At 39.9% G+C, this 123,576-nt stretch overlaps 5 protein-coding genes and 3 long non-coding RNA genes across 11 annotated transcripts in view; 2 read left to right on the top strand and 6 right to left on the bottom strand.

Annotated features, from left to right (window-relative positions):
- Window positions 1-5,938: 5,938 nt before the first annotated feature.
- LOC119485422 lies at window positions 5,939-6,545 on the bottom strand. Its single transcript, XR_005206262.1, has 2 exons — window positions 6,373-6,545; window positions 5,939-6,279 (listed from the first exon to the last, which is right to left on the bottom strand). It is a non-coding gene; the product is annotated as an uncharacterized LOC119485422 (long non-coding RNA).
- A 7,541-nt stretch (window positions 6,546-14,086) lies between these two features.
- LOC119483528 (early growth response protein 2b) lies at window positions 14,087-18,242 on the bottom strand. The gene is made up of 2 exons (XM_037761733.1): window positions 17,777-18,242; window positions 14,087-17,367 (listed from the first exon to the last, which is right to left on the bottom strand). Exons 1-2 carry the CDS (start codon window positions 17,934-17,936, stop codon window positions 16,031-16,033), a joined length of 1,497 nt encoding a protein of 498 aa, XP_037617661.1. The 5' UTR covers window positions 17,937-18,242; the 3' UTR covers window positions 14,087-16,030.
- A 13,392-nt stretch (window positions 18,243-31,634) lies between these two features.
- mogs (mannosyl-oligosaccharide glucosidase) lies at window positions 31,635-40,303 on the bottom strand. 2 transcript variants are annotated; one of them, XM_037765072.1, is made up of 5 exons: window positions 40,189-40,303; window positions 38,570-38,933; window positions 36,049-36,272; window positions 35,477-35,670; window positions 31,635-34,129 (listed from the first exon to the last, which is right to left on the bottom strand). In XM_037765072.1, exons 2-5 carry the CDS (start codon window positions 38,916-38,918, stop codon window positions 32,359-32,361), a joined length of 2,538 nt encoding a protein of 845 aa, XP_037621000.1. In that variant the 5' UTR covers window positions 38,919-38,933; window positions 40,189-40,303; the 3' UTR covers window positions 31,635-32,358. The 2 variants fall into 2 exon arrangements, with proteins under 2 accessions (XP_037621000.1, XP_037621001.1); XM_037765073.1 differs by lacking the exon at window positions 40,189-40,303 and adding an exon at window positions 39,846-40,104.
- A 2,815-nt stretch (window positions 40,304-43,118) lies between these two features.
- Window positions 43,119-63,672, bottom strand: pdcd4a (programmed cell death 4a). 2 transcript variants are annotated; one of them, XM_037763334.1, is made up of 11 exons: window positions 63,216-63,672; window positions 55,438-55,737; window positions 54,815-54,912; window positions 51,980-52,093; window positions 51,538-51,759; window positions 51,337-51,434; window positions 50,334-50,448; window positions 48,696-48,803; window positions 45,761-45,871; window positions 45,495-45,634; window positions 43,119-44,937 (listed from the first exon to the last, which is right to left on the bottom strand). In XM_037763334.1, exons 1-11 carry the CDS (start codon window positions 63,259-63,261, stop codon window positions 44,886-44,888), a joined length of 1,404 nt encoding a protein of 467 aa, XP_037619262.1. In that variant the 5' UTR covers window positions 63,262-63,672; the 3' UTR covers window positions 43,119-44,885. The 2 variants fall into 2 exon arrangements, with proteins under 2 accessions (XP_037619262.1, XP_037619266.1); XM_037763338.1 differs by lacking the exon at window positions 63,216-63,672 and adding an exon at window positions 57,048-57,172.
- LOC119484502 lies at window positions 46,384-46,670 on the top strand. Its single transcript, XR_005206032.1, has 2 exons — window positions 46,384-46,418; window positions 46,543-46,670. It is a non-coding gene; the product is annotated as an uncharacterized LOC119484502 (long non-coding RNA).
- A 2,994-nt stretch (window positions 63,673-66,666) lies between the features above and the next one.
- Window positions 66,667-82,802, bottom strand: LOC119484486 (proline-, glutamic acid- and leucine-rich protein 1-like). The gene is made up of 6 exons (XM_037763321.1): window positions 82,388-82,802; window positions 77,336-77,380; window positions 76,901-76,945; window positions 75,643-75,790; window positions 74,555-74,716; window positions 66,667-73,040 (listed from the first exon to the last, which is right to left on the bottom strand). The coding sequence occupies exons 1-6, from the start codon at window positions 82,436-82,438 to the stop codon at window positions 71,926-71,928; spliced, it is 1,566 nt and encodes a 521-aa protein (XP_037619249.1). The 5' UTR covers window positions 82,439-82,802; the 3' UTR covers window positions 66,667-71,925.
- A 25,135-nt stretch (window positions 82,803-107,937) lies between these two features.
- The window catches only part of mxd4 (MAX dimerization protein 4), a 24,632-nt gene continuing 8,993 nt past the window's right edge, over window positions 107,938-123,576 (top strand). Inside the window, exons 1-3 of one of the 2 annotated variants that reach the window (XM_037764600.1) lie at window positions 107,939-108,149; window positions 108,695-108,794; window positions 112,797-112,826. In XM_037764600.1, coding sequence (XP_037620528.1) covers window positions 108,086-108,149; window positions 108,695-108,794; window positions 112,797-112,826 — 194 coding nt within the window. In that variant the 5' untranslated portion in view covers window positions 107,939-108,085. Of the gene's footprint in view, window positions 108,150-108,694; window positions 108,795-112,796; window positions 112,827-123,576 lie in introns of both variants that reach the window. The other variant, XM_037764601.1, reaches the window with a different exon arrangement.
- The window catches only part of LOC119485207, a 16,819-nt gene continuing 14,200 nt past the window's right edge, over window positions 120,958-123,576 (bottom strand). Inside the window, exon 3 of the long non-coding RNA XR_005206223.1 lies at window positions 120,958-120,968. This is a non-coding gene — a long non-coding RNA (uncharacterized LOC119485207). The remainder of the gene's footprint in view (window positions 120,969-123,576) is intronic.

The raw sequence follows: 123,576 nt of genomic DNA, 5'->3' as shown, positions 1-123,576 counted from the left end.
AAAAGTGTCTTATTAATATTATTATTATTATTATAATTATTATTATTGTGTGTGATGCTTGTATGATGCTTTAACACTTAACTTTCAACATCAAATGTGAAAGCAATGGAGGGGACAAACATGTAGAAGGAACTGTGGTGATCACATGTGTCATTCACCTTAAACGAACGCCTTAAATTAAAGAATTTGGATGATACTTAGGTAGTTATTATTATATTCTCAAAAGAAATAAGCCTGTCTGTCTGACCTTAAGATCAATATAATTCAATAGGTCATGTTAGACTAAATAACCCATCCTTTAACACATCAATACGCCATGGTTGTATGATGTAGCAACAACAATATATGTTAACAAAAGAGAGAGAATGCAGTTAAGGATTTGAACAGCAGGGGGCACCAGTAAGATGCAACTGATGAACATTATAACAGTTACTGAGAGAAATATTACAGTACTTTTTAGTCATCAAATCAAATATTAGAAATGTCTGAAACTGTTTGTGCAGACATTGTGTCTTGATGGATGAGTGTTACCTTTTTTGTCAGCCTGTATTTTATTATTTCTAAAATTAGACATACATAATGCTCAAAGGTGATTAGCTGAATAGTGTTATATGTATACAGGATCTGACTGCCATTCAATTTTCTATAAACATTGAAGAGAGATTTCACAAAGCTATACGCTTGCTGATTAGAGACGTCACACAATGCAAAATGACAGCCAGTCTGGCTTGATGAGGAATTCTTGCTACATTAGTAAGTCAACAGGGCTTTTGCCATCTGTTAACACTCAGAGTGACACAATAGAAACAACATACAAGCCTGTGGGAGCTCAGCCAATATCAATATATCACCTCAAGTGCCAATTATACTCATTAAAGGTCTAAATTGTGATGATACAGAAGGCTAACGGCTTGGAAATCATTATCACATTCTCTGCACAGCAATGCAACTCAACTGTAAGTGTTCAGTATAACATCAAACAGTCCAGCTATGAACGTGAGTGTGTGCTGGCACTCTGGAGCGAGAGGCCAAATAAGAAAAATGAAAAACATTTGAAAAATCAATCAAAGAATTATTCAAGTAACAGCAAACAGTGCTGCTATTACTTAGAGTTGGCGCTTAACAAATTGATCAGTATTCTGCAGAAATGTTATAACAATGCTGTCATTTCTGCACTGATACAAATGTATATTTAAAAAACGGTTTGGTCCAATGGCTATTAAATTGTTTCAGACAGTGCAAGCTTTCATTTTCACTAAAATATCAAAACTAGAAATAGATTTTATTGGCTGACTGAATTTATTTTTCAAATTGAAATGCAACTCACAACCACACATGAGCAAAACAAAAAAGTTTGCAATGTGCACTGTGATTTGTTTGTACAGTGTAGACAGAAAATACATCCAGATACTCCTACAAAAATGCTCTATTTAATTAAATACATGCATATAAAAAAAAAAAAATGCATTACACTCTTAATTTCTGCAGAATATCCAACAAATGTTACATCTCACAATACAGTTAAAAGGATTCCTCATTTGTGTTAACTGCCACGAGAATTAGTGTAATGTGCACCTCATATCTGTACAGAAGGGAGGATACAGTATGGATGTATATCAATCTTGAAAATGGAGATATGATGATGGACAGAGGCTTTTGTTTTGCAGGCAGCTCCGTGCATGTACAGCCATTGTTGAAATTATTTCTGAATGGAAGCTGATCTTGCTGACTGCAAACGCATTTATGTCCCAATATAGTAATACACAGGTCTTATAGCAAAAACCCCATGTATCACAATGACAGCGATTATCCACATCTCTGCATTCTTTGCTTGAGCCACGGATGTTGCCATAGTAACACGAGTATGTCTTATCAAGTACGGCCCTTGTGATTTTTCACTGCAACTTATTTAGGCTGTTCACTGTAGGTATGACAACAGGCTATTGAGTTGTTGCATTCATTTCCATGTTAATGGAGTTAACAGCCATTGTGCGTTAGCTTAACCTCTGATCTTGCCTTGTCAAATTGTTGTCAGCTAATATTAAATTAGGCTAGTAATAGAGGCTTTTTATGTAAATGATGTAAAATGCTTCACAACTATAAATAGGCAGCTGAGAGCTGGTATGATGGTCTCTGGGATATCAAAACATTTTGCGCTGTGCTTTAATGATCAGATTGTGAAAAGCCATTTATGATAGAGGATATTCAGAGGTGCTGATGTTAATCTTGTTCATCATAATCTTTTGGATTTAATACTATGATGGCTCAGCATGCATAAAGCAGATTGCTGCAGTTTTGTTGCTGAAGAAGCTAAAACATTCACATAGATTCCACCAAATTCTATATAAATATGCATAAAACCAGTGACTTAGTGTCACCGGTCTGGAGAAACATTTGCTTGTATAGCATAACCACAAAGTGCAGATTTTATTTGAACTTGGTAGTCACTTTGTAGCTCCAACTCGTCACACATTTACGCTTCCTCCCTCGATGAAAATAATGAGGCTGTTTGATGTGAGACCCACTATGGTCCGTAATGAGTGGAGTAGACTGTTCAGGACACATGAAAGCTCTTCAGTCCATTTGGACCATGAGCGGCCATTACGGCGCGGGACCCGAGACACCGTGGAGGTCTAGCTGACTTTATGAAGGGGTACGGGATTTAATGATGGAGGCAACAGCTAAATCTGTCACCCTTTTAACTCCTCGTGGAAGGAGGGAGGAAATATTTCAGGTGTTAAACACAGTGAGACCTACAACATTCAAGGGCACGCTGAATGGGCCATACGAACAGAAGCGCGGTCACATTAAAAACGACTGTGTACAGCGCAGGTGCTGTGTGAGATCACAAATGAAGAGAATCTGCTACATAAATTAAAGTCCTTGATTGTACCAGCTCTGCGACTGTTTAAGTGATTGTTCAACTTCAATCATACTTCTGTATTCGTTCATAATGATAATTTCTTTGAGGGTTATTCTTTGTTGGAGAAAAAAAATACTGTTTTCACGACCAGCAAAGTGATGAGTCCATAAATTATCTTTTTTTCTCTCGTCCAGAGGCAGGAAGCAGCACATCTACCTCTCATCATATCAATCTCTTCCTCCTTCACAAGACGCCACCATCGGTGGTGCCAGAAGAGACACAAACACAGAGAGTGGATGAGTAGGAGGAGGGAGAAGCTGGTGGTGATGGAAGGATCAGCATCTCTTCATTTATCTGCAGGATGATAGAGGAAGAGCCCCAGCTGAGATGGGGTTAATATTTCTCCAGCCTGAGTTCTGGGGGACATTGTGATTTGTCACCTCAGTAGTAAGCCAGAGTGCCAAGAATCTAGTTAATGGTTAGACACAGCATCCTGCCACTGGGCACCATTTTGGCTCCATAACAAAGGAAGGCCTGCCTCAGCCACCGAGTACTGAGGAGGACCGGGGGCCCTGTCACTATCTGTCTCCCCAAAGATGGCAGTTCCTGATTAGCTAATAGTTAACGGACATGTGGAAGCATCAATCCTAAGGAGTGACAAGGAGTATAAATGCACAAATACACAGACGGTGGGAGCCCAATGCTGATGCTGTAAACATATCTTGTTAACAGGAAGCAGACCCTATGCCGCCACAGCATTGAGTGACAGGATCACTGGTGACTAACAACAACAGAGCAGACTCTGTTTTTTCTCTCTTCTGTTTCCTCACTAAGCATTTGTGCTGATCATTTTTTTAAAGCCGATTGTAGCGTTAATCTTTTTATTTAGTCTTTGCAGGAAACTTGATGATGATTTATGGGCAATAAAATTAAATGATTTGCATCTTTTACAAAAAAAGTATGCCATATGCCATTTTTATTTTGCACTAACCATATAATGGTTGTCCGTGTTTGCATTGTCATTTGTAATATGCAATACTCTTGGCACTTTAATCTATGTATTCCTTTATTCTTTTATCTCCTCTTGCTTGTATTCTTGTATTTATTGTTTTTATTTAAAATATTTTTATTCTTGTACTTTTATTGATCTTGCACCTCCGCATATGCCACCTACTATGTTCCCTCTGTCATTGATGATTGTGCAGTATGAATGTGTATATGTTTCGGTGGACTGCAGAAACTGAATTGCTCTTCGGGGATAAATAAAGCTATCTGTATCTGTATAACCTGAATCGAAGGATTGTGAAATTATACATATGTAACCTAATATATGTATTTTATAAAATGCGTAGAATTGTTTATCCTTATCTGGTGTGCTATAATATATAATTATAATAAAAGTTCCCTGAGTTTAGAGCTGCAACAATTAATCGATTAATTGATTAGTTGTCAACTATTAGATTATTCGCCAAGTATTTTGATAATTGATTAATCAGTTTGAGTAATCTTTTAAGAAAAAAAGCTAAAATTCTCAGATTCAAGCTTTTTAAATGTGAATATTTTCTGGTTTCTTTACTTCTCTATGACAGTGAACTGAATATCTTTGAGTTGTGGACAAAACAAGACATTTGAGGACGCCATCTTGGACTTTGGGAAACATGGATCGACATTTTTCACCATTTTCTGACGTTTTATCGACCAAACAACTAATCAATGAACCGAGAAAATTATCAACGGATTAATCGGCAATGAAAATAATCCTCAGTTGCAGCCCCATTTTCATCTACAGTATAACTGGCCATAACATACTCTGCAAAGCTATAAAAGCAATTACAAAAACTACAACCTAAATCACATTGTTAATTCACATGGTGATTGCTTAAAACACAAGACAAGAGACTTTGGGGCCTGCAGTGAGCAGAAAGTGTTTTGATTTTTAAATGTGTACTGCTGATCTGACTCATACATATGAAAGCCCCCATTAAAGCGCCAAGAATCACAGGAGGATGACAAAACGCGTCTCTTTAGGTTTCCAACACTCTACAGGTTTGAGATCAGAGACAGCTTCTGTCTGATACAGAGCCAGGGCTTTGAGGCTTGGGAAACATACTGTACCGTATACGCCCCTGTGTGACCCCAGCATGGCTCCTATACACTCAGACAGGGAGAGACGTCACTCTCTGTGCACTCCCTCCCCCCCGTGAAAGTGACAGTCAATCACCAGCTAAAAGCCACTGGGGGCGCAGAGCTGGCCATTATGCACTCCTGGGGGGGGGACAGTGAGGAATAAGGAGGGGAGGGGACTGTTTCATGGCTTTGCTATGCTGCTAACCAGAGGGGGGTAAAGCAGCAGGTACAATAAGTATTCACATCCTATACTTAGGTAAAAGTAGTCATACGACAATGTAAATATACTCCTACTTGCATTCAAAATTCTACGCATGATTACAGCATACACGTTTTATTGCTGTACCTGGACAAAGCTGAGTAAATTTCATGCTATTTATACTAACTGTGGTTGTCAAATAAACGTACTGGAGTAAAACGTTCAGTATTTTCCTCTGAAATGTAGTGGAAGTATGAAAAAGCAGAAAATGGAAACACTCAAGTAAAGCATGAGTACTGCAAAATGGTATATTAGTATAGTACTTGAGTAAATGTATTTAGTTACTTCATCATAGTTATAGGATATCCTTACTGACCCACACGGAAATCATTATAGAAAATAACTAAGTACATTTACTCAAGTAACTCTGAGGTACTTTTTCTTTACTTATTTCTACTTTACGTTGCTATATACTTCACTACATCCACTACATTTCGGAGGGAAATATTGTACTTTTTACTCCACCACATTTATCTGGCCGATATAGTTGCTAGTTACATTGCAGATTTTACAAGTAAAACATATGATTGACATACAAAATAGATGCAATGATATAGATTAAAATACCAAACGGTATACAAAGTACAATTAGCATCACCTCAACCTTTTATATATTTAAAGGTATGCTCAACGGTCAAACAATAATAATCAAATAAAAGACCTTAAAGTCCATTCAGCAAAATGTATTCAATCATTTTAATTTTTCAAATCTGTCTTAGAATAATAGTCCGGTAACCATATGAACTTTGAAACAGGTTTTGCTCGCTGTAATCATTCCTCCCGTTAATACTGGTCATTAAGAGATTCCTTCTTCAATGTAAGTGATGGGAGACAGTCTTTGGTGCAAGATATATTCTTAAGTTTATCTGAGGTTAATATGACCTAGTGATGGCACATTATATACATTTTGGTATTGCTCCTTTAACTTTAGTAAATAATTTGACTTCTTCCACACGTTGACGGTAATTACAGCTGTTGTAACTTGATTATATGATGTAATTGTATAAATATTGCCACTGCTATAAAGCTGCTGAATAAAGAAAAAGAAAAACACTGGGAGCTGGTCATCCTGTCAGCAGTGATGGACTTGACTTAAAACTTTACATTTGTTTTATATATCTACAGCAAAATCTTGTAGACTCAAACTCATAGAACAGAATAGAACAGAATAGAATGGAAAGCAACATAACATAAAACAAGAGAATAGAATACAAAAGAACAAAAAGTAACACAACAAAGTAGAATAGAAAAACACAACAGAATATAATAGAACATAACATAACACAACAGAACAGAATAGAAAATAACACAACACAAAATAACACAACACAAGAATATAGAATAGAAAAGAACACAACATAACATAACACAACACAACATAACATAACACAATAGAATAGAATAGAATAGAAAAGAACACAACATAACATAACACAACACAACATAACATAACACAATAGAATAGAATAGAATAGAAAAGAACACAACATAACATAACACAACACAACATAACATAACACAATAGAATAGAATAGAATAGAAAAGAACACAACATAACATAGTACAACAGAATAGAATAGAAAAAATAACACAACAGAACAGAACAGAAAATAACACAACACAAGAATATAGAATAGAAAAGAACACAGCACAACATAACATAACAGAATAAAATAGAAAAGAACACAACATAACATAACACAACAAAACACAACACAACACAACACAACAGAATAGAAAACAACACAACACAACATAACACAACACAAGATAATAGAATAGAAAAAAACACAGCACAACATAACATAACAGAGTAGAATAGAAAAGAACACAACAAAACACAACACAACACAACACAACACGACACAGCACAACACAACACAACAACAGAACAGAATAGAAAAGAACACAACAGAATAGAAAGGAACACAGCACAACACAACACAACAGAATACAATAGAATAGAAAAGAACACAACACAACATAACATAACAGAACAGAATAGAAAAGAACACAACATATCAGAACAGAACAGAAGAGAATAGCATAGAAAAGAACAGAATAGAAAAGAACACAACATAACACAACAGAACAGAATAGAGAAGAACACAACATATCAGAACAGAACAAACCAGAATAGAGAAGAACACAACATATCAGAACAGAACAGAAGAGAATAGCATAGAAAAGAACAGAATAGAAAAGAACACAACATAACACAACAGAATAGAATAGAATAGAAAAGAAGAAAACATAACATAACACAATATAACAGAATGGAACAGAATAGAAAAGAACACAACATAACATAATATAACATAACATAACAGATTAGCATAGAAAAGACCGGAATAGAATAGAACACAGCAGAACAGAATAGAATAGAGCCAAATAAACTTACAACAGTACAGAGCAGAATAGCACAAATGATCTTAAACCTTTATAAAGAACGGATGTCTGACTCAATCTGTATGATTCAGGTCACTCATGTACCTGACTAGAAAATAATGAGGCTCTGTGTTCTCTGTTATTTTTTACTAATGGCTCCAATTTACAAACTATCAGAATTCAGTGGGCACTAAAACAACTGTTGCAGCAGAGAAAGCGAGCCGCTAATGCTGAAGTAGCTACATTTTGCATACATTTCATGGAGCTCCGAAGAGCGATGCTTGATTTAGATGGTTAATTTAGATGCAGAATACATACTGTAGTTGGCGGCGAGGCTGGTGTTCACATGCAAATCACCGCCCTGCTTGACGGGAGGGTGCACTGTATGAGCTGAGCATGTTCAGCCCACTCATTTTTATACTACTAGTCTTTATGTCCCAGCCGAGCCTCCTCTCACACTCTCTGATTCCATCTTGGCAATGACAGACATGCATATACACACACACACACACACACACACACACAAACACACATACTAATACACTTCACATACACTCTCTCAATCGGCCTCACTTCTTTCTCTCAGTGAAAACACACACATGCGCAGTTTCCTCAGACTTCGACACATTCTCTCTGCCTCTCTATGGGTGAGCCATCATTATCTAGAGAGAGTGCCAGTGTTTGGCCACAGTATGCCTCCTTCCCAGCGTTGAACTGAACAGCCGAGACATAGGCTGCTGGTAGTGACACAGCTGTCACAGACATGCCTCATTACTGCTGTTGCAAATGTCAAAGCACTAAAGTAATCACTCACTGCTCGACTGGACACATGGTCATACGCTAATTTATTTTATGGGAGAGGGGTTAACAGTTGTGTGTGTATATGGTGATGTTACATAGATGAGTGGATTTTACACATTTTTCTGTTGTATTTCAGATACTTTGCGAGACGGCTGTATGCTAATGTGACAGCAGGTTTCTGGATATTTGCAACAAGTAATAGTTTTTTTACCCACAAGCACAAACTTCCTTCAGATTCATTACTGTCAATCCAGGATGCTTCCAGCTACGGGGTTGATGATATATACACCGATCAGCCATAACATTAGGACAGCATGGGCACCATGACCGGTCTGCAGCTACGCAGCCCCATACGCAACAAACTGCGATGCACTGTGTGTTCTGACACCTTTCTATCTGACCCATCATTAACTTTTTCAGCAATCTGAGCAACAGTAGCTCTTCTATTGGATCGGACAACACGGGCCAGCCTTCGCTCCCCACGTGCATCAATGAGCCTTGGGTCTGACCCTGTCGCCGGTTCACCGGATCACCTTCCTTGGACCACTTTTGGTAGGTCCTGACCACTGCAGACTGGGAACATCCCACAAGAGCTGCAGTTCTGGAGATGCTCTGACCCAGTCGTGTAGCCATCACAATTTGGCCCTTGTCAAAGTCGCTCACATCCTTACGCTTGCCCATTTTTTCTGCTTCCAACACAAAGTTGAAAGTTCAAAATGTTCACTTGCTGCCTAATATATCCCACCCACTGCCAGGTGCCATTGTAACGAGATAATCTATGTTATTCACTTTACCGCTCAGCTGTCTTAATGTTATGGCTGATCGGTGTATGCACCCGATGCTTATTTCCTCCACAAACTGGTCATTTCATTGTGAACAGGTTTGAACAACAAAGTCATGAGAGCATAGATGGGATTGTTTTTTGTCCAAATCACCAGCTGATCAGGTTAATGCTTAACATTTTGTCCTATTGTCACAACAAGCCGCTGTCACAAACTATCCTGAGCCACAGTTATATAAGCTGCCTTGCTGCAGAGTTAATTATTTTAAGTCTCGGCTATTTGAAAAATTATGAAGAGAAATGGTCAGAACTACGAAGCAAAACAAAACTGCAGAACTTATTGTGTTATTATTAAGCACACATACCATCCGAAGCAATATGTCAGAGCTCAGAGGTCTATTTGTGCTCAGCTAAGATCTGGTATTCTGCCTTCGGCTGTGAAAACTGGATGCTTCCATTCAGTCCCGGAGGAGGACGGGAAGTGTCACCTGTGCTATTTGGATGAGGTTAAGAGTGAAATGCATTTTATATTCTACTGTTCTTTTTATCATAATCTATGAGTTAAGCTTTCCTTGAAAATGTCAGCCAGACATCCCAGTCTGTCTGATATGACAAACTGACATGTTTGTCTATAGCTTTTGTTAAATGCTTATTCTCAACATATGAGAGCATTGTATGTTTAATTTGTTTAGCTTATGTCTGATATAATATGTTTGTATATACCTTTTTCTTTGTTTTCTCTTGCCTATGAATGTAATGTAAGTAGTGTCTTGTAAGCAAATGTGGCCTCCAGGTGTATGACACTTGAATAAAAAAATTAATTAATTAATTTGTCATTCATTCATATTCATTCATTCGTTATGTAAGGAGGGGGGGGGGGAAGCCAATCAGATCTGCGTTGTCGTAAGAACACGAGGTTGTCTTGATAGCAAACATGTGATTGCATTTCCCCTTTTCTTTAAAACTAAAAAAAAGATTGTAAAAATTGTCTCAAGAATTTTTTTGGAGGTGCCAGAAACAAACTGTGAACACACATTATCACCTTATAGAGTTGCTATGGCGAATTTGTTAGCAAATAGTTGCTCATTTACACATCCAGCAGATAAGGAGCATTGATTTGGAGTGCTGTTTCTGGTTACCTAATTCCAATAACTTTTGTTAGCTCTGTTTTTGGTCTCCACCAACTCCTGTGGTAAATATGTGGCTCTTTAGCTGCTAAATGCTCGACTATGTTCACCAGCTAGTTGCTAACTTTGTCAATCTGCTGTTTGGTACTGAGCAGGTAGTAGACAGTGGGCTTTCGGAGCTTTTTCTTGCTGAAAACAGCTGCCTGCTGCAGCCAAAAGCTACTATAAGAGCAGTAAGAATGAACCAAAACATTAAAGTAGCAGGTTGTAAAACCAAAAAATATGAGCTGAAAGATGCTAAAATGCTCCACAGAGCTGAGGTGAACTACAGAGTCAGGTGATAATTCTCTGTGGGTTCGTCACATCAAGCGTCCCCTTTCACGTTAAACATGGTCATTTGATTTATTGTTAATATAAAAATACTGATCACAGCAGCTTAAAATGATTTATGCTAAGTTATGTAAACCCAAAGAGCACCCTGTTCCTACAGGTGAAAATAAATGAAATAGATATAGATATATAGATATAGATATCATAACCTTTATTCAACTAGGAAGTCAAATTTAGATTAAAACCTCTTTTACAAATGAGACCCAGCCAAGACAGGGTCAAATAGTAACATCCAACACATAACAAGACAACAACATTGAATCGCAGCAGCAACAATAGGTACGACAAAAAGACATTATATCATACAATGCATTAACAAGGAAGCATTTTTGGTCAAGTGTTTGTTAGCTAATTGAAGCAACTGCAGCTAGCAGTGACCACTTCCTTTATTCTAAGTTTAAAATCATTTAAAGAGATGAGGGTCTCAAGTTTAAGCTTGGCCTGCAGATCGTTCCAGGATCAAGGACCGTAGTGGAACAGGCTTGTTTTGCCAGCTTCTGTACTGATAGAAGGCACTTTAAACTGAAGCCATTTGTGTGACCTAAGATTATAACAGTTTTGCAGAAATACAAACTTCTGGCTTAAGTAAGTAGGAAATTTGCCAGAGATGGTCTTACAGCCATATAGTTGTAATCTACGCAAAGTGCAACGTGACCATCCTATCATGCCGTATAAGGTACAGCATATATGTAAGGTGTAATGGTTAGAAAGCTGTTTGTATACTGACATCATGACATCTGTTGACTCTCCAGATTCATGAAGATTGCCACAGTATACACACAGGTGCATCACAGTGCTGCTGCAGTATTGTAAGGGCTCAAACCTGGAATGTTCCAAGGGCAACTGCTATGAAGTCATTCAGCTAGCTAGGGTATGTTCACCGCTTTCCATTCACTTTAGATGCAGCATATACTGCAAGTCCCTCGAGCTGGTTACCATAGAGATGTTGTGTCCATGACAAAAGTGGTGGACTGGACTCCTTGACCCTAGAGTGGACATGTAGTTCATGAAAGAGCAAGGAAAAACTTATTTTCTCAGTCTTGTGCTTCGCCTGATCAGTAATACAAATGAAGAATTTGGGAGCCAGAACAATGGAAAGAATTAGGCACTTTAAAATGTTTGCATAACGAGCTCCTTCTCGCCGCCAATGGTTCTCCTCTTTTTAATCACCTGCACTCTCCAGACCACCTACACCCTTCTTCATGATCAGATACAGGACCAACGGGCTGATGTATGATCTGAGGAATTAATCTGCTAAGCCTGATTGCCATTACCGCCATGCGATTATGCACCTTGATTACTGAGCCCACCCCAAGGACCATGACGTGCCCCGGTGCACATTTTAAAGGTGCGCATAAAATTACGTGGTGATTACCCCACAATAGATCAATCCACGAGCGAATGAGACTGTGTGGCCATAAAGACCGTCTCAAGTAGGACTGTGATTATTAATAGGTACTTGAGGTGACCTCATACCTGAAGCTTGAACCACTGAAACTGCCTCCAATCCTTCATATAAGCAAATAAATTCATTTTCATACATTCTGAAAGTCATTATTGGATTATTGTTGTAGAGGTAGAATTGTTTGGAGTTCAAGCATGGATAAAAGGGATGTTGGGCTCTTCAGAGACGACTGGGGCCGTACTTGTCCCTCTTAAGACAGGCTTCAGATATGTAATGGCAGCACAGACGTGGATGGGCTTGACACAGAGGAAGACGTGCTCCAGTTATCAGCCTATATAATGTAGTGTGCTGGAGGTCAGTATTTGCTTGTGTATGATGCAAAAAATTAAGATTATGCGGAAAAAAACAAACCTTTGTGTGCCAATCAGAGGAAAGAGAAAGCTTATAAGTAATGAACATGTAAGTACATATCATTCTGCAATGACACTTATCCTCAGAATTTGGGACCATCTAATCCTTTACGTCCTTTTTAAGGATTTTTTTTATTTCATCCTGAGCCAAAGTACTCATTTGGTACAGCAGATAAATAGTCCCATTGACTTATCCAGAAGCAATCCTACATTAAGCGATTAATTGGATGAGACAATGAAGAAGTGAAATCACATCTGTTCATGGTCCTCTCCGTGGTTACATATGCAATACGTTAGTCACACACAGACACTAACCTTGGATAAACCCCCCCAATGAAACGGTGCTAATGTTAACATGTTTGCATTAGTAACATCCTGGCAAGGATTTAATGGACTTGATGTGCTACCATTCACAGCAGAGGTCCGCGTTCTGAGAAATCATGGTTCTCAGTGGTGGTCATGTGCCCTCTCTGCACAATTACTTAATGGCTTCAGCAATTACGCATATCTACGGGAGTAGAAAAAAACCCATAAATGTCAGTCAGTGGAAAAGAACTGATTTATGTCTTTAGTCTGTATCAAAGCAGGAGTTAGGAAGGTTTATGACATGGTAAACGTATTCGATAAAGACAGCTGAAGCCGTACAGACAATGCTTTAGATATATCAAGGACCATTTACAGTATGCAAATGTGAATTTGAGCTTCCAAATGCACAAATGCAGAAATTCCATCACTGGCCAGAGTTCAATCACTCTTCAGTCTTCAAGTGTCTGGATAATGGTCACTGTGACTGCACATCGCTGCAATTCAAAACCTCAACTATCCATAACTGGACAATGTTTGCCACTAAAACAACACGGATAAGGGAGTGCGTGCTGATGCTGGTTGGGGCCTGTGCTATTGTAAGAGATGATGAGTGATGGACAGGAGAGGATGGGTGCATACTATTCACAGTTCTCCATGTGGCAGCTTGCATTTTCACACTGGTATACAGTATGTTTGTCAGCTACAGACAACGCAAGCACTTACGCACTGCCGTGGGCAAGCAAAGTATTCTGCCAGTCGACTGCGTCATGAACACATGCATGTGGAGTCCCTGGTAATACATGTCGGCATGGTTTACAATGACAGACTGTAAGATTTTGGCATCCTATAAAGATGCACAGAGCACAAAGCATCTTGAAATCCCACTTTAAGTATAGACACAACCGTCTTCTCCCCAAAATCTGCTTACCTTAAACATTACTTGTTCTATGCTCTGTGTTGAGAGAATTTTATCACTTCACGTGAAAATTCAGCGCCATTTGAGTCTTTATATACAAATTTTGACGCTTTGAAAAATGCCCTCACTATCAAAAAAGAAGCAATGGCTTGCACCACTTTTATTTTTTATTCTAGAGAGGTTTCAAGGCACAGAGACCATTAACTGCATTTACAATAATGCACAGGCAGTTTTGACAAGAGGAGACTTCAGTACCACCAGTCTTTGAGAGAGAGAGAGAGATAGAAAAAAAATACATGATAATAGACCATAATCGTGTTCAGCAATTGAGTGGAAATTAATATCCTTTTATTGCAAAAATGGATGAGTGAGTGAACAAAGGGATGAATGAACTGAGAGCATCAGATCATCTCATTGACATGGCAAGAAAATGTCCTGTTTAACAAGTTTCCTGCAGAGATTACCACAGCGCCCATGGTGTTCATCTCTACATTTAGAACATGAGAAAAGTGATCTTTTGAAGTCGAGGGGGGATTCAGAATCACAGCGCTGAGTAATAGGGTATTCACTTTAATGTGTTTGAGTCAAAAGCCCTGTGAGTCACAGGGCAGAGCTGTGATGTCTAATGTTAGGGCTACAGTGTGGTGCCACAGGTGGACTGTTATAATGTACATTTTGGGAAAAGACACACTCATCCGAATGCTATCCCATGGGGGGGTCTCAATGCTGTGTGAAACAGATTGAACAAAGTGAGAAAGGGGAAGTAGTCATTTTGATCACTCTAAACCATGCACAAGAAACTTGCTGCTTCCAGAAAATGTTTATTTTGTTCATAAACTTTTCATAAAAATAACAACATCAATATTAATTTAAAGTATTGTAGAAACTGTGTATGTACAAAATCTTTACTTGAACAGTTAATATAACTTAAGGCGAGTTAAATTTTTGCAGTACCCTGTTGGTGACAATTTCACCAAACTCTCAACATTTTTTTTTTTTTTTTTTTTCTTTTTTTGCTAAAGTGAACATTTCAGCATACAGTATCTCCAGCAAAAGACACCAGGAGTTCAAACCCTTTCATGGTAAAGTCCAAGGTAAAGTCCACAGAAACTCGCAGCAATGTGTGCTACCTGATTACTCAAAAGCAATGTTTATATGATTCGCTAGTCATTTCTAGCTTTGATTAAACATACTTCTGTACATACTGTAAAATCATTTTTTGTACCACAACTAGAGTACATACTGGTCCCTTTTTAAATCTAGATCAGCAGTTCAATGAAATAACTCGTATCATACCAACAGTGGGATGAAGTGCGAAAATGTTTCTGATATCAAATTGTAACATTTAAAATATTGTGTTACTAAACAATAGCCCTCGAATACCAAGACATTATTAATGATTTAGAATACATTTCACCTTGATAAATGACGCTCAAATGTGATAAATGTAAAATATACAGTTAGCTATAAAAATACAAAGAAGTACAGTAATACAAATATATTTATTTTCCATTTATGATATATCTTTCACAATTGTAATAATCCAAACAATTGTAACACAACACAAAGACCAATGACAAAAAACACTGACAGCCAAATGATAAGAAGTTAAACAAACACTAAAATTTGATCAAAGATGGACAGCTTTATGGTCAGAGCCATAAATATGTTAGCCTACATTCATGTCAATAACCCTCACTGTGGGGGTGAAGGAGTACCTTGACAAGTGGTTGATATTCCACTTAAAGGAGAAAAAAAAAAAAAAAAAAACTGACATAAACATGCATTTTTAAGAAACATAGTCCAAACCATTGCTCTAAGAATGCTAAAAAGCAGAAAATAAGAATCTTAAATGGAGATATTTAATAATCTGTAAGTGCAATCCATCTATAGGCTCAGAGGCGATGGAGGTTTTGGAGCTGTCCATGATGAAGAGGTGCTGAACAGCCAGTCATGCAAATGCTGCAGCAGAGAGGTTTGGCTCTACTGACTAGTAACAGCAACAAGTCACTGTTGAGCTGACTTTTACAACCTATGCATGTTTGCATAAAGTCAGCAGCAGCAGCAGGCAATAAGGCCGAAGCAGACCTCTCTCTCTCTCTCTCTCTCTCACTGCTCCTCAAAAAAACTGGAAAAACCTCTTGTGCCAGTCAAAACCAACTCAGACAATCAACCTAGCTGGCTTATCTTATCCAAGACGGAAAGATCCTAATATATATATAAATGTGTTGTTGTGGACACACACAAGCCTTTGTCTTCAAATCCCCTCAGGAAGAGTGAAAGTCCATGCTCCAGCGGTGGTCACCTGTGGCTTTATTTCCATCTTCTCCTTCTGTTTCAGGTGTACGCGTCCGTGTCGTTTCCTCTCGTCGCTGCGGGCGAACCTTTTCCCGCAGGTGTCGCAGGAGAACGGCTTCTCTCCGGTGTGAGTCCTGGTGTGGGTGGTCAGGTGGTCGCTCCGGCTGAAGCTGCGCAAACAGATGCGACACTGGAAAGGTTTGTGGCCGGTGTGGATGCGGATGTGCCGGTTGAGCTCGTCGGAGCGAGAGAAGCGCCGGTCGCAGCTCTCCATGGGGCAGGTGAAGGGTTTCTCTTTGGGTGGACCGTGAGAAGAGGAGGTGGAGGGGGTTTTGCGTGCTCTTGGTGGCTTCGTGGTTGCACGGGTGGTGGTGTAACTTTGCGCAAAGGAGTCTGGCAACAAGGAGGAGTAGAGGATGGAGTCTATGGTGCTGGGTAAAGCTGGTGATGCGTATAAGGGATCGCACTGGTTGGATGGTTCTGGGAAAGGTTTCAGGTTGGAGTTGGAGGAGAGACCCATGGGAGGTGGAGGGAGGTAGTTGTAGTTGTAGCTCTGAGAGCAGGTGTCAGAGAAACACGGCTCCTGTTTGATACCTCCCTCCACTTTGAACTCCATCTCCTGGTTGTTGTTAGTGGGACAGATTGGTGGGAATGTGTCCAAAAGTTCCTTAACATCCATTTGCTGCTGGTCAGGAGGGAAATCACTCGACATTGGGAATGTTTCTGTGTGGAAAGTGGTCTCCAGACATCCAGACTTACTGAAAGACCCCCACTCGTAGCAGCTGCTCTCAAACTCGTTTTTCACCACGACTGGGAAAGAAGCGGCCTCTGACTTTGGTTCATCCTTCTTCTGCAGGTTTGGAGTAGCTCTGGAGGAGGAGGAGGAGATGAAGCTCAGCTGAGAAGAAGAAGAAGAAGAAGAAGTGGACGGGTCTTGGGCCTGGCACGTCTGGTCTGGAGAGTACACAACAGCAGGTGGAGTAGAGCCAGAGCAGGTGTAAGGTTGCCTCTTGATGTCTCCAAAATTGCCATTGCTGCTGTCCATTTGCACAGGCGATGGATAAGTTCCTCTGCTGTGTTGCACTTCTGAAAGTGGCAGTGTGGAGATGCCCACGATCTCGGTGATCATATTGAGGAGTGTTTCGGTGCTGCAAGGCGCTCCCTGAGATGCCTCCACATAGAAGCTGCCAGAGTAGGCGAGAGAGGAGTAGCTGATGTCTTTTGGACACTCGCAGGGGTTATTAAAAGCAAATTCAGAGTTGGAGGCTTCGGTTTTGAGGGTGGCTGGGGTTCCTTCTGTTGGATTATTAAAGAGAGAGAAAACTTTGTCATCCCGAGTGTATAATGTTTTATTTATATATATAGATATATATATAGGGACAGATGTTGCAAATTAGCATCCACTATATATAAGCACTATGATACTGGCATCAGATTTTTAAGTTGTCTAAATACATTGTATTGGTCCCTATTAAATAAACCATGAATATATTTGAGAAATCAGTGCAAAATCAAACGAGGAAAGAAAAAAAAAATCGGCGTTACATAAACACTCATGCGTATTTTGGCACAAGGATTAAAGATGCCTGGTGGATATATACACGATTTACACGAGTTGTCTATTCCCTGTGGTATATTCAACACAAATTCTCATGCACATTTCTATATATCGACAGTGCATTATTCTAGATGTGAACTCACTCACCGTGGCCAAACTGGGCAGGTACCCCTCTCTCTGCATCCACATACACCTCCTGGTTGTCTTTCCGCGCGCTGTTTTCCATCATTCCCAGGGAAGAACTGTTGCAATTGTCAAACTGAGGGTAAAAAGAATCTTTCGCATTCAAATCCATATTGTTCAACATACTGATGCACTTAGAAAGAAGTCCGTCTCTCTCTCCACAGGGAAAAAAAAAAAAAGGTATAGAAGGGAAAGGGAAGAAAAATGTGAAATAAATTATGCAGACGACTTGTTTTTCTTTTCAATCCTGCACCTTTTTGATCGTTTTTCAAAAAAACAAATGATCCAAAAAGTGGTCAAGAGGTGTAGTAAAAAATATATATATTCCTTTTCGTCTCTGCTCGCTCCTCGGTGTAGGTAGGTATTTGCTTGCTGTGGATTTCACATCAGCGACTTCCCCTCTCTCTCCTTATATACACTTTGGCAGCTCCCTTGGCCCTCCTCCCCATTCATCAGCTCCAGTGAGAGGATTCCCCGCTGCGTGTAAACTTCATGCCCATACATGGACCAGAGGATGTGACGGAGTCCCCCCTCCTCTGGTCCTCCTCTGGTCCTCCCTCCTCTCCTCCAGGAGACTGGAGACTGGAGACAGGGAGTCTGACGTTGCAACAAGTGGAGAGTCCAGTGATGGTTGGATGGTGAAAACGGTGTAATGTTTGGTATTTTACCACACAGTAAGGATTTATCATGTTCAATTAAAAGAATATGAAAGTAAAGACAGTCTCGTTTCTCTTGGTGTCGCTCTACAAATGTCAGAAAATCATCGCAGGAGGTGAAACATCTCCATCCTCCATCATCCATCCACCATCCGCCGATTTTGAGTTGTGACCGTCCTCTCATGGTGTGAGAGGTGAGACATGGGAGACAGAAAAGTGGACATCAAGGCTGTCTGACTGACTGGATCGCTCACAGGACATTCAGGGGGTGTAATGGGAAAGTAACGAGTAACGTGACAGATATATACTCTCAGGGAGTCTTACAGTGTTGGAATAGGGAAATCAGAAATTAAAAATAAGCTATGTGTATGAGGTTTAAGGTGGAAATTACAAGACAATTTTATCATCTTATTATAATATTCCAGGATAACTTGAAATAGCTACTCAGCCATATATATGCCTATAGGTCAGATACACCTTTATGGGAGCTTAGTTCACAAAACAGCAACAAGTTTGTTCCAAAAGACGTTTAAACACTTTATGAAAATGTAATATAATCTTATATTATTTTAATATAAGCTATGAAAACAAAGCGCTACAGTCATTCCATCATACATTTTAGAGAGATATTGGGGCCTACAGTTGCATGTTATTATATCATCTTATTATAATATTCCAGGATAAATTGAAATAGCTACTCAGCCATAGGCCTATAAGTCAGATACACCAGTTCATAAAACAGCAACAAGTTTGTTCCACAAGACGTTTAAACTCTTTAAAAAACTATGAAAATGTAATATAATCTTATGTATTTTAATATAAGCTGTGAAAACAAAGCGCTACAGTCATTCCATCATACATTTTAGAGAGATATTGGGGCCTATAGTTGCATCTTATTATATCATCTTATTATAATATTCCAGGATAAATTGAAATAGCTACTCAGCCATAGGCCTATAGTCAAATATGGAAACCAGTTCACAAAACAGCAACAAGTTTGTTCCAAAAGACGTTTAAACACTTTAAAAACTATGAAAATGTAATATAATCTTATATATTCTAATATAAGCTATGAAAACAAAGTGCTATAGTCATTCCATCATACATTTTAGAGCGATATTGGGGCCTATAGTTGCAGCAAATTACACTGCATGTCGTAAAGGAGGTAATAATGAAACAGATAAAATATCATAAAAACGTGAAGGAATATTAAGATGCTATAAATATATAGTGCAAGGTCAGTATATGCAATCATCAGCCATAATAGTTTTTTTGTTCCTTGAAGGTCGCAAAGAGCAGATCAAGTTAAAAATCACCAAACTAAAGCAACACATGGCACATCAGGACAGAACTGTAATAGAAAATGTGTTTGCCTGGTGTAAGACGACCTGCTCTTTGTAGACCTGACAGCCCACATTGTTGATCTGTGCAACTCAAGGCCGTGTGACAGCTAAGTGATGCTAATGTACAAATGTAATAAAGTAAGACAAAAGCGACACACTAAAGGAAGGTTAATTAAACCATTTAATTCTGAGAAAACTGAACAGATGATAAAATATTCTTGTCTTTGAAGTATAAGCACTGGTTCATTAATTAAAGGCAAACACAAGAACAACCTGCAGTCCAGTTTAACTACTTCTTATCTGCAGCCAGACTGCCTGGCCTACACATGTTTTCTATCAGTTTAAACTCTTCTTGTTAGTCCTCTGCTTTGATTTACTATCACTGCCTCTCTTGTGGTCGCTGGAAATTGTGGTCGCTCACACCATCAGGGCAGAATAACAGCAAAGCTGCCGGTCTAAACGAACCCTTGGCCTTTAAAAGCATTGAAGGGAGTCGATAACACCCCTGAGGTGTTCAGTGGTTGAACCCAACTGTTCACATGACATTTCAACCCCCAAAGCATTTTTTTTCTGTTTCTCATCTGTTGCCGGGTGCACACCGTGGTCACACTTCCTATTACAAAAAGTCGATAGTCTTTCATAGGACGCTGCAGCCTGCAGCAGACCTCTGGCACCTATGGTTGGAGGTTTCAGGACCACGGAGAGCGACGCTGCAGCCGCATTCAGCCATGTAATCACACATGAGACCAGAAAGCACACTCACACTTTACTTTCTCTTTATACACACCATGCTTATACTGGGGCTCTGGATTCATGTTGAATGGCGTAAAATCAACCCCAATAAGACTTATGGGACATTCTAAATCACTACTAACACAATGATTTGTGGGAAATCCGAAATTAAAAATAGGCTATGTATGAGGTTTAAGGTGGAAATTACTTTATTTTTATTATTATTATTATCATCTTATTATAATATTCCAGGATAATTTGGAATAGCTACTCAGCCATATAGGCCTGTAGGTCAGATACACCAGTTCACAAAGAGCAACAAGTTTGTTCCACAAGATGTTTAAACACTTTAAAAACTATGAAAATGTAGTATAATCTTATATATTTTTAATATAAGCCATGAAAACAAAGCGCTATAGTCATTCCATCATACATTTTAGAGAGATATTGGGGCCTATAGTTGCAGCAAATTACGCAGTATGTCGTAAAGGAAGTAATAATGAAACAGATCAAATATCATCAAAACGATCAACGTGAAGGAATATTCAGATGCTATAAATATATGTGCAAGGTCAGCATGCAATCATCAGCTATAATAGGTTTTTGTTCATTTAAGGTCGCAAAGCTCAAAATCAGCAAATTAAAGCGACACATGCCACATCAGTGTTCACAACTAACAATGATTTGTGTTAGTAGTGACAGCCTCCTTTCAAGCAGCTCACAACAAGAGTATGCTCAGACTTTCCAACAGCATCTCTTCTGATCCCTTACATGTTTTAAATGGGTAATATCAACTTCTGCCCTCCAAGAGGCAATTTAGAGTCCCTACATTTAACCTGCATCAGGCTAAAGAAAGCTTTTGTCCATCAGTCCATCTTGTTGATAAAAATAATAATGAATGTGCTGTTAAAGACATGTAAATCCAGAGGACAGATGGTAATTTTTGTAATGGTTTATGTATGAATAATTGTGATGTGTTTTGTTTTTTGTCTGATGGGTCTTACTTGTCTGTCTGTTTATGGTAACGGTATGTCTATTGTATGTGTACTTTTTCTCAAAATGAGCTGCCTATGGATGCAAAATGAATTTCAGTGCAAACTAACATTAAAGTTGTATTGTATTTTGCATTAATCCTTTATTAGCAATATGCAAAGGCATTACGCAATAGAGCTGGGCAATATATCGTGACATGAGACTATAGATATCATCTTAGATTTTGGATATCATAATATGGTATTGGGTGAGTTGCCGTAAAGTGGGACACTGCCTAATGTGGGACACATAAGCTCCGGTGGGTGTAGATCTTCCTCAAACAAATAAAAGTCAATAAAACTATTGATATTTAATGTCTTTCTAATATGCCTAAGTGCTTCAAAACTATTATAGTGTTTATTCATTATTTATTTATTACTATTTATAGTCATATTCTTTGTTTGATGATGTTCGATTCTCCATGTAACATCCACACATAAGCCTAGGTTTTGTTACAGCAATGACATTGTAAGTGGTAAAATGACTGAACATGGGATTGCACATTTAGCCTTGAGTGTTTCCTACATTAATTACGGTGATTTTTAAGCCTTTTAACAGACTTTTCAGTGTCCCACATTTCGGACTTGACTGTCCCACATTAGGAAATCAAGATTTGTCTGAGACAACTTGGCAGTAAGAGTACTAATATGGCTACCATTTCTTTTGAATGTTTCTTTTGAAAGTTTGATTAGGACACAACCTTGGGATTTCGCAGTGGTGCTGGGTTTGGATTTAATGTATTGGCTTTATATCACACTATGATCCAGAAATCTGAAATGCAAAAAAATGTCCCACATAGGCTAATTCATCCTAAGCGTTGTCTTTTCCTGGATTTAAAGGCTGTATTACAGTAAAGTGATGTCAATTTCTGAACTTACCAGACTGTTCTATTATTTGCCCACTTAGTCATTATATCCACATTACTCATAATTATTTACCAAAAATCTCATTGTGTAAAAAGTTGCATAATTCCTCTTTTTTTTGTGCTACTTTACACTTAAATTCCACTACATTTCTGAGGGTAATATTGTACTATTTAATCCACTACATTTACATATTTGACAGCTTTAGTTAATAGGTACATTTTAGATTGAGATTTTACACAGAGAACATATGAACAGCCTCTAAACTATGCTGCAACCCACATACTGACGTTAAAACTAGCTCCACCTTGACCAGCTACAACCTTAAAGTACTGACGTTATATATAATGATCTAATAATATAACACTGACAGGAGCCATTTTGCAATATTTTAGTAAGTTATTTTAATACTTTGATTTGGGTAAATGATCTGAATAATTCATCCACCATCAAGAGGAATGTATTGATGAATGGACCCAAGCTATTGAAAATCACTACCTTCACACCGCTACAGACATCATTTTACCAATAACCACAGATTTCTTTTTAAATGTACTGAAAGGGCTCCTGTGAGCTCGTAGCTCAGACCATTTGAATAGTATCCAAGGGAGATTTGTTGTGGACAAGATTAATTGAGGATATAAAAGCTTGTCGGCTATATTGAATACAATATATTGTGACTACTGCAGCTCAAACGCAAAGAGACTATTAGACATAATACACAGCCTGCTTATACCAGACTACTCCGATTTAATGTTATCTCCTTCCATACTGAAGGAGACGCGGAAAATGTATCAAAGGATCTGTGAGTCGCTGCCCTGTCATCTTTTTAAGGCAGTGTATGATAATAGCATATAAGCTCTTTCATTGCAGCAGTGACATTCTCCTGAACAAATCGTTTTCACCTCAGATGTGCACTCTAATTCTAGGCCCAGAGATGTTTAGCTTTGAGGGACTGCCTCCAAGTAATCCAGAGTCTATTAAAACCAATCTGATCACACAGAGTTCAGATCACGAGATGCTGTTATGATAACTGCAGTGTGGCTAACCTCTCTCCTCCATAAAATGCCACAGCACAGGGACTAAGTAATGGATTTATGTAATGTTAGCACTTACTGACATTATAGCGCAGGGGTAACTCCATACCTGTGAAAGCTAAATGAAAGCCTTTGTTTTATTCCATCGCATCTGAGCACAAAATGCTGCTGTTTCTTGGGGAACGGTGCGGTAGGTTGAGAAAGAATGTAGAGCAACACAAAGTTAGGTCCATGTTTTAACAAGGATATTGACTTCAAAAGAGGTTCAAAGTACTGGCTAAGGACAGAAGATGAAACATTGCTTTAATGAAAGGATATGTTGGCACTTCTACTCAATTGAACCTTTCACGAAAGCACCAGTGGAATGCTTTAATATATATATATATATATATATGTATGTCCTGACCTAAAATAAGCTCAACTTGTAGTGTCTTTCTAATTTAGCCAATGTATCAATTTTTCTGTCTACATAAGGTAACACTAAATCTATCTATCTATCCATCTATCTATCTATCTACTTACGTATCTACCTACCTATCCATCTACCTACATACTTACCTACCTATCCATCTACTTACCTACTTACGTATCTACCTACCTGCGTAGCTACCTACATACCTATCCATCTACTTACCTACCTATCTACCTACCTACCTTCCTACCTACCTACCTACCTACCCACCTACCCATCTATCTATCTATCTATCTATCTATCTATCTATCTATCTATCTATCTATCTATCTATCTATCTATTTACCTTCCTACCTACCTTAATGCATATACAGCCATAAAGATGGACGACATGACAGCTCCCCAAAAGTGAAGCCTATACTGGTGGCTGGCTGCGGTATAGGTCATTCAGCCAACCTCCTCCGTGTTAGTGTATGGGACATGGGCCAAACTAAAAAGTCAAATTACACGTCAAATACATTTTGACGTCATTTTAGGTAGTTCTTATCACGCTGATGTATGTTTAAGTGTTTATTTGTCTGATAAGGTTGGTTTTAATTAGTTATTTGATGCTATAAAAATGGGGTGAGACGTCATGATTGGCAGCTGTGAGACTCTCTCGCTGACAAGCTGCGGCCATGCTCGGCTTGCGATTGGTTTGGGCGGGTGACCTCAATACTGCGGCTCCACCGCCCAGTCACTATACTGCACAGATTCGGGCTCCAAATGACGTCAAAATCCTCAAGATGGCAGCTCTTATATCCAAAATATTTTGGCTTCACAGTGAGAGAAAGCAGAGACACGTTGTCCATCTCTAAACACTGTGAGGCTGTGCTTTGAGCTAAATGCTAACGTCACCCATGCTACCATACCATTTAGTATGCCAGAAAAAGATTTACTATGTCCCAATACATAGTATGTCGAATGCAGTATGCTAAACATACCAAGATGTCCAACTACATCCGGTCGCATTTTGCAGTATGCAAGCCAGCATGCATTTCTTGCTATTCTGACCCACAATCCTCTGTGCAGCCGATATATGAGCAAGAGGGTCAAATTTAAAAGGGCAATGCTATGATGAAGTAGTATGTCCCAATTGTATGCATACTGCATGCTACAGTACGTACTTTGTAAGCACAGCTGCAGTATGTATTAAAAGTAAGTGCGTTAACATGCAAACATTTGGTAATGAACACTAAACACAAAGTACAGCTGAGGCTGGTGGGAATGTCATTAGTTTGGCAAGTATTTGGTCATAAACCAAAGTATTTGGGTTTAAAATTTACATTTTGACCTGATGGTTCTAGAGGAGAAGTCAGAGGATCACCACAGTGATTACAGTTTATCCCGAGGGGGGGCTTGAATGTGTGCAGCAAATTTCACGGCAATCCACTTTACAAGTGTTGAGACATTTCACTCAAAACCACAAATATTAACGTCATGGTGGCGCAAGAAGAAAAGTCAGAGGATTCATCATCTGGGAACCATGAATGTCTGTCTGTGTTAAAGTTTATGCTTATCCATCCAGTAGATGGTGGGATACAGAGGATAAGTGAAAACTTTGACCTGCTGGTGGCGCTAGAGGAAAAGTCAGGATCACCAAGTCAGTACGCTTCATCCTCTGGGCACCATGAATAAAATTGCATTTTAATCCATCCAATAGTTGTTGAAATACATCAGTCTGGACCAAAGTGGTGGAGCAACATACCAACATTGCGATTCTAGTAGCATGGCTAAAAATGCTCCTGAACAGCAAAAACACAGCTTCTTTTACGTAAAATAAGTCCTGTGTTTACTCTCTACATGCTTAAAAATATCAATATCCTGACAAAAACAGACCTACTCTGACTTGCATTTAAACTGTCAAACAGAACACATTTCTGTAGATTAAATTGTTGATTACATTACTCCAGCTGTATTGATTGTGTGCTTGATGCCTATATTACTTTCATTCCTGAAGTGAAAGCTTTGAGCCCTGCAGGGAGAGGTAAATACTTTTCTTTATACTGCATATGTAACCCCTTGGCCGTGTTATTTTCAGGTTCACTCCTGGACAGGGTGTGGGAGTTGTGCTTGCAGGTGGGAGCCTGATAGATTGAAGAGGCAGTGAGGAGTGACTGCCCTCTGAGATCACCGCCTGCAGATGAAGGATAGGGTGGACAGTCATGTCTGTTCTATATTTTACTCATTTCGACTTTTAATATTATTTTTCAACGTTCATTTGTGTTGCAATAGGAAAAAAAGCTGCTATGCTGACAACACCAAGCTAATCTAACCCAGTAATACAACATCAGTTGTCTCTAGTCTTGTCTCTTTACTTTAACAAGATACTTGTACTTCAGACAAAGCTGATACACGTGATCTACGAGCTGTGGCATGTTGTTGATTTTGCAAAACTGTGTAGCAGTCAAGCTATTGACAAAACCTAAACGCACATCAATGGATGGTTTTACATCTAATTTGGGTTAAGTCCATGTTAGAGTTTAGACTTTCAACTCCCTATGAGCATGAGATGATGACCTAGAGACCAGATGTGTGCAGAGGCCACTCAGCAGTAAGGACGGCAAAATCACGGTTACCATTCTTGTTATCATTATTGCTTTTGTTCTGAAAAACACACTACGCCGAATCAGATAAGTGGAGCAGGTTCACGCTCTATTGAAAATCAGTATCCAGTTTCTGTTCATCTATGGATTTGCAATGGGAATTCTCAATTTAGTGTACAGTACAGCTCCACTGTTCTCCATTTTCTCAGAGCTTTTAAACCCAGACTAACTTTTGTCTCAAGACCAGAAGAACTGAAGCGTTCAAGTCTGCATTACTACTCATCATTTTGTACTTTTAATTCTTGCTTCAAAATAAAATACATCTCACTTGATGTACAGTAGCTCCTCACAATTTCAATGCCTTGGCATTTTGTCAACCAACTATGCAACCCACACTGTTTGAGAGTAAATAATAGAAGAACCTTATCCATACCAGGAAATCCACTGAGATGCAGAGGCTGCCATTTGCTGTTTGAAATAAAAAAGCATTTCAAACCTACAATGATCTGGAGAGGATGAATACAAATTCACAAAACCTGAGCTTTAAAAAAATAAAATAAGGTAGGCTACAGCTTTGCCTGCATCCATATAGTAATGAAATGCATAAAGATCATACAGTACATGCATTTACATTCAGCCTCAAGTGCTGTGTTGTACTTTTGAGTAATGCCTTTTTAAGTTAGTGGATGCAAAGCAGATTTTTTTTGGAGCAATCCTTAGAAAGCCAGGGTTGCACAAGAGCCGGAGAAATCCATCTGCCTCCCCCAAATCACATTCTGACATGTCTCACAGTCAAATCTCCCCCCAAGGCGCTAGATGAGGGAACATCTTCAATCTAAACCTGGATACAATAGGGCCTGTAAGACACCGCAAAAATGGATTGGGAGTGCTAAAACCACAGAAACCTCTGCCGGAAACACGACTTTCTATAAATACAAGATACTCGCCTCAGCTGCCAAGTTCGTTATTTTCTCTCCCTCACTCTCTCTCTCTATCTCTCTCTCTCTCTGTCATGTTGGGCTCTGCATAGTTATATATAATACATCATCATTCAAACACTGGGCAATTGAAAAGAAAAATAGCACAAATAAGAAAAATAAAAGCAGCGGAAGCGTGGTTCTTCTTTTGAAGGAACATCTCTCTCCTGCTCTTCCTCTGAGAGTGGGAGTGGGTTAGGGAAGCCCGGTACCAGGCCCCGATGCTGCTGCTGCTGCTGCTGCTGCTGTTGGTGTGGCAGGTTTCCCGTGCGATCCAAAAATACTTTCGCACTCGCCCACTTTGGTCCCCAGCCGCCTGTACTCTCTGGTTCTACAACAGGGATGGGTGAGAATCATATTCAGCTCTCCAATCGTGATTGCGGAATGCCCCAGTGTTTCTTTAACCGTGCCCCCAGACTCCTCCACACACATTGCACTCGCATGGCTCCCACCTTGCCCTCTTCTCTGCTGGATCCATGCTTGCAGCACTCTGACAGTCAAATTCTTGGGCCTGATCCAGCTACTGTACCTGCTGTTACCTAACCACTTGGACATTTTCAAGAGAAATCCGTGAAAGAGAACAGTGAATTTTCATATTTTCCAATGTTTGATTCAAACTAAAGAATGCCTTCACTCCCAGATAACTGATAGTATGTTATAACTGTGTACAAATGCAAATATCTGTGCTTTACCAGATGCAACAATCCCCTTAGACTGAAGCTCAATACACAAAATCACTATCATGCAACATGGGACTAATTGTATGTACTTTTGACCAACACAAGTTAACATCTACATATTGTAGTCTGTGACTCATCTGCACCCACACTGATTTCTATTTGTTGCTCGTTCCCCCTATCCATTGACACCACAACATGTATGAAAACATATTAATCTTAATAATTAAAAAGCATTATTTCCATCCCTGCTTCATTGATGCACGTGCAGCCATTAAAGGCAATGCAAACAGATTCAAACAAATAGCCAACAGCAGACATGTGAGGAAACAGATGAAGAATGTTAAGAGCTTGCAGCTAACAAAAGTAACTATGGAAACGGCCAGCTCTACATTGCACTAGCTTCCACAGCTCTCTCCAGAAATAAAAACTGTTGGGCTAAGAGCGAATCAGGTAAAGACAAAAGATCCCGGGTGAACCTATTTATAGTGGGCCTTACATAACATACATAGACCTATGTTGGCTGAGGCAAGTTTGGTGCTCAACAGCGAGCTTCTGGGGGGCAAAGGCAGGGTACAGACGGAGAGCTGGAGATGCTGCATCCTGGAGGGTGTTTTACAGAAAGACATGAAGTATAAACAGCAATTAGGCCAGTGTGGATGATGGCGACTGAATTAAATAGAGGAAGGTTGGCTTGTTGTTTTGATGTCAGGGAGAACAAACACTGTTATACCGTCCTGGGAGGGCAGTGATGTCAACGCCAGAGTTCCACCAACAACATTAACATGCGGCCAGCTAATGAAAATGGACACATTAAACAATTCATAGCCATGAGGGATACACAGAGCCAGAACATGGATACGTCACAAGGAGCAGAAGTTCATAGGCAGTTTGCTCAGAAGGCCTTGTTTATTTGTATGGGAGGCAAAAAAGTTGTGTCAGAGGAGCACACACACACACACACATATTATACTATGGCTTCAGGACAAAACATCTGACATCTCCGGTGAGATGATATGAACATATAAACCCACATACGCACTGAAAACCTGTGCGAGCCACTGTAATACAGGAGCAGTGATCATCTAAAAATACAGCCTGCCACCATATCTTAAATCCAAATTGAGCCATTAGCATAATTATCCACTTAAACTGCTTTAATTCCAAGTAGCTCTCCATTGTAAGTAAAATGATAGCTAAGCTGTATTCAAAAAGCCTCTTTTCCACTCACAAATGCCTTATTAATTAGCTCCCTCTAGCATAAGTTCCCAGTAATTACATTCAATACAGCAGTCAGTGCTACAAGGGGGGTATTTCCAGCAACTATTAGACAACTTTATAATTACTCTGCAGATGTATAACGATTTCCATCATAAAAAATATTATATTTCAACACCGAGCAGCGGCCATTTGGACAGCGCATACTCTGCATGTTCAGTGCACCCTCTAGTCATTGGTAGTAGGCAATCACAAAATATTCACTATATAGAAGCTCTGATAAGGTTGGGATGATATGCAAATGAATACTCCCTGACTCATCTGTTTATTATGCAGTCACATTAGTTAGCTCTGATGCTGTTTGGCTATTATCCCATCTCACTGTGAAAAAAGGGTCTTGGGTGAGGGGGATGGATTGCGCAGTGAGTGCTTTAGTCACACAGATTGTCCGCACTCTTCAAAGAAATAAATGCATTTTCGACTGTAGTTGCATTGAGGGGATGTGGAATCCATTTCCTCTGAGAGAAACGGCGAAAGGCAGAGGATATGGCTCATCTGTGTTCAAATCCCTTGACACCGTGCTTTGCGTTAGCAGGTCAAAGGGTCAAATGATGAGCTTGTGTCTCCCACGACTGAGCCCGGAGGCAATCATTGCACATTGATACATCATGTGTTAGTTTTTTGAGATCTAAAATCACAATGATTCAGCCAACTGAATGTTTCACAATGTTGAAAAAAAAATGCTAAAAGATGGATTTGAAACCTTTTTCCAAGAGGCATGGTGTTTATTTGTGTTTGCTGTTGATCTACAGTATCTACTGTACCGTGAATCATGAATAGGAATACCGAGGGACATACTGTAGCTGCTCATAAATGTGGTGAAGCTACAGATCTGTGGCTTCACAGCCTATCTGCCGTTCTGCTAACTGATAGAGGCACTATTTTTAGCCACGCAACCTTAATGCACCATGCTAAGCCTTCAACTATACAACTGCACATCTAGCCCATTCAAAGGATTCATGAAAGTGTAGAGGTTGGAGCCCAGTGGTCATGCACACAGACTAAGAGCCCGTATCACTGCTCCCAGTGCCTACGTTTTTATATTTGGTGTCAAAGTATTAATAAGAACATTGCCACCGTTTGCCCCGGTGTGTGAATGTATGCCAGCACATGTCAAGGAGTGAAAAGAATTTCCTATCTATGTACTCTCCATGCCTTTTGATTTTAGCTAATTAGGCACCAAGCCCTCACAGCAACTGCGCTCCATGGAAACCATGTAAAAAAGGCAGATTGACGTCAGCTAGAGGCCTTCGAATGTGCCATCTGACAAAAGAAAGAGGACAGGGCTGCTGTACTTAAGGTCACAGCGTGTTGAAGCTACTGTCTGCTCTGACTGACAGAGGAGTGCAGACATCGGACTGAACATGAGGAATATTGACTGAAAGCTGGATAAAAATATCCTGTAATTTTAATTCTCAACACTACACGCTAAACAGGGGGAGTTTAGGTAAATAGCTGGAACTAGAGGCAGGTAACAATTTTGACTACTTAGTAATATTGCAAGCAAATCAATCGAATTTACTATTGTTAAAGCTGTACATATAGGGTATGAGGATAAAATACTCTGGCTCTCCACTGTACGGTCAAACGGTCATTAAATATTACAACTCTTCCATCATAAGCTTATTCATATTTCTGGGATAATATGCACCCTGAGGCATTTATGGGAGTATTAGAAAGATTTGAAAAATACAAGAAAAAGGAGCCCTGGTAAGGATTTCATCTACCGGCAATAAGAACGTCACTAATACAAGATTATACAAACTACCTGAGATATAAAATGTGAACAAATTCAAAACCTACTCATGCTGACTGATGTGCATTTACCATACATGTATGTACTGTATGTACTCTTTACTTTTACTAATCGATTAATCGAGAAAATAATCAAGAGATTAATCGACAAAGAAAATAATTGTTAGTTTCAGCCCCAGAGATAATTAAGGACATTTATCAATTGTGTTTGCAAAAAAAGATTACCGTGTCAGCTGATACTTTCATCCACAGCAACTCACGAGTAGTGATAGAATAATCACCCTGTGTGACAGTGTGTCAGGGTCTGAGCCGTAACTACCAAGCTCATATTACAAAGTAAGGACAGGTCAGGTAGAAGGTCTCTTTTTGGTCTATTCAAGCACAGATTGTAGCTATAGGCTTAGTTTCAATAAATAATTTTGCTTACATTCATGGAGGTAACACACCAACATTACCAAAAAAGTACACAATGACATTTTTTTTTATTTAAACCATTTATTGTTTTTAACGAAACAAAACCAATGTCACAGTCAATGTTGTATTCCCTGCCAGTCAAACCACAGGCGATGTGTACAAAACATGGCTGCTTTTAGAAGTAGTAATTTTAAAAATGTTGAGCAAGACTGTATAGAACTGTGATCAAACATTTAAATATCAAAATGACTGAACATTAAGACAGAGAATTGAGGACGTGATTAAAAGAGAAAATGGCACAATAAAGAATAATGGCCGTCACTTATTTTCCCAGATAGAGACTTGTGGACCAGCGGTTTCCTGCATATTACAGAAAAATACTGTAATCACCTGTCTTGACATTCCATATTAAAACCGTATGAAGCAATGAAGTTGCATGTGGAGTTCATTAAGTGTCCTAAATGGAACTTAAGTATATAACTGAAGCACTAGATAGTACTTGGCTTCACATACGTTAAAGATAGCTGCACTTACACTTGTTTGAAATTGCCCTTCAGAGAATACCTGTGTGTGTAACCTGTTATTTTAATTAAAAGGTTAAGTGACGAAATGTGACCATAAAAGCCTATTCTTTAGCTGAATCTTGTAATTACAGTTTCTGTCAAGTTTCATCAACCAGACAAGACGCATTACTATATATTAACACCTGATCATGTTGTTCATTCAATCACATCCAGCTAAATGAAGGCCAGTATCTTAGAAAACATGAGATGAGATGTACAGTATCAGTACTGTTCAGCCATCATTAATACTGTCAGGGCTGACCAGCCGGTAAAGGGGTGGCTTCCTTGGCCCCTGCCAGTGCTGTCGTTGTACTGTTCCCAGATATACCCTGTTTCAACATACTGTCTATAAACATTATTGATGATGTTAGTCCTGAGTTCCTCATAAAGAGCAGCTGCCTTCTCTTGGTTTGGCCCTTCTGTGTTGCCGTAGTGGTGCAGGGCCCTGACCGCCAAGTAGTTGATGTTAATCCATATCGGTCCCCTCCAGTAGGGGGCGTCGTGTTCTGTGTTTCGCTTCATATACATGGGATCGACCTTAGAGATTGAACGCAGGCCGTAGGGTGTCCACAGCTTGTTGGAGTCTCCCATGTCACGTAAGATATGTTCTAGTTTGGGTGAATCAGGTGTAAGAATGTGCAGTAAGAAAGGGAACAAGCTAACATAACCCAAAGCGTTAACATACTGCAACTTGGGGGCCCGGTGGACCGAGCGCACAAGGCGTGCCACAGGGAACTGATGGCGAGGTTGTCCGGGAGGCACGTACACCTTCTCCTGCTGTAAGGACACAGCCTGGGTGTGGTTGCCGAAGTCACAGAAAGCACGAAGTTGATCCGACCAGTGGAGCTCATTCAGCAGGTTGTTGTCACGGAGCACCTGGTGGGTGAGTTCGTAGTCCTGATGGGGCTCGCCTAGAAGCTGGGCTATACTTGCCATGATGCCTGAGGACAAGGCCATCCAGCAGTGTAAATCCACATGGCGCTCTTCTGCTGATGGGTGTGAGGCCCGAGGGTAGTCATCCAGCCCTGAGGTCAAGGTCTTGGGATTGAGGAAAAGATTGGTGTCCTTGTCACGTCCACGCCAGCGGTAAGAGTTTGGTAGGGGCCCTGTCTGTGTCGTGTTGTACCATTCAAACCAGGTTTTCAGTCTGGGGAAGAGCCGTCGGAGGAAAGGCAAGGTCAGTTGAGATACCGCGTCGTCTGGATTTGAAGAGAACTGTTCAATGAGCTCCTGAAGAGCTAAGAAAAGAGTAGGTGGGTTGGCATTCTCGTTACGCTGAACTACAAACTCAGCCGGGACTTTACTGCGAGCCTCGTCTCCCAGGATCTGCTCACGGGGGATCCAGCCCTCCATATTCATCAGGTCTATCCAGTGGGCAATAGCATCCCTCGTCACCTGGGGATCCCACTTGCTCAGCAGCAGCTGGTGAAAGCCCTCATCCCAAAGGAATCCTCTGGGAAAGAAAGAGCGCGATGGCACGGCAGTGAATAAAGCACTTTCAGGGTACAGGAGCGGGTATTCGTTGTAGACTGACTGCACCACTGACTGGCCATAGAAGTAGCCCAGTCCACCTAACATGTTGCTGAGCGCTGCCTTGCCAAACTTAATATGTGCCTGACTAAAACCTTTGCTCTCAAGCCCAAACGTCTTCTCAAACTTTGAGTCGAACTCGGCCTTCCTCCTCTCCAGCTCCTGAGTCATGATTGAGCTCACGAGTTGGTTGGGACGGCTGTGGAAGCTCCCAGACTCGAACAGAACTTCGATCTGGAACGGAGTCTGGACGGTCACCTGGTAAACCACAAAGTCACTCTCTTTCCTTGCCTCCGCGGGTTTCTGTTGGTTTTGGTGGTGGGGGGGCTTGTAGGTGTCTACAGCTATGTAATGCCTCTTCTCACCAGAAGGAGAGCTGTAGACAAACCTGCGGTTCAGACTCTGCTTCACAATGTCAGTCAGCTTCTCCAAGCCAGGAGAGACAGTCTGAAGATAGTTGTAGCTGGAAAGAAAAGAAAGTACTGTTAACCGTAATGTGTTTTCAAAACCTATGAAATCAAAAGCAGAAAACACAAAGTAGCTTATAGTCAGTCACTGACACACAAGTGATCTCAACTGTGCCTAGCTATGTTTGTGAAGCCCTAGTACGCTGCGTCATAATCTGAGAGTCCTCCTGAGGGTCTCATATTGTACTGGTGACTCAGAGGTTAAGTGACCGGTCACGGTAAAATCAAACGTTAAGCTCCCACTTATACATCATCACCCATCTTCCTACAACAAATTATAATTCAAACAATTCTTATCATATCTATCAGTGCATACTGTACCTTTTTCATTTTGCTATGCTGGTCTTCTCTGGCCCTCATGAAAGTGTGAAATATTGGCACTCCCTGTGGGTGTTGCTAGCAGAGAGTCCTGATCCACTCAGTACAAACAATACTGAAACGCCGACAGTTCCTTCTGAAGGTGGATAAACACCTTTGCTCAATAAAGCAAACAGCTGAGCCATTTCAGAAAAAGACTAGAGCCCTTATGGAAAGGGTCTGCTTTTCTTTGGCTTTTCAAAACGTTATATATAATGTATATCCTGCTATAATGTATATCAGGACATTCAGAATACCTTCAGAATTAAGAAAACCTAATTCCTCCAGTGTGCTTTTGGATTAACAAATTGATGAAACAACAGCTGAAAATCCTGCTTTTGCTGCCATCTAGTGGTTGGATATTCTTTTTACCTCAGTAGTAATATGGACAGCACAACATGACATTACTACTGAGTATCATTCAAAGACTGAAGCTGGGAATCAATAGAGGTCCAACAGACCTCCAGACTTCAAATAGTGAATTTCTTCTGTTTAAGATTTGGTGACTCATCAATCGTCGCGTGCATTTTTAATGCATGAATCTTCTAATCTTGTTTTTTTTAGCCTTTATTTAACCAGGAAATCCCTTGAGATAGAATCTCATTTCCGAGAAAGACCTCATATGCAGTTTAAATGTCCACTGTTCAGCTCTGCTATCTGACAATATATCTTCTCGCCTTTCTATGGAGATTTATCTACATCTGGCTTTTCATACTCTCACTGATTGATAATTGAACCATTTGGATCCGTACAGCAAAACAGAACGATATCAAGTTCATTTAAAAATATATATTGTAGTTAACCAATTGCTGCAGGCAATTCATATTTCCTAATTGTCAATTATCTCTGCTGGATATATTTATTCCTGATAAAACTGATCACTTGCAGTCATTCTCAATATGTTCGCTCCATCTTCCTCGTCCATGATCACTCTTTTTTGAAACTGCCTCTGACTTCACCTTTTACTTCTGTATTCATGCACTTACCTTGCATATTTGGCACTGGATAATTCCCCGGTCACTGGCTTTCGGAAGGTGATCTTAAAGTTTCCGAGCTCCTCTGAAAAACCAGTGATGGATGCGAGGCGGTTTCTGTCCTCAACGTGAGCCTCCAGTGAGCCCTGGGTGTCTGCTGCTGCGTAAAACATCAGGGAGATGACTGGCGCTTGAGGGGCCGAGCTCTGGTGAGTAAACACAAAAAAGCCTACAATTATCAAAACATGTAACAGAAGGGTTGGGCTGTCCCGAATACCATTTTCACACATAACAAACAGTGATATCCGTCTGAGAATAACTCATAATAATGAATGTTGAATATGAATAATGAATAATGCTGTGGGATTATTCCTTTTTTCATGGGCTATTTGGGGATTTATTCATTATTATAACATACTTGTATATAAAAAAAACAAAAAACGAGACATTCGAATACTGATTTGGAGGCTGATTACCATGGCAACGTTCGAAGCTTCGAAGCATTCGGGTCAGCCCTAAAACAAATGGTAAAATATATGTGGGTCACATCTGCATAGAAGGCTGAATAAACAGTCAGTGCTCACATGCTGTTTGGCAGTGATCCTCGAGGTCCAGTCTCCTCCGTGGCTCCCTCCCATCCTCTTAACAAACTCCGTAGTTAATGTGAAATCGTTGTCTCGGATTTCCTGGACGCCAAAGGTGATCCCGTCATGCATCATCCAGCCATAGCCTTGCAAACGATCCCCTTGCTCACAAGTGTGCCTCAGGTTTACATCCATGTCAGAAAACTGACGCATCCACATCATACCTGGGGAGATATTTAACGATGAAAGTTATTTGGTTGTATTGTACAGCACGAAAGATGCACAAATATATAATTTGGAAAATAAAAATGAGTCAACAGTTTCACATAAAAAGGTAAGTCCCAAAACTCACTGGCTACGTGCACCATGTTACCAGCCAACTGGGTTTTGAGAACAGCAACACTTAATTAACTGTTGTTACTCAATATTGGAAAATGTAGTCCACTTTATGCTGTCAACTAATAAACAATATTGATCGTCCAAATTGGCTGACAGGGTAAACAGCCGTAGGAACTGTGGCCAAAATTTACTTGAATTTGACAAGTGTCTGGGCTTGTTTCCCACCATTTCCCTGATCCAGAGCAATTAAACACTCAAGATTTGATTAATGCAACAAAGCAAATATTTTGTGAAAGCAAACAATTAAATATTAAAGGGGAATTCCACCCTAAAACAGATTACAGTATTCCAATGACTTGAGACATTTTTGTGTGGTTTTGACAGTAAAGATAACATCTAGAAAACCAAAAACTTTCTATGTATGTACATGTACACTTTTTTAAATTGTTATATCAGCATAAAGCTTTGTCTATACTCGCAAGCACTCACAAACGCGTTCATGCTCAACGCGTTGTTCCTTTCAGTATTCTCCGAAACGCCAGAGGGCATATAAACAAAATATTCTGTGAAGAAGCAAAAGAGTGTGACCTGCAATTTACTGTAAACTCATATCTCATATTCATGGACATACTTTATCGCCTTTATATAATCCCTGTAAAGAATGGAGTCAAGTATTAAATGTATTATAATGAAAAGAGGGTTGAAAGGTTTAATATCCTATAAACAATTTGATTTGGCTGGCAAAATATTTACTCAAATTTAGATTTCTAAGATCTCCTGCATTTAAAAACAAATTGGCTTTCTTTCTAATTCAGTATTTTACTTCGGAATTTAAGTTATTTGCTTTATTGTGGCAGTCATGTTTGAAAACCTCCATGCATGCAGCGGGCGCCTAGTTACAAAAATTCAGAAGTGCATTGTGGCAGCTGCCAATTCTCTGGTGTTTGCTGTTGTTTCCCTTTTCCCTGGTGTTTTTTTTTGGTTGAGTTGCTGAGTGATTAGAGGGTTATTCAGTTCACCTGTTGCGCAGGGTGTGGGGACTGGCTCTTAAATGATAGTTGAGAGCAGCTTGGTGCATTCCCCTCTTGGCCAATCAGGGTGTAACGACGCCCTTTCTGTAGGGCTTAAAAGAGGAGGGAAACTGCACACCCAGTGTCATTCTGATCTCTCCTTCACTCAATGCAACATGTGTTATCAGTTTTATCAGAAACTCTGGTCTGTTTTGGGCCCTTTTGGGATTCTGTGATCTTTGTGTTTTGTTTGTTGAGAGTGTTGACTCTCCTAGTTGGGGAAACAAGTTAAGTGCCAACCAATTGGGTTACCTGCACTGGGACGTTTAGGTACTATTTGTGCAACGATCTGGCTTGCCTTACAATAGCCTAACGCCTGAAGGCTGTATTTTTGTATTCTATTCATTTGTTGATTTTCAATGAAACCCTTTATACCCATTTCTTTTAGTGTATTTTATTTGGGAAAACTTTAAAGGAGGGTAAAAGGAAAAACACAAACCAATATTTCAGTTTCCTTAATTGTTTGTTAATATAGAGGTATTTGTTCATTATTGAAGAGGCATTTGTTCATTATTATTATTAAGAAGGCATTTTATTTTATATTATTATGTGGATGGGAACTGTTTTTCAGTCTTAAAGTCTGGGGAACTCAGTACCGCCACAGCATGACCAAGCGCTGCAACAACCTGCGAAGCCTTCACGCTTACGTACAATACGCACCCTTGCATCAGGGACACTACGGCGACCCGGCTAAATACTCATGTTGTGATAGAAGATTAGTTAAAGATTGGTTATATAGTGATGTCTATGTCACCACATGACATCTTCACTCATCCTGATCTCAGCCTCTCAGAGATTCACAAATGAAATCTGATCTGTACAATATTTAACAATAAAGTTACTTTGGTTTGGATTTCCCTTTAAACAGTTGGATTTTCGCTTTAACTCTTTCCGCCACAAATTAGGAGAAGATTCCTTAAGATGTCAATGTCATTAAATTTACCAGGTTACAAAACTGACTCTTTTGAAATTTCTCTTTTGAAATTGAGAGGCCAGGTTGCCCTTGGAAAAGAGATTCTTAATCTCAATGGGATTCTCTTGGTTAAATAAAGGTTAAATAAAATAAATAAAAACAGAGCAGCTTCAGCTCGACTCTGAACGTGTCAGCCTACCTGTCACAATTGACCTGGGACTCCTGGTCTTCATGCCAAAGTAGACCTGAGGCCTGTATGAGCCCCAGAACCTCTGCGCGGAGACCTTGGCACTGCTGCTATTGGCATCCAGGACAGGGGGTGACGAGTGCAGGGTCACCACCCGTTTGGCCAGGCTGGATCGCATGTAGAGGGCGTAAAAGAACCAGATCAGGCTGAATATGCAAAGGCCGATGGAGATGTTGATGAAGACTTTGCCAATGTCAACTTTCTTTTTCTTCTCTTTACGGTGAAATGCAGGGGGCTTCTCATCTTTCCTCGGAAGGGGAACAGCTTCACTGCTCACCACCCTCTTCCTCTGCCGGCCCATCCTGCCCTTCTGAAGCTGGAGACAAGAGGAGGAGGGAAGATATCTGATTTAATAGTCTAATTCTGTGTATAGCGATGAAAACTGAAAGGTAACTGAAGGTCTGTTTCAAACAGTGCTTTCTTATGCACTTATCAACCAACCATCGAACCATCCAACTGATTCGTGCTTTTGACCTATATACAGTAAATAAATAATACATATAAATAAATAATATATAAATACAAATTACTTGAAATTGACTTGACTTTCATGTGTGCTGGCTTGTTATGTGGTTGTCTGATTGTAACAGTTTTTTGTTATCAGGTCTACCTTTAAACATCCTGATCTCAATGAGGCTTCCTGTTGACCTTGTTTTTTGCACTATCCCCTTTGCTGCTGTACACTGCAAATTTCCCCACTGCGGGACTAATAAAGGAATATCTTATCTGCTTTTTTTGCAGGACTGTTGTATTAGACAGCATTAGTTTTACTTGTATGCATAAATTCACATAGGAAGTGTGTTCTTTCATCAACCAAAGCAGTGGGAAATACTACCACTACTACTAAAGTAAGATAAGATAGGATATTCCTTTATTAGTCCCGCAGTGGGGAAATGTGCAGTGTACAGCAGCAAAGGGGATAGTGCTAGAAACAAGATGCATCAGCTAACACAGTAAAAAAAAGAGCCAAAATATGAATCATTTAATAGAAGGAAGTATAAAAATAGCAGCAGTATATACAGTATTGACAATAAACAGACTATTAACAAAATTGCACAAGTGGAAAATGATATTGCACAGTGAGAATGAATGAATGAATGAAAGCATATACACAGTATAATATGTTATTATAATAACATCTCAGATAAAGACAGACTTGCTGTAGTGAGGCTTGCAGCAGCCTGCTGCATCACACGTTGAGTCCACGTCATCTCAGCCTCACTGTTACCTTCAGGTTAATCCTGCATGGTGTATGATGGGACGACCATGCTATAAATAAACACAGCGTCTCTGCAGTGCCTCTAATTCAAGAAGCACCCACCGACACCTGTTTAACCCCCCAGCAGCACTACATCCTGTGTGTAGCTCTCCTCTCCTCTCCTCTACGCCCGGCAGCAACGCGACGGCGCCTATTGGCTGCTACTCGCTGCTAGTGTAAGCTAACGCTCGTTTATTAACCAAACCCGACAGGCTCCAGCAAAATAATGTGGCTTTAATTAGTCAGCAGCTAATCAAATACGGGTTTAATTATCAGTTCTAGCTTCATGTTCATTGAGCAAATGGTTACCAACCTGTCAACAATACCAGCAGAGTCTCAGCTGCTCATCATCCGCTGCTAGCTTACTAGCCACTTCCTGGTTGCCAACAAGGCCTATAGAAAGGAGGATAGGACACGCGTCATCAACGCGTCATACTTCCGGGAGTATTGCACTTTTTGTTTTTATTATTATTTCATAATGACAGCAGAAAACATTAAAAACATTTACATACAAAAGAAGCATAGCGAAAACATAAACAAAGCTGTGCCAAATATATAAAAGGACAACGGAAATTAAACAAAACCAACATAAAATAATAATTAAAAAAACACAATAAAAATAAATAAATAATAATTAAAAAAAAGACCACGCGAGAGTATGACAATAATTTCACTTAAAAACTTTAAAGATATTGCATACATTCATTGTTTTCATTGCTTTTTTTGTTTTGTGAGGAAGAAATTGTTGACAGATCCATTTCTTTCAGAAATACAAAGAAATTAGGCTGGCAACTTTTTTTTCTTTCTTTTATTATTATTTCAAAATGACAGTATACATAGTAACAACAGAAAACATTAAAAATATTTATATACAGAAGAAGCATAGCGAAAAAACATAAACAAAGAGCTATGCTAAACATAAAAGGACAACAGAAATTAAACAAAACCGACATAAAATAATAAAAGAAAACAATAAATAAATTATAAAAAAAGACCACGCGAGAGTATGACGATAATTTCACTTAAAAACTTTAAAGATATTGCATACATTCATTGTTTTCATTGCTTTTTTGTTTTGTGAGGAAGAAATTGTTGACAGATATAATTCCATTTCTTTCATAAATACAAAGAAATTAGTCTTTTTTTGGGGTAAATATACACTTGTGAATGTGGAACTTTGCGAGAATTAGAATTAAATTAATAAGACAAAATGCATTACTGTCTTTGTCACTGTAATCATAGCAACCAAATATAATATTTCTATAGTACAGTGCAAAATCTGAGAAAATGTTAACAAGTATAAAATTATTGACATCTTTCCGCAATTCACATGTAAATTTACAGGACCAGAATAAATGAGAGAAAGTTTCAGAATGTGAACAATTTACATCTATATGTCACTCTTTAACTTTTGTAAGAAATGTTTCACTGGATAGAATCTGTGGATAAATGACACCTCTTTTATTTTATCTGTTAGAAGGAACTTTTGCAGTAAGGACCAAACTTTCTTCTAGTCAATATCACCAACAAAATTATTCCAATAAAAGGTTGCTGCCGGAGTAAAAGTCTGGTCTGTACTCGTCGAAATTGAGCCAATCAAAACACACGACCGCAGCTTGAGTTACACTGCGCATGCGTAATACCCCATACAACAAGACCCGTGTCCTAACCTCCTTCTATAGGCCTTGGTTGCCAAGGTTTTTTTTCCTTGGAAGTCAAAGTTAAGTCCCGCCCTACTCGGCCTCTGATTGGCTAGTACTCGATGCCTTCTTGGTTTGGATTGGTTACGTTTAGGTACGGATATCAGAGTAAGCCAATCAGAGGCCGTGTAGGGCGGGTCATGCCTTCGCCATACTAGGAAAACAAATATCACTTGTTTCGACTGACGTGTACTTTTTTATTAATATTAAACAACATAATACATTCAGTATACATGGCACAGTATACTAACAGAACAATAACAATAGAGCCAGGGGTAGCCTATACCACACTAGACCAAAATAGTATAAAATATACTTTAGAATGTATACAAATATACTTTGCAATGTAAATACTGTAAATCTACTGTTACGAATATGTGCAATAACATGCTGATCACTCTGTGCAATAATTATATGATGCTGTGCAATAATTATAAAATTATCTGACGGACACTATTTGCAATAATGCCTTTAAACATGCACTATCTACCTTTAAAAATACACTATCTACCTTTAAACATGCACTATCTGCAACCATCTTGGACTCTAACCACTGGCGTACTTACACTTACTTTACACTATGCATCCTATATACCACTTTATAGACTGTACATATGCACATATTACATTTATTTATTGCACATATTACATTTATTTATTGACGGACTGCATACACTTTGTTCACCCATTCACTCTGTATCTTTTATATCTCTATTATTATTGTTTTTATAATTTTTGTATACCTTTACCTCTCCTGTGTTTCACTCTGTTTGCTGATGTTGCAGCTTTGACACCTGAATTTCCCTCCGGGGATTGATAAAGGTTCATCTTATCTTATTTTATCTTAATATGGCAAAACTATAATCTGGCAAAACTGTCACCTCATCAATATACATATTATATTTTTATATTTTATATTGTTTTATCCTTTATATTTTTTAGATTAATATTGCACTATCTCTTCTTTTATTGTGTTATCTTTTCATTAACACCTATGGGATTGTCACATCTAATTTCGTTGTACTACACAATGACAATAAAGGGCTTGAATCTTGAATCTTGAATTAGAAGTTATAATTTTACAAATTGCTCAACATTCTTCCGGAAAACAAAACTATTATTTATTTTTTTATTGTTGAATTTACATTTATAAATTAAAAAAAAAAATGCCAACATCTTTGTCAAATTTATTATAAAAAAAATATCTGTCTTTTCTTGCCAGAAATAGGTGTAAACTGTTTATGAATATGCACCACAGAAAGAGCAGTTCATATTTATGTCTTTTTAAATAATTCTGCATGTGGTAATTAGCAGGGTAATTATTTATGAATAATTTTGAAGGAAACCTCCTTAACTTTATTCACAATTAAATATTTATAAGGAAGCATCCAGACCTTCTTTCAACATATATATCATTTACCATTGACGTGTACTCCAGTGTAGGTACGATCAATTATCCTGTGGCTTGCCCATCATACTGCTAAATATAATAAATATACTACTGGCATGCGCAAGAAGAAAAAAATGCGGAAATAAAACATTGTAGAGGGAAATATGTAATTTTATTGAAATATATATAAAATGAAGTTCTTGTGTAGGGAAGTGTGTTGTGAACAATTTGCTGATCCAAAATAAATCAATAGTACAAAGATGATTGTAGGAATACAAAACATTAACATTTTAATAGCATCTATCTGACAGTGGACAGCTGCATGCATGAATGAGTGCATCCTGTGAAGTACACCAGTTTCCAAAATATGAACCATTTAACATAATTTCCCTCAACCACTTATTTACACGGTAAGCATAATAAAGCTGTGCTATGACACATAGCCAGGTATCTTTGATGTACCATAAATGGGGTCAAAAAAATCCAAGCTTTGGCCTCAAACTGCTTCTCGGTTACACGTTTAAGTTAACATTTTTACACCTGCTCTGACCATTAGATGGGAAATGAGACAAACTGACAGAGAAGGTACAAGTGAAAGACAAGGTTGAAAAATACATTAAGTATCACAACTGATGAGTGATCAGCAAATGTGACTGATGTACATCTCTACAACACTTGCCCAATCACTTACTCCTGTTTACTCTTCCATCAATACTGCTGTCCTGAACCAAAACAAATACAGAAACTTAATTTTGTTGCTTTTTAATGAATGAAATATATTTCTTAGCCACATCTTTAGCTTTTGTCAACATGAACAACTGTTACAAACAGTGGCAGAAAAGAATATTCACTTATGAATATGCTTAACATATAGTCTTCCAAGAAAAGCTTAGGTTGCCATTTCAGACCGTTTTTTTTACCAGAATACTTCTTCTCTCTACAGAAGGTTTGGCATTATATTGTAAGGGTACCTGTTCAGAATCTATTTCTGACCATGTGAGCTGTAGATTTATTAATTGCTAGCGAAGTCAGAGTGCTCAAAATATTGCTCGTTTAATCTTTTTTTTATTATTATTATTTTTACACACATTAACCCCAATTTATTATTTTTTTTTTTTTTCAGAAAAGGACTTCTGAAGTATATTTGCCCTAATGTAAGTTTCAAATAACCACCCAAACAGTAACCACACACTTCTTGCTGTGACTGCGTTACTTTATGAAGTGAACATTTGGCCTCAGGGACCGAAGATGCAAAAACAACAACCAAAAAAAACCCACATTCATAACGGATCAATAGAACCATTTGAACCAGAAGGGACAAAGCACGTCGTCCTTGGAATAATTTCAAATCATTTGTGGCAGAAACTTAAAAAAAAAACGTTTATAGATCCTTGTTGTTGAGCTAAATTACTAAGTGCTCACTGACTGTACAGTATCCTCTGTAATCCAAGTGCGTTTTTCATTTATAGCGCTTTACATGAAAAAAAAAAAAATAGAGACATGGCAACAGGTGAAGCAAAGCAAGAGACAAAATACCCAAATTCATCTCCCACACACCCCATCCAGTCCACCCGTCTTTCTGCAGCTCCGACTCAAATTATTCTTGAGAAACAGGTATAAAGACTGAGGCAAGAAGGGCGCATCAACCCCAAAATAAAAGAATTTTCTTACAAAAAAAAGAAGTCAAAAACAGTGATTAACCAGATGAATGGAACTGAACGCCTGGCCGACTCCTCAGTCTACTTTCACCGAACGTCAATGCTGGTTTGTGTAATGAAAACATTATCAGGAGAGGAACAGGGAAACTTTAGACTGCCAGCATGCCCGGTTTCAGGGGAAAACATGCTGGAGTGGAAACGGGGTGTAAGAACCTGTAGACCCCCCTCCTCCTCCTCCTGCTCTTCCTCTTAATCTTGGGGATTAGGTCTTGATCAATCCTCCATCTCCTTCACTCACAAAACGCTTCCGTCCTCTGGTGGAGGAAACAGAGTTACAGACACGTTAGTGTACTTTTTAAAAAATCAACAACATATATTTATTGATTTTATACATTTAACACACTGGACATACATCACTGAACCTTCCCCCAAATTGAACACATGGCAGTGTATAAAATAATATATATATATATATATATATATATATATATATATATATATATATATATATATATATATATAACTTCACAAATTAATAAATAGATAAAAAATAAAGTTAAAAAGAACACAGATTTAAAATGAAAATAAAATAAAGTAAATAAAATGTATGAATAAATAAATTATGAATACGGTCACAAACAAAACAGAGTACAGCACACATTCCTCACAATATATTTACACATTTTCACCAAAACATTTCCCAGTTGAAGCTTTCTTCCGAGCTGTATATACACGAGTTTCTCAAGAGCCAAACTTGATGTTACGTTTTTCAATCAGTGGCTAAGAAAGGGGACACCAACACAGAGCAATCGAGCACCTGGCTTGTAGGAACAGGTTAGTGTTTTCAAGTGGTGATTAATGGTGAACTCACCTGGCAGGACAGGCATCCCTCAGCTGTTTGGTGATGACAGACTCCTGGTAGCAGAGGTCTACAAAGGTCTCCATGATGGAGTGGGCATGTGGCACATCCAGGTTGATTTCTGGGAGCTCGTCATAGACACGCTGGAAACCCTACATGGAAAACAGCGTACCAAATGGATAGTATGACTATAAGGTTACATGAATTTTCAAATAATATGCAAATCATGTCTTTCATAAACAAATATATTTAATACTACAACATAAAAAAGCACTGACCCTGTTCATCTGATCCACAGTGATGAGGGCTGTTTTCCAGAAGGATTGCAGCAGCTTTATCATCATATGACTGGCAGTGTCTCCTTTCGACTCCAGCACCATCACTACAGCCTGAAAAAACATATAATATGTGTAAGAAAGAGGAGTTCATCTAATATCCATCACCATCACCTAACAATAAAGAGTCAAAGATCAGTTGAGAGGTGCAAGATGCACATTACACCACATGGTGGCAGTGTTTGACATTAATTTATATATGAAAAAGGAGAAGGTACAAATAAAACAAACATGTAAAAAAAACTAATTTTAATTTGTGGTCATTTGTAGATCATATAAATCTGTGACCAGAAGCATGTGCTGGTATGTCCGAGAAGGATGATAAAGACGAGAAGGAGGAGAGAGAGAGAGAAATAAAATAATATAAATACATGCGTAAATAAATGGTAATTGTAATAAGTAAGTTCAGTAACTGCATAAATAATAATAATATTATTAATAATAATAATAATAGAAATATCAACACAATTAGTAATAATATTAAAAAACAAATAAATAAAAAATAAAAATGTAGAAATAAATGACTAAAAGCATGTGCTGGTTAGTCCGTGAAGGATGATAAAGATGAGAAGGAGGAGAGAGAAATAAATAAAACACATATGTAAATAATGGTAATTATAATAAGTTCAATAACTACATAAATAATAATGATAATAATAATAATAAAAAAGATAAATGTAATTAGTAATACAAAAAAGACAAATAAATAAAAAATTAAAATGTAGAAATAAATAAGTATGAGTCAATTAATATTAAGGGGTTTGGTGTCAGTAATTCACATATGAATACTTACACAACACACTTTCATACATGCACACAAACACTTACAATACTCCCACTAATATAAACAAAAACAAAAAAATATCCATATTCAAATCATAACATCGGTTTATACATCAGATGTTAATGTATGTATATTTCGGGTTACACCTTTGTCTGTATAATGTGTCACCTGATTGTACTAGTCACACTGAATAAATTAAAAATAATAATAATAAAAAGATAATAAATATCTGAAAAAGTCCGGCTGGGTGAATCCTTTCTGATTGTGCTGCATGTGTAGAAGAAAAAGCATCAGGCTACACAACGGTACGCTGTGTACACAACTAAGACCAAATAAATAAAAACCTGAACGGACATTTCTCTACATGGTCACCTGTTTTTATTTACAAAAGGAGGAAATGTCATTGACTTTACTTAAATAAGAACCATCACAAACACTTTTATTCAGCTACACCCTGGTTGTACTTTACAATCAGGGGGCAATTATATTTGTACGGAGGATCAACAGCTCCACGTTACGCAATGTGCCTCTCCTTTTTGGATTGATTGATTTGGAACGCCTCTGCCAGAAACACACTGTCCTTGGCACAGAACAGAAATGACTGTCACAAACCAGTTACCAGTTTTCCTCTGAAATGCACTTGACCGGGCAGCAAAAAGAGAAAATACTCGGTGCTAATTTTATCTTATTGTCATAATGTGGAGAGAACACGGAGGAATCGGATATAAAATCTTGACATTTTTGACATAATCTCTGTAAATATGATTTATCCTGTCATGCTTCAATTTTAATTTAATTTAACACTCGGGTTTGTTTTATACGTTGATTACGGTTTTATTTGGTTCGATTTGTGCTTCTGCATGTCAGTTTGGTTTGAATCTGTGTGCTTTTGTTTTGATTGTTTTCTTAGTGAATATGTTGAAAAGTGTATTATGCAGGGCTCCAGAGTGCGACCATTTAAAAATCTGTCAGTGTGACTTAACATTTTCATTGGTCGCACCAGTGCGCCTGACATTTAGCAGGTCTGTGTCTGTGTGTATGTGTATGTGTGAAACCGCACCCTGTACTAATCCTTGAGCGACATCACAACCATAAAACATACCGGTAATTCAAAATGAAGAGAACTATCGATTGTTTTTCCGTTAAGAATAATGCTGCGGTGCCCGTTACACCTGTCCTCGGCCCTGAACGGTCCAGCCCAGAACGACATCACCGGCGGAGGTAACCGCTCCACACCACCTGTCTGTCTCCCCAGCCCCTGGTAAGATGCCTAACTCTGAACAAGGTGGCGGATTCATTTCACAAGTGGGGAGATCAAAAAGTGGGTGTGTGACGCTGTACATTTAATAACACGACAACTTTACCACTAATTTCTTCTCTGCTCCGATGATACGCTAAACAGCTGATCTGCTCTGAGTGCATCTCTCTCTCTCTCGTGATTCATCCACACACCCGCTACGCAGTACGTAAACATTACATTACGCTACTCTTAAACCAATGTAATATGTTAACATGTGGATTGCACTTAAACCAGGCCTTGGCCATTTTCACACAGTTGTACTGCGAGCTTCAAAGCTTGGCGTTGCATTTCACACGTTAATTTCTTCATCTGCTGTTTGTTCGCATTGCAGAACAGGGGCGTAAAGTGTGTGTGAAACTACCAATGTGTAGGCCTAAGGGAACTGACAAAACGTTTAAATAACAGTGTGAAGGATCTGGCGGTATCCAGCAGTGAGGTTGCAGATTACAATTTCTCCCATGGGCCAAGCATGTTGGAGAGATACAGTGGCCGACGCGAAAACGCAAATGGCCGTCTCTAGAACCAGTTGTTGTAAGAGTAAAGTATTTAGTGTGTGTGTATGTGGAAAGTAAGAGGTGAAGCAAGAGAAATAGAGCGGCGGCCCAAACTATGCTGCCCAACTATGCTTTTAAAATGATGTGCTGTTAAACCCTAAATGAAAAAGTTAGGCACACCAGTGCAACCAATGTAAAAGAGTTAGTCTAGAGGCCTTTTATGTGTATGCTGTTTCATGACAATAAAAAAACAAACCAAACCAAGACTGACACAAATATAATAATAAGTCTTTGTAATACCTCATAGACCAGCTCATGGTGGAAGTGTGGGACTTCCAGGTCCCGCAGACAGTGCTCAGCCTCCGCCACGTCTCCCGATACCAGGTACTCCTTGAGCAGGAGGTTCATCTGGAGCAAAGACACAAAATAAAACATTAGTTTTTGACTGTCTGTTGTTGAGGCTCCTGTGTGCAAACTGCATCAAACACAGCTGGAATGAAGTCTTGTCACTGAAGGGGGTTGTTTGGTCTGTAAAGCCTGTCAAATATTATAAATATCCTTTTTTTTTGTAAGGACACAACAGCATGGACAGACAAAGCTTTGTCTCGCTCTGCTAAAAAGAGAAAATCAGAACAACAGAGTGACGATTGAGGCATGACTATTGATGGAATAATGCTGTGGAAATCGTGTTTAAGTACAGGTACGTGGTCTTTATCTAGAGCAAAGATGTATATGTTTCACAGGACTGAATACAGACAGAGCTAAACAGAGAGCTCAATGACACCTTAAAGTATCCGTCGCTTAAAAGTATTGAGCAACTATATTTAGGGGGATTTACTCCAGCAATAACCTGACTTCCTTGGGAAATAAAACTCAGCCCACATCTGACGTATCTGTATATTTGAAGTCAGCTACAAAAAAAGCATTTCTTCCTATTTGGAGCGGTGCCTGAATCTTTTAGTCTCTGCTTCATTTGTTAAGTCACTCTAACTGCTGAGAAAAGCTAAAAGGCTATTTATGGAACAATTAGTCATACCACTTGAGATTTGAGGGGAGCGCGTGTTTGATGCAACGAGTTCAAAAAACCCTAAAAGCTGCACCGACAGCTGTGAGTCAACTCTGGGGCTAATTCACTGAGCTGGGGGAATGTGTGGTCGTCCGAGCATCTGGGTAAAAACAACATGGGGGGGATGTGATGTGGACAGCCAGGACGGCGACAGAGGAGAGGACGTCGATATTGAAAGGATTAGAAGAAGCTGCAAGTAAAAGCACAACAATAAGAGAGAGAAAGTGAGAGCAGCGAGTGAAAGAGACCTTCTTCAGCCCAGTGTGTTTCCCCCCCGAGGCTGCACACAAACCAGGCAGGAAATCAAAACTGGACAGCCTGCGGCTCTGAGGGCTACTGAGGCTTACACAACGCTGTATGACAGACCGCTCTTCCATTTCTAAACATGCACAAAACCCCTTAAAATGTTGCATAACTTGTAATTTACAAGATGTGTTGAAACTCCCACGTTACGCACGCCCACATTAGCATGAATAATTCCAGAAATGCCAAATCATGGGACAATAATTGTAAACAAAGACAAAGCCAGCAGCAAGTGTGTGCATGAACAGTGTGCGCGCGCATGTGTGTGTTGAGATAAAGGCTAGGGTGTGTATCCGAGGCGGCCCCTCCCGTGCCCTCGTTTTTCCCAATCTCAGGGGAGAAAAAGTGCTCTGCTGACACAGCAACATAGCAGAGGGTTGGCCTGTGGCTCTCTACCCAGCATGCATTTCTGCCTTCTGTTTACCTTACGTAATGTCATTAAAGAAGCAGAGTTTGTCAATGCGAAACACTCTGACCTCAGGTGTTATGGATAAAATCATAGAGTATGGAAACGAGAAAGTGACTTATCAGTTTATTCTCTTATTCTTTTTTAAATGAAATGTGCTTACCTCTTTGACGAGATGTTTGACGGGTCTCAGGCCTCCACCCACGCCCCACACGTTATCGAGACGAACCATCTCCCTCTTCATAGTCAGCAGCACTTCGGCACGATCTAAAGCCACTCTGAAAAAAGAAAACCCAACACCGAAATATAATTTTTTTTGCACAGAAATGGGCATACAGTACGTACATTAAAAGGAGCGTGTAGGATCTGGCTGTATCTAGTGGTGAGGTGAGATTGCAACCAACTCTACCGTGTGCGGAGCCATTAGCTCTCTCTAGAGCCAGTTGTCGTAAGTGTAGCGTCATTTGGAGCAGAGGCGTAGCGTAGAGTGTGTGGTTTATGTGGGATGCGAGTGGTGAAGCAAGAGAGGGAGAGCAGTGGCGACGGGAGCGAGTAACGTTATCAACTCCGTATCAAGCAGGAAAAGTTAACAGAGTTTGGTTTGTCCGTTCTGGGCTACAGTAGAAACAAGGCGGTGCAACATGGTGGACTGCCGGTGAAGAGGACCCGCTCCCTATGTAGATATAGACGGCTCATTCTAAGCTAATGAAAACACGACAACTTTTATTTTTTATACACTATAGAAAACATATTTATTAATATTATATTCAATTTCTGCCAATAGATCCCCCTTAATGTAACACACTGGTCCTTGAGTCTAGTTTGTTGTAGTGATTTAGCATGGAGGTCCAAAATTACCAAGATAACACCACAACAGTTGAAAAAGATTTAACTCAAAGAGCCCGATGTCATCAGCATTTTTTCTCATTGTGGTGACTTTGGCTAGATCCCCACAGCTATATGACTTTACCAACCGTAGTTACTATGATCTAAGCAGAAAACAGCAGGAGGCTAATTAGGGCTGTACTTTAGATTTCAGGTAAGTTGTTTTCATCAATTTAAACTGCACTATTAACTATTTGGGTAGAGTACAGTTCATGATTTGTATTAAGGTAAGAAGAAATCTTACAAATACCGTATCTACATTTTCATTTTGCTCGGCTCACCTGGCATGCTCGCAGTCCACTTTGCCCTTGTAAAAGTCCAGGAAAGACATGGGGAGGACGTGGTCCGCTATGGCTCTGGCTACAAACTGGCCCAACATCTGAGAAACATTAGAAAAAACATCAGAATGCATCTCCACATTACATGTATATATTTGTTGTAGTCCAATATGTTTAGCAATATGACAAAATGTAGACGTGTACCTGTGGAGCCTCCGGTGTGTCCAGTATGAGGTCTGGCAGCTCTTTGAGGATCTTGTCGAAGGCGCGGGCCATTTCACTTTGTGACAGCATCTTGCCTGACAGATCGGACAGCAGGCGGGAGGTCAGCTCTCTGTGGCTGGCCTTGCCTTCAAGGGACAGGGACACGGCCAGAGAGGAGAACTCGTACTTGTGTTGGCCCAGGTTGAGCCCCTTCAGCAACATCTGACAGGAGGGACGACAAGTAAGAAAATCAAATCTGAATAAAGTGTAAACTGAACTACACAGTCTCTGACCAGTACTGTTAGTGATCTAATGATCTGTGCATCCAAGCTTCCTATTATTTGGTTAATCCGTCCATCAATTTATTCTCTAAACCCGCTCATTCCTGGTCAGCATGCAAAGAGTGAAGGGAAGAGGAAATGCTGAATTTGAAATCATTTACCTGGACCTCTTTTGTGTCTCCATGTTCAAAGTACTCCTGGACAATCGGGTTGACCATTTTCTCCAGTTCCTTCTCATCTACCTCTGGCACAACTGTTGCATAAACTGTGTCCCCCTGTGCAAGAACAAACACATTATCAGCAAAGAATGTATATTGCCAAGAAGTGAAAGTCAATTGTTTGTTTCATTGCGGCATTAGTGCCCAGCAACAAAGCTACGCTTCCGCCATGTTGGACTAAAAACACAACAAAAAACACCAGAGTTTCATCTCTTTGCTTCTATACTCTGTTATCAGTCCATCCATATGCATAAATATGCACACCAAAGTGGATACACATTCATTATTACAAGCAGTCAGTTATGGAAAAACCAGAAACCTTAAATTTACACTATCCAGGTTTCAAATTCATGTGCAATCCAAGACTGAAAAGTTGATAATTTTAGATTAATATCACAGATTCCTTTGAAAATGCCTGTGTTATCTGTCGCCGTTCTGTTCCTCCTCTGTTATAATAACACATAAACTTCTCTCTTTTGTCTCAACGTTTGCATCAGTGAATGCCAAGAATGTGAGTCAAAACCGGTAAAACCAACTCACTTTTCAGGTGATGTTTTGCTTAACCTGGAGAACAATGAGAAGCATTGATTAAATAATAATCTTGGCAAAGATTGAGTGGATTGGGGGGAAAAAAATGAGATCCTACAAAGTAAAATGTAATAGGAGAATAAGTACTTTGGCTTTTTAAAGAAAAACTGGCTCCAACTTTAATGTCTTGACTTCTTGCGATAAGTCCAAGATAATAGAACAGGAAAACAAATATCAGTATAAAGGAGGATTGTAGCCAAAAGTCCCAACATGCTGATTCACTTTCCTGTTTTCTGCTCATGAGTGATTGTTGACTGTAGAAGGTAATGGGAGAGAACCAAAACAATCATTTATGGCCAAGTGCAAGCAAAATACTGAGCCTGTATTTAACATTTCTTGTTTCAACATGAAGGCCAATGATACTTTAGCCAAGGACAGGAAAAAACATGGCTACTGAAATTATTTTTGTCTCTTTCCCACGTACAGAATGACCTGTACCATCCGGAAATCCTTCATCAGGTGACCCCCCTCAGTCTGCACATGTCCCGTGTATTTTTCTGTACCACTCTGTCCTAGTGCCCTGCTAACACACTGACATCTTTCCACTGCTCTCCTTCAGCAGTCAAGGCCAAATCGCTTTAGCTTCTCTGCGCCGTTCTCAAAACCGTAATCAACATTTTGACCGACAGAAGCTGCGTTCCCATTCTGCTGCTTTCAGTCAGCATGACCATAACAGGAGACAAACAAACTCGGCCTTCATGACGCAGAGCATTTGCTTGATAAGGGGGTTAAAGATTGAAAATACTGTTGATTGCGATGTGACGGAGCCATCTGGATTAAACAATCATGTGAGCAGGTGTGCTTTAAAAGCCAAATCATGTAGACTTTTTGATATTAAAACAGCATTTCCCAATAGATCAACAATCCAGTATAAGTTATAATAAATGTCCTGTGACCATATGCCATACAAGATGTTATCATCACAAGAGATTAATTCATTAGAGTGCAGATGATTGTTGTCTGAGTGTGGACAGCCATTATCTTGTTCACAGAGCGAAGCCTCTTTTATATTTCAGTGTGTTTCAGCAGCAGCACTTCAACATCAGCACGTTTGTTTGACACGAGAAAAAAAAAGGCGTCAGCTTTGATCAGTGGGCCTCTGTGGAACAAAAAGGCTGCTCTGCACACAACAGGTCAGACCGACAACAAGTGTGATAAACTAACCTCTGCTGCTGGTGATGCTCTTTCATCAGCGGCATAAACAGTTCAGAGAACGCGTGTGCAGACTGCTGACGCTCAGGTAACCACAACATTTCAACTTCCACAGTGCAGAAGAAAGAACAAATTTCCCTTTAAATCCAAGTATTTTTTCAGGCAAAAATGTCAAATATATCGGCCAAGATCTTTGGGTTGGGCAAAACAAACTATTTGAAGATGTCTCTTAGAAAGGAATTGTCAATTTATTTATTTTATAGACTGCATAATTAAATAATTAAATTGAGAAAATAAACTGGCAGATTAATCATATTGAGAAATACTTCTTGGTTGCAGCACTACTTTTAATGCTTGATAAATATAACAAAGTCCAAGGTAGAGCTGCAAAGATGAATCGATTATTTGTCAACTATTAACTGAATCGCCAACTATTTTGATAATCGATTAATCGGTTTGAAAAATTTAAGAAAAAAAGTCAAAATCCTCTGATTCAAGCTTTTTAAATGTGAATATTTTCTGGTTTCTTTACTTCTCTATGACAGTAAACTAAATATCTTTGAGTTGTGGACAAAACAAGACATTTGAGGACGTCATCTTGGGCTTTGGGAAACACTGATTAACATTTTTCACCATTTTCTAACACTTTATAGACCAAACAACTAATTGATTAATTGAGACAGAATTAATATAATAACAATTATAATCGACAGATTAATAGACAATGAAAATCATAGTTAGTTGCAGCCCTAGTCCAAAGGAGAAAAAGCCAAAGTATCTACTCACAGACAGCTTAGTAGGGATCATGTTAAATGTACATTGTTTTATGACTATTAGCACAAACCCTGGGGTGCCTTTGTGACCCTTCTGTCATTTCTCATCTCTCTCTCCTCTCATTTCCGTCTAATAAAGACATACAACACCCCCCAAAAAAATCCCATCGAAATAAAATAATCAAACAAAGCACAGAAGATGCAGAACACAGAAGCTCCTTCAGAGATATATGCATATTATGAACAGCCGGCTGTACTCGCTCACCTGGGCAACCTCATCATAGTTGGGGTCCCGCATATCAGGCTCCTCATCTTCATAAACCATCCCAGCAGCCCCCCAAACTCCTTTACCACCTGCCCCACCTGGAGACAACCAGCAGAAAAACATTGAAGCCATGTTCAGCATTAGGATTATGGGGGGGGTGGGGGAACACACAAACAAATTTAGTGCAAGGGTTGAAAAGCAGGTCATTCAACACATTTCCAAACAAACTGCTTGCTAATGTCAACAATCAGGACGCATGCACAAAGAAATTGTCGCATCTTCATGAGTAGAGTCTAGAAATATGCTAATCAATGTTTCTACCAGTGTTTTTTTTTTTCCATTTTCAATCTGGTGGTTGAGGTTATAACCTGTCAGCTGTATATCTACACCAAAACCCTGTATGTTCAATCTTGTTAACCGGTCATCAAGAAAAAAGGAAGCCCATGTGTTAAGAGCTCCTCTATAAAGCTGAACTTCTGAGTTATAGACAAGATGTTCCTCTCCAGACACAGCGCCTGAGGCCGCCCTCTTCTCTGCTATGGTAAAAACCTGTCACCTTCCAAAAAACAAAAAAAAACAAAAAACAACAAAAGCTGCATACACCAGTGTATGCTCAAACGTACCTTTTTTTGGCAGGCCTCTGCCTTTGCCCGTCCTGGATTTGCGGTCGTTGGTGTTGACTTTGCCCTTTGGACTGTTTGGGTCACCTCCTGACAGTTCTCCCGACTCAGAGAAGGACTCGCTGGTGGAGTTGCGGGAGTTCTTGCGCAGGCGGCGCTTGGCTTTGGCTTTGAGTCGCGCCTCGTGGAGCGCTTTCTCCTGAGGTGTCCAGTTACCGTTCACCTCCGCCTCGTTCAGCAGCTCATCGTCGACGCTGTAGGGATGGTTAGCCTCTGCCAGGTTGTCGTCGAAAGAGAACACCCCTGTGGTCAGAAAAATACAACGGCTGATTAATGATACGGTTTGGGATTTTACCACAAGACGGTAACAAACACTGCAAAGGAAATTTGTCATTATGCGGCCATAAAAAACATGTGCAAGTCACGATGGGCATTATGTGTAACAATAGCACCAGTTTGGGGAAAACTCTGTCCGCCTTCAACATGACAAATGCCACGGCCCACAATGAGACAGAACTTAGGGTCAGTGTCTGAATGGGAACACATCACTGGAGCCAGTTAACAAACTCTTATGGAAAGCCTTCCCAGAAGAGTAAAGGCTGTTATGTGTTCCAACAGTCACATATGGGTGTAATGTTCAGGTGTCCACATAAAGCCCCGTTTCGACCGCAGGAACTTTCGCCCGAAACCTTTTGACGGCGGTTACGTTTTTAAGTACAAATAAATAACCATCAAACACTAAAGAGATGATTCACTGTGGAGACAGACGCTCTTAGTTTCACGCAGCAGTTTATACCGCTACGGAAACGCAGACAACAATTGTCTGAAGGAACCTTTAAGTTTCATGAGTCCCAGGACTAAAATGACTAGGAACTTCTTGGTGGAAACCCAGCTGTAGTTTTTACCCTTTAGTGTGCATCTATATCTTTAATTTCACTTGGGTGATACGATTCCCAGAAACAAATCGTATTAGTAAGCAAAAAAAGACATACTAAAAGAATATTTACTTCATAATAAGTGAATCTCTATTAGAGTTTTATTGGTTTATTTCGGTGTCCAAACAATAGAATACTAATAATCTCAATAATAAATCAATCGTATCTACGCTGGTGAATTTATTTCAGAGATATGCTATTTTTACAACTGTAGTAAAAAACTTTATGGTGCAGCTCAGAGAAAAACTGAGGCTGCCTGCGAGCCCAACAAGCTTAATGTTGTCTGCTGACACATTTCTGCCATTCTCTGGTGAAAACACAAGGTAATGTTCTGCATATGGTTGCTGTACAAGAAGAGATATGACCCAAGGATTTGGTATGCATCAAACAACTCATGACAATAGTGAGACATATTTTAGAGTTAACTTGCTGATATTCATCTTAGATTTATCTGCTCTACAAAAACCACTACAGATCATTCCTGGTGCATTCAAAAAGACTGCACAAAAACCTTTACACCACAGCAACACCGGCTCAGGGCATGAAAACAATGCTTTGTGCCTACGTGCACTACAGCCACCGCCGTATGTCAGAGCCATGTTTTGCATGTCAGGCCAAAGGTCACAAAACACAGAATATGGCAGCACATATTCCCACACGCGGTATTGCGACACTCACCAGCGCTATCAGCAGGCGGAACATTTAGGTGTGACATTTAGTGTCAAGTGCCTTCCTATACTATTCTGTAGGTCTAATAAAAGTACTGTACATAGAAACAAAACGTCTGCCCAGGTTGCTTCTTGTATGTGTGGAGACGACAACAACAACAACAACAACAACAAGTGGGACTGCAGGCACTGGAGGAGGGAGGGAGCGAAGGGGAACACATGCTGGAGAAATGCTGACACGACTTTTTTTTTTTTTTCCTCCGTCTTCTCGCGATGTGTCCGCAGCAGCTGTAGTGGACCTGACTACATATGGCATGGTTGGATCCACGACTGGTCACATGACCGGGCTGTAGGAAAGAAGGAAAGCCGGAGGAGCAGGAGGAATGCCTGAGGGTGTAATGAATACTAACAGTACTTATGCAAGGGCTCAAATGGCAGTTTGAGGAGTTATGGCCCTACAGATTACAGGACAGAGGGAAGGGGAGAGGGGGAAAAGTCCAAGCCACAGATAAAACTAGCAATCTAAGAGGCAGCTGCAGTCTGTGAGCTGCAGAAGTGCCAAATGCCAAATACTAGTGGTGAAAGAATAAGCAATTAAGTTGCTATTTTATAAAACGGTATTCAAAAGATGTCAAATGTTTGAGTGTGAATAACAAATGAAAGGAAGCACCTTCGCCCAAAGTCGGACGCCTCCCTAAATTAACCTGTTACCGTCAGAGCACCACACCCTTGGCCTTCAAAAATCTGTAAACAGCCGACCATGTGTCATCTCCTCCTCCTGTTCCCTCTCCTTCCCTCATGTAGGCCACAGGGCCGGCTGCCAGCACAGTAAATTAGAAACTAGCCAATGGCGGCGCGCCAAATGCACGACCGGCCAATCAGAAAAGAGCAGAAAAACGAGAAGGCAGGAAAAAGTCAGAGCAGCTTGCCAAGACGGGTATTGCGAAACGTGGAGGACAAAAACGCAGTAGAGCTAACTAAGTTTTTAAACTCTGCAGAGATCATATGCCTCGGTGACTTTAACTGCTGAAGCCTTAAAAAAAGTCTGCGTGTCAACCGTCAGTCTCATAAAGCTGCAGCAACAAACTCACTCTGCACGCCCACGAGAGCACAACAACATGAATACCAAGCCACACAAAGCACCGTCATGATGGTTTTCAAAACCGCCCCCACATTTAACCAGTTCTGAAACACACACGGCCAGATGCAGGACCTCTGCCCTGCATGCTGTGTGGGAGCTTTCCACAGCCGGTGAGCTTGAGCAGCAGCAGCAGCGTTGAGGTGTTTGGTTTTAGGTGTCCATACAGTAGCAGGGTTTATGAATGAGAGGGTCAGTGGAGCACATTCCTCCTGAGGGACAGTCCTACATTTCACAACTGTAAATGCAAGTATTGTAAATGTTGGGCGAATCCCCCTCCACTCAGAAACCTGTTGCACTAGTGCGTGCAGAATCATGTATGTCCAGTTGTTTTCACATGTATGTGCTGAAGGGGGAAAGTTTCTTTGTGCTCACATTAAAACTAAGTATGAGGCGTGTACATACAAGCAGGATTCGTGACATCAACGGTGTCCAGAGGGCAAACTTTTAAAATGCATATTCATAAATTCTGGATTTTAAAATGGTGGAGAATGAGTAGATGCCATTTTTGTACACATTTTAACTATGTAATCAAATTTGTTCAAAGCAGAGTATATTTACATGTGTTAAACATGTCTGGAGGGGATCTTTAAAAGACAGCAACGCATTTTCATGCAGATGACTCAGATTTGCTTTACATGTCTACTAGGGGTGTAAGAAAATATTGAATATTGCGATATTATGTTTTGTGATACTGTATCAATTCTCAAAAACACTAGCGATTTTTAATGAATAGTTTACATGCAAAGATTAATTCAGTCGTAAATGTATTCCTCCCTAAGTAGTGCTTCTAATGTTGGATGTAGAGCTGCAACGATTAATCACCAACTATTTTGATAATCAATCAATCGGTTTGAGTTATTTAAGAGCAAAAGTCAATTTTCTGATACCAGCTTCTTAAATCTGAATATTTTCTGGTTTCTTTAATAAATAATGATGATAAATGCAAATGCAGATCTCACTGTTCTGATTGCATACAAAAAGTAAACTTTATATACTCTGATTTTATGCATATGGTGGAGTGTTCTTTATACCATGATAGCTTTCCTATGTCATTATACATATTGTATGGCCAGATACTTGCCAATACACAGCCCTAATGTCTACTGTCAAAGGCCTCAACTAAATCGGTGTTTTGATTTAAGTTCCTCTATAAAGCTGTAACTCTCTGAAATGAGCCGTTCTCTGTCAACCCACACACAAATCTGCACAATGATCTTGAGGACAGGAGAGAACAGCCCTACTGCATGTGGTCCTGTGGTGGTTATCTATCGAAGGAGAAGAGGGTGTGGATGTCCTGGGGGTTTAACTGTCATTTAATGAAAGGAGACTTAAAAACATGTTTCAGACACATCCCCTAAACTTCTGATTCATGTTTAAATATACAACAGTGACAACGTAAGCTGGGGAAGTGGCCACACATGCTCCATAAATAAAAAGGTACAACTTGTGAAAAACGGTTACATAGGGTTGTCCCAGATACCATTTCTTTGGGATTCGAAGCGTCGGTGAGAAATATTCAAAGGAATTTGAAGCTTCGGGAGAGCGCCGCTGCCGCACTACTGTACACACTCGCACTTCTACACACAACAAACAGCTATATTAGCCTGAGAATAACTAATAATTCATGTTGCATATGAATAATGTTGTGGGACTATCCCTTATTTCATGGGCTATTTTGGGATAAAAACATTATTATTACATACTTATATACAAAAAAGCATTCAAATACTGATTTGGAGGTTGATTACCATGGCAACATTCGAAGCAGTCAGGTCATCGCTACGGTTACAGCTCTTATTTTATTAATGCAGGGAGAGAAAAAATGAACACCTTCATTTAATGGAAACCGTTTTGCTGACTGTGCTTTTAGAGTCGTCCTCTGTAACAGCTGCAGAGCAACAACACAGATAAAGTGCAAGAGGACGTGCATAAAAAAGATTAGAGCAACCGAGATAAACGGTGAAGAGGCTGATAACGTGTTGTTTTTTTTAATAATCAGACAATCGCTTCCACTGATGCACAGTAACTGCATTACTTTGCAACGGTGGTTTGCTCCGTTTCCAAACTGAAGGTCTTCATGGTGGAGTGTGCAAACATGTTTTGATGAATGTATATGTGGGGGGGGGAGGAGGAGGGTTAACAAAAGAAGAGAGGGCAAGACAATAACATGATGTGTACTCAGCAGGCCATGACGAGATCTGGCTTGACATCTATAGCAGTGGGTTTCTTCCATAACGCTCTTAACGCATGTATTTACCAAAGGAGGTATGGTAATGCTCTCACAGGTAGGGCTCTACACGGGCTGGGCTCTACACAGGCTTTAAATCTGCAGCTACAGGGCGCGTCTCACAGCACAACCCTGCAAACAGATTATTTATGGCGAAACATTACTTCACAAGTAACTTAGTCCATTGATATATACAAAAATATACAAAAATGCACCCTCTCTAGAAACACAACAGACAAGTTGAGGTGTTTTTTTTAGGATTTTGCTTCTAATGAAAGCATCATAGTCTCCTGTACAAAGCTGTATGATTGCAAAACTTCATAACTCAAAGAACTTCAAATATTCATGGAGAGAGGTGCACTAGTTGCACAGGATACTCAACTCATCTCGCCCGGGGGCCACTTTTGCAAAATAACAGGTGGCCAGGGGCCAACTAAAAGGCCCGGGTATTGTCTTTCAAATTAACTGTTTTTTATAAACAAGCTCTATTAGTCTATTTTGATGCTTTTTTTAATGCACTCTGACACCTTATGTACATTTTAAGTACAAAAGAATTGTTAATCAATTTCTTTTCATTGTGGATTAGAAAATGGTCAGTGGGCCACCCGTGCTGGCCATGAGTATCACTGTGCTGCTGTGTAGAGCTATCTACCTGTCATCTGTTTTGTTATGTGTTGAGTTGATGTCATAAAAAGTTATTCTTTTGTAAAACTACTCAAGAACTTTCACGCTCATCAAACATGATGGTTTGAGATCTAACAAAATGCAACGAGAGGCTTGCTTTTTTACAGATATTTATCAATTTAAAGTCAAATACTTTTTGGCTGCTGGTCAGACTAGTAACTTTAAGACATTACTTTAGGCTCTGGTAACTTATCAAAAATGAATTCATAATAAACTGTTATCAGTAGTTATGACCCACAAAAAGCCTGATCGTTTTGAGAAAATCCATGTTTGATAAGACTTGTGTGCTATATGTAAGGTTTACATTAGGGCTTGTAGCGTGAGTGAAGATACTGGTATAAGCAACTATGAAACCTCAGTCATGCCAGTTTATCGTGAAAAACGGTAAATAACGCTACGAAAGTTACACTAAATTTTGGCGATGAAAAACTGGCAGGGCCATTTTCAAAAGGGTCCCTTGACCTCTGACCTTAAGATATGTGAATGAAAATGGGTTCAATGGGGACCAACGAGTCTCCCCTTTACAGACATGCCCACTTTATGATAATCACATGCAGTTTGGGGCAAGTCATAGTCAAGTCAGCACACTGACACACTGACAGCTGTTGTTGCCTGTTGGGCTTGAGTTTACCATGTTATGATTTGAGCATATTTTTTATGCTAAATGCAGTACCTGTGAGGGTTTCTAGACTATATTTGTCATTGTTTTGTGTTGTTAATTCATTTCCAATAATAAATAAATACATGCATTTGCACAAAGCAATCATATTTGTCCACTCCCATGTTGATAAGAGTATTAAATACTTGACAAATCTCCCTTTAAGGTGCATTTTGAGCAGATAAAGAATGTGTGATTAATCACGATTAAACATTTTAATCGTCTGAAAGCCCTAGTTTACTTTATTTCCCATAGGCTACTGCTGTGTGACTTCAGTGTCCAGATTGAACCACAATGTATAGAGGAGTTGTTTTCCCCTTTTCCCACTAACACAGACAATAGAGTCTTTGACAGTGTGTGTGTGAGACCACCTCATCAACAGAGGCTGCTCAATCAAGCGTGGCAGACCTTCCTTGAGGAAAAGGGACAGTTAAGTTCATGCAGAAAAGCCCATCTGTGCACTGAAGCATCGGCTGCTTTTACACACCAGTAACAAACCATGTGGTGTCTCACACATGCACTGATTTACCCCTCTCTGTGTGTAACTGTGTGTGTATGTGTGTCAAGCTATCCGTGTTTGAGGTTAAATGCCACTCACACCTGTGTGAAATCTCAGTTTGATAGTGATTACAGTGCTAACAATACATTTCCCACTACTTATGTAACATTTAAATACACAGAGATGTTATGTAAGGCTCCATTGGGCTCTTATAGTAGGCTATACATGTCGACGTCATCGCCAGGCTGAGCGAGGAGGAAACCAGGAACCTTGTGTAACCGTGAGCTCAAATAAAGACAAATTAAAACATCAATGCTGCCCTTATTGTTCGATCAAAATATATATAACACCATGCAGGAAAAGGGGCGTGTATCTGCACTGCGTCTAAATAAAGGCTAACACAAGAAAATGTCGATGGTCTATTGAGGAAGCATAGAAAATCTCGCATATGCACCATCGAGAACACAAAAAACAGGAAGTAAAACAGCTCAATCTCACTCATGCATGCATTTAACAGCGAACATGAAGAGCAGAGAGCTCTGTGCTGCTGCTGGTTGTGTGTGTGCGTGTGTGTGTGTGTTTGTGCAAAACAACGACTAGTCAAAGCGGAAGTGAGCGTTATGGCCTCGACCAATCAGACAACGTGAAAGGGTTAAATGTATCCAACAACAAACAATGTAACAAAGCAGCTAAAAAGAACACACAAATCGAATGGAGTTCGGCTACATTGTTGCAGATTGTAAAGCTGCAGAAAGGCTGCACCGTGTAGGTGCAGAGATTGTTGCAGCATGTGTGATTTTAAAAGGAGCACATGGTGGAGGTAGCATGGTGGAGCTGCAGCCCATCCCATGCAGGGACAATAGAGCAGAGCAGGGGGGGAGCACGCAGAGCAGGCCTCGTCGGTAGCTCCTCTGTGACACTGTGCAGCCATGTAGGCGACATAAAGAGAGGCTGGATTCATGCACTCACCGTCGGCTTTGGTAGCAGAGGACCACGTATCCACTTCGGTCGCCATGGCGCTCTCCAAATGTCTCCAAATGCTCGGTTATATATCCTCCTGTCGAGCTTCAGCTGCAAAAAATACCCCAAAAACAACAACAGCCAGACGTCTGCAGAAAAAAATATGAAGTCTTTTTATAAAATGGCACGTGCAAATGGAGTCCTGACCCTTTTGTTTTCGTGCTGCACGGTTATCAGCTACAGAAAACACACCACCAAAAAAAAATAATTAAATTACAAAGAGAAGCAGCAAATTATGAAGATTTAAGGAGTAAAATAAAAAAAAATGGTGTCGCACTCTTCTCTGCTGGGAAGAGTAAGATAACGAGAGTGAGGGAAGAGGAGGAAAGTAGATTAACTAGTCGGAGAGCATTTCAGCAAAACAAGCTGCAAGATAAACAAAGTCTGTTTTTAACTTTGCAGGAGAGCAGCGAGACGAGTCACGTGATGAGAGCTCGGATGGGGAGTGGTCAGTAGAGGGGGTGGGTGCTGGTCCTCTCTGGCCAATCACAGAGCAGGAAAAACACCTAGACTATATGGAGGGCAGAACCGCCCACAATATAAAATAAATTAATAAATAAACAAATTACTTGATAAATAAATGAAAAGGTCATTAAATTTAGCAAAAATAATATTACAAAAAAGGAGCCATTCATCAATTGATAATATGTTGACTTATCAATAAAGTTGAGGAAAAAAATATCAGTATAATTAAATACAATCTAAATACCTCATAAACATGACAAAACGCAGAATAATTAAATATATATATATAAAGAATGGTAGATGATATACTACAGACTTGTGTTACTGCTTGTCCTTTGTAATTAGGTAAAAATAAATAAATGACTGGATAAATAAGTTAACGTCATTAAATTTAGCAAAAATAATATAAATAAATGTAGCCATTCATCAATTGATAACATGTTACATAAATGGATGTTTTTTGTTTTAATAAGCTTCTTTATTTTATTTTATTTTCCTTGTATTAATTCCCTTGTTTATTTACTCTTCTGTTTAATTTTCCATTTTATTTATGTATTTATTTTATTAATTTCAAAATGTATTTATTTATTTTTGCATTCATTTATTTCTACACGATTTTCCCTTTGCTGCCTCCCTTATCCACACACATTCACACACACACACACACATACTGTCGGGCTACATACAGAGCATACACACACTTATCACTATTCTATTCACTCACTTATATTTATATTCCATATGGTATATAGACCCCTCTCACTGTAAATATTGCCATTGTCCCTATAATTTTAATACATTTTTAAAATATTTGTATAGTTGATGTTGTTTTGCACAATCTCTTGAGCACTGCCACTTTACATTTCACTGCACATCCTGTATGAGTATGTGACAAATAAAACTCTTGAATCTTGAATCTTGAATCTTATTTATTTCCCCAAACTTATTTATTTCTGTATTATTTTCTTATACATTTCTGCTTCATTATGCAAATGAGGGGGCTGTCAATAATTGCAGAAATACATACGTAAATACATAGATTTTAAAATAAATATAAAAAATATGTGCAAAATTAAAAAATAATAAATAAATGCAAAAATACATAAATACATTTAAAAATTAATTATAAAAGCATAAATAAGTAAAAGGGAAAATTAAACAGAACAGTAAATAAATAAGAGAATAAATACAAAGATAAATAAATAAAGAAGCATATTAAAACAGAAATATCAATTTATGTCACATTTTATCAATGAATGAATGGCTTCATTTATTTTTAATATTATTTTTGCTAAATTCAATGACATATTTATTTATTTATAATTTTGTCATCCAAATTCACGCCACCAGATGGAGCTGAAAACGTGTGCAGCTGAGTCTGATGATGGCCAATCAGCATCTAGTAGGTACCCTTAGTATCTCGCAGCCAACTATCTTGTGACTTAAATTCCTGCAAACTTATGACACTCACTTAAAGCTGAAGTGGGCGAGATTAGAGCAAATATGATTAAAAAAAGTCATTTTTATAAAACAGTCGCTGTATCGTGACAGTAGTACATGAAACAGGTAACCTGAAAAAAAGCATGTGCCTCTGTGTCCTCCAGTGTCCTCCGGTGCTCCTAACGGCATCTGCAAGATTTCACGGAGCGGAGGAAAACAAGCAGTAAGAGCTGATCTGTAATGTTACGTTAATGCCTATTTCTCGCCTCAAATGTTTTCAGAATCATCTTGTAGTGTACGGTTTAGCCTGAAAACAGAGCCATGAGGAGGTGCAGAAGTCTAGTTTTCTCTCAGAACACTTGAATTACAATATGCTGAAAGGTTATTATGGATTTTTTGCACAATGATGCCAAAGATATACTGACTACTGCGACTTAAATGTCGGGGCACTATCCATGTTTTTACACTATTTCCTAGATTGTTTTGTCCCCTCCATTGGAGCTGCCGTTTCCTCTTTTCACCTGCCTCAAAATATGACATGACAGTTAACACAATAGCATATTAGGTTTGTAATAATCATGATGTAAAAATGATGTGATGGTGGGCGCCCTGGTAACTAACCTGGTAGAGCAGGTGCCCCATTTACCAAAGCTGAGTACTTACTGCAGCGGCACGGGTTCGAATCAAACCAGTGACCGCATGCTGGATGTCGTCCCCTCTCTCTCCCCCTTTCAAGACTATAAGAACAATCGTTAAAAAATAATAATAATAATAATTGGGCCAATATTAAACAGCTGTTTCTTCCACTCTCTGTGCAATTCGTGAAGATTTGCTAAGCTTCCTGTACAGTAATTTGATTAAACATGTATTAATTTAGGAATATGCAACATGTAAACTCAAGACTGAAATTCATTTTGACACAGGGGCCCTCTGCAAGGCAAGATTATGTAATATTACACATTTAATTCTGGAGTTTTTGTGGCCCCCTGTAAGGTTTGGGGGACCCAGGGAAGGTTGCCCTCGTTGGTCTTTTCCAGCCTTGGTAATAACAAGTCATATTTCTAGCAAATTTTTGGACTTTTTCTGCTCTGCTCATCTCATCAAAGTGAGAGGAACAATGCAAACAGACAGGTCTTGTCAAGGACGTATGGCAGTAGTTGATATATTACAAGCATGTATGACAACAAAAGACTGCTGATATTCTCCTCCTGCATGTTGTATTTGTCTTCGCTGACACACAGTGCTGTCAGCAACACACAATCACATATTTCAAACAGATTTTTCTTGCAGGTTTACTCCTGAAAAGATGAAGCTTACAAAGTGAGTGCAGCCTGATGATTCATCCTGAGTCACAGTGACAGCCACTCGTGTGTGGGTGTTTTTAGCTCATTCCCTGCTTAAATAAGTTAGTGTTTTTGCTGTATTTCAAAGCAGAATATTGCCTTTACCCAACTCCAACTAGAGATGTGTATGTTTACAAAAGTACAGAGATGTATTTGGTAGCACTTGGTAGCTTTTATTTTGACACAAAATCCACAGTTTTTGTTGAATAAAGTAGCGCAGATGTCCGTGTCCAAAATTCCCAATGAGCATCAATGAAAAAACCTCAAATGGAAGAAACCTAAATACAACCCCACCTTCTGGGAAAAAAGCACCAGGATATGTGCGACCAAACAAATATATCTAAAAATTTGGATTTTACATCAGAGTATGCATCAGAAATCTCTATGCTATACACCAAGATACAAAATCAACTTGATATTCATGATGACATAAAAATGCTTGGATATTTATATCGACAAATATCATGTTAACAAATACCAACGACAATCAACTTTGGCCTCATAATAAGCGACAATGATTTAACAGCACAACAACACGGCAGACGATAAACTCTCTCTCACATGCGTACGACACACTGAAGAGCTGCAGGTAGAAATTCAACAAGGAAACCCTCAAAGAACACCACACTGTGTAGCAATATTAATCTGAACTACTCCACGTACAATCACATATAGATACTTCTATAAATCCTGCCGTCGCGTAGCTGCAGGAGTAAAAGGAGAACACTTTGTTTCCCGGGAGACAAACAGTCTTGAATAATCCTGAACCAACAGGGTTTGATGCTTTGTTTTTTTTCCTGGCAAACCAGTTCAGCCTTACCAATGTGGGCTCTGTGTTTTAATTCTTCAATTCTCGGCATTACAAAATAAAGTCAGTACAAATATAGAGTAAATACTATCTTGATAAGGAGAAGTAAACAGTCCTTTGCAGTCAAAACTCAGCGAGGTAACAGTCTTATATCAGGCCTTGGCCTTCTGTGGCAATGAGGGTAGAGTTTGGGCATTTTGTCGGTACTAGCTGCTGACAAGGCAAAAAGAAAATCACACTAGTTCTATATACACTGAACTCAGATCAGTTTGGCTTCAATGTAAAATCAGAGCTGGGCTAAAACTAACCCCTGTTTGAGCCTCTTGTGTGTTACGATTACATTCAATTCACAGAGCTAAACATCGGTTTGAAAAATAAATACCTGAAAAATCCATAAGGTCATTTATCATCACTTTCAGATTCAGAAAGGAAAACAATAGCCATTGTTATATTACAATCTCTCCTGTGTATGATATTTCCTATTGTTTAGTATGACATAAGAAAATATACAAATTCATATACGAATGAATACATTTATGTCCAAATTAAAATATATACAAATTCATAAAGATCAGATCCAGAATGCTGCACATACATTTTTAAACAAAACTACAAAAAGTCTAAAAATAATTTTCACAATTAGATTTTGTAGACCTTCATGTCTACAATGAAATTCATAATTTACTGACAAAACATTTACTGTATGATACTGAAGAAATCTGAATAAATAATTAAATAAGCAATCTTTCCCTCTTTTTCAGGCTTGTGAGACAAAGTTAGCAAATTTAAACACATAAAAATGAAATGGCCATTCTAATTTTTAGGGGCTGCCTCTTAGTGGATTAATCGTCTAATCAGTCATTTTGGGCTTAGTTGAATAGTCGTTGTTTATGCTTTTGTGATGACTTTAATGACTTGTTTCCAAGAAACTTATGAGCATATCTCTGGTAAACACAAGATTTAAAGTGGTGCATTTGTGTGATTCTTACAGATTTGTCGATTAAATCAACTAACCGATTAGTTGACAAAATCATATGAGTGTTAGTCAACTAAGAATTTCTTTGGTCGAGGACAGCCCTACTAATTTAAATCATTTCATACCAGAATATTTCATGGTTTTGTTGAGCCATTTTATGGAAAATTGATGCTCACAAATCATCATGGTATGTACAATACAAAAGAAAATTAGACTCACTTTCCATTTCCCCCAAATCGCGCTGCTCACATACTGTATTGTTCTCCTCCTGAATATTTTTGAATGTGCATCTTACCATCTTTGGCCTCTATATAGACAAGACTAAACATATGATTAAAGGCCAAATAAATGCATTATTTTGTATGAAAATATAAAAACATAGAAAGGAACATCAATATAGAAAATGTAACAGATAAAAAACGTTTACATTTTGGTTCACATCGTACAAATGAAGCAAGGACATACGTTATTTCCAGCTACCGTCTTTGTGTGGACGAGGAAACAAGAGTTGCAATTTGGCTTTAAAATCTTTTATATCATATTTTTAATCCTAATGGACAGAGGAGTTCAGGGTAATGTGGAAAAAACCTTCAGAATAGATATTTTTCATGAACACATGAGGATGTGTGTTGACTCAGCAGAGATAACATCCAATGAGAGAAGTTGACCTACAGGAGAATAAATAGAGTCTATTATATCTTTATATTTTGAATTGTCACCTGGCGCCTGAATTTTGTGTTTTCTTTTACATAAATAAAGACATAAATTAGTGCATAAAAAAAATCACATAGAACGCAGGAAATTAAGTGTTTGACGCTCAAAATTTCCTGGCTACTATTTTCCCCCTGCTGGACATTGTATGCACTAATGGAAAACTCTTAACTTAACTCCGAGACCTAAATGTAATGACAACACACGAGAGGCACAAACTGGGGCTAAGGTAAAACCAGATAATCTGAGTTTGCACTTGGGAGAAACCTTAAGCCAAAGTCATTTAAAATGCAGTGTTATGTACAATCACGGGCCTCTGCCCTGCACAGCTCACGGATCAGTTATAAAGAGGTAAATGTCTTTTTCACAACAGTTAATTTCCTATCAACCAGCATTAACTAGAGTAAGGAAAAAAGTGTGAATACTATTGCTAAATACTATTTTTGCTAGTCTCCCATGTACTGCGTACTGTGTATATTTTATAAAGAGACTGCTAAGCACTGCTAGAAAACGTTTGCCCATTTGATGTACGACTATACACAATTTACAGAAAACACACACACACACACACACACACTCGCATAGCAGCAGTAAACTATAGAATGCCTAACAGAAAGTCTATTTCATCTAGGCACCATATACTCTGATAAACATACATTAGCTAGAACTAATGAGAAAAAACTGTCCAGTCTTAAGCCGAAAAATGTACAGTAGCCAAAAGGCTTTAATGTTGACATGTTCAGAGGGTGAACGGTCTCCGTCAGAGCATCGGTCATCTCTGAGACACACCTGTGAGTCGAAATTACCTTCAAAACTTACACAAACCTGCGTGAACTCCCTATACACACACGATTTGTCTATGATAAATAAATGTATAACTGAACCGAGGCAACGTTTTCTCTCCGCAGAATAATAAATGAGTTGAAAGCTTTGCCTTCAGGCGTTAAACAATTAGCTTTGCAATGAGCCAAGGACACAACCAAGTGAACTGCAGAGACATTCGTCTCATAAAAACTGAGACAAACATGTACAAAAATGTGATTGATGTGACATCCTCTCTTTTGAAATCGTGTTCTATGCATTCAGTACATTTTGTACTGAGAATTAATGACAAGAGAGTACATGTGTGCTGTTCCCACTGCTAACACCAGGATCCACTACTGAGCATCAATGAAGGGTATCAACCTCACACTGAGGCAGAGGCTACTCTCTACTGACGAACACCAACTGACAAATGATTTTACATACAAAAAGATTTAGAGAAAAGCTGTCCAACTCTCGAGCACATGTTTAGCCACAGCAACAGAGGCATCACTCTGACTTTAAACCCTCACCTCGTACACCTTTGACATCTCACAAGCATTACTTGACTCGGACAGACATTACAATGGGCACTTCATTTCAAAGTGTCTTCTCAAAGCAAACACCTGGCAGATCGTATTGCCTCGCTGCAGTTTTGAACATTTTTTCCAGAGGTTTTCAGTCAAGCGGCATGCTATAAAATTCTCCGTAAACAATTTATCTTTTTGCTGCGATGCATAACCTTTTACATTCATTATTATCAGTGATGAGAGATTAGGCTTAAAGTTTCTGCCTTGTAAAAACTCAACAGTCCGTCCGTGGAGGAATCAGATTTACATTGCCTTGCAAAAATGGCAACGACCAACCGAGAACGTGTTCAAACACATCAAATCCAAAGTCAAACAGTTCATTATACAGTAGAATCATGTAACAGTCTGAAACAACAATGTATACTCAGAATACCGTTGTAAAGCTTTGCCACCCAAACGTTATAATTAATGTTTGCACCCCTTTTCCTTTAGGGACGCAACATAAGACACAATGTAGAAAACACTTCAGTTACTTCTTATTTCCTCTAAAACAGAGGGAAGTAGGCTGGTGAAAGCAACAAAACTCACCCTACAACAAAACCATATGTTCAATAGTGAACTCTTCAAAAGATAGAATCCAGTAAATTAAGATTATATAATGTCATTCAGACACAATTAGTTAGAGCTGCTCTTCTGAAAATGAATTGTTCCGTGATTCTTCATCATATACTTCTATAAGATATATTTTATGTCAGTTAATGATAAACAGTCTCGTTCATTGCTGCTGGGATGATTTGAGTAATATGATTTATCAGGCAGCGGTTCCCAACCCTTTTGTTGTGTGACCTTTTAAAATGAAAGTATATATTTTTGTGACCTCATCACACATTGCATATGTCAAGACGCTGTGAGCAGGTCCACTAAAGATTGATTTTGGCTTCTCAGATTGTTTCATTTGAATATTTCTAATTGCCCAGAGATGTAAAACTATCCATAATTTCACATACAAAAGCAAAGATAAGAGAAACATTAGCATATTGTTTTCTATAGAAGAACTTTGTGTTTCTTCTTTCTTATGCTGTTAATTATCACAACCCCTCTGATTTATATTCTATCTATCTTTATCTGACTGAGGCCGGGAACCACTGACTTTTGTTTCAAGGCGCTAAAACGCTATTTTAGCAATGTTACGTCATGCAGAGGAAAGAGAGATGAAAAGTAAACGGTAGAGGGACATTGGGATGTTGACATCGAGCCACTGGTAAAAACGGATTTGGTTAGCATGTGGAGACAGATCATTTTCATCACTTTAAAGAAAAAGATATGCCTTCGCCCCAAACCATAAATAAATTAACTACAAAATAGGACTTTCAGGTGTCGGCTTCTCTTGGAGTTTCTCATTTGAATACAGAGAAAACAAGAGGATCCATTACTCATGCTGTCCCCAACCATTTAAAGTATGACCTACAAGACTTTTCTTCAGTGATTCAACTTTTCACCTACTGGTCTTGAACTATGGAGATGCTATTAAGCATAAACATCTCACTTTTTCCACTTAGTTGACTTCATCTCACAGGCTGTTAGCTTACGAGGACTCCACAGTGATGATGGCCTCGCCTGTCTTCTGGATGATACTGGAGGATGAAGAGACGTGGCCACGCTGTTCAGCGCAGTCGTCCAGGAGAGGCGAGTGAGCGGCGGCCTTCGCTCGGAGGGAACAGTCCACGCTGTCATGCAGCTCGTCTGCCCTCTCTTCCTTCACGGCCTCTTTTCCTCCTTTCCCAAAATGCCGTTCCTCTTCCTGTTGTTCCTCTCTCTTCACGTGGCAACGACACACCTCGATGCCCGAGTCACCGGTTAGCCGCCGATGCCGGAAATGATCCTCCTCGTCGTCTTCTTCTTCCTCTTCCTCCTCTTCTTTGTGTCGTTTTTGCTCCTCTTTGTTGTTGCAATGTGTGAAAACAGCCACGTTTGAGGAGAACAGAGCCTGTTTAGGGGGAAACAGAGTGGGCCTGGTGGATGGACCACAAGACGGGGCCTCTTCTTCTTTCTCTCTCTGAATGGCCACCGCACCAAGTGGGTCTAAGAAGAGGAGAGGATGGACTTGACCAGGAGAGAGGGAAGATAACAGGATGAGGGGAGAAAGTGGGAGGCGAGAAGGGTGTGCGGGACGAGAGTGTAAAGGAAGCGAGAGTGGTGGAGCTGAAGGCGAGAATCCTTCACTGCCATTAGAGGACCGTCTCTGTACGGGTATGACATCTGGAGTGGCCGCAGGTATAACATCAGGTGGAACTTGTGACGGAGGTGTCGGGGAAGAAGTTGGTGTGAAGTTGGCCCCAACCCTCGGCATGACGGCATAGTCGCCTCCTGCGTCACTGGGCGTGGAGATGTGGCTGCTGTCATACGTCTCGTCTGTCACCTGGACAGAGAAGGAGGTGCTGCAGGGGGAAGTGAGGGAGCACGACTCGCAGGAGCAGCTGGTGTAGTTGTCAGAGCTCTGGGAGGAAGTCAGGCCACTGGGGCCGGGGCCCAGATAGGGAGGGCAGGGGTGACGGTGGTGGTGATGATGGGGGTAAGAGGAGCTAGGACCCCCCATGGCACCTCCCTGCAGGGCGAAGACGGAGCTGTAAGGCGGAGGAGGGGTGCTGGGCTGCGCCGCCACCTCCTCGTAGGACGGCAACTTGAAGGAAGCCAGAAAACCTGCGACAAAAGAAATATCACATATCAGCTCAAACGTGCAGTCTGCTACCTGTTAAAGGATAAAACTGGAGATACAGTATTTTAGAGCTGCAGCGATTAATTAGTTGTCGACTATTACATTTATCGCCAACTATTTTGATAAGTGATTAATCGGTTTGAATAATTTTTTTAAAGAAAATATTCTCGGATTCCAGCTTCTTAAATGTGAATATTTCTGTACTCCTCTATGATAGTAAACTGTATATCTTTGAGTGGTGGACAAAAAGAGACATTTGAGGACGTCATGTTGGGCTTTGGGAAACACTGATTGACATTTGTCACCATTTTCTGAGATTTCATAGACCAAACAACTAATTAATTATTTTCATTGTCGATTGTCAAGCCCTACAGTATGCAATATTTTTCCTAATGTATATTATAATAATAAAAAATAAATAACAAAATTAAAATAGTCCACCAAATGACTATATAATGTTAGTCTGAGTGACGTTTGCTAAAATGTACAATGCCCAGCTGAAATTACTTTTTTGAAAATTAAACTATTTAACTTTTCTTTGCTGCATGGATGTTGAAATGAATCTAGACATGTTTTCTTTTATTTAATAGTTACTGATTGATTTAATATATGTTAATTATTTAACGGTTCTGTTGCTGTTACAGAGTGGAGATAATTGTATTGACCATAATATGTACCTTGTGGGGTGTAAGGGTCAAAAATGGTTGCTTATACTATTCAGTATTTTTTTCAAATGGACCCCAGGAAGACTAGTTGTTGCTGAGAAAACAACTAATGGGGAAACAAATAAAACAACAAAACTGCAGACACCATCTGAATTATGGCTGCACAAATAATCCAATATTAAATCGTGATCACGATTTTGCTTTCCACAATTAAACGAACATGATCTACTGCTATATTGACGTTTAAAATTTGTGCTCCGCTCATAGAAAAGCTGGATATCAAATGAAGCGCTCCCTAAACTAACAGCCAGCCACCAGAGGGCAATCGAGACGTTTCGGTTTCACTTTTGGGGAGCTGCAAATTCACTGAATTCAAATGAAAAAGAACCTTATTTTAAGTCTTATTTTGATGCAAAGATTATATTAGCAGGAATGTAGCACAACATGGAAGTGAAAGCAGCCTGTTGTGTTTATTCAAATGTAAAAGTGCAATAAAAATATTTTGCCCCTAATATCAATAAATAACTAATAAATAACCGTGATCTCAATATGATCAAAAATAGTAATTTTTCATTTTGGCCATAATCGTGCAGCCCTAAACTGAACGTTAATGTGTTTAAATTCTCTGTTTCCTCAGGGAAGCAGCACACTAAGGAAAACAGATATGTACGTTCTGGAAAATTGATTTCAATATATGAAATACTGTTTTAACTGTATTCAAGACACAAGTGTGATTTAAAAAAATTCTCAGACTCTGCATTTCCCTTGACAGTTGAGTTACACAAACAAAACCAAAATAAATATGTGAAATGAAATACCATAAATAAACCTACTGAGGTCCAGCATTGAGGAAGGGTAGTTGCAGGCTCCGTTATAAGCGATCAGGTTGATCTCCCTCTGTCTCTGCTGCTGCTGGATCCTCAGCTTGGCCCGGCGGTGGCGGTAAGCACAGAAACAGCTGAAGAGGATCAGCATCGTCCACAGCAGCCAGAACCCTGCAGAGAACAGGAAATTAACCCAACATCATTATTTATGAAAACAAAAGTTTTGTTTTGTTGTATAAAATTACATCTCAGATCTACTGAGGTTACATCGAGGTTTTGAAACGACAATAATGGTGGTTTTGGATATTCTGTCCTATTACATATAAATCATGTATGTTACTGCCGTCCATTTTCCAAAGCATATCGTAAGATTTTAGATTGATTTCCTATTTAATTTCAGCAAAGAATTCATATTTTACCATAGGTATGTATATATTGAAAAGTCAAAAGCCTTCTGGTTGGCACATTCAAGGATAGCTCATGAGTGTTGTGTCTTTTAGTAGCCCAAAGTTGAAGTAGTAAAGGATAAATCCTTTGATGTAAACGTCATTATTAATTACTTAACCCTTAAACCCCAAAAATTAAACAAATTACATAATAACAACAATTAAAGGCAATGTGCAGGGAGATGGGATAAGCCCAAAAAAGGGCTTAAGCATTACCTTTACCTAAATGTTATAATGCAATATTCACAATTTCAAAGATATTCATAGGCTAAATATTTTTGAAATATGTTCTGTATGACCACTATATCGTTAAAAAGTGATCTCTGCAAGTGAGATGTTTGAGATTTTATGACCAAGAGTGAATCTCTGAATTAGAAAAGAAATAAGAGATGAAATGATGTGGATGACATCCCATCCCACAGTAGGTTGTCTGGATATGTTGGTTGGATAAATCCAGTCAATGCAACAGACAGCCAAAGTACTTTTATAACCTGTTCTTATTACGTAATAGGAATGTAAGTAAAATGTGATTTTTGTGTCCAGATGTTTCACTAAATACATCCTGGCAGGACTGCACAATAAGTGTGACAAAGCAGCCTTAGACCTTGTCTACAGAAACACAATGGAGAAGAAGTCAGTCGGTTGACTCACACCAGAGTTCATAGTAGTAGGTACAGCAGCCTGTCTCTCCGCAGCAGTGTCCTGTTTCACACAGGTAACCTTGATTGTTGTTTACCCCAGGACAGTACTTGGGACTGACAACAGGCTGGCTACCAGAACCCCCGTGATGCTTCACCACCTAGTGGACAAACATGACATCACATATCACCACAGTGAAAGTAATGTTACCACGCAGAGATAAAGTTGTGATGTTTGGTATGGCTATGGACAGACGACAGTATGAGCGTGAGAATTAATTCTCCTCCATCGCAAAAATACTCTTGACCTAAGGTCCATTATATTAGTTCTAACCAGAAAAGCCATCTCCATGACAACTGAGCAAACTCCATCTGCTGATGAAGATCATGGGAGGTGGTTGAAAGCTCCAAAAACGCTAGTGGGTGGATCTTAAACCTGACTTAGCTAAGGGGTAGAGCTGCAACAATTAATCGATTAGTTGTCAACTATTAAAATTGCCAACTATTTTGATAATTGATTAATCAGTTTGAGTATTTTTTTAAGGAAAAAAAAAAGTAAAAATTCTCTGTTTCCAGTTTCTTACATTTCTTTACTCCTCTATGACAGTAAACTGAATATCTTTGAGTTGTGGACAAAAAACAAGACACTTGAGAACGTCATCTTGGGCTTTGGGAAACACTGATTTTTCACATTTTTCTGACATTTTATAGACCAAACAACTCATCAGATTAATCGAAAAAATAATTGACAGATTAATCGATATTGAAAATAATCGTTAGTTGCAGCCGTACTGGGGAGTTTTGACCAATTGAGGCTGCACAGCAAGCTGTAAATACACTACAAAACACTGACATATTATGACTATACTGTGGCGAGTAATATTAGCATTCAATATTCACCACTACTGCATTGTAGCACTGATTTGTGAAATATCTGTCTCTTTAGCTGCTACATGCTACACTACGTTCACCAGCTAGTCTGGCTGTCTGCTGTTTGGTGCTGCGTGCAGGTAGTATACAGTGCTGTTATCAGAGCTTTTGGCTGAATAGAGCTGCCTGTGGTGGCTATAAACTGGGTTGATGTGAGCCTGAGGCTTTACCAAAACAGTAAAGTTAAACAGTGAGCTGAAAGATGCTAAAATGCCCCCTTTCACATCATACATTTAATCTATTGTTAACATAAAAAAATATTGATTATTGCAGCTTTAAGATTATTTTGTTAGTTTATTTGGCAGCTACAGGTCAGGGTTGAATTTCAAAAAATCTCACACCTTATTAACTGTGGGCATGTCGACCTCCTTCTGAGAAACAGCAACCTAAAATGAGAAATGGAAGGACCTCTGTGAATTTTACAGTTGCATCTTAATCATTAGCAAGTCTGTGTGAAGGAGTGAAGAAATAAACCCAGACAATAAATATTAAATATTTGACACATCATTAAAAATTTCAATGCTTAGGGAGAACAGTGAGCTCAGACACTTCAGCAAAACCATAAACCACAATAATAATGCAGCAAGAAGAGGTTGCTAAATCTGTTATGTACATAGTTACCACACATGAGACTGAGAAGTGCTAACAAATAATTATGCATTACCATAGCAACCACTATGGTTACGCTCGGAGGCTTTTTTTACTCATGTGGACAATGCTTTATAGTATCTAGTGGTATGAAATGTTTAGTTGTGGTTGAAGGTCGAGCTCCCTACCGTAGCAGCTTCAGTCCTGTCCAGCCCCTGCAGGGACATGGTCATCTGGTAATACAAAGAGAGGTACAATGGTTAAGAAGGAGCAGTAGAGAGAGACACGATACAATTTAAATAAACAAAAGATCGACACAATGTGTTAAAACTGGCGAGGGCAAATGCTTCCTAAGAAACCAATTATACTGTGCTGTCATTCTAGTAATCGAGCATGACAAAAAAGGCCGTTTCCAGTCTGGTTACTCTACACTCCTGGCTTTTCAAGGAGCTGGGAAGGTCGACGGCTTTTTAACAAAACCTATTTCTCCTCTGTGGGTCGAGATAGCCGACAGAAGGCACCAATTCCCAGACAGACACTCTCCCTTTCTTTTTCCTCGTTTCTTTCAAACGCCTCAATGATTACAAAAGGTACACCTCTAAAACTGCGATGAATTAAATGAACAAATTGTCTATAAAATGGCAGAAAATAGAGGAAAAACACCCCAATATACATTTACAAAGCGCACGGGGACATGTTCAGACTGCTTGTTTTGTCTGAGCAACAGTCTAAAACACAAAGATATTCACTTTACAATTATTTAAAATCGAGAAAAAACTAAAATTCTAACATTTGAGAAGCAGGAATAAGCAAGTGTTTGGCATTTTGCTTGATAAATTAATTTGCTGATAAATCAGTCGATCATTTCTGTTGATTGACAAAACATTCAAACACTGATGCAGTCACATACAGTATATAAGAAACATCAGGTCGTTTTAAACAAATATCAGTTTTCCTTGTGGGATTTAAGTGTAGCATCTCAGCAGGCAATGAAACTTACAACAAGCACACAGGCTGACCTACCTATAAGGATGGGTGCAAGCAAATAGGCACCATTTGTGAATGACCATAAAATGATTTGAGTCCAAATAGCATCTGCAGCGGAAATACATATGCGTTTATGCTACCCTGGTCCAGATTAAAAAATTCGGTGTGCCGCTCACGCTTCTGTAAATGTCATTCAGGCCCACTGTGAGTAAAAGGAAAATATGCCAGTGTGTGTGTGCTGCTGGATGTGGGGCCACTGTCAGAAACAATGTGGAGACACTGGGGGCTGCAGCCATGTAAATGAGACCTCTTTTGTTGACAGCTGGCTGCTGGTTACGTAGTCAGCATAGGGAACAATGTTGGCTGCAGTGTGTTTGTGTAATGTACATGCATACATGCCAATGCACACACACTGCTATTAACAGGTTCAGGTAATTACAACTACTGACAATTTCCAAAATACAAAATGACAATGAGCCAAAATTTGACAAGCAGCTAACTCCACACACTGCCCTGGGGTTGTACAAATGACAATAGTAGCTGTTAGTTAGCCTGTAGACATTCATATTTACTGCAGTATATCATATAGAAGTGTACATAGTATAGAGCTTCTTCAACACCTCATGCATCCACAGGTTTATCAATATTGCATTACACATTACATGACACATTGGCGGAAGAGCAACGTCTAACCAAGGACATATGGGCGGAGCATGGGACAAACTATACATAAATAATGAGTTTAATAATGATGTGGCTATGATGAACACATGATCTTCACAGGCAGTTTTGCTGGGTACATTTTTCGATACTGAAACAACACTTCTAATACAATATTTTTTTATATATTTGTTTTTTATCAAGAAATATAAACGTGTTTCTTTACAAAACATTTTTTATCAATTCAACAAAAGAACAAATCAATGTACAAGCCAGGCAAGAACTTTGCCTTCATGAAATATTCTAAAACCGGCAAAAATATTATTTAAATCAGAAACTATCTGATCAAAAAATAAGTAGAGTACAAATCTGAGCAAGCATACTAGCTTTGGGTACTTGATAGTTTTTAATACTCTGTGCTGCAGACACATTTCGGTGGATACCAAAAAAGTATCTGCAGGAGTCTTGGTTCATTAGTGACATCCCTACTGACAATCACCTGTTTGCTTCAAGATTCAACATGACTTCATGTTGGCTATTTTTCATCTACTTTGCAACAACTAATTATAGATAGTTATTACACGGCTTTGTTGAATACTCGCTTCTGATTGGTCAATCACGACAACCTACAGTCTGTTATTTCTCCATAACAGACTGTTGCTATGTGTAACAGACAAGTTGCTATGGACATAGTTCTAATGTCAGACTCTGGCGAACCATTTCTGTGTCAAATTATTGATTTCTTAAGTAAGTAGCCGTGCAATAAGTGGGATAATGTATAGCTAGCGGGTCATTGTTGTGAAATAAACCCCCGACAGGGCAATGCAGCACCCGACAAGAAGCAAAGCGTCCCTGAATTATCCCTTAGATAAGATATCCTGCAAACTGTGTGTTTGTTTCTGTGTAAGCCACTTAATATTGTGCCACAACAAAGCCCAACAGAAAAAGTCATGCTGCATATCCAACTGTCAAATATAACATCAGGTGGTTCATAAGTAAGCTTTTATATACTGTTGTGAAAGTCAAAGTCGAGGGTTTCAAGAGGGAGCTGAGTTCCTGTGGTAAGCCCACCACACGGCACAGAGTACACACACACAGGTGTGAAGAGATCATCAGACTTCCCCAGAGACCACGGACTAACCACAAATGATTTCCACCCCTGGGGTCCCACGGTTCTAGCATCACCACATACACACCTTCACCAACTCCATCCTAGATAACATAAAGCCTGTGAAGAACATGCCGGTTTGTGTGACTGTGAGCATTTCTCAGCCACATATCCCCTAAAAATCACGAGTGAGGGGGAAACCGAAAGGAGGCTGACTGTGAAAGGCTGCAGGATGTAAGACGACATTCAAAATCCTGTAAAAAGCCACAACAATACCGTTAAGTCAAAGTGAGAAGATGCAAAGAAAACTTGCCACTGTGATAATGTAGTCAGTAGATTATGACCAAGGATGTTAAATTATAAAACTGGCTTGAAAATCAGATGTAATTTAGGTGAAGTTAAGGCTCGTTGGACTTTGAAGAAGCAAACTGTGGTCATTATGAGGGTTTAAGAGAGACACTTTCATTGTCAGACACTGCATCTTTATATGAAGACATAAGAACCAAGTTCTTCATCAGAATAAAAATCAAATGCCAAGAACTTGACACACTCTTAGACCAAAACTAAAATTTACAACGGACAAAGCTCATTCTCCGACTGTCCTTTTTTAAAATTTCTTGATGAAAAATTATACTTTGGCAATACTGTACTTAATAATAACTATTCCACTAAGGCAATTTGATATGAAAACACCATTTTCTCTCCTCATAAGACTTTCACCATATAATGCCAGAGGGTTTGTGGTCAATGTTATTTTACGTGTCACAATGACTGGCTGAACATAGATGTCTCTTTCAAATAGATGTAAGCCAATGTAGTGTTCATTGCGGTATTATAAAATACAGTTGTATAAACCTAAATATTTCCGGTAAACAACAACAACAAACAACAGACTTAAAGGAAACATCAGTGTTGAGCCGGCAGTTTCCTGAATCAGCAGTATGGTCTTCTTCTGCTGGACAAGCAGCTATACATTAGATTTATTAGGCCATAAGGGTTTGGCAGTTAAAGCTCTTTAAATCACGCCTGCATAAATTAGAGTTAAATCCTTGGTGCATTACGGTAGATTTTGTCAGCTACTTTGCTTGAAACAGGGGATCAACTTAAAATCTAATTGCGTTTTCAACAACACAGGTCAACAAGTCACAAACTAGAATCAACAATATGTAAGTTATGACTTTCCTTTAGTATTCCCAGAGAAAGTTCACTGTATGTCTGTGCTATCCCTCTCAATTTAGTATTTGAATTCAGTACAGTATATTTAAAAAAAAAAAAAAGAAAAGTCAAATACTCACATAATAGTCAGGACATTTTGTTGTGCATTAGAGCGCATGCTTCTAAAACTTATTATCAAATGTTGTGCATAAACTACAGCATCACAGACAGAATTTCCATTGACTCCAAGCAATCAAAACAGAAACCATATAGCTGCAGTGGTGCAATAAATGTCCTAAAAAATGAAAGATGTCAAAAGGAAAAAGGTGCAACAACTCAAGATGACGAAATGAAAAAGACAGATGGAGTGCATAACAAGTTGAGGCCACTGTTTGTCAACAACAACAACAACACAGGCCAACAAGTCACAAACTAAAATCAACAATATGTAAGTTATGACATTCCTTTAGCATTCCCAGAGAAGGTTTACTGTATGTCTGTGCTAGCCCTCTCAATTTAGTATTTGAATTCAGTACAGTGTATTTAAAAAGTCAAATACTCCCATAATAGTCAGGACATTTTGTTGTGCATTAGAGGGTGCATGCTTCTAAAACGTATTATCAAATGTTGTGCATTAACTACAGCATCACAGACATTGACTACAAGCAATCGAAATAGAAACCATAGCTGCAGTGGTGCAATAAATGTCCTAAAAAAAATGAAAAATGTGCAACAAAAGGAAAAGGTGCAACAACTCAAGATGAAGAAATGAAAAAAAACAGATGGGTGCATAACAAGTTGAGGCCACTGTTTGTCAACAACAACAAACTAAAATCAATAATATGTAAGTTATGACATTCCTTTAGCATTCCCAGAGAAAGTGTACTGTATGTCTGTGCTAGCCCTCTCAATTTAGTATTTGAATTCAGTATATTAAAAAAAAAAAAAAAGTCAAATACTCCCATAATGGTCAGGACATTTTGTTGTGCATTAGAGGGTGCATGCTTCTAAAACTTATTATCACATGTTGTGCATTAACTACAGCATCACAGACCAATATAGAAACCATATAGCTGCAGTGGTGCAATACATGTCCTAAAAAAAAATGAAAGATGTCAAAAGGAAAAAGGTGCAACAACTCAAGATGAAGAAATGAAAAAGACAGACGAGGTGCATAACAAGTTGAGGCCACTGTTTGTCAACAACAACACAGACCAGAGTGAAGCATGTTGCTCTGCAGGATAACAGGAGCCCAGCTGTTGGCAGCAGCAGCAGTGTGTTTGTGTCAGAGAGAGAAGCTGTGTGTTTGTGTCTGTGTGGTGCGTTTTACCTCCTCAGCCTTCAGCCCGAGGCAGAATGTCAACGTTTTCTCTGGATCCATGGCGACAGATGAATACCAAGCTAAACAGAGAAAATGCAAAATGCAGAAAGTGAGATGTTATTCTGCTAAGCCCCCATCACGGCTGCTGTCCCACCACACAGACACAGACACGGCCCCCATCCTCCATAGCCCGGACGGACGGACGGACTGATGCTCCTCCCAGACTCCCAGACTCCCTGCACACAGGGCCAGACTCCCGGTGTGTTGTTATGGATGGGACCGCGGAGGATCACGGTGCTGTCGTCGAGTGAGCTGTTTGCAGTAGTGAAACAAAGCTGTTTTACTCTTTGTGCTCGTAGAGAGAGAGAGGGCTGGAGCTGTGCATGATGTCATGCTTCCTCCAGCCCCTACAGGACTTGTATGGAGAAGCAGCGGCTTTGATTGGCCGGAGCTCCCAGCAACAGTCTCAGAGAGGCTGCTGCTCTACAGGGCTTTATATTATATCCACACACTGTTTATATCCACTCTCTGTTTATATCCACTCTCTGTTTATATCCACACACTGCTCCACTGCTGGTTTATTCACTATACTGCTGAGCATAACACAGAAAACACCTCTGTGTTTTTTATGATTGTAGTGAAACAGAACCATGATATTTAACAATATAGTTGTACACAAAGGTTAAAGGGACTATTTGTAACTTTCAGAAATGCTTGTTAACAGCGACCCCTGTGGCCGTTAAGTCAACCAAAGACAGCGTCCGGTTGCTCGCGCTTGTGCTCGCTCTAAATAGACATGAACGAGCATCGCTCAAAACAGTGAGGCGACACACGTCAACTAAAACCACAATATCACTCTATATTTCAGCTGCTTGGCAGTAATGTTAGCTGACCAGACAAAGGTCTCTCCATGAATCAATGCTGATCCTAGTGTTGGCTTTTCCTGCCTCAGCCTCCGGGGCTGAAGCAGGAAAAGCGGGTCGGTGCTGGGGCTGAAGCAGGAAGAGAAACGTTATCGCCTCCCCACTGCGCCCACAGGGAGACACCGGAGTTTTGGTCGGAGACGATAACGTTTCTCGCTGCGGAGCTCCGTCACTTCACAAGACACAGGAAACCTCTGTTAGTCTGGAGGAGCTGCAGCATTTATTTCTGCACAAACATCCACTGTACATTCACTAGATATTCTCAGAGCTGCTAACTCTCCTGCAGTGTGGAGTGAGCGCGCATGCACGTCTAGAGGTGGAGCGAGAACGCGTGCGTTGTGTGAGTGAAGGCAAGCAGGCAGAGGAGCAGTGACTCCGCGCATATGCGAGCGCGCATACGCGAGCACATGGGATCCCACTGTTCGCAATACCAGTAGGCTATCTATCTTCCTTATATTTTCTTATGGTCTGCAGGACAGATAATAATGCACACAGTGCACTTTCATAGATTAAACTACTGGAGTTACCCTGCACTATACTCATTTTTAACAGTCTCTTCTGCACTATATTCACTTTTTTAATGGTCGTGTATCACAGTTGTTACCCTGCAATATATTCAGTTTTAACAGTTTTCTTCATCTCCTTGTATTTTTATATCTGGTATATTTTTTGTACTTTGCACTACTAACTTTTTTTACTGCCTTTTTACTAACATGTTTTGCACTATGGAACTGTGATGCTGGAAACTTGAATTTCCCTCGGGATCAATAAAGTTATTATCTATCTATCTATCTATCTATCTATCTATCTATCTATCTATCTAACTCCTGGTCAATTTCATTTATGCATTCAAATTAGGGTGGGAGTTGCTCAGGCCAGTCCCTGAGGCTCCTGAGTTTTTGGTGGGATTTGTTGGGGGCCTCAAGATGTTGCCCGCCTGTCTATACAATTTGCCCTCTTCTCCTCTTTCTTGCCTCTTTTTTATTTGGGCCTATACAGTATTTTGAACATATTGTTGACAACATGCAGTATATACACTCCCAATGGTGAACACTGAACAGGATATGAGTCACAGGTATTTTCACAAACATGTTGTAGGACATACCCTACAGTTTGAAATATAGGCCTTCTGTTTGGGGTGACCCTTTTTAATGTTTCATGGTCAAAGTTAGAGAGTCATTTCAAGTTATAACATTTCAATTAATTAAAATTAGCAGTATCTCACTGTAAAATACTAGTAAGTAAAAGTCCTCCATTCAATTTTTACTACAACGGAGCACAAGATGTAGGCTAATTAAAGTATCAAAAGTAAAAGTACTTGTTATGCAGAATGGCCTCTTTCTGAGTTTTATATTATTATATATTATAGAGCATGTTCATGTCGTTACTAGTCAAGATCATTATTGTTTTGTATGTAAAATCTTAATCTGTAAAGTAACAGTAAGTATAGCTGTCAAATTAATGTAGCCTAGTGGCGTAAACAGCATAATATTTCCCTCTGCAATAAAGTGGAGTATAAAGAAGCAGGAAATGAAGACACTTGAGTAAAGAATAAGTACCACAAAATTATATTTAAATACAGTAGGCTACTTAAGTAAATGTACTTAGTTACTTTCCACTGCTGCTTGTTGCTGAACTTGACATATTATATGAATTTTAAATTGTCCATTCTAAGCCTACATGCATCCATGAATTATTATTTGATTTTATAAAATGTTATGCTGCTGTATTGACCTGGACCATTGTAAACTAGTTTCAATGGAAATTCATCCATCCATTATCTGTAACCACTTATCCTATTCAGGGCCAGACCATCACAGGGCTGACACAAAGACACAGACAGACAACCATTCACACTCACATTCACACCTACGAGCAACGTTAGAGTCAACAATTAACCTAACCTGCATGTCTTTGGACTGTGGGAGGAAGCCGGAGGAAACCCACGCTAACACGGGGAGAACATACAAACTCCACACAGAAGAGCCCCAAGCCGGGTTTGAACCTGTGACCCTCTTGTGAGGCGGCAGTACTAACCACTGCACCACGTGCACTTCAATGGAAATATTCCCTGCAAAATAAAACTGAAATAAAATTAATATATCTATTTATAGTATATTTAGATATAAAGGTGTAATAATTGTTTTTATTGTGGTTGCATATAGTGGAAATTGTGATGATCAGGTGTCATATTTCAACATTGACTCTCATGTGTCATGATCCACATCTGTGGGGAAGACACAAATCCAGAGGTCCATCAATAATAGTTTACATCTTTTAGTCACTAGAGGGCAGCAGACTACAGGCTTTTGCTTTTTCAGTCATTTCCTGCACTCTGAGGTCAGGTGAATGACCTGAAGTAGAAAACAAGACTGTAGCTCAGTAAGACTTGGGCAAACAATTAGAGAAATGCTAATGACACTACACTTTATTTGAGACTTATTAATTTTTACCCATTCATCCATCATTGTTTGTTCTCTCTCTCTAGACACAAAAGTATTTCCAGCGCCCCACCTATTATTTTCCCCATATTTCATACCTGTGGTGGAAAACCCTCACACTGAAATACAAGTTTGAGCACCAGTATTGGTTGTGCATTTGAGTGTAAACCCATCGAAGGATTAAAGGGCGAAGTCATTAACAGGGTGTGTTAGCCCCTTAGAGGTATTGTGTTAAAGCAGCAACGGATGTTAATCGGTTGGTAACCACAACATGTTCCATACAATGTCAATAAGCCACATGCAGACACAAATTTATAAACACACTAAATCATTATTCACAACTGATGGTAGCTCCACATTCAAAACTTGAAGTGAAGGACTCAAATCGGAGAAAGATAGCAAAAAAGGGAATTAAAACAAAAACTAAAAGGAAAAAGCTTTCCAATACTCTTGCATTTAGATTTAAATTTGTGTATTAACATTGGAATAAAATAGGTCAGTATTTTTTTTTGTGAGAAATAAGAGACGAATGCTAAATATCCCTAAACTTATAAAAAAGTCTCTCCCCACATGAGTTAATACCTGATTTACTGTAATTTTCCTATGCATTAAAGAGAAGATGCTTGGTCAACTTGTTTGCTCACCCACATAATGACACAATGTGACAAAACAGACTTCCTCTGACTCATTTTAGCACATACAGTATATATGCATGTACACACCCACACACAGGCACACAAACAACAAACCTTTAATAATAAATGTTAACGGGTGAGGGAAGTTATGCTTTAATTTGAGTTAAAATAAAAACCTTAATGCACCATGATGTGGTATATAAAGATAAATACTGTGTTTGTGCATAACTTCTACATTAAGAACTAACTACATTTATGTCACACAATGATGTTGTTAGAAACAGGAACAGGAAGTTTTGTTTGTTTTTCTCTCCACGGTGAGGTTAGACATGTGATTTAGGCAGTAATTACTTAATTACTTTATGCCTTCTCCATAGCCCAAGCAATACTGTATGTACAGTAGGTTGCACCAATTGCAAACTGACTTTCAGTATGTGAGATGTGGCCTTGCAGCACGTCTCCGTCTCTCTTATCTCACATCAGTCATCACCCTTTGCTATAAGGGGAGTAGCTGCAAACCAGCAGCTACACATCAACAAGTAAAAAAGGCTACATATCAAGCGTGTTTTTCCAAGCAAATTTATATTTCCTGCACTCTCACAAACACATGATTTATATTCAAACAGAAACCGTTTAAAGTGACAGTTGAGGGGAGACTCATTTGCCACTGAATCCTCTTGAAGCTGCAGGCGCACATGTGGTTCAACAGAGATGATTACAACAATTAAATCGTTTCTTGGCACAAGTTGATTTATTTTCTGCTTTCCAAAAAACAGGAGCTGAAATTAAAGGATTTGGTGGCATCTCGCGGTGTAGTTGCAGATTGCAACCAGCTGAATACCCCTTCGCTCACTCCTTCCTTTCCAAGCGTGTCGGAGAACTACGGTGGCCTTCAGGTAACGTAAAAAACATGAAAGAGCCATGTTTGGTTTGTCCGCTCTGGACTGAGGGCTCATTCTGCTAATGAAGACACAACCATTCTTAATTTCAGATGATTATACACTAATGAAAACATAGTTATATGAACAGTGCTCGAAGTGGGCAAGTACTCATTTTTCTTGCATACCGGAACTTCTCACAAGCTGCCGGTACTCTTCTCTGCCATCTCCATATCAGGTTCTCTGGGAGATTCATAATGGCGATTCATAACGGCCAGCGTACTTGCGCTGCGCCTCAAAGCATCTCTTCCTAACATTGCTCGTAGTATAGCTGGACAATTTTTCGTGGTCCATTCACCAGAGATGGCTCAGTTGCTGTATGTTAAGAAGAGATAAGCCGTATGAACATAAAAACTATGTGGGGAGCATCTGGACCAGCCGACGCATGGCACGGGGCTGAGAACGAGGGTGCTGTAATTTATCAATACAGTGATCGTTTTTGTAAAATAATTAATGAACTGTTTGTCTTTTCTTTCCTAAAATAGGCCTATATTATAGAGCAATACTACAAATAACTCAGGAAAGCACTTTAAGCATTAACACTATATACAAACACACTACCAATACCCTATAATGTTCCAGTTGAAATATTATTGGAGTATTATAGGCCTACTATAGAAGATGCATAGCTCAAGTATAATAATATAGCAATAAAACCACAGCTGATTATGACTGACACAGAGTAACATATTTAAAGAAATAATGAATAAATAGGAATAAGTCGCAAGAGACTGTTGATAGAGGCCGATACACACACCAACATGTGAATGAGAGGAGTACTGGCACTTGTTTTTTTCCCACTTCAAGCACTGGTTATGAATATTAAATTCCATTTCTGCTAATAGATCTCCAGAAATCGTACACTCTGGCCCTTTAAGAGAGCTTTTCAACTTCTGACAGACCTTTATAAATGATAAGTTACTGCATCCTGTAAACTGCTAATGAAGTTGCAGGAGTTTAAACTTCGTTGAGAATATGACTTTGTTATATCAGCATGCACAATATTATTATTCTTTCTTTTTTACATCTAATTTGTAGACGTAAAATGTATTTATGTGTGTAATGCAACAAATAGTTTGTTCCCTCCTCATTCCATCTTCTGATAAAATCTCACTTGCACAACCAACATACTGTAGGTGCTTGAACAGAAACTTCCACTGTCATACTGTTTGTAGCTGACAGTCACGTCTTCAACAGCACACACAATGGATGCTGTATGACAGCATGGGAGATGACGCAACACAGGTTGTTTTGTGAGAGTTAGATGCAGCCCGGGCCCAAACTCAGGAGTTCATACTGCAGACTTTGACATACTTGTCAAAAATAAAGCCCTTATAAGACGGTAAGGAATGTTTTCCAGTGGCTACATGGTTGCTATGTTATTTTGAAACCTGCCCATCAAATCATAAGTTTTCATAATGATGCCACTCTGGAAAGCTGATAAAAAGCACAAGTCATGCAACTTTAAACTTCCCTTTTCTCTCTAAATGCCCAACAGAAAGTCCACTTATAAACCACCAAAGCTTAATAATTTGCTAATGCCGAGAAATGTAAAGTGGTCTGGTGCTGCAAAAACAACATGCATCTGCCTGCACTTACCACACTGACAAGTCACATCCTGTGCCTCGTGGACATGTGACATTTAAAAATGCCACTGTAAATGACAGCACAGCGCACGATGGGTCCCTGAAGGGGAGAGAAAAATTCCATATACTTTGCATTATTACCAGCCATTTTCCAAAGGAGCACCGAGCTTTTTGCTTACCTGCATGTTGAATTACGGCCACTTATGTTCGTCTTTTTCTCTGTGTGCCTTTGCTTTGATAGAGTGCAACCACACCACTAGATGCTGCCAAATCCTACACACTGTATCTTTAATAGTTTACTATGTAGTGAGCAGTAAATTTAGTTTTCAGACACTTATGATTCTTCATCACTTTACGTCTTCACTGAAAGATGTAATGTTGCATGACTGTAATTTCCATCACATCTATACATTGTGACATTGTGGGATTGTTAGCAAAAAAGTACATGCCATGAATGGACACTACTTTTTATTCCATTTTGGGCATTTTTAGTGCACTATCTTGTGCATAAATTCCTACAGTCAAATGAAATATTAAAAAGTAATTTAAATGCAATATATAGTAAACAGGGAGTGATTTCAGACATGACGTAAGAATCCGAAATTGACAGTTTTGTTTAGGCTTGTTGTCTGTGTTGCCAGGGAGATGTCACTATGAATCATCTCTGATTTAACCACACCCACACAGTCATGATGATGCATTTTTTGCATGTTTGGAGTCGGTTACCTCCGGTTCTTCAAAGTGAAGCCATTGCAGAAGTGCATTCTTTCTAACAGCCAGCAGGGGGCGACTCCTCTGGTTGCAAAAACAAGTCTGATTGTATGGAAGTCTATGAGAAAATGATCCTACTCCTCACTTGGTTTATTACCTCTGTAAATATTGTAAACGTGAGTTTATGGTCTCAATCGCTAGTTTCAAGTCTTCTTCAACACAGCATGATGTTTATTTAGTAAATTATGGTTCCATTTAGAGTCAAATAGACCATAAAGCAGAGTATGCTTTAGGGCGTGGCTACCTTGTGATTGACAGGTCGCTACCACAGACGGTCTGAGTGTTGTCTGTGTTTTCATATTAGAACTTTAACCCTTTCACAGTGTGTTTTCAGTTCATGAAAGTTAATTGTCTTATTCAGCATTCGGTTGTACTTAGCTCCACCCTCTCTTGTCACTTCTGATCAATTCTGGTTACAAAAAAAAAAGATGGCGAAGGGTCAAAATGCCGAACTTGAAGCTTCAAAGCGGCAGTCCACAAACCAATGGGGGATGTCACGGTAACTACGTCCATTTCTTATATACAGTGTATGTGTGCTTAACTCTTTAGATATTTATCTTTGAGCATTGCTTTAAATATTTATTGTTATACAGAAATATTCAACATTTAAAACCACGTTTTCAGGTGCATTAAAACTTGTCAACTGTCCATGCGAGCAGTACTTAGACACCTCGTCATCACTTGTCCCATCAATCAAGTACCTGCCGATGATACCTGACATCCAGCACAAGGCCTCCAAATGCCCCCTAGAAGATCCTCTAGCAGCTGTCACTGGTTAAGTCAGACTCAAGTCACTGGATCAGTGTCATTCGCCTCTTTGTTTGAAGTACGGCTGCAGTGTGTTATAATCAGCATTGTAAATCAGCTGTCCCTGTGCTAATATGCTACAGCTGTCAAACAGAACTACAGGGAGACACATACACGAAACTATTTCTCTGATGTTTGTTGAAGGATCACAGGACTAATCCGGCTGCAAACATTTGCCATTATGTGCCGTGGTACGGCCCTACACCAACCACATGCAAACCAAACACAGAGAAAAAACAATACCTATATAGGCCCATTATGTCAATACACAGACAGGCCTTATTGCTTACACACCCATCTACTTTATGATGAATCCTCATCACGTCTCATGTGAGACATCATGCGATATTCCGTATTTTTGCTGATGTGTGCCCAATCAATGTGTGGTATTTGGTTCCATAGAGAACAACAGTTGTATTAATGTGAGTCATTATCTCTGGGAAAGACATCACAACCTGACTCTGCTAAATAATGAGCTGACAGTAAAGATCTACTGTTTGGACATGAACATCCCACAGACACAAACAGCTTCCTGTTCTAACATTTCATTTTTCTCTGGAAATATTGTTTCCATGTAAAAACAGATGATACAAAGACATGTATTGAGACAAACACTTTTTTTTTTAAAGAAAGCACACATGACTGACAGACTGTTTTGCACCCCTTCTTTCCTGTTCGTCTCTTTGACAGCGGATTAAATTGACCACGCCCCCCCCCCCCCAGCACACACACACACACACACACACACACACACACAGTCTGGAACCACAGGCCAAACACAGGTTCATGACAAGTCCTGGCAAGTCATCCGTAGTTAACTTAATGAGGGTAGTGGAGACCTTGACACACACACACACACATACACACACACACACACACACACACACACACACATGCTATCAAACATGATTATCATGCTGTTGAGTGAAACAACCAAAACATCATATGAGAAGACTTGCGTCAGGTTACCTCACGCTGCTGCCTGAAACCCAAAGCTTCACTTCAGAGCGCCATGACCAAAGAACACAAACAAAATGTTGTATATTATAATCCAATGACTTAACTTTTGATGTTTCTGTTTACTTGCAGGATAAAAAGGATTAACTACTGAGCCATGTGCATCCTCGAGTAAGCTTGTGCAATTTATCTTATGTACCACAGGCGTCAGATGTATTAAAAACATTCAAAATGTAGTTAGGGGAAAATATTAACCACTGACAGTAAAGAGTAATGAAAGAGAAAACATGTACATGTTTGTTTGGAAGCAACACATGCATAAATATAGAGCAATAATGTTTGTGACTCCCTAATGTAATACATGGGTGCATGGGATATATGCTGCTTTTAGAAGCCACCTCTTCAGTCTATTTCTGATGCGCTTGCTTAAATGTGCACACAGTAGTGAAACAAACAACAGTGGTTTACAATGCTGAATGCTGGAAAATCAAAGAGAAAGCAGATGAAACCCACAATTGGTATCATATTCAAAGCTTCCACCCCTTCCAAATGAATTATCCATAGAAAACTGAGACAAAATACTGGCTAGAATAACTATAGTGTTGGACAACAATGATTTGAAGAGGAGTAAAGAATGGGGGAAGGGAATTGAAAGATGAGCTTATGAAAAGATCAGTAAGTTAAAAATGGGCCTCCATATCAGTACAGTTCCTCCCTTCACACCGTTGTTGATTCCACTCCCTCCACCACAGGACCTTGATGTCTTTCTTCAGTACTGCTGCTGCTGCTGCTGACATAAGGCTTTTGTTTGAGCCCGGCACAAAAACAAGAGGAACCCGGAGGACCACCAGAGCCCAGAGAGGAACAGAGAAGCAGGACAACAAGTGCACCGAGCCGAGTTGCACCACTGACTGCTGCAAGCCAGCCAGTCAGCAGAGGAAACTCAAGCACAAGCAGAAAAGCTGGTTCCCAGTGCATGTCTGCAATGTGTCTGTTTCCCCATCTGCATGTCTTATTTGAGTTCAATGACACCGCTGCAGCCATATTTTGATAGATAACACTGCAGGACAAGAGAAAAACATGCATTTTTCATTTCCATTGTGAGAAACTGTCAATATAGTGTCTATAAAAAGGGACTGACTGATACTGAAACATGCCCCCTTTGCGCTAAATTGCAGCTTTTGAGGTTAGTTCATATCTGCGTCACACCTGCTTTTTGTGACACAAAATGAAAGTGTGCCCGAGAGGAGTAACGCTTTTGCAAAACACCACTAATATGTTGTTTTCTCTTATTCTGACTCACAGTAAAACATTTCACAAGTAAGTTTGGCCTCCTTTCTTCTCCCTTCCTTGCAGATTTGTTGCTGAACATTTCAATCCAGTGAATTCCTTGCTGGCCTGAGTCCACCACTGACTCTCTCTCTCTCTCTCAGTTTTCCCTTCTACCTCCCTCTCTATTTTCTTTTTTCCTTTTTTTCTGGAGTCCTGAGACACAGTGACCCACTTCCAGTTCCTTCCTCTCTCTGAAGCAGAGTGTGCGTAAATGTTAAAGCTAACGGTTTTTGTTTTTGCAGCATTTTTTCGCTCCAAGCCCCCCCTCCTTTTTTGCTCTGTCTCCCATACAACACACCCACCCCCACTCACTCGCTCTCTCTGCATGACCCAGGGAAGCGTCCTGTTTGCAAGTGGTGGGAGTGAACAGGGATCTTTGCCATGAGTCATTACCAGGGGACCCCTGGCACTCGGCTGTACCCCTCCTCTGCATGCAAGGAATGCTAGCTAGATGCACTCCAGCCTTAATGAAAGGAGGCACTCATTCAGATGCAGACAGCAGAACTTTATGAAAGTTTGATAGACAGCGGGGTGTTGACAAAGAAAGGCTATTTTGAAAAATGAGGATTTTTCCATGCGCAACAAGTCCATCCAGAGGACCAGAAAATTGACGGTCAGGAGGTTTTATGAGCTCTTTTTTCCCCTTTTTTTCTTTTTTAGGTGTGCACAGCTGCACTTTTGGGGCTGTGGAAACATTTGCAGGCACGCACAGGGCTCTGGCTCTCTGACATACTCTGTCATTAAACATGTATGCACGCCATGCAACCTGTGTTAAACCTATACCTGCACAATGCATTGAAACAAAGCAAAAAAAGTATTGCTGTCATCTTTTTCCCCCCTTGTTGTTTCCTTTACCCCTCTTGACTCCAGCCTCTCCTCCCTCTTGTTTTTCTCCCTCATCCCCTCTACCTTCCCCCCATGGCTGAGTATGGCAGGGCCACGGGTTCAAAGACGTGCAAGCACCAGAATGTAGGTCAGCCATCGGTGCTGAGTTACCGATTAGAAACAGCTGTGTGTTTGTGGGCCATTCTCTCTGTCTGCTGAGGCCAGCAGCCATCGCAGAGCCGTACTGAGTTATAACTTCACTGCTCTGAAACCCCTGCGCTTCGTTCCACTTTTCCTCCCCTAAAAATGATGAATAAGGGGACTGCATGAGCACTTTGGTTTTGGTCAGCTCTTATGAACCTTAAATGCAAGCAAAAGTCCTGTTCATCACTGCGGTCCTGCTGCTCTCTGTACATAGAATACAAATGTGTCGGCATGTTTTTGTCTTTCCCAACATGCATGTTTCCTCTCTTGTTGCTCTTTCGGTTCCCTCATAAAAACACCCCTGGAGGTTGATTGCTATCCTTTAAAAACACCCGGGCATATCTGTGGTTCTGCCTATTGTTTTCTGATGAAAACATTGCTCAACTGCAGAATGTGTTTCCCCTCCTGCTGCTCTGGACAATAGCTGATGTGTAACATGAATTAACCAGCGAGGGCATGAGCTGAGTCAAAGCTGCGGTGGTCCTGAAGGTGACACTGATACTAGCGTGTCTGGATTAGCCCTCCATGCCCTCCCAGCCCTTCCCTCATTGCCAGTGCTGGTTCTAATATACACGTAATATACACACAGAGCACCTGGGGGTAATTACCTGTCACGGCCCATGGGGATGCCACCTGTCAGGGGCCCCAGCGCGTGTACGGAGAGAAGAAACACGGCTTATTTTTGCAGAGAGGAGTGCCTGCATGGCATATAAATCTTCAAATTCAGTATTACACAAGTACTCAAAGAGACTCCTACCCAAAAAAAAACACACGAGAGTTATGTGTGAGGAAAGTGAAGCAGTGGAAGAGTACAGCAGGAAGAGAGCGGTGATGACTCCTCACAGTCCGGACCCTTTAACACCCCTCCCTCCACTGCCAGCTCAGCAGCGGATATGAGCCAAACCCTGTACCTTGCAGCTGTGGGCCTAAAATGCCAGATGGGCAAAATAATGCACACAGAGACACCCAAACATCCACATATAGCACACAATGCAAGTGTGCGTGCAAGCATACGAGAAGTATAAACAAAGGTTCACATGCAATCAGTCACAAAAACAAATGTTGCGCTGTATGTATGGCCCTGTCAAGATGGTAGTAATTACTGTGGCGTGTTGTCTCTGACATTTGTCCCCGCCACGCCCTCTGACCACTTGTGAGTTGGCTGATGAAAAGCTTAAGCTAGACATTTCAGCAACGCAGGTATTCCCTCACACACATGCAACTAATTATTGGTGGGGCACGTGTGCATGTATGTTTTTGCAAAGCTTATGGCTGCTAACAGTTGCTATAGCTAAGAAACTGACAAGCCAACCAAAGTCTTTTCAAAATATGGGCTTAATTGTTTTGTGGATGTTTTAATTTGTGTTTATTTGTGTATGATGACTGCTTTGTGATGTTTCATATCTGTATTTTGTTCCCAGGTCTCTCATGTCGCATATTTAGCCATGTTTTGGCAAGAACATAGTAAGCGTACAGACTGAAAGTTTATAAAAGTGGATTATGTTGCAGAAGTGGATAAAGAATTTTCTGCAATTGGTTTAACTTTTTTGCTTTCTTGCTGAGAACTAGATGAGTGAATTGATCTTCTCATTGAACTCACGGCAAGAGAACGAATTAGCATTCCCAAAATGTCAAACTATTTATTCATGTTTTATCTATGTTTCTCCCAGTGTAAATCCAGTAATCAACATCCAAACCAACCACTGTGACTGTTTTCTATCAGACAAACAAACCTTTAAAGCCACCTTTCAAGCCTACAGGGGGTAATGACTCAAAAGACAGATCTTGGGTGTGGTATCACTTCAACTGAATGCACGGAAATGCACAGTAAACAAATCACAAAGGTTAGAGGCAATGGCACACCGGGGATTTGTAAATCCAGACATCCTGACATGGATTCTCAGCTTGATATCAGACTCAAGTCTAAAACCAGAACAGGTCCTTCAGTTCTGCTTCTTGTTTCGTCTAGAGACCGCTTTGGTATTCTAATATTCCTCCATTATCAGAAGAGAATCACATCCATTGGTGGGTGGTCTGTCACCACCCGTCTCCGCTGCTGCCCACCCACAAGAGAAGATAGGCCTGCTTTTGCATATTTATAGGGAGGATGTTTGTTGTTAGAGACCCGCTGTTTGAGTGTATGAATTAGCTTAAGTTCGCCTGTTGCCATGGTCACGGATATGGTTGTTCTATTTGAGCCCATTCAACCTCACATACACACATCACCCCCCTCTCTCTTCCTTGAGTTTCAGTAGCTGTATGGCTAACAGTGTTTTTGTCACTGATCTCCTTCGACAAATTGACCACATTTCTCCGCTACATATCTGAAGGCAGCAGCCCTGTGCACTCATGCTTTAACATCACATGAGTTCCTGGTCCCATGGAGGACATATGCCACAACAACATGGTGTTGTCATGTGGCATCGAGCACAAGAAGGGAAGGACCAAGCGATGGTCATTCCACCGCAGCACCCATGCCAGCAAGGCAGAGGAACTGAGGAACCCAGGAACCTGGACAGAGTCCAGGTGACCAGTGCCAAATACAGAAAACAGTCCAGGTGCTTCCACTAGTGCCACAAAAAAGATTGAAACGACATTGGATAGACCAATAGTTTGCCACCTTTCAGCTTCTTGCTGTGTGAACAGACGTCAGCTCCGTGGGCAGAACAGATAGAGAAAGCAGCACAGGGGAGGGGACACAGATGGGAGAATGCATGGGTGTAATGGGTGGAAAGAGTCTTTTACATAGTCTTTATGCACATGTACAGACCCAGAACACATTGCTGCAAGGGTGACTGTAAATTAGAAAGCTCCAACGATGCAATATCAGATATATGCAAATTGCAGGAGCAAAAAATATGGTGCAAGAAAAATGTCTTCAAAATCATGATATCAAAAACAAGGAAGAGTAGTAATGATACCCAATGATACAATGGCTATATACAAATACTGCTGATAGTCATGCAACCATTTGCATTGGTTACTTAAGGCCCAGACACACCAACCCAACATCAAAAAACTAGCGGCGATGAAGTCGCCTTTGTCTTGGCCGACAAGTTGCGAACTCACAGCAAAGACTACAGCCGACGGTCAGTTAGCACGTACGTTCTGCGCCTGCGTGAAAGAAAATAGCTCTCCATACCAGCAGGTGCCTGTAGTCCGTATTCATCATTCAAGAAGTGAAACTATAAGAATGAGGACTGTGGACATACAAGCCGTTGTTATAAAACATACATGAACTAAAGCAGCATTGGCTTGCTTTCCTCACTTCCGTTTCTCTTCTCGGGCACTGATTCGTTTAAGCTGAACAGCCAATCAGAGTGATTTCTCTCACTAAAGTGCTCCGCCGCCAATTTCGACAAGCTGAATCAGCCATAAAAACTCCAACATGGGCAGACTAGAGCCGATGGTGTGGGACACATTGCAAAAAACTATAGGCCGACAGACGCTCACCAATGGCCTCAAACTGGCCGTCGTCGGTTTGGTATGTCAGAGCCTTTAGTTACCTCAAATTTACTTAAAGGTGCTAAATTTGAAATTCAGAGCATTAATATAGCAGCAAACAACTATTTGCAATGTAAAGATATGAGTAATGTCTACCTGAGCAGAGAATGAAGTAACTTTCGCTCTGTGTGTGTTGTAATCTGTGCATTTTAGTGCATGCGGGTCTCTCTGTTGTGCCCCACTGGCTAGCTAATGGCCACCGCTCTGCACTGCTCACATATGCCGGTTGCCGCCGGTAACACCGTCCCCACCCGCGATGTCTTTGTGGAAGCGTAGCGCCCACCCTCTGATTTCCCCTCAGGTAAGCACTGTTAGCTCTGTCGGTACTGTTGCCGTTGTTTGCACTGTTGTAGCACCGTTAGCTGCGAGGCGCCGGCTCAGCCATCACCATGTTGAGAAAATAGATAAACTCTGAATTCCGTATACAGCAGGCTTTATGTCGAATGTCACATGACCAAACCGGAAAACAAGTCTCCACTTGTCGGAGAAGGCGGCAACAACAGCATAGCTGTGTACGATTGAAGACAATGAACTGACGGCGATGTTAAGTTTCACTTGATCAATTTGTAATTTTAATTATTAGTGTTTTGTCTTATTTTAATTCCCGATCGTCAGTGAGAAGAAGAAGATGTCATTTTCAAGACATAAAGTACCAGAAGCGGTAATATCTGGTAGCTAACGTAGCGTTAGCAGACATGAACTGACGGTGGTAGCTAACCAAACTAACATTAGTACTTTTTGTTGTTGACGTTTTAATCTTTTAACCAAGAGAGAAGAGAATGTCTCTGTAAAGACCTATAAAGAGTTTATTTAAAGTGTAAAAGTTTGAAAAAGTTTGAGTTTTAAAGTACCAGAATCAGGATAATCATAACAGTGATTTCCGCTGTGTACCTCAATGCGCGGTAGTGTAGATCAATTCCACCATAAGTTTCCACCCCCTTCCAAAGGATGAAACAACAAGAAAAACATGGATATACTGTATGTGCATCATAATATGTATGAGGAGGGATATAGCTTTAACCTTTGATGCAACCTGTTTTACAGAATTTTGAAGTTTGTTGCACATAACCCCTATTGAGCACCCTTAAAAGATTTAGTAACTTCTGAGACTATTTTATCATCTATTAACATTATTTTGTTTGTCCTTGTATGCCCTTAAAAACAGCCAAAGTGTGACCTAAGAATTAACTCCTCATATGCTCATCACAATGCTGAGATGGCTGTATTAGATATGACTCAAACAGACGTGACAGCCAGCATGTTGAAGCAGCATGTCTGTGAAAACTGACAGGGTGACTATTGCCTTTAAAATCTTTTTTAAAAAAAGGCTGGTGGCCTTCTGAAGCCACCAGACAGGCCCTCCCAAAACATGTCTAAATGTTGCTGCAAAACATAAACACAAAGATTGCTCATCATGATTGTGGAAGGAAAATGTCTAGACGTGATACACGAATGTGTGTATGTGTGTGTGCGTGGGAGGACTGCACTACACATTTGAGATATTCTGGCTGAAAGAAAGAAATATAAACCCACGGACTGAGGTTTGAAGTCAACAACATCAAAGGTTTCAACCCTGGGTTGAGATGAGTCTTATAGGCTAACAGCGGTTTCATTATATGACGCAAGCTGCCAGCTATACCATGAGAGCGTCCTGCCTTAAAATCATAACATGATGCAATATAAAGTTCTGCAAATGGACAGTACTCTCTTTGTGCTCGTAGGTGCAGAAATATTTTTTCTCTGTTACAGAAAATCAATGTGATGAATTTTCACAATTTGCTTTGTACAATAACATTTGAACTGTTTTTATTTAATTAATTGTAAGGCAGAAATGGAGCAAACGTTGGATCACGCAATTGGATGCGTAGGTTACGTTTGTGCATGCACGTTAGGTGTACAGCTCCTTGTTGTGTACACGCCCCACCTCGCCCTGTAGGAACATTTCCAGACTGGTATTTCTCTGGCACGTCACCATCTATGACACACAGGATGTTCCTGAAATCACACTGGGGAGACCTGTAATTTCCCTTTGTGTCAGAGACTACTACGCAAACCATGTTGTGCGTTGCATCAGCTGGAGCTGAATGGAAAATTGTGAATTGCAGGTGTGAAATCACACACACCTTTTTGTCACAGGACATTATTAGCGCGGCGAACATGAGATATTGCTCGAGGCCAAACAGAGCGTGCTTGCGCTAATGCCACGTGACCTTTGTTCAGAATGGGCATGATCACTGGGTTTCTGATCTGAGCCTTGTAATAGGCTTTAACTCTGTCAGCTCAGGGTTTTAGCATCAAGACCTGTATGGCTTGATCTGTATTTTTAACCCCAATAATCTGATCCGGGGCCTGTTGACAGAAAATAGAAAATGTGTCTGTGGACTTTTGTCCCATTACATTAGACCACAGTGGCATTAACGGACCTAATCCTGATTACATGTGGAACCAATATGGTGGACTACAGTTAATGACCTTTGGCCTGGAGGATGGAGTGGAAGGTGCCTGCATATGGGAAGTAAGTCAGTAAAGAATTAGTGTCAACAAGATAAAAACTCCCCCAATCCTCTCGTTTCTCATTAGCTTTCTTGATTAACAATCACACTGGAGTCACATTAGCACACTGTACCAGAGCTGTGATTCTCCACATGCTTGGACCCAAACAATATCAGGGTTTAATAAAATGGGTTAATAATAAAAGTTAATCTCACAATATGCACATTAAAGCTGCAGTAGGTAGAAATGGAGCGAATATGATTAAAACATTTATTTTTATAAAACGGTCACTATATCCTGACAGTAGTGCATGAGACGGGTAATCTGTAAAAGAAATTCATGTGTTTCTGTGTCCTCCGGTGCTCCTAATGGCATCTGCAAGATTTCACAGACCGGATGAAAACAACCAATCAGAGCCGAGCTGGAGTCTGCCGTCTCTGAGCAGCTGTCAATCACTTGCGAACTCCGACCAAACGGTCAAACTAGGCAGCGCTGATCAAATATGAATCAATATTCTGTTACAGTTACTGTTTCTCGCCTCAAATTGTTTTCATCTTGTAGTTTACTGTTTAGCTGTAAAATTAAAAAGTTTGTGACCCGGCAGCCATGTTGAGATCAGTTGAGGAAATACCAAGCACCGCCCACCAACCAGAGCACAGCCAATAGGAATGCTAAATGGGAACGCTCTCTCTGAAATGACGTGTGATTGAGACCAAAGTCTCCCGTCACAGGCTACATTTTTTTTTAAACTTGAAAACAGAGCCATGAGGAGATGCAGAAGTTTAGTTTTCTCTCAGAGTATTTGCATTACAATATGCTGAAAGGTTATTATGGAATTTTTGCCCAGTGATGCCAAAAACATACTGCTTACTGCAGGTTTAAAGGCACACAATGTCTTCCTTGAGATGGCGGGGATTCAGTTTTGACCTTAAGAGACCATCCTAGTAAAAGAGGAGTCACACACAAACTGGCCTGTTGTGTCTGTCCTGGCTCCAGGGCTCCAGACTCTTTATTGTTGTCTTTTAAGATTAAAAGACGTCCAAGTCTCCAGACTAATTACTGTTGGAGGTTTCACGAGCCACAAGCATGACTGTAAATGCAATGACAGAGGAGTCTTGTGTAAAAAAGGAACCATCCTCTATAGTCACATATTGAAAGCGTTTGGGTTATTTCTTGAGAACATCACTTTGATTGGGGGATTATCACTCTGAGATTAACCGCTGTGGCTCAGGAAGCAGAAAACACGTGTTGCTGATACTTTGTTCCTCAGCCTTGCCTAAAAATGGAAACTGACCGCAGCAGAAGAATGAAACCTTTTCATTTTCATTTCATGAAATTAATTCCTTTTGTGATGGATTACTATTGCATATGTCTGAAGAATATACTTGTCATTAATTCTTAAAAATAAAGATGATTTATTAATAGTCTCTCAGTTCTCTGTGATCACATGTGGAAGGCTTCTGCAGAGTTGCAGCACAGGCCTTAGTGTGGTGTGTATTAAATGTGACTCCAAACATTTTGCCCACTAATATGCAAGTAAACAAGGGAAAAGGGAAATGAGAGCGGCTAAAAAAGACCACACTGAAAAAGAATGCAGTTTCAGTTGACTCTGAAATAATGAGATTTATAATCAGTGAAGCTGGCAGTTTCTAAAAATAACAAATGTTTTATGCTCACCAGCTCACAAATAATATAATGTAGTGCAGGGTAGTAAGGTTACTTTATAGCAGTAGTGGAAGAAGTACTCAGATACTTTATTTAAGTAAAAGTAGAAATACCACAGTCTAAAAAGACTCCATTACGTTAAGCAAAAGTCCTGAAATGTAGTAAAAGTACAAAAGTATTATCAGCAAAATGTACTTAAAACATCAAAAGTAAAAGTACTAATTATGCAGACTGGCTCCTTTCACAGTGTTATATTTTTTTATAGAATATTATTCTATTTTTGTCACTAACACATGAAAGAGCATTTTTGATGTTGTACTTCCTCAATGTGGACACAATTGTAGATACTTTGTGTACTACTGAGTAGATTTGAAGTATAGTACTGCATCATATCATATAAGAATATCATGTGTTTTTTATGTAAAAGGAAATGTAGTGGAGTAGAAGTATAAATTGCCAGAAAGTGGAAAAAAATGGTCCTTAAGTAAGCCTACAGTACTTGAGTAAATGTACTTAGTTACATTCCATCACTGCTTTATAGTTACTTAAAACTAAAAACTAAAAACTGCAGAAGTAAACTAAAAATCCAAACCCTAAATATTAAAATCATTATGAAACGCTCTACTCGGTTGATATTATGACCTACATTTCCAAAAAAAGCGTCATAATGCTCTTATTTACTGCACAGCTTTGGTCACTTTGAGCACAAACATTGTCATTGAGGCCAGCTGGTCACCGGTGGGATGGACAGGATCGAGGTGTTTGGCTAGGATGGAGCGATGCGATGGCAGAAAACAAAGAAAGAGTGGAGCGAGTAGTCATTTGGCTGACGGGCTTGAGGCAATGAGCAATGCAAGGCCTGAGCCACTATGATCAGAGAGCATGCAGATGATAAGTCTATAAATAGAAACATGCAGCGGGAGGGACAAAGGCTATTTCCTTTCATATGATGCAAAAGGATGCTTGAATTGGGGGTTCTGTAATGAGCACTTTAGACTTGTTATCACTGCATGTTTTCCCATCCTGGCTCAATGACATAAAACACAGGAGCATGAGGACTACTTTAACCATATTATATATTAAATTACATCACAAGGTTAGATTGCTAAACACATAGCACCAGGAAGGTTTATGAGATGGTAATAGTTCACTCCAAAAACATTTAATTCATGCATGCTGCAAACACTACATGGACCATGAAACTGATATGAAGTTTAGGCAATGATCAGGCTTCTTTATGGCTGTTAATGCTCCTGCATTTGCAAAGGAAAGGTCCGTTTTTTTTCTGGGTTTGCAGACCAAAATGTGCACATGTCAATTTGACAGTTTCCATTTAAAAACATATTGTAAATGTGATACAGGCTGAAATCAAAAACGTTCAAGTAGATTAACATGAATTTTACAAAACCAGATGTTACTTTGCAAGTCTTTTGCATTCTGAATGAACAGAAGGTCTGAGTTTTTCCTGCTTAATCAGCATTCATTAACCACAATAACCTCTTTTTTTTTTAGAAAGATTCTTGGCTAAAGTTATCGCTGTAACTGAGATCATTGTCCAACCATAATACAGCAAATGCAGCTGCAAACAAAAAGCCACATCTTTCTAACGAAATCCAGTTCAGTAAGAGAGGAAACAGGACTTCTAATATGCAGGGTGAATAAATGCCAGAACCTCATAAATGATAAACACAAGATGATGAATGTTGGCTTACATAAAAAAGGGTAGAGGTCAAGTTTCTCACGGGCATTTGCTCGATTGCATTGACCTCAAAGGGAGGTCAAACAAACGCTCGCACAATAAAACCTGAATAGACAAACACCCCATGTGACTACATAAACTATTGGACTCCTGCATTCTGTACAAAGTTCAGTGGCATGAGTGACTCGACGTCACTGCATATGTGGGCATATGATAAGAAGTGTGCCAGTTGTATAACGTCTCTTTAATTAGCCCAATATAGTCATGAGGTGTAGCCCAAACATCAGGCTTTACCAGAGAAAATGCAGTGTGACTGGGTTATACTCTCACTATGACTGTACTGTTTCAAAAAAAGGATGCATTCAGGCTATTTTGGTCTCTTGTTTACTGTGTCTTCATATGACCATGAAGAACATACATGCAGGCAGGACAGGAAACGTTCTCCTGTGAAAAGCTATCAAACCCCCTCATAAATAAATCATGAAGCTTAAGGGGTGACACAAAAAAAAGCAAAAAAAAGATCTCCCCTACCCTGATTATATGTATTAAAATTGCATGGGAGGAGAGATCATTCATCAGCTCACTGGCGAGCAGCCGTGCCTCATAAGTGGGTATTAAAAGGACAAACAAAAGATAGCTAACGCAACATCCACTTGATCCTGCCTGCAACAACAAGAAAAAGTAATATTACACTAAACATGTGTTACCACTCCTTTCAGATGACACCGAAATTAAGTCATGCAAAACGAAGGCATCAGGCCAAACACAGGAAATAAAAGCTCTTGATACACGTACATTTATATACAGTTTCATTCGCAGCTGGATGTGGTTTCTGCATGGCTTCAGCTGGGTGAACCGAATATAGTCACAATTTCGGTAAATGTTAAAGAGGACCTATTATGCTCATTTTCAGGTGCATACTTGTATTTTGGGTTTCTACTAGAGCATGTTGACATGCTTTAATGTTCAAAAAATGCTTTATTTTTCTCATACCGGCTGTGCTGCACCACTTCTTTTCAGCCTCTGTCTGAAACGCTGTGTTTGAGCTCCTATGATAAATTAGCCTTTGTTTGACAGATAATTAACAAATATTTTTGTTATTTATCAAGCAAAAATGTCTAACATTTGCTGGCACCACCTTGATACATTTTAGGAGATGTTGGTTTAGTCTTTTTTTTAATTATTGTAAATTGAATGTCTTTGGTTTCTCACTGACAAAAACAGCAATTTGAAGACATCACTATGAACTCTGCTGAATTTTTATTTTATTTTATTACCATTTTTAAACCAAATAAACAATTAATTAATCAAAAAGTAATTGAGTCAAAAATAACTGATAGTTGCAACTCTAGCGTAGAGTAAAACTAGGTTTAAATTTTCTCAAAAAGTCATGAGCACCAAACTCATGCTCTACTTCTTCCTCATCTTTGAGCCGTTCCCCCTTTGCCTTCTTTAAGTGTTATATTGTTTTCTAATCTTTCAATCAGAGCGGTTCAGGGCCTGTCAGAAGAAAAAATGCTCCCAAGACTGAAAGGAAAACAAATGAGTCAACAAAGTGGTATATACAGGACATTTGGCGGCTGATCTTTAGATATGTGAAAAAGGGATAATTGGACATTAGGTTCAACTCCTCCTCCATGGTTCATTAAAAGAGACACATCGTGCTCATTTTCCAAGTTCATACTTGTATTTTGGGTTTCTACTAGAACATGTTGACATGCTTTAATGTTCAAAAAATGCTTTATTTTTCTCATACCGGCTGTGCTGCAGCACTTCTTTTCAGCCTCTGTATGAAACGCTGTGTTTGAGCTCCTATCCCCCTTGAATAGCACAGTCTGCTCTGCTTGGTCAGCTAGTCCACTTCTGTGATTGGTCAACCAAGCCAAACTCTTCGGACTCCGCTCCAGCTCCACTCTAACTAGCTTTGTTTGAGGGCGTGCCAAACTGTTACTCGGTGACTACACCACGTAACGGAAGACAAGGCTGGACTTCAAGGCGTTTCGGGAGCAGTGTTTCTGTGGGGAAGAGTAACTCTCTTTGGCGTGGACTTTGTAACTTTGCAGACCTTTTACATGCACAAATAACTATATAACACACTAAAGGAAAGGGAAAGCACAAAAGCATAATAGGTCTTCTTTAAATCATTCACAATCACCTGCAATCTTGGATGCCTTCAACAATATTTACATTTAGTTGCCAGTTCACACCGAGCTAAAACATATGCAATCTAATACAACAGCCTGCAATAAATCCTAATTTATGACATTTAGAATGTTCTGCTTTAGAGAGTTGTGGATTCAACTTTACTTTTACTTTTGGTGTTAAGAGTGAGAGGCATTTCTTATATTGCGTTCAACCAAATTATATCAATGAGGGTGGACAAAATATTAAAAACACCTTTGAGTACCACCAAAATGAAGTTTATTCAAGTGTGCTATTAGTATACTTCTTTTGAACTTAAAATAAGAGAGTATACTTTCAGAGATATACTTAACAAAAGTACACTCAAGTATACTTGGCTTATACTGACAAGTATGCAGAAAAGTCTAAGTATACTTGGCTCATTCTTAATCTTTTGATCAAGATATACTTAAGAAAAGTATAATTAAGTATTCTTGCCTTATCGGCCTACAGAAAAGAATACTTGGCTTGTAGTTGTACTTACTTTTTGAGAGAGTAGCCTAATAAAGTGTGTGAGTTTGTAAAAGTGTGTTTTGATATGAATTTAGTTCAATTCATCAAGTTTTTGGATTATCCATTCACCGTAGGGGCATGCGAGAACAACACATTTTGTTATTATTATTTTTATTTTTTAAATCTCATCACAAATCCTCAAGTCAAATAGCAAAAGGAGCAAGTCTCTTAATGAAATACATAAATCGTTGGCTAAGTACTATAAGTTAAAGTATAAAACGTATATTAGAGATGCTCACAAGTAATTTTTTGCAAGTCCAAGTCAAGTTTCAAGTCTTACACATGAGAGCAAATTAATTTCAGCGTCATGTAAATAAACTGGCAGCTGTGTGTACAGCATTCAGTCTTTTCACAATATGCAAATAAATGGATAAAGTAAGTTATATATGTTTCCATTTGTGTTTGTGTGGCTGCTAGTGGCAATCATGCACAGCTTTATACAGTTTAGGATTTTTTGTTGTTGTTTTGTTGACATGTAAAAAAAACTGACAGCAACAGTAATTTGTGTCGTCTGAAATCCTGTAAACTATGATGAAGTGTCTGCAGTAGAGGCCCCATGAGGATCCTGTGTGATACTTGTTTCCAAGAAACTACAAAACAAAGTTTGTGGCTCTGGTCCTCAAGGGCCTTTCCCTCATCATTCACACTATAAGTTACTTCCCTCATCATAACGCCTTTGTGATTTCTTTTGAATGTACTCCAACGATCTGAGGCATAAACATCTGGCCGCAAGCAATATATACTGCAGAGCAACCCACTTTTATACTGAGATATTCATAACTCTTCCACAGCTCTGGCAAAGTGACACTTTGCTCATGCCCACAATGCATTTTTTTCAACGCATTAACGCAACTTGTGTTTTTTAGGTTGTAGTGGGCTCATATGAAATCATATAAAACTATAAAACCTAAGGAATTCATTGGTACCAACCATGTCATACTAGCTTGTCGGGAAGGAGGTTAAATAACGCTCCAAACTCCAAAAAAAAAAAAAAATGACCATGTAATTTTACCCCTTATGAGGTTAAGTTATATCCTATAAGGTATACCTTTACATTATTTAATATGAAATTATATTAAAATATTTCCTTTTTATACAAAATAATTAAGCTGCCAAAAGTCCACGTAGCTACTTGGTTTATGAAGATATAATAGAAGAAAAGCGAGTATTATAAAGTACATTATGAGGAAGTACATCTTGCATCGCATGTGTGAAACAATCTGCCATATCATAGCTAGATTAAAAACCTGACGATCGAGGAGTACACAGAGGAACATGATTTGTTTTTGCAGATTACCTGTCTCATGCATTGCTGTCAGGATATAGTGACCGTTTTATAAAAATAACTTTTTTTAATCATATTTGCTCCATTTCTGCAGCTTTAAGAGAGTCGTCATTAATACATTCTGCTATTGTCAAACTGCTTTTCTAAATGAGGTGGATAATATTTAGACTTTTCAAGGGAAAATGTGTTTTTAACTTTTACGTATTATATTTTCCTCAAAAACATGCATATATAAAAACACTGCAGCTCAGACTGTTTACAACTTCAGGACTCACAAAGCCAATTTCAGTTTCTGCAGCCTCAAACGAGACTTTCATAATGACTTGGACAGGAAATGAGCAACACACACAAACACTGTGAGTGTCACACACACTATGGTCACACACACTCTTGTGGGGAAATAGCTGACAGTGTATAACAATAAAGCACTGTTGACTGAATGTCTATTGAATGTAGTTTAAATCCAAAAGCATACTTTTTGTTATCAAATCTGGCAACCAAAAACAACAAGTCAAGTTCAACTATGACACCACGCCCAGAATTCACCGCCAGCCAATCAGAGCCCGCTTGTCTTCACGTCGAACCAATCAGCTACGAGGTGGGCGGGCCACTCCGGCTGTTGCTAGGGTATGCCCCTGATGACTTTTACACCCCAGCCAATCAAATCACACCTTGTCGTTTTTCAGCCTTCTCATTGGTTAAAACAAACCCAGAAACCCCGCCTACGGGCTTTTCTCATTGGCCAGCTGTGCCATCACTCACTTCGCCCTGAGTTTTCAGTAAGGTGCTGTTGATACTCTTAGTTTGGAGACTCAGATCTGAATATAGCAGCAGCACACACATCGCTCTGAAAACAGTCTTTAAAACCTCCACTCCCTTTACTTCATGACTTGTACATTAGTGTAAATAGATACTTTCTATTTTTATATATAACAAGACAACAACAAGATGGAACTTAACTCTCTTTTAATTCTGCTGGAGGCTGCAGAGTACTTGGAGAGAAGAGACAGAGGTATTTAAGTTGATTAATGTTGTTATTATGGAGCATTTACTACAGACAGCTATGCTTTAACATGCTGTCATCATAATGTAAAGTTGTAACCCTGCCATAGTGCAGATATGATGTCACTTTATACAGACAATGGGTGCTAAACTGGACCTGTAGTATAAGCCTGCATGCTAGATAAAGAGTAGCTCTGTGTTATTATTACTATATTATATGATTTAAAGTGTTTATAAACTGTGTTTCTAATGCAGCTGTTGTGTTGTATCAGTATGTTAGCTCTTCTGAAATGGGTAAACAAGAGTGACATTGAGGATATGAGCCAGTATCATAATGACAGATAATAAAAGATCATGTTTTTACATTATAGACCTTGCTGAAGGCTATATATTGATATATTGGAAGTGATTGCATTGATGATCGATCATGCCTCTATAGCTATTTCATGTTACACAGATTGGCAGCCTTTTTTTTTATTTTTTTATTATTATTATTCTTGCAGCAGACACCACAATAACATGAATGTTTGTGTTGTTTTTCTCTCATATATATAGAGGCAGAGCACGGTTATGCATCTGTGTTACCATACATGAGCGACTTTTCCAGTAAGAAAACGAAAGCCTCGCCAATATCCAGAAAATCTCAGAACAATAGGTAAATAAAAAGTCTTTTTTTTTTGTATTTGTTTGTGCAAAAGTGGCAGCTTCTAGTGGAGCTGTTTTCATGCACAGTGCCTTCATGTCTCTGCTGCTGCTGCTGCTGTCTGGGCTGGGCTCTCTGTTTTGGTCTCTCCAATAAACACTGCCACGCGTACACTGTCAACTCTGCTGCTCTCTCTCTCTCTCCTCTCTCTCTCTCTGCTTCACACACTCTTTAACAGAGAAAACACACACCCAACATGCACATAACCCTGTCTCACACCAGGGCTATCATGCATTCACCAGTGTTTTGCATGTGTGTGTCTGATGTTATAAAGTCCTTTACATGTCAGTCAGGCCCATGTGTTATTGACTGCTTTTCATGGCCCCATTTATATGCTGTGACAGTCTCTGCAAACTAATATAGACCCTAGCTGCAAGGCCATAAAATATAGTTAATACATTTAAGTTTCAGTTTCAGTTCATCTTTGCTCTTTCTAGAACAGCTGCTTTAAAGGTCATTTAAAACCTCAGCATGGTTAATATTTAATCCACAACTCATAAAATCAAAAGGCCTGCTCAGTATTCTATATTATTTTCATTATTGGTTAATCTACCTATTATTTTCTCGATTATCTGATTAATTGATTAATGTTTTTGCCTATAAAATGTCAGAGAACAGTGAAAAATGCCCCATATAATTCCAGGTGACATCTTCAGATCTCTTGTTTTTTTTATCCAACCATCAATACAAAACCCAAAGAGATTCAATACTGTAACTTAGAGTTGCAATGATTAATCGATTAGTTATCAGCTATTAAATTAATCTCCCAACTATTTTGATAATCGATTAATTGGTTCGAGTCATTTTTTAAGAGAAAAAAAGTCAACAGAAAGTGAATTGACAGCAATTTTGACGCTCGTCTACTTAATTTGACGAACGTTTGCTGGTTTCAGCTGCTCAGATGTGAGGAGTTTTGCCGATTTTCTCAGTTTTGTATCGCGAATATTGAATATTTTTTTTGGTTTCGGGCTATTAGCTCAACAAAACAAGCACTTTTACGTTGTGCTCTCAGAACGCACAATAAGCCTTTTTCAATGCTTTCTTATATTTTAGAAACTACAGAATTAATCGTCTGAAAAAAATATCAAGAGTAGAGCTGCAATGATTAATCGATTAGTTGTCAACTATTAAATTAATCACCAACTATTCTTGTTAATAGTTTAATCGGTTTGAGTATTTTATTATGAAAAAAAAAGTAAAAATTCTCTGATTCTAGCTTCTTAAATGTGAATATTTTCTGGTTTCTTTACTCCTCTATGACAGTAAACTGAATATCTTTGAGTTGTGGACAAAACAAGACATTTGAGGACGACGTCTTGGGTTTTTTTTGGGAAACACTTTTCACCAATTTCTGACATTTTATAAACCAAACAGAGAAAATCATCGACAGAATAATCGAGGTGTCAGGTGGCGTCTTCAAATCCCTTGTTTTATCCAAACATCAATCCAAAACCCCAAAATATTCAATTTATTATCAACAAGCTAAAAACAACAACAACAACAACACTATGTTGGTCTGAAAGAGGGTTCAAATTGATTAGATTAAAGTGGGACACACCCTCATCAGGATCCCTTTCCTCTTGATTTATCACCCTGAATTTGGGTCTTCTACCTACAAGGCTACATGCAAAGTGTTGCAGTGTTATTTGACCCGGTGTGCAACAGTGGACTCTTTCATCTGTTAACAACCTGTCGTGTGTGTTTGGTGAAACTCTTCAGAAACATTTGCATGATGTGTCCAGTTTTATTCCCATGAACGCTAGCACATGCAGATCTGGTGAAAAAAAACAACTTTCCTGTTGGCTAATATTAGTTTAGGGAAGCGCAGTGAGCCTGGTTTCCTCAGTAGTGAGTCTGAAAGTTACATAATTGCACGTACAGCGTGTTAACATGTGGTATCACTATTGTAATTACACTCCTTTATACAGCGTTTGAATTTGTCAATTTGAAAGTGATATTTGTCACAAACAAGAATGCAGTCTCATGATCCACATTCCTCTGACATGGCCTCTGACAGAGTAGCACCATTGTGTACTTGTGTGTGTGTGTGAGGGTGTGTATGGGGATGTGGCAGGTGGGTGTGGTGGCTGAAACAGACACCTACACACACAGTAACACCAGCCCACCAGGCTTCATGCACCAGACCTGCTTTTACTTTATTTTTTCTTGTGACTGCTCTGTGGGCAAATTCCCCAACTCCCTTTATACTCTCCTACAGGTTTTTAAAGCATCAACAGGATGCAGCGGGTAGTGAAGTAAAACCCTGTTTCATGTTTGAACCGTATTTTCAGCGAAACAGAAGCTGGCTGTTGGTTAAAGATCACGATGCTTTGCTTTGTAGAACCAAAAACGGGCTGTTATATGGTTTGATATCATGAACAAATCTGCAAATTAAAACCGATCACATGTTTGTACAATATTCCGGGCATGTTGGGCGTCTATTTCTGCACACAGAAAGAAGAAACCCTGGTGGAGTTTCCTTTTTTTTTACTCGCAGACTGTTGTTAACTCAAAATGCTTCTAAAAAAAGAGCTGGAATTTTATCGCTGAGAGTTATCCTGCTTTACCTCTCTGTCACACTAGATATGAAATTAAAAATATAAATAGCGTAGATGACTTCTTCTTTTGAATGTGGGAAAACACACACAAGGTGCTTTGAGGACGAGCTTTGGCTGTTTTACATTCCATAAAAAGGTTGATATGAGGCTAATACGTAGGCCTTTGATCATCGGAGCCAAGTTTGTGACCTCAGAGCAGAGCGTCCTTTGTCCATGCCACACCATTCTTTTACATAACATGTAAAGGTGTGTGTAAACCTGCTGTTATTACAGGTCTGTGTGCATTCCCTTCCTCTGTATGACTTCCTGGTCGTGCCCTGTGCTTTGAATGGGGACGTTTCCCCAATTTGTGCAGGTTTGAATAGCACAACTTCCTCCACGGTGTCAGCCTTTTGGATCAGGTTATTAGCAGCAGTGAAACATCCTGTGCTCCTTATGGGAGGATTTTGTGCAGACGCCACATTATCGCAGTTGCACGGTCAACTATAACCCTTTTTGGTGCAGCGTGGTGGCCGTGCAGATGCCTCGGCCTCCCACAGCTGTGGGAACCACTGCTTCCCGAGCACAAGGGCCCTCAAACAGCAGAAAAATGTGAAAAGGCTTGTTGTCAGTCTGGCCCTTTTGTCGTCGCTGTTTTTGTTTTTATTGCCGTGGTATCCATGACGGCCTCGTGAACAGAGGGCCTGTTTCAGATGGACTGCAGTGCCCTCGCTGCTGCACATCACAACAGGGGCTCTCCTCGGAATAACCCACATGCTGAGGAATTTCTGCAGCGTCTCGGCCTCCAGACGTCTGAGTGTGTTTTTGTCCCATGTGCACGCTGCTTTTCAGCCAGCGTGCAGCAACAACAGCAGTGTGTGCATGCTGTTTGTATGCGTGTGAGACCGGGGAGGGGTCTCTCTCGCGCTTTCTCTCTCAGGGTCATTTTTGGCGCTCGGCTGCACACTCTCGGACAGATGTCACACAGACATGGAAAAAGATTTTAAAAACTAGACTCCATTTTTGCATTTCCAGAATGTGTGATCAAGCGTTTACATTGTTTTCTTAAGGCCTGTTTTGGAGTATTACAATACTATTGCTTAGGTAAACTTTATTGTAAAGCAACTCAAGCGTTCAAAAGGCCTGAAGCCTCCTGAAGGCAGAAAGAAAAGCAAAAGCAGAGACGAACAGACACCCGTCTTTGATGTCTTGACACATTTTTCCTCTCAGATCTGCTGTTACTCTGCATTTCCTTCCACACTTCTCGCTTTCATCTGTCTTACATTTAGATAAAAACATTTACTAACCAAGCGTCTAACCTTGGGATTATCAATCACATCGCATCCTAACTATCATGTCATGGGATTCGGGTGTGTTTAGCGTTTTGACAGTATTTCCTTGTCTTTTGTTCTTTCAGATCGTCGCACAACGAGCTGGAGAAACACAGGTAAGGTGACATCTGAGGTCACGTTTGTATGATTTGCATACGTGTCTTTGCCAAGCACCCTTGAGTCCCTGGCACGCGAAGTGTCTGCAGGTAGACGTCAAGATATTTTCCTCTCAGTCAAAAAGATCGGATCAGAGGTCATCTTCAAAGAGGTTTAATCGATTAATACCTCGTGTCTGAAAATGGATAATAAGCTTGTTTCAAAGAGCAGCTTCACGTTGATTAGATCTGTCTCCATTTCACGGATGAAACTCGTTACCTTGTATGGAAAGGGAATCCTGTCAGTAATGTGATAATCCCGCACAGGCTGATGCTGTGAACGGAGGCGGGGTGAATCTGGCTCTCGCCTGTCATTTTTCCAAATTGAGAAGCCTGCAAATGGCACACACACACACACACACACACACACACACACACACACGCACACACACACACGGTGATCCCGCTTTACTACCCCCAGCATGCATCTCACACATCTTTTCTTTTCCGCCCTTCGGGGTACAGCCATGGATGTATAAAGAGAACTTGATACAGCATTCTAGGTGGGCTCCTGTTCATTCCTATGAGAGTTGCTCAGTGACGCATGAAGCATAAATGGCTCGACTGCCATTTAAAGTACCCGGATCATCCGGCGATCTTTGGCATCCATTAGGCCTATAGAGCAGGCGCAGTAGCGTTTTCTTTAACTCCGCCTCCCAGCCTCGGTCTGGGTCTCATTCACATGAACAGAGGAAGGAAAATAACTCTGGACTCGGCTATTAGACGTGTCTTTCCCAATGTAAGTCTTTTTGGGCCCAATGGCATCACATGACGGACACGGAAGTTGTAGCGCCACCGTTTTGCCAGTACGAAAATTTGCTTCACAGTCCGACGCCCTTCCTGGAGGCTTGGGTACAGCACTCAGCTCGCATTGGTGTGATATCTGCGCTCATTAAAGGCACAGACGTCGTTTTTTTCTCTGTTTTGACTTCACCAAGAGGGGACTTGACAGATAAAAAGGGGTTTCTTGTCAAGAAACAAATCTCCTCTTTGATGCAACAAAGCTGAGCTGCTTTAGGGAAGACTGGGTGGTGGAAGAAGCGAAACTTTTTGTGCTTTTTTGCATCGAGGTCAACCAAAAGCTGATTCTTAAAAAAAAAAAACAGCCTGCCAGGGAGGATTTAGAAAACAGCTGATGTGACTATCAGCATGTGAGCAGAGGCTGAGTTGGGCGTGTTACGCTGCTGCATGTGCGTGACACACTGTCACCCACGTTGAGGGATTGGGGTTTGCCAGTCACATGTCTGGGAGAGTGAGTAATAGATGTGTGTAGAGCAGACTGGAGAAACAAGTGCAGACATATTCCTCCCTGACCTGAGAGAAGGAGAAGGCCCCGGCTGATCACACTGCAGGTGTTGAGACACATTAGTTACCTCATGTCCGACGACGGGTGTGGTTATGGTTACCAGTGAAGTGACGTCCAGTCAAACTGACAAACGCAATTGCCAGTAAAGACTTCCATAATCAGTTTAGTCACTTCCCTTGTCGTCACTACGGCCACAAGTTTAAAAAAAAGACGTTTTTTACTGTAATGGTAAAACATGTGAGTTCTCTCACTTATTCACTGATGATTTGGCCCTGATGTATATGATGAAATTGTGTTTTAATAGTCTGCAAGTCATATTTAAAAATACTTTCTTGCCGTTATCTTTCTTTCAGTTCATGACTGTTTGTGTTGAAAACATTCCCACTTACTTATTTGTAATGACACGCCCGGCTGTGACGACGTACCATTGTGATGCATCCTGATGCATCCCCAAATTATACGGTCATTACTCCAACATACAGGTGTTAAAGCTTGAAGCTGTGACTTCAAGCTGAAACACCCATCATCTACAGTGCATGTGTATGTAGTGCATCATACCTGCTATTAATCGGTCAGTCAATGGAAAATTAATCAACAGTGCTTTTGATGCTCATTTATTATCATTTATCAAGCAAAAATGACAAACATTTGCTGGTTTCAGCTGCTCAAATGCAAGGATTTTTGCAGATTTTTGCAGTTTTGTATCCCGTATATTGAATATCTTTTGGTTAATAATAATGGTTAGTTGCAGGCCTACAAGAGAGTTATTGAAAACTCATATATTATCAGTTCCAACCCTACTGGTGCGCTACTCAAAGGATTATTGTCACTGTCGTCGGTTGATCTCTGTTTCTGCTTCATAACAAAACCAAAAATCTTAAGCTGTCTTGTTCAACCAGTTTAATGAGTGCGCGACCAGTTTGCAGCATCCGCTCGGAGCTACAGACCTGTTTAGTCCCTGCAAGTCCCAGTATCGCTTCCAAAAGCTCGACCTCCATCACGCCCTCAGACACCACTCCGGGGAGGTGCTGCTGTTTGAGCTCTGACTCACTGTCTTTGTTTGGTCATGTGTCGGTGTGTTTGGCTCACGCTGGTGCAGCACAGAGCCGTCCTTGTACTGTATGTTCACGTGGTCGGCAAAGTAACCGATAAATGTCTGGTTCAGACACCGGAGGCATCGACTGTATTGTGAATAGCACAAATAATGTGCTCAAACATTGATGTTATTTGACTGTCAAGTCATCTGTCCATTTTAAGCCAGCGTCAGCGTCTAATGTGACAGCTTTGAAATATGTTTTTGCCGAAAATTTGTCCGTTTCCTGCAGACATCAGGCTCACTTATATGCATGCTAGGTGTCTCTCACGAAACTGAGAGACACCCTGCATATATTTGTGCCCTGCTATCAGAGTGAGACGTCTGGGTGAGTGCCAGCAGCGTCCCACAGGGTAGTCTGTCCTCACACAACCTGCTTATCTGCCGCAGCCGTGACAGCAGCTCTGTATAGACCGTCTGGAGGGTGACTCTGCTGCTTTCTCTCTCGTCATTGCATTGGCACAGGCCGGAGCTGCAGAGCATCAGCTTGACATTTCCGTGAAACCAGATGCTACCGTGTGGTTGGTCTCCGCTGGCATTGCTTCCTTCCCATTTCTGACTTGATCACGCTTATGACGACTTATCAATGCCACCAGTTTCCTTCTCTAGAAACGACGTTTTTGTTTTCCCACATATCACCTGTTTACAGGAAATCCAGTTACGTAACTTAAGGCCGGTATGGTGTGGTTACGTCTGGTATGTTTGTGCTGCTTCCCTCAATTTACGTCTCTATTTTTACCTTTCAGACACAGACAGACACCGCCCCGTAGCTGTCAGATGCTCTCGGTTTCATTTCTGAGATCACTCACAATTATGCTCAAAAGTGATTTCAACAATCAGTATTCTCTTACAATATATAGACAGTATATCACACCGCGGATAATGTACAGCAACTGTGTGCCGCCTATTGAACTCTAACTTAACATGCACTTCATGGACACAGGAGCCAGCCCTCAGTTTGTCACGCTCTAATCTTCCCTCTAATTAAATTTACTCTCCCGGTGTCTTCTACTCCCAGCTGTGATGAATGACTTATTTGGCTTTGAGGAGCTCTTTCCCCTCGAATGGAGCTCCTGTGTGTGTGTGTGTGTGTATGCATGTAGGCTGGGCAGCACCTCACTGAGCTGTTTGAGTTATGGCGGCGTGTCGGCAGGAGGGAGAGCCGTCCCACAGCCCCGTTACTTCACCTCCTCGCCCTTCTACTTTTTTGTCTCCTTCCTTCTCCAGAGAGCACATCTGGTTTTTCTGTTATCGTTTTTTCTCCTCAACTCCGGCTCTCCTTTTTCGCCCCCTGAAAGTGTCTGAGTCAGCAGAAACCCGAGGCAGCAAGGATGAGAAAGGCAGAGCTCCCTTCTCACAGAGGGCCTTTATCACTCTTTACCGACCCTCCTGCCAAAACTCATCTGTGCCCATTTCTCCTCTTTTGAACTATAAATCTTCTTTTGTGACAGTGAGTTTATGTGGAAGACGCCAGGCTTTGATAGGCCTGTTAATCTGCATTTTAATGTGGACTGTAAAATACACAGCCATTGTGAATACAGCTGAAGTTAAGGTCACATTATGTCCACATCCTGCCTTTAAAAACGAATACATTTTTTTTAAAAGGCAGCTACATAAACAAAGTGAAACGCTTTACTCCTTCCAGTTTGGGTTTTCACATGCTCATATGATTGCATGTGGCTTTTGCACTTAACTTCCTCAAATGTCACACTGTCCGTTACATTCCTCATGTGAGTGTGGTGACCTGGACTCATTAGGTCTGCATGGGCAGTTAATAACCCAGAGTAATTACTCATGTACTGTGCACGGTCTAATCATTCAGCAACACGTATATTCAACATGAAATCAGTGACCTGATGTTAGCGTGTACTTGAGATGTGCCATATGGATAAAATCCTCCTATCAAGCTATATGTAATTTTATATTACGATGTAAATATATGTAGGACTGCAACTAACACTGGTTGTTCTTATGGGTCAGCCTTCTGATTACTTTCTTGATTAATGTTTTACCTGTGAAGTGTCAGAAAGTAGTGAAAAATATTTAGCTTGAAAAATGACGACTAATTGATTATTGAAATAGCTGCAGTTTCAGCTTTAAAGGTGCTAAATGTGAGATTGGGAGCATTTCTATTGCCGCTGCACGGTTCTCAACATGGCGACGGTGCAACTAACGTTGGTAACAGCGCTTACAGTGAAAACAACGGCAACAGTGCTGACAGAGCTAACCGTGTTAACCTGGTTGGAACCGGAGGGTTGGCGTTACGCTTCTGCAACGGTGCCGTCGGTTGGGCCGGCGTTATCAGTTGTAAACGCTGTGTAGTAGCAGTGCAGAGCGGTGGCACGCTTACATGCAATAAAAGGCTATGTAAACAAAGCACGGAGAAGTTTGTATAACGCCATTGTCTTGTCTGTTAACTTTCTTTCATCCCGTGTGTGTGAAATCTGACTCCTGCTACTCCGTGCTGGGACTCCGTCCAGAGCACTTCACGTCTTGATAACACGGCGCTGATATGCGGAAATAAACTAAATGGGTTTTATTTCTGTAAAAAAAAGCTAAACGACGGTGGGGGCGGTGGGTATGTAATGTAATCTGTGTGTGCCCGACTACCATGTAACACCAGTAACAGCGACCACCGGGACAAGCCTAGTTTGTCCTAATTGTTGTACCTTTACTGAAGTCAGTGTACATACTGTAGCTATAGGACAGTTGAGGCTGGAAGAATAAGAAACAGGCTACAGCAGGAGGTCAGCTGCTGAGGTCACATGTGGAATTTCTCCACCCTGAGGTCACCGGGCGCTGAGGCGCTCTATGGCTCTCTCAGGTCAAGCCTGGCCACAATCGCAGATTAGCTGCACATACTGTATCTGTGGATGATCGTGTGTTAGGATGATCCGTACAGGCTTTTTGTACACTGACACAGAGATATTTGAGTACGCGACCGCCGTAGACCGACATTTAGGTGAGAACGACCCTGCTCCCTCTCAGGTGTCGCTGCTGCAGGGTGCACTGCGTTTCTGTGTCAGTAAACTTCACTGCGGCAAAGCAGCTGATGCTCATAAAAACAACAGTGTCGGACGCACTTTAACAAGGTGTGTGCACAGCTTTGGGGTTTCAATGGCAACAAAATAAAAAACAAGGGAGGAAAGTGAGTTGACGGAACCATTCATGGTTCGGTCCCAGGCCCTCGTCAGCCTGAGGAAGAGGAGACATTCTTGAGCGTTGGGAGGAACGGGAGGCAGCGTAGGATGTGGCTGCTTTGTGTGTCGAGCAGGCAGCCTGAAATTCAGGTCAGCAGAGTGTGCACACATACGCTGGAATGTAGTTAAGTAACAGAGGCGGTTTAGGGAGGGGGGGGGGAGTCTGCGGGTGGATGGGGGTCACAAAACTAGCAGGCCGAGTATTGCTAGAATGTCCGCGTTCGCGTTGGTTGCTGCTTGTTTTTTTTTTTTGGCAATTAGTGAGTCACAAGCGAATATTTGCGTGATAATGCACCGATAGAGTGGATTAAACTGTCATTCATCAATCTGTTTTTGTCTCTCCTTTATTCACTCTCTACAACTGCACCTTTTTGGCTTGTGTGTGACGTTGCATAAGCCTGTGCATTTTGACTTCCTCTTGTTTTATTTGAAAGGTACCAATATACTTCAATTCACAAGAAAAGAGTGTAATTTTGTGAAGTAGAATGTCTTCTTTTCTGTTTACTATCCCCTCAGATTTATCTTGTGGCCGTTTAGATGGGCCCAGACCCTCAAACAGGACCCCGCCCCACTTTTCTACAACCTCCTTTCAGCCAAATCTTTAAACATGGAAGCTGGAATCGCCTCTCATGCCACGAGATTCCTGCGCGTTGATCATTGACGAGGATTCATTATAAAACCACAGCTCGCTGCGTGTCAGGGGAATGTGTTTATTGAGCTCGCTGAACTTGTCTCTGCTAGTCCGTCCCAACATTTGCAGATTTACTTTTCAATGCACGCAGCGGAAGGCAATTAATGTCCAGGTCTGTCATTTGGCATTGTGTTGAAATGATTCAGAGGTGCACAGGGAACTCGACCCCTCTCTCTGTTGGCTCACACGCTCTCCTCTTCAACTTCTATTTGACATCTGTTTTTCTGTTAACACCAGTGTAAGCTGGCTGTGCTGAGGAAGGGATTTTGCAATGATCCGTGCTCCCAGAGGGGATTGTTTCAGAACACGAGAAAAATCAAATGAATCTAATTACTAGGCATTCCCGAGCACGCCCAGTGGAAATTTCACTTTGTTTTGTGGAAATACTACTACAACGAGCGAACAACAAACTGCCTAATTCTGCAGTTTCCTGTTGTTTAATCACCAGTAAAAACATGCAGGGCTCTTTCTTCAGTGTAGCTCCACCAGTAGTGAAGTAACCAGGCCCCTCCCTCCCTCCGTCTGCACTGCTGTTGTGGTGCGTTCAAGTTTCTGTTTGCTTGCGTGTGAGAGCAGAATCATGTGAGAGCGAGCTCCATGTTCCTGCTGTCAGGAGAGTGTGTTTATGGGGGACTGGTATCCGTCTGTGTGTCTCGCCTTGAGGTTGTCACTGCACACAGTTGGTGGGTGTGGCATCCTCGATGACAGAAAACAAATACAGCTCAACCCAGACGACTGACATTTCATATCATGGAGATGAAAGCCTCTCGTGTCTCCTTGTGTGTCTCTCCCTGCGAAGCACCAATCATCATTTTTCTACCCTCTTGTTTTTCAGAGACGGTACATCAGATCTCTGTTAAATGTAAACATGTTGAGGGCAGGGCCGCAGGGTGACAGGGAGACTGATGAGGGGCTGCTGAAAGGCCCAGTGTTTGTTGGCCCTGAGTAGGGTCCCTCACCACCTCAACAATCCTCGTGCTCCCCAGGAACCTGCCAGCCAGATGTGGAGCCAATCCACTGGCAACCCCAAATTCCACCACCTCAGCAATAGTTATCCACACTCACGCAACGCGGCCCCCACTTTCACCTCGCATTACAGAGCCACGCTGTAAACAAGGGGGCCAGATGCATAAAGTGGGGTATTTTTTTTTGTATCCTACTCAAAAGTTAAGAAGAACACTGATAAACCAAGGTGTTAAATAAAGACCCTTCCTGCAAAATAAAATATTTCAACATATGAAAGGGCAACATTAGAGTTACTAAATGATTGTCAGTGCAGGATAAACAACAATGATATGGTGATTTTTTTAAGGGATTGGAAGAAACTTGACTGCTATATTAATATATTAATGCTTTGAATATTGCATAGAGCACCTTTAAAAAGGAGTCTTATGGGGTCAAAATATTATTACCCAAACTGACTTCCTGGTCGAATAAACCACTTTTACTTAGAAGTAAAACATCCGAAAAGTCGGTAATAACCTCTGATTGCAGAGGAAAACTGTGAACAGTCGGTCAGACTTCTTTTTAATAATTTTGCCGTGTTTTCTAGATATCAGTTATTATCACTGATAAAAAAGATGGCCAAAGCTATAAAAATAAGTTGTAACGAACTTCAAGGCTTTAAAAATACAGGTTAGATCATCTTTATTTCAGAGATAGAAACACTCCAGAATGATTCATTGCATTTTAAGGTTAAATGATTACATTATATTGTACCAACTTAAAGATAAGCAGGCAGTGAGTGAATCCTTCATGCTGGTGTCTTGTGGGCTCAAGTCACAACAACACCAGAGGCCTCGTATCACATTTTCTGTTCTTTAAACCCAACGGAGAACAAACCGAATCAGCTCTGGCAGCGAGAGGAAACATTGCAGTGGTGTTTCTGATGACCTCTGACCTTAGTTTAGCGGGTTTGGCTCCTTGCCAGACAAGCCACTCAGTCCTGTGCGTATGGGTCGAGGAATGCGCCAGGCTGCAGCGAGCTCATTAAACAGTGCAGTGAGTGAGGGATGAAGGCCCGTTGTTTGCACTGGCATGCCTTCTCAGGCCCTGCAGCTCTTTGTGTACCGATGGATCTGCAGTCCCAGAGAGCCTCGACGGTCCCAGGACACCGCTGTCACCAGGACAGTGTGTGTTGACACTGTGAAAACTGGTCACCTCTTTTCTTTGGTGCAGCATACATAAATATCCTTCATTAAGCATCCATCAGACATATAAACAGGCTGCAGCAGATACACCGCTCCCTTTTGACTTGTTGTTTTCCCTACAAGGCCCAAAGTGTGAGCAGATCTGTGAGAAAGGCCCGGTCTATACTCGGTAACCTTGGAGCGCAAGTCAGCAGTTTAAATAGCTCGTTCCAGTTTCAGCAGCGTGCAGCTTTCTGAGCAAACGTCCCTTTTATTCCTCCTCTGCCTTTGCTTTGTTTTGGCACCGAGCCCTTGATGGAGAGGGAAGAGGAAGGGGGAGGGAAGGCCAGAGATCAGACAAAAAATCATCCCGTGGTACTCTGCACGTGAGAACGGTCAGGTGGTCACTTCCCTGCAGACGTGACTTCAGTTCAGAGCAAATCAAATTGGAGATTTACTATTAAATCCTCAGCTGTAGAGGAATTGCAGGCTGTTTTGTTTTTGTAGTTCTAGCAATTAAAATGTTTAGCAAAGTCACAAAAACTTTTCAGAGCTAAACTGCTGCTGTTACACCATAATAATAATAATGCACCGTATCATTAATCAAGTTTGCTTTAAAAACACTTTTAAATGAGTGTTTGCATTTAAAAGTGTATTGTGTCCATCGGACTTTTAAACCCTGACTTTTGCACTGTGTTTGAACTATGTTTGACACAAACAAGTAACCCTTACATGACACCACACCAACAGTCTCGCATTGTGACACTATTCATGACTGGAAGACCGTCCTATTTTCAACCCCAGACAAATTGGAAAACCTGATGTGATTCAGAACCACGTGGAGCAAGGCGGTGCAACCGTCTGCTCTCCCTTCATGGACACACAACATTCACGTTCATTTGGTGCCACACTTTGCATGGCTGTTTGAGGCGATCTGATAAACATAGCGTGACCGGGACTTGGCTTTGGAATAACAAACGTGAGTGAGGGAGGGTCCTAACCCCGCTCCAAATCGGCTGTGCACTCTTGGAGAAAAAAAAGTGTGTCTCGCGTCGGGGGAACATGTGCTGCTCGGAGGGAGGGAGCTGTCAGGGACACGCTGCCAGGTTAAACCGGGTCCTGCCTTATTGATATGCATCAGAAACATGAAGCTGTTCTTTCATAGGCAGAGTCATAATAAAGACAGATGGAAGGGAGATGAGTGTAATGCACAGCTAAAGACGAAGAGGGGCTTTGCCCAGACTTGTTGAAACTTAAGTGACATAAGTGAGTTACATAAAGAGTTTTCTTTTTGTCGAGTTTTCACATTTGAAACTGGTGTCATAACATAGGACTAGTAGAGTGCTGCAGAGAGGACGTCTTTTTGTAGGCCAACCAAGAAGTTAGAATCGCACTGGTTCCTTCAATAAAAAGCCACTGGGATTTTTCCATTGGATTTTGGATTATTGTAGGAAATAAGCTCTGTGGAAAAAACAAGTTTATGATACTTACATGTTTTGTTCTGCAAATTAATCTTCACAAATGAACACAACTTTTATAATCTTTTTTATGATCTTTGAGTGAATGCAATCGCCAGAAGTAACGGTGCCTTCAAATGAAACTCATGAGCTTGTGTTTACAACATGGGAAGCCGTGTACACAATGTGCTTGGCGTTCAAGTGGTTAAGTCGTGAGAACACTGCTGCTAAGCAACGGTAATATTAACGTTACTGTCGGCGTCTAGAAGCCACAGAGGCTAACAATTTAGCAAGTTAACAAGTGGGTAACATAATGCAGTAAATGCAAAGGCATAATGTAAGAGGAAAAACAATATACGACTAAAATTACAATATATTCACTTATTATGTACCAAAAATTTGCTTCCATGGCCTCCCCCATCTTTGACGTCAGCGAACTCACAATGTCACAACTCGTGAACTTTGAGCTTTCAGAAACGTTCTACTTACGAAGTCGTGAATACCACAAGAGGGGGGCGTTCATATGGACTCTTTTCGTGAATATGGTCAACATGACCCCATTTGAAGGCACCATAAAAAGCTAACTTTAGGCTAAAAACTAACTACACCACGGTCACATGAGTGTGAGTATACACAACGAGGCTGTAAAGGCGGATGAGGCGGCGTGATGACGGTTAGTAGTCTCATTTAGCCACTTGTTAACAATCACCTTTTTTATTTTATTTATTTATTTGACAGGGACAATACATGTAGACATTGTTACACTTAATTAAAGTAAAACTGATGCAATGTATATAGGACTTCTAACCGTAGATAATTTGCAGACCTTGTCACT

Source organism: Sebastes umbrosus, chromosome 3 (assembly GCF_015220745.1).
Source record: "Sebastes umbrosus isolate fSebUmb1 chromosome 3, fSebUmb1.pri, whole genome shotgun sequence".
NCBI classification, from domain to species: Eukaryota; Metazoa; Chordata; class Actinopteri; order Perciformes; family Sebastidae; genus Sebastes; species Sebastes umbrosus.
This window is presented reverse-complemented; position numbering and strand designations above follow the sequence as displayed.

What these genes read in the sequence shown, in the direction of transcription:
- LOC119483528 (XM_037761733.1), bottom strand. Translation starts at nt 17,936, where the DNA reads ATGTTGAACAATATGGATTTGAATGCGAAAGATTCTTTTTACCCTCAG. An exon ending in ACCTGCCCAGTTTGGCCACG is followed by an intron (nt 17,368 to 17,776) that starts GTGAGTGAGTTC and finishes ATAATCCAACAG; the next exon opens with AAGGAACCCCAGCCACCCTC.
- mogs (XM_037765072.1), bottom strand. Translation starts at nt 38,918, where the DNA reads ATGGGCCGGCAGAGGAAGAGGGTGGTGAGCAGTGAAGCTGTTCCCCTT. An exon ending in TCCCAGGTCAATTGTGACAG is followed by an intron (nt 36,273 to 38,569) that starts GTAGGCTGACAC and finishes ATATCTCCCCAG; the next exon opens with GTATGATGTGGATGCGTCAG. An exon ending in TCCAGTGCCAAATATGCAAG is followed by an intron (nt 34,130 to 35,476) that starts GTAAGTGCATGA and finishes TTTTCTTTCCAG; the next exon opens with CTACAACTATCTTCAGACTG.
- pdcd4a (XM_037763334.1), bottom strand. Translation starts at nt 63,261, where the DNA reads ATGGCGACCGAAGTGGATACGTGGTCCTCTGCTACCAAAGCCGACG. An exon ending in CAGAGGCCTGCCAAAAAAAG is followed by an intron (nt 54,913 to 55,437) that starts GTACGTTTGAGC and finishes GGTTGTCTCCAG; the next exon opens with GTGGGGCAGGTGGTAAAGGA. An exon ending in TCAAACATCTCGTCAAAGAG is followed by an intron (nt 48,804 to 50,333) that starts GTAAGCACATTT and finishes TCTTTGCTCCAG; the next exon opens with ATGAACCTCCTGCTCAAGGA.
- LOC119484486 (XM_037763321.1), bottom strand. Translation starts at nt 82,438, where the DNA reads ATGGATCCAGAGAAAACGTTGACATTCTGCCTCGGGCTGAAGGCTGAG. An exon ending in ACAGGACTGAAGCTGCTACG is followed by an intron (nt 76,946 to 77,335) that starts GTAGGGAGCTCG and finishes TTCTCATTTTAG; the next exon opens with GTTGCTGTTTCTCAGAAGGA. An exon ending in TTCCTCAATGCTGGACCTCA is followed by an intron (nt 73,041 to 74,554) that starts GTAGGTTTATTT and finishes CTTTTGTCGCAG; the next exon opens with GTTTTCTGGCTTCCTTCAAG.